The sequence below is a fragment of the Gorilla gorilla genome, chromosome 17, assembly GCF_029281585.2.
Source record: "Gorilla gorilla gorilla isolate KB3781 chromosome 17, NHGRI_mGorGor1-v2.1_pri, whole genome shotgun sequence".
Taxonomy (NCBI): domain Eukaryota; kingdom Metazoa; phylum Chordata; class Mammalia; order Primates; family Hominidae; genus Gorilla; species Gorilla gorilla.
The window spans coordinates 47669506-47813684 of NC_073241.2; the positions used below are offsets into that span (position 1 = coordinate 47669506).

Here is a 144179-nt window from a genome sequence, read left to right on the forward strand (position 1 = left end):
TTTATGTTCTTCATTCTGACTCACATTTGAAAGAACAGAAATTTAAACCTCACATTCTAACATCCTGAATATTCATTTGTCATGGCTCCTGTGGCTGTACCCAGGATTGTGTACCAGCTCAGATAAGTTCCACTGTGGCTTGTAGCACTACTAAGAGGTGTAATCTGAGGGAAATCAGAGCTTCTCTAGAAATAAACTCCCATCTCTAAAATGAGGGGGTTGAACTCTTTTATTTCTTCTGTTTGTCACATTCTGTATTCTTCTGTTTCAGAGTAAAGATGGCATGAAGCCAGAGAGAACTTTATCTTCTTGGGAAACCACAGGGCTCTGGATCAGGAGTGGGTTGTACTATATGCCTAGAGTCATTAAAAAGTTTAGTTAGTATCAACCTTTGTATAATTTGTACAAGGGATCAGCGAACTTTCTGTAAAGGGCCAGACAGTAAACATTTCTCAACATTTCTGGCTTTGCAGGCCACATGGTCTCTCTGGAATATACTCAACTCTGCCACTGTAGTAAGAAAGCAGTCATAGACAATATGAAAATAAATGGGTGCGGCTGGATTTGGCTCACATGATGTAGGTTGAGAACATCTCTAATCTAAAATGCTTCAAAATCTGAAACTTTTCTTCTTTCTTTTTTGGAGATAGGGTCTTGCTCTGCCACCCAGGCTGGTGTGCAGTGGCGTGATCACAGCTCACTGCAGCCCCAACCTCCTGGACTCAAGGTAGACTCCTACCTCAGTCTCGTGAGTAGCTGGGACTGCAGGTGAGTGCCACCATGCCTGGCTTATTTTTAAACTTTTTGTAGGGTCTCACACCTTGGCCTCCCAAAGTGCGTGGATTACACGCATGAGCCACCACAAACAGCCTAAAATCTGAAACTTTTTGAGCGCTGACATAACACCAACTGGAAAATGCCACATTTGACCTCATGAAGGATTTCAGTCAAAATTGTTTCATGCACAAAATTATTAAAAATATTGTATGAAGTAACCTTCAGCCTATGTGTATAAGGTGTATAAATAAATCTCATGTTTAGACATGAGTCCTGTCCTCAAGATATCACAAGATTTCCAAAATCTGAAAAACAAACAAACAAACAAACACACAAAAAACAAAAAACCCAACCCCCAAAAACCCAATTCCAAAACAATTCTGGTCCCAAGCATTTTGGGTAAGGGATCCTCAACCTGTATTTTGCCGACTTCTGGTTTAAATCATACTACCTTGCCTTCTCACCATTTGAAATTAGTAAGAAATGAGAGAGAAAAATACACTTTACTGAGACAATTTTATTCACTATGGATATATATACACGATCAACATTTTATCTTCATTCTTCAGAAGACTTAATTAGAGTAGCTTTCTTCTCATACTTATCTCTAATCTCTTTAATATTTTCTGAGAGATCTTCTGACATGCATTCTTCATATTCTCTATCAACTTTAGCAATCTGCTCCTCAAGATGTTTCTAGTGAAGAGAATTAACAATTGTTAGCGTAAAAAAAAATTAATTTCTTTTAAAATGTTTAATTGTAAAATTTACAAACAAGAGGATAACATTTTTAAGTTAAGAATAAAAAGGGCCGGGCACGGTGGCTCACTCCTGCAATCCCAGCACTATATGAGGCTGAGGTGGGTGGATCACTTGAGGCCAGGAGTTTGAGACCAGCCTGACCAACATGGCAAAACCCCCTCTCTCCTAAAAATATAAAAATTAGCCAGGTGTGGTGGTGTGTGCCTGTAATTCCAACTATGCAAGAGGCTGAGGCAGGAGATCACCTGAGGCTGGGAAGTGGAGGTTGCAGTGAGCCAAGATTGGACCACTGCACTCCAGCCTGTGTCACAGAGCAAGATGCTATCTCCAAAAAAAAAAAGTAAAAAGAATATATTTGTATTCACCACATAGGCTCTCTTTTTGTGCCCTTTCTGAATTGTATCTTCTTTTTTCTCCCCAAGATATAGCCTCTTGCCTGAATGGTGTTTTGCTTTTCTTTATATTATACCTTTATTACACACACACGTCTAAATATATATTGACTTAATAGTACCTGGTTTTCACCTTCATATTTATCAAATGATATTAAATATAATGTTCTATGACTTTTTCATACAGTATTTTAAAATTCATTCATGTTACTACATATGGCTGCAGTTTATTCAATGTACTGCATAGTATTCTAGAATGAATATATCAACATTTACTTATTTTGCTGGTAATGAAGTTTTGTTTGTTCCCAGGTATGGTAGGCTGAGTAACAGCCTTTCTAAAGATGTCCATGCCCTAATTCCAGAAAGGAACCTGTGACTATTAGCTTACATAGCAAAATAAACTGTAGATGTGACTAAGTTAAGGATCTTGAGAAAAGGAGATTATCCTGCAGTATCCAGGTGGGTCCTTAGAAGAGGAAATCACCAGTGTCAGAGTCAGAGAAGGAATTTAAGGACAGCAGCAGAGGGCAGAGAGGAGAGAAGATGCCATGCACTGGCTTTAATGATAAAGGAAGGAGCTACAAGCCAAGGACTGTAGGTGGCCTCTAGAAGCTGGTAAAGGCCCCAGAAAGATTACAGCCCTTTGGACCCATTTTAGACTAACCTTAATAACTCTAAGATGACAAATTTGTGTTGTTTTAAGCCATTAGGTTGGTGGTAATTTGTTACATTAGCAATGGGAAACTAACATGCCACATTATTTTTTCTTGTTGTTTTTGTTGATTTTTTTGCTATTTCAAATACTAATACTGTAACAAATTACCACAAACTAGGTGGCTTAAAACAACAGAAATGTATTCTTTCAGCTCTGGAGGCCAGAAGTTTGAAATCAAGATGTCAGCAGGGCCATGGTCTCTCTGAAGGCTCTAGGGAAGAATCCTTCTTTGCCTCTTCCCAGTTTCTGGTGGCTCCTGGCAGTCCTTGGTGTTCCTTAGCATGTGGCTGCTTCACCCCAATATCTGCCTCTATCTTCACATGATCTTCATGTAAGGATACCAATCACTAGATTTAGGGCCTACCCTAATCCAATATGACCTCATCTTAACCAACTGCATTTGCAAAGATCCTACTTCCAAATAAGCTCACCTTCTGTGATTTAGGATAGACATGACTTTTGCGGGGCGCACTATTCAACCTAGTACAGCCCCCTAGCATATAGTGTAAATATTTTTTTTAGGGCAAATATACCTAGAGTGAAAGTTGGTTTTTCGGATTGCCAAATTACTTTCTTTCTTTCTTTCTTTCTTTTTTTTTTTCTGAGACAGCGTCTTGCTCTGTAGCCAGGCTGGAGTGCAGTGGTGCGATCTCGGCTCACTGCAACCTCTGCCTCCTGGGTTCAAGCGATTCTCGTGCCTCAGCCTCCTAAGTAGCTGGGATTACAGGCACACGCCACCACACCCAGCTAATTTTTGTATTTTTAGTAGAGATGGGGTTTCACCATGTTGGCCAGGATGGTCTCGATCTCCTGACCTCGTGATCCGCCAGCCTTGGCCTCCCAAAGTGCTGGGATTACAGGCATGACCCACTGTGCCCAGCCACCAAATTATTTTCTAAAATTATTTTATCAGTTTACATAGTTGCTAGCAGTAAATTAGAACTCCCATTTCTCCACATCCTTGCTGGCATTTGGTAATGATCAAACTAAATTTTTGCCAATTTCTTAAGTGTGGAATATGACATATACTTTCATATGTTTATTGGCCACCTTGGTTCTTTTGTGAAATTCTCATTCAAGTAAAATAATTATTTTTATTGATACATATCAGATGTACATATTTTCGGGGCCCCTTCAAATCTTTGGTCCATTTATTTATTTTTCAAAGGCCATTGTATATCTGGATGGTAATCTTTTACCAGTTGTGTTTTAAAAAACATCTTCTATCAGTTTGTGGCTTTTCTTTCCACTCTCTTTCCATGTCTTTTGATGTAGAGAAGATCTTAATTTTAAGAAAGGTAAATTTGTAAATAATTTTTTTTGTGGTTTGTGCTTTTTGTGTCTAATTTAAGAATTCATTTACAACCCCTAAAGTATAAAGATAGTTTCTTATAATTCTCGTAAAAGTTAAAAAAGTTAGCCTCACATTAATTTCTGAATCCATCTGGAACTGATTTCTGTGTAGAGTTTAAGGTAGGGATCCAACTTCATTAATTGAACAATTCATTTTATCCAACTATTCTGAAATACTGCCTCTCTCACATATATTTCATGTCTATGCTCATGCATCTATTTCTGCACTCTTAATCACAGAGACTGATCTTTCTGCATCAATACTACAATGTGCTAGTTATTACAGCTTTGTAATAATTCTTGGTATGCCTAAACAGACCAAAAAAGAAAAAAAAGGTGATTTTGTGTCTCACAGGAAAAGCGAAGTTTTTCTGTAAAGAATCAAATAATAACTACTTTAGGCTTGGCAGTCTAGATGGTTTTCTTAACAATTGCTCAATTCTGCCACTGTAGTGCAAAACCAGCCAAAGATATACTAAAACAAATGAGGTGGCTGTGTTCCAATAAAACTTTATTTACAAAAGCCGGCTGTAGGCCCAATTGGGCCTGCAGGTTGTAGTTTGCTGACCCCTGGTCTAGAACATCAAGCCACATGTGAGACCTTTATGGGGCTCCAACCAGGAACTGCTCAAATAAACACTTTGTCCCACAAGAAAAATATTCCGTCTAAAAGTACCTTTAGATCTAACCCCCCCGCCCCCGTTTTCTTTAGTCCAACTTGATTACTCGTTGTAAAGTTTCCTCATTTTGCCTGATCCTGTTCAACAAATATTGTTTATTGGAACCACACTAGTTTGACTTTCTATGGTTCTTCCATATTTTATGAAAGCTATTAAGAATTTATACTGATTAATCATAAATTTTGCATAGTGCAAAGTAAGCGCTTAGTGCTTGCTGAATTTGGTCTAATTTTCCTAATAACACCAAACTATACAGAAACTAAAAAATAATAGTAACTTACCATTAGGTTTTCAAATCTAGCTTTATGTTAACTGATTAAAACATTGATAACTGTGATTACTTCACACAAATCCCTAGTGATAAGTTACTACTGAATTAACAAAGGACAGACAATAGAGCTGCAGATAACAGAAAATCACAGCCAGGCACAGCGGCTCACGCCTGCAATCCCAGAACTTTGGGAGGCTGAGGTGGGCAGATCACTTGAGGTCAGGAGTTTGAGACCAGCCCGGCCAACATGGTGAAACTCTGTCTCCACTAAAAATACAAATACTAGCCGGGCATGGTGGCACATGCCTGTAATCCCAGCTACTTGGGAGGCTGAGGCAGGAGAATCCCTTGAACCTGGGAGGCGAATTTGCAGTGAGCCGAGATCGCGCCATTTTACTACTGCCTGGGCGACAGAGTGAGGCTGTCTCAAAAAAAAAAAAAAAAAAAAGAAAGAAAAGAAAGTCAGAGGTGCTAAGGATGTTCACAACTGTTTAGCACAACTGCTTCATTTTTACAGATGAAGAAACTAAGGACCGAAAGATGTAAAATGATACATAAAAACAGGCTCTGTCAACCTAAGCCATCAATTGTATGCTATGAATAAACTTTTCTCTTATGCATCTAGAATAGAATTATTGTATACTATGATTGGGAAAATGAGAACGTATCACTCAGATAATTTTTTGTCCTGTGGTTCAGATGAATAACACTGGTTGAAAAGGATCAGGCAAGGTTATAGAACCACTTAGTGCTTGAATTAGAAAGTGGGTAGAACCCACGTTTTCTGACATAGCATCTAGGATGCTTTTCTTAGTTCTTCACACTAAAAAGTGAAGACCATTGGCACCAAGAAAGCAGCAGTTCAATGTCTTTCAGGGGAGAGGATGAGTAGTAGGGTATCACATGCTCATGTTTTCAATAAATGGAAGTCTATTAATATGATAAAGTGAATTTTTTTCTTAAACCATACTCAGCTGGAAATATATTATCACCTAATAAATTAACCAAGAATTTTATAGTTCAGCAATTTATCTTAGCTTCGGAGGCTCTGTGCAGCAGGTTGGAGGGATAGTTTTATTGGTGAACTTTAGCTGTGTGAAGAGTGGGGATAAGGTAAATAAACCTCATACTTTTGAAATACTTCACTTTGTGCCTATATGAAATCACAGAAAGGAATAACGATCATCATAAGATATGCCCTTTCATCTTAAGCTTAATGAAATCCTAAATGTACGTTAAGTTTTCAAATGTACTAATGTGTTTTCAGTATGTAGAACATGGCCTGGCATAGCATCATTATACATTGTTGATGTAATACATAACATCATATGTTGTTTATGCAAATACAATAGATTACTTTATAAACTGCACAAGTGGGCTGGGTGCGGTGGCTCACGCCTGTAATCCCAGCATTTTGGGAGGCTGAGGCAGGTGAATCACCTGAGGTCAGGAGTTTGAGACCAGCCTGGCCAACAAGATGAAACCCTGTCTCTACTAAAAATACAAAAATTAGCTGGGCGTGGTGGCAGGCTCCTGTAATCCCAGGTACTTGGGAGGCTGAGACAGGAGAATCACTTGAACCCGGGAGGTGGAGGTTGCAGTGAGTTGAGACCATGCCATTGGACTCCAGCCTGGGTGACGAGAGTGAAACTCCGTCTCAAAAAAAAAAAAAAAAAAAAAAGGCACAAGTGTTCCCCTGCATCACGTTGCCACATCACTAGACAAGATTCTTCTGATAAATTTTTGCTAGATCGTACTTTAAATAGAAATAAAATTCATCATTTAATTTATATGGAAGAAAGCAGAAATATATCAAAGTTTTAAAAACCTTTCTTAGAACGTAGGAAAGACCATCACATACTTACCTCTACAGACCCAACATGTGTAGCAACCATCTCTAACAGACGTTGCAAGTTATTTCCCACTTTTCGTCTTTCTTCAGTCGTGGTTTGCACAACTAGTTGGTATCTGTAGAACAAAAACTCTTGTTTAAGTTGTCCAGGAAAAAAATTAATACATCCGTTCTAGTTAGCTCACTTCCCATTTCCACATTCAAAAAAACCAAACTGTGATTGATTTATGTGCTGCATACTATATGTATAATTTGTAGAGGTCCCACTATCAATAATTAAAAGAGAAATATAAACATTTTCAAAGATTCTTTGCAAGCAACAAAACAAAAGGGCACCAAAACTTCATGTTTTAACATATAAAGCTTTGGAGCGAAGGGTTGTAACTGAGTCTCCAAAGGGATTGTAAACTCAAATGCTTTCTGGGCAAGACAAAAATTTGCAAATGGGGGAGTAGATGTCTTACTTACAGGAATTCAAATTCAAATTAAAACCAATAAAATTGCAGGCCAAATAAACCTCAACTGAGTTTTCTCCCCTTGGCCTACAAATAAAGAAGTGAAGAGAAATGACTTTCACAAGGCTTGTACTTGCAATCTCAAAATAGGAAATTTTTCAGTTATTTGAGGGCAACTTAAGACTTAAAAAATGTATATTTTACATAAATGTACACGGAGCCTATGGATTAACTGTTCAGTATATTGATTTTATATAAGTTGCTCAAGAGCATTATATACACAGAGACAGAAAATTATTTAAAGAAAGGATGCCACTGTTTGTAGTTGTAGTTATTATATAGTGTGGCTAAAATTTTTCCTATGTAAGTTTTAAAAATTGTGAGGGAAACTGAGAAGGACGAGATCCTGACAATGTATAATTTGATTATAAAGTACTTCTAAGAAATACAACAAAATATATAGGCAGTTCTGTTGTGTTTGTTTGGAAATATGAGCGCAATCTGGCAAATTTCATGTTTGCTTATGCCAGTTTCTTTCCTGAGAAATACTTGGTGAATGCAGAAAACCGCACCCAGCTGAATCCAGATGCAAAAGAATACACACATCTAAGCACACACATCAAATGTACAGCAGCTACTCAGTGCACTGCATATGTAATGAGCCACATGCATCCAGTACTGATGGTGCAATTTCCATCCCACTTCAGATAACCCACTTTCTACCTCTTTACAGTAATTCACAGTCTGCAGCCTTCTGAATGCCCATTTCTCAAATCAAACTAGAGGTCTTTTTAATATGAAGGGTCCCATATTTATTGTAGCATTATGTATTTCTTAGCCATTAAGTATGTGTATCATTGTGCTAACATTTTTGTTTGATTCTTATCTTTTGTTTATATGTGTCACTGATGGAGTTTTTAATTTTTTTAGAGATGGAGTCTTGCTATATTGCCCAGGATGGCCTTGAACTTCTTGAACTTCTCAAGTGATTCTCCTGTCTCGGCCTCATGAGTAGCTGGGACTACAGGTGTGTGCCACTGAGCCTAACTACTGATGAAATTTGTTAGTGCTGTGCCTCAGTATCAGTTTTCCCATAGGTCCTGTGATTTTTATGGCATAATTTTGCACAGCATGGTAACTATTTGGAAGGCATATGTTGTGTTATAGCAGACTGACTATAATTTATAGTATAATTACATTTTACTATATAATATACATAATTTCTAGGAAATAAAAACATGAGCTCAGTGGAGTTTATTAAAGCTTAGTGGAATTTTATTAAAATTCACTAACAAATAGCCAAATTTATTTGAATTGATTTAAAATTTTTTATGTTGTTTTCAGGGATTAAAATCCATGTATTAACTAGATCTAACGATTAATGATTTCTTGGTGGACAGTAACTCTAATACTAACAGAATGTATCTGTTGATAGGGAAAGTTCTCGAGTTATAAGCAGTTGTACTTAAGTTCTATATACCATTCTTTCCATCCTAAATAGCCGTATACTATAAATTAAAGCAAATAAAAATAGATCTAATTTTATGGAACTGTTAAATTAACAATCTGAAAATAAACGTATAAATCTTGGTGAGATAAACTTACTCCCGCTGAACAGCATCTAATTCATTCATAGCTTCACTGAGCCCCTGGTTAACAGTACTTTCTAGCAGGTGCTTGTGTTTCTCCAAGGACTCAAGCTCACTGGCACATTTTTCATCCTCTTCCTCTGCTTCCTATCAGGATAAAGTCATGGTTATGGGTTTCTTGATATTCACATTCTGTATACTCTAGGTGGATTTAAAACAATTATAAAAAGCACAAATAAAATCAGGTTGCATCATTTGTATTCTCAAGATGCTTACTGTTTTACATGCAAGAGACTTTAAAGTGCTCCTTTGGGAATCCTGTATTATAAAAACAAATGCGGCTGGGCATGGTGGCTCATGCCCGTCATCCCAGCACTTTGGGAGGTTGAGGTGGGTGGATCGCTTGAAGTCAAGGGTTTGAGACCAGCCTGGCCAGCGAGGTGAAACCCCATCTCTACTGAAAATACAAAAATTAGTTGGGCATGGTGGCATGCACCTGTAATCCCAGTTACTCAGGAGGCTGAGACATGAGAATCGCTTGAACCCAGGAGGTGGAGGTTGCAGTGAGCTGAGACTGTGCCATTGCATTCCAGCCTGAGCGACAGAGCGAGACACTGTCTCAAAAAAAAAAAGTGATTTTATTATTTTTTAATTTGAAAATATTTATTAAAATTTAAAATATATATAAGCTTTAAAATATATATAACCTTTAACTCAATGCTTCAGAAATTTATCAAAGGGAAGGAATGGAAAAATACATAAAGATACACAAAGATATTCACAGCAACATTATTTGTCAGTTGAAAATTTAGGGAAAAAATTAATAAGGGGCTAGCTAAATAAGTTATATATATATATACTATGTACATATGTAAAATAAAAACACAATAGAAGGATTGCTCTCTCTACGTTTGTATGAAAAGATATCCATGATATCTTTTCTTGAGAAAGACAGATTATGAAAAACTATGTATAATTTGGTACCATTAAAAAAATATGTTTGTATATCTGGAAGACACTCCCTAAACTTCAACCATTGTTTCTAGTGATGGGATTATGGTAGATTATAAGGTACATTTCAGTTCCCGTTTTATACATTTCTCTCGAGTCTCTATTGTTTGTAATGAGCATTTATATTATGAACAAAAAATACTTTTTCCTTTAAAAAATTAAAAAGTCACTTTATTCTCAAAGATGCAGAAACTAAATAAAATTGGTTCAGTTTTTAGGGCGCCCAGGTCAACTGGCTAGAATTTAGTAAGTGAAGTTTTTTAGTTTTTTGGTGAGTTGGAAGTATTTACCAAATGTGACCTTTTCAAAAAGCTTGCATAGGATTCATTCAGCAGTATTTTCCAGTCTGAACAACAGGAAATTTTATAATATTTTAATTAAGATTTTTTCCCATGAGCTTCAAGGAAGCCTTATCTAGGTCCTTATTTCACAGATGTATTAACTATGCACAGGCAAAGTAGCCCAAATTAATCATTTCTAAGGTTTGTGAAGATTAAGTATCATAAAACCTTTCATTTACGTGCATCAGAGAGTAAACTCAAGCATTGTCATGGAGGATGTGTGAAAAAAGAAAAATGATTACCAATGTCTTATATTTCACATTTAGATCATATTATGTGGCGTATTTTCTAAACATTTCACACTGTTTAAGAAAACAAATAGGTCCTAAATATAACACAGGCAAAGAGAAAAGTTTTCAATTCCTAATACTTTGTTGACATAAGTAAAAAATATTGGCATAGTTAAAATTTTCACATGAATTGTGTAAGTGGTAATGAATAGTCATCTGAATACTTTAAGTAAAATGCTGGTCAGACAGTAGAATGTTGAAGAATCAGTCTTTTTATTTCACCCACCTTCTAGATTGCATGTAAACAGTCTTTGGAATTTGACCAGGATAGTCAGTTTACAATGACTCTTGGTGGGCAACTACATATTCAAAAGACCTTATTGGGGTTCAGGCTTTAGCAGTACATAACACTAAATCTCTACAAAAAGGTAGGAGAGATTCTGTTTAGTTTTGCAAGGATACTGAGTCATATGCAAGTATAAAATACCAGATAAAGGAAAAGTAAATGTTCCTTTTCTATGGTAAAACAGCCCTAATCCAGAAAAATGTCCTTTAAAGAACAAAATAAAATGACTCCTTACGATAAACTTTGGCAGAGAAAACTAACCCAAGATACAAATTATAGGATATATATAGCTTAAAGATTTTGGTTTTGATGTCAGAATATGTGACTCATCAAGCAATCATGACATAGCTTTCGATAACCTACCCAAACTGTGGCAAAGTTCTTACCTTAATTTTTTGTTGGTAAAGATCATCCAGCTTTTGAACTTCTTCTTTCAGAGTTCTCACACTTCTCTTGCTTTCTGTTATCATTGCATTCAACTGGGGAAATAAAACTTTGGTTGAGAAATCATAACTATACATCAAAGATATTTTAACAAGTTATAGAGTTTTTATATTATCAATCAACTAACTGAACAATGTTATTTCTTCTAGCCCTTTTGGACTCTCACTTATCATTTGTCCAAAAACTTTATTATACTCCAAAGAGAAATTAATTTCAAAGAAACCTCAAAGTTAACGATGTTAATATCTGTTTTTCCACTAGTTGTTGTGGGAGTGCTTTTTAAGCTCTCATATATATTATATATTATTAATATTGTTATATCAATTTATTCATATATAATTTTTGCCTCTGGATTTGAAATCTAGCTTTATTTAGACTATATCTACTACAGCTATTTAGCTTTTCATTTGTATGTTCATTTTCTAAAATGTTAAAAAAGAATTGTTTGTATTAATTTTATTGGATGTTTGCTATTATAGTCATGCATTCCTTCAAAAAGTAATAAGGTAACCACATTTAATCTTGTTAAAGCTTGAACTTTAAGATCAGTTGAAACCAAAACTGAAAGAAAAAAGTGTTTTTCAAGTTCATTTCCTGTTGGCAAGTGCTGATACCAGTTGATGTCAGCAATTAATAGAGAATGTTCTTCAGCTATACCAAGAGGAAACTGTTTCCTGCAGGAAACACAAAATAGTAAAATGTATAAATAGCTGACTTTTTTTTAAAGGATAATTCTACACACATATGAAATTTAAAAAAAATTTAGGGGTTCAAATTTAGTGAAGCTATTATTATTTGCTACAAAACACAGGGTAGTGACATATACAACTAGCATACGCCCAGAACTCAAAACCAGATCTAACACCAAGAACTTTTTCTAAAGGTATGTTATATCTGCAGTAACTAACAAGTTAAACGAGTTGTTTTAAATTCACTTGTAATAACAACAACAACAGATACTCAAGTAACCAGAACTTCCACTGATCCTCATGGTTGGTCAAAAGCATGTTTACTCATCTCTGAGCAGCTTCTACTTTCCATGACAGCATTACTAAAGCTGCATTAATTACTTAAACATTTTTTTCTGAGTCCCAAAGTACACATTTCCATTGTGTACATACATACATTATATATATATATATACACACACACACACACATACACACACACATACACACACACACACACACACACATACACACACACACACACACACACACATACATATAGCCCGACTCCAATTGCCTACTGGACATTCTCCACTTTGATGCCCCAGAGTCCTGAAACTCAGCATATCCCAACCTACAATTCTCTCTTCTATACACTTCTCTTTTATATTCTTTATCAAGGTAAAGAACATCACTACATACCCATCTGCCAAAGATAAGACACCTGGGCATTCTTGATTTCTTTCTTGACCTTCACATACAAATGGACAACCAAACTGTTGTTTCCATCTTTAAATCTCCTTTCTCCGTCTTCACTGTAATAACCTTGCTTTGGGTCCCTACCATTTACTACTCACTGTATAGGATATTGATAGGTCTCTTAATTGCATGGTCTCGTCTCATGCACCTCTAATCTATTCTTCAAAAGGCCAACAGTGTGAAATTACTAAAATAACAATAATTATTGTTAGTTCCTTACTTATAAATCTTCATTGATCTCTACTGCCTAAAGAATACAAAAAATTCAACCAGTAAGGCAAGCCCCTTCATAATTAGGTTCTTGTCTCTCCAGGCTTCTCCCTTATCTCACTTACACTCATGGTAATTTACTAATATGCTGTGCTCTTTGTTTTTTCTTTTTGGAGAAAGGGTCTCACTTTGTCACCTAGGCTGGAGTGCAGTGGCACAATCTCAGCTCACTGCAGCCTCCACCTCCAGGGCTCAAGCAATCTCCCACCTCAGCCTCCAGAGTAGCTGGGACTACAGGTGCATGCCACTACATCCAGCTAATTTTTATATTTTTGGTAGTGGCTGGGTTTTGCCATGTTGCCCGGCTGGTCCTGAACTCCTGAGCTCAAGCCATCCACCCGCCTTGGCCTCCCAAAGTGCTAGGATTACAGGCGTGAGCCACTACGCCCAGTCCATGCTGTACTCCTTGGTCTCTGGTCCTCAAGGTGTATGTGTGTGTGCATGCATGTGGATGAACATGAGCATCCTTCTGTGTATCCATTGGCCAACTCCTACTTGTTATTCACAACTCAGCCCAGCTATCACTTCTCTCAGAAGGAGCCTGTACTTAAGTGTATTATGAGAATCCACAGTGCGCTGTATTCACATTACAAAAAGCTATGATAGAAGAAATTGTTTTCATGCCCATCTTCCCACTTAAAATGAAGTTCACAAAGGCAGATGCTGCACTGTACTAGTATCACCATCTATTACAGTACTAGGCACATAAGCACTCAAAAAATATTTATTTGCTGCATAAATTTCAGTTTCAAATATTTAACTTTAACCTTTATTTACATTCATATTCATAAGTGTGATTAGCTTAATTTCTTCTTTTTGTAATATCTTTGTCATGTTGTGGTATGAGGCCTACATTAGCCTTATAAATGAATTAGGTCTCTTTATGCTCTGTGATAATTTACACGTCACAGAAATCATCCAGTCTTCAGTATTTGAAAACAGTGACCTATGAAATTATCCATTATTGGAATCTTTTGAAGAGCAAATTCTCTTTTTCACTTTGGTTTCTGGTTACTTACATATTTTGACTTTTTTGGGATTTCTATTGTTCAGGTTACAATCCATTTCATCAAAAAATTTTAAACATAAATTTCTGTTCATACTATATTACTTCATAATTCAAATAAATTTCCACCATCTCTATAAACTATTTCTCATTTTATATTTTCCTGCTTTTTCTTAAATGGTTTTGGCAATTATTTTAAAATACTTTTCAGGTTAAATGTTTTGTTACTCTAATTTATTAATTTCTTTATAAACTTTATTATTTCCAGTTGCATTTTACCCCATCCCATCTTAACTTAAACTACTTGTCCAATAGGAAAAACAATTTTAGTTGTTAGTCTCTGTATGACATTACTGATCTCTCCCTTCTTGAAAAGTTTTCCCTACTTTGGCTTATATATATTACATATATATATATATATATATATATATATATATAAACATATTCTCTTCTGTTGTTGTCCAACTAATTTTGTCCACTTTTTCTACGAGTTTTTCCCAGAATCTCCTTCCTTTGCCGGTCCCTTAAATGTTGTTACTCTTTAGGATTCAATCCTCTGCCACTTTCCCCTCCACATTCATCCACATATATGGCTTCAACTATTACATACGCTCTAATGACCCTCAAATCTGTATTTTCAGCCCTGATCTCCTTCTTACACTCTGAATCTATAGCTTCTGCTTCCTCCTGGATATCCTACAGACAGCAAGCTCAACATCTCACCACACCCTACTTTAAGTTTTCCTCCTTTAGGTTAATAGCACTATGATTCACTCAGTTGCCCACATCAAAAATATGGAAGTCATGTTGATACTTCTTTCTCCTCAAGCTTGCACATTCACCCATGAAATCCTTGGGTTCTACCTCCTTAACATTTCCTAAACCTGTTTCCTTCCCTCTAGTTCTACTATACATTGGTTTAAGTCTCCTAACATTTTCAGTTGCATCCCCTCTAAGCCATGTTTTCCTGTAGCCCAAAGGGTTTTGTAAACCTAAAAATCTGATGAGCATAACTGTACCTATGTCAGCCTTTTTCTCTATATGGGAGTGCCTGAAGGATGTATTTATCTCTAGGACACTAACATGGGTCCTAGTCTATAGTAGGCATTTTATAACTTTCCCCCATCTATAGCCTTTAAAAAGTTCAAGACAGTCTAAAAGATGTTTTAGATATGAAGTTCCTGTTGTTTGGAATTCATACCTTTTGAGAATCTCCAGGTTTTAGTACCCATTCCAGCAAAAAACAGAAATCAAAATGAAGCAGGCTAAAGGAAGAAGACTTCACTGCAAATAATCATCATTCCCAGGGAGCAGTCCCAGGGAGCAAATTCCTCATCTTTTCTCCATAGATATTTTAGAAACCGCGAATTACAGCAATAATAGTATGTGATCAAACTCTTCACTTATCTAATGTTACAAATTTTTCTATTTTTCTGAGAATGTAAAAATTCTAATACAAAGTAAGTCTTGATAGAATTTATTAATATTGGAAAAATGTCTTTCTGTGGGTTACTAGCATAATTATTTGTGAAATGCCATAGGTTTTGTTTCCAGATTGAGAAAAAATAAACAAGCTTCTCTTCTGAGAAAACATATAATTTCATTTTATATCTTGAAATCTATTAGCCAGATCACAGTAGTTCCTGAAGAGCTGAATTAACAAGCGGTTTCCTTTAACTGCTTGGTGTCCTATAAATGAAATCCTTTGTGTGTGCATTTGAGAAGTAGCTTAACTTTTCTTAACTAACAATGTTTACTTTAAAGGTTACTAAATACAATAATAGAATTTTCCTTTTCAGGGATATAGGTGATATTAAGGATCTCAGAAGCAGAGACTACCTGAAATTCACTTTTGGAAATAGACTTCGAAAGGAATTTGAGTTCTCCTGAAATTCCATGATCTAGAATCCAAAAACTTGGTAAAAAGAAACCTCTTAATCTATCACAGCTAATTAGCTTCTAACGCCGTAATTATACTTGCCTACTTTCAAGGTAGCCACCTGAAGCCTCTTTTAGTATAAAAATATTAAATTATCTCAAGTTAGAGGCACTTCTCTATTAAAAAAAGGAAAATTTACTTAGTTTCATCTCGCTTCATCATATGTGATATGTGAAGGCTAGGATGTTTAAATGTCTTAATAAGTTACTTCAAATATTTCTGTTGAGGGCATACCCAATTCTCATTTTTTCATAGTTTTGTTAAAAAATTAATTCCTTAGCAATCAGAAACCACAAATAACATTTAATTTTAGGTTTTAAAATCTAATTTTTGCTTTTTATGACTTTTTATGTTTTATTACTTACTTGTTCTAAAGTATCCTCCAAACCCATTTTTTTATTTAGGGCTTTATTAATTTCTTCTTCAGTTTCATTCAGGAGTTCCTTAAGAGGAACCTATAAAATACATAGGAATGTGGGTGACATATAACATTTAATTACAAAATATCCCTCCTGAAGCATCTACACACTGTGATAGGAGGAGTCACTTTTGGAGAAAAACTGAAGTTATAACATTTTAAATCTAATATACTGTCAAACAGAAACAAAACTAGTTTTTAATCAAATTTCTGTAAGTGTAGACTATAACCTGCTTTTGGTTTTGAATATTTGCAAAATTCAAGATTTGCTCATCTATCCTGGAAATTCATTGTTATTATTTAAACATTTTACAAGTACACTTAGTTTGCTGCAGTATTTTTTTTGAAAACAATTCATATGTAGGTTGTATTTTTATGCTATGTTATCCAGAAGTATCAATTTCTCTTAATCCTTTTCAACTGTTTAGTCTTAGGATTCTCTGCCTGTATTTCTTATGTTTATTCTGTTCTACTGACTTTAACACAGCACTTCATTGCTTGTCATTTTTCTAAATTGAGGTGAAATTCACACTTTAAAATGGTTAAACTGAAATACTTAGGTTAAAATGACGTTAACATAAAATTAAACATACAACATAAAATAAACAAAAAGTTTAACATAAAATTATAGTGTGTAATTCAGTGGCATTTAATACAGTAACCATCACCTCTAGTTCCAAAACATTTCATTATGCTGAAATAAAATCCCATATGCCATTATGTTTTAAGTAGGTCTTTTGAAGTTATTGCTGAGTTTTAATTTTGGCCTGCTCCTTGCAAAAGATGCAATGGCCTCTTCAATCTCTCTCTCTCTCTCTCTGTTTTTTTTTTTTTTTTGAGATGGAATCTCACTCTGTTGCCCAGGCTAGAGTGCAGTGGCGTGATCCTGGCTCACTGCAACCTCTGCCTCCGGGTTCAAGTGATTCCTCTGCCTCAGCCTCCCAAGTAGCTGGGACTACAGGTGTGCACCACCACGCCCGGCTAGTTTTTGTATTTTTAGTAGAGATGGGGTTTCACCATATTGGCCAGGCTGCTCTCGAACTCCTGACCTCGTGATCTGCCCACTTAGGCCTCCCAAAGTGCTGGGATTACAGGCCTGAGCCACCTTGCCCGGCCTCTCAAATCTCTTAAAGAACTTTTCACCAAGTACTACTTACAACACTTGGCTTTGTACCTTATTGATTCTATTTTATTGTTCTATTATTATGTAAAACTATTTCTAGAGATGAAATCAAAATTTCTCCTTCAGCATATTCTTTCTTCTTTTTGCATTGTGTAATCTTTTCTACAAGAATGTGATTCATGTAATTATTTTCTCGCACCAGCCATGTCAAACTACTCAAAACAGTGGTGAGCAAACTCTGCCTGCCTATCTATAGATAGATTAGTAATAGACTAAATGTTTACTGGATGTATTTTTTCTATTGAAAATGACTATAGCTTGATTTAATCAATGTCTGTCCACTCACAAACTGTTATCTCTGGTAAAGTAGGGATGTATGTTTCTTGATATTTTATCTCTAATACGTAGCTGGTCTGGAACACACTATGCACTCAATAAATACTTGTTAAATGAATAATTCTCAAGGGAAAAATGTATAGCTTTTGACTTTAATAAACATTCTCCTATTCAAAACTGAAGTATTTTGAAAATTGGCATTTTTAGGGGCAACTCAAATACTAAAATCTATAAATAACTGACAAGTTACAATAGAGCTATTTAAAAATTTTCTTCCCAAAATTACTTCCTTGGCCATATTTTAAAATTAGGCACCAATTTCTCCTTGTTGATTACCAGTGTTCTTAGTACTCTAATACATTTTATGCCTTCATGTGTGCCCTTGTGCCTGGAATTCTTTCTACAGACCCTTCCCATATATGTCTCATCTTTCAAGATTTCATTCCACGGTTACCATCTCCAGAGTCTTTTTTGCTACATGGGAAGAACTGATCTTTTCACTATAACTTGTAAAGACTTCTAATTAAGCACATATATAGCATTTATTTATGTCTTTCTCCTCTGGGGGGATCATTAGCAACTTGACAGTAAGGGTTAGGCCCTCTTTGTCTTTATAGTACTGGCATCTATTTTATATGTAATCAATTTTTTTTACTGGATAGAAGATTTCTACGACCAAGAAGAAAGAAGATACAGTTTCAGTGTTTTATTCCTTTGTTTAGTACTGGGTTATGAACATGCCAAAGTTCAAACTCTTAGAGATACCAATCATAGAATTAAAAAATCTTAAAAGTAGTCATGATTACTTACATAAACTTGAGCCCTGTATTTGACAAGGCAGTTGGCACCAGCCTCAGGATTAAACTTAATTTCAAAGTCATAACCTTTGGAATTCTCAGCACCTTTAGGAATAAGTTTTAATTTTCTAGCCAATTTGTGATACTCTGCTAATTGTGTTTCAATCTGTAAGAACAGAACACATAAGAAATGTTAAAGCAGCCCCATTCCATGTTTTTTTCAATTGACATTTCTGCAATTTTATACAAAACATATCACACTTATTTTTAGTAGTTTACTAATTCAGTAATCTTTAGCAGTAAGAGTAGCAGTTTTAAAATATACAAAGAAGATAAGGTTTTAGTAACACTTAAATTTACAGAATAATTAAGACTATCAATTGGTGTGTAATGTACTACTATCTTCCATTTATCTGACAGCTTGGAATAAGAGTCCATATTTAGGTATTAACTAAAATTTACTTTTTGAAGTGCCAGATAAAGAAATTATGAAACACGTAAAACAAACCAATCTTAGTTTTGTCAATGTACAAATTAAAACATTTCATGTATCCAAAATAAGTAGAATATAATCATTTATGTCTGAAAATGTTATTTTAACTGTATTGATAAAAATATTTTAGTAATATATTTCACATTTCCTGCTCTCCTTCCTTCTTCCTTCAGGGCTCTGTTCAAATAAGGTCATCAGAAAGGCTTTCCCCTAATATAGCCCCCTAATTCTTCTAAATGCTTATTTTGTTTTATTTTTCTTCATAGCCATCATCACTACCTGACATATATTTGTTCATCTCCACTTTCTGAATATAAGTTCCATGAAAACAGCTCTATCCTCAGCACCTAGAACAGTGCTCGGCATATAGTAGATACTTAATGTTAGATTGAATAAATGAATTTGCAGAGTCTAGACAACTTGTTTTTAATCTGCTTCCTCCATTAAACGCATACTTCGTTTCTCATTGTTATTACCCATCCATAAAAATCAATTTGAGTGAAGGAATGCAATGGTAAGAGCACACGTTGGAACTTGCTTAACCAATTTGCAATTTCCAAAAATGCATTAGATCTCAAAAGCAATATTACTTATACATTAAATTTTGGGCTTATTACTTATACATTAAATGTTGGCTAAATTGGTAATGTATTACCCATAACATTGAAATTAAGTTGAATAATTGGCTTCTCTCATGCCGAGGTCCAGACCCATATATATAACAGCCTATTACCTATTTTCACTTGGACGTGGATATAACACATCCATCTCCATTCCTGTCTCACAACTTCTTCCTTCTCTTCTCTCCCTGAGTGAGTGGCACCTGCCCAATTACCCAAGCCAGACAGGGCAACCACTTCCTCCCTCTTTCATCAAGTTTCATTCGCTCTACCTCTAAGTTGTCAGAATCTACCTACTTCTTTGAATCCTTACTGTCTTTAACTTTTTTATTTTTTTTAGACAGAGTTTTGCTATTTTTGCCCAGGCTGGAGTGCAATAGTGCGATCTTGGCTCACTGCAACTTCCGCCTCCGGGTTCAAGCGATTCTCCTGCCTCAGCCTCCCAAGTAGCTGGGATTACAGGCAGGTGCCACCACACCTGGCTTCTTTTTGTATTTTTAGTAAAGACGGGGTTTCACCATGTTGGCCAGGCTGGTCTCGAAGTCGTATGATGATGATGATGATCCACCTGCCTTGGCCTCCCAAAGTGCTGGGATTACAGGCGTGTGCCACTGCACCCAGACCGAATCCTTACTATCTTTTAGAGAATGATAGTAATTTCTTATTAGATTGCTGCCACAGATTTTCACCTTATCAGAAATAAGATCTTTCTGAGATGTAACCACACCTGTTTAAAAATGTTAGGGCCTTCTTAGGGCTTTCTGGATAAAGTCCAAACTTCTAAACAAGAAAAGAGTCTTCATCCTCTGGTCTATGCTTATCTCTTGAGTCTCATCTCTTGCTCTGTCCCACTTGCTATTTTATTTTATTTTATTTACTTATTTATTTATTTTTTATTATTATTATACTTTAAGTTTTAGGGTACATATGCACAATGTGCAGGTTAGTTACATATGTATACATGTGCCATGCTGGTGTGCTGCACCCATTAACTCGTCATTTAGCATTAGGTATATATCCTAATGCTATCCCTCCCCTCTCCCCCATCCCACAACAGTCCCCAGAGTGTGATGTTCCCCTTCCTGTGTCCATGTGTTCTCATTGTTCAATTCCCACCTATGAGTGAGAATATGTGGTGTTTGGTTTTTTGTCCTTGCAATAGTTTACTGAGAATGATGATTTCCAATTTCATCCATGTCCCTACAAAGGACATGAACTCATCATTTTTTACGGCGGCATAGTATTCCATGGTGTATATGTGCCACATTTTCTTAATCCAGTCTATCATTGTTGGACATTTGGGTTGGTTCCAAGTCTTTGCTATCGTGAATAGTGCCACAATAAACATACGTGTGCATGGGTCTTTATAGCAGCATGATTTATAATCCTTTGGGTATATACCCAGTAATGGGATGGCTGGGTCAAATGGTATTTCTAGTTCTAGATCCCTGAGGAATCGCCACACTGACTTCCACAATGGTTGAACTAGTTTACAGTCCCACCAAGAGTGTCAAAGTGTTCCTATTTCTCCACATCCTCTCCAGCACCTGTTGTTTCCTGACTTTTTAATGATTGTCATTCTAACTGGTGTGAGATGGTATCTCATTGTGGTTTTGATTTGCATTTCTCTGATGGCCAGTGATGGTGAGCATTTTTTCATGTGTTTTTTGGCTGCATAAATGTCTTCTTTTGAGAAGTGTCTGCTCATGTCCTTCGCCCACTTTTTGATGGGGTTGTTTGTTTTTTTCTTGTAAATTTGTGAGTTCACTGTAGATTCTGGATATTAGCCCTTTGTCAGATGAGTAGGTTGCGAAAATTTTCTCCCATTTTGTAGGCTGCCTGTTCACTCTGATGGTAGTTTCTTTTGCTGTGCAGAAGCTCTTTAGTTTAATTAGATCCCATTTGTCAATTTTGTCTTTTGTTGCCATTGCTTTTGGTGTTTTAGACATGAAGTCCTTGCCCATGCCTATGTCCTGAATGGTAATACCTAGGTTTTCTTCTAGGGTTTTTATGGTTTTAGGTCTAACATTTAAGTCTTTAATCCATCTTGAATTAATTTTTGTATAAGGTGTAAGGAAGGGATCCAGTATCAGCTTTCTACATATGGCTAGCCAGTTTTCCCAGCACCATTTATTAAATAGGGAATCCTTTCCCCATTGCTTGTTTTTCTCAGGTTTGTCAAAGATCAGATAGTTGTAGATATGTGGCGTTATTTCTGAGGGCCCCACTTGCTATTAAGCTACAGCTATATGAAAAACTTACACATCAGACTGTTTTATCTCTGAACTTTCCAATACATAATTCTTTGGCAAATCCCCTACCTGTGCCATGCTAACCCTTCCCTATACTTCCCAATTCAGTTCAGTTGTTCCCTCTTTAAGAAATTCTCTTCTAAAAACCTCTTAGCCATCTCCCCACACCATGTACACTAAATTTGGGCTAGGTATACTATATGTTTCCTCAGTACCCTGTACACCAAACATTTATTAGAGGTCTCATTTCATGGGAGTAAATGCAAACTCAGTTGGAAGTTTTTGAGGGGAAAGCCAATGTTTTATCTTTATTTCCTCTATGCCTAGCATAAGTGACACAGAACAGATGTTCAATCTTAATGTTTAAGTAGTGAATAGGTGAATGAAGGACTCATTTCCTCTTCTACAGAGTAAAAGGAGTGGGACCTATGAACATTATTTTCATAGTTTTAGAGACTTTTTTGTTTACTTTTTCGTTGGGTTATGAAATATAACTTATCTTAAATTTGAGAGAAATTGGGATGTTACTGAATTGACATAAAGGGATGAGTGTTTCATTAAAATGTCAATGCTAATGTTTCACCTCTTAAGCCAATTTACTCTACCCACTGACTTCTTCTTAATTGGGACAGACCTTTAGAAAGGTCAGCTATGATGAGTTGCCGCTCTGGAAATGGTATGACATACCGCTTCTTTGCCTCTGGCATATTTTAACTCCTCATTCCACAACTTCTGTTGCTCAGCTTCCAGGTCCTTGGTTAATTTATTAATAGTCTGCTGCAATTCATTTCTTTCATGATTTATTCGCTCAATGTCTGCAACTGAGTACTTCTGGTTGTCAATGATATTCTGTAGTCGAGTGTTCTCCTGTTTTATTGTTTCACATTCTAGTTCTGTGTTGGAAAAAAACCAAATTTTTAATGTATCTTCAATTCCTACAAAGAAACAGATGCCATCATGTAATAGAGCTAAGATATCTAAATTTCCAAGTCATATATATGTGTGTATATATATTATATATGTTTTTATAGTTTATATATATAAAAATTTCCAAGTCTCATATATATATATATAAATTTCAAAGTCATATATATACATATATATGTATATTCTCATTTTTTGAGATAATTCTTTTTGATCTTACTTTGTTTATAACATTCTGGAAGATAGGACAATTAAAGTTTTATGTTAAGAAACTTATTTCCCTATTAGCTTGCAATGGTTTTCAAAAAGTACTACATGAAAAAAAAATGTGGCTTCATAAATAATGACTGCCATTAAGAATCCTGGGTTCATGCATGCATCCACATTTGAATGGCCCTGCATGGGGCCAAGGGACATTCTAGGCTGAGGCTCCATGATACCCCAAGGTGCCAATATTTAAGAGAATATGACATTTGAAACTCACAATGTGAAAAAAATGGAACTTTTGTAATATCGGGGATCACTCCATTGACCTTCCTAGAAAAAGGATCTCTAATTTCACTAATAAAACATGAAGAAGGTTAAGAAGTCTCCAAAACAGTTGGCTGCTTACATAAACAGAACAGTTGGACAAGGTGTGAAAGGCCCAGATTAAACCACATAAGGCAGTCTATTTCAGAAAGTTAATCATCCCTTTCTAAATTCTTGTTACAGAAAAAACAGTTGCCTAGAAGTGGGGATTGTGCCATGGCAAATAAGAAAATGAACTGACTTGTGCACGCTACCTGCCTGAAAAATTAAGCATGACAGTTGAGTCACACATATTTGGTTAATTCCAGTGATTCTGGTTCTTCCCAAACAGAAAACCCATCATCACAATATAGTGGGTTTTTTTCTAAGGTTTCTCAGGACCATGAAACAATGGCCAAAATTTTGTTCAGCGGGAAAACTGTTGATTTTTTTCTGAAAAAGCTCATTAAATGTAGCTTTAACTTTTAAGAGAACTATAAGTGAACTCGTAGCTTATTTGGTGAGGATAGAAGAGCTTGGAGCTGTGGTAGATTGCCTTCTTGTGGTTACCAACAGTTTACAGAAGAAAGCCAGTATACTTGTTACTTCTAGTAAAGTGACTGCTTTAAAGCAAATTTGAAGAGTATGTAATAGTTGATTAAATTGGCTTCAATGGCCAGGTGCGGTGGCTCACGCCTGTAATCCCAGCGCTTTGGGAAGTCCAGAGGCAGGCAGATCACCTGAGGTCAGGAGTTCGAGACCAGCCTGGCCAACATGGCAAAACCCTGTCTCTATTAAATTAGCTGGGCGTGGTGGCGCATGCCTGTAATCCCAGCTACTCGGGTGGCTGAGGCACGTGAATCACTTGAATCTGGGAGGCGGAGGCTGCTGTGAGCCGAGATCGCGCCACTGCACGCCAGCCTGGGAGACAGAGTGAGACTCTGTCTTGGGAAAATAAAATAAAATAAAGTAAAATAAAATAAAATAAACTAGCTTCAAGCAGTCATAAAAAGGTGGTGGTCAGAATTATCATCCAAACAGAAATTATAAATGACAGAAATATTCTGTTTTAAAACAAATAAGTGGATTGTAGGAAATCCACAGGAAAATCATCTTACTTTGGTTTCAGGATATACTGGTATATGATGAGATGCCATAAATAAGAATCAGGATACAGATGCTTATTTATTACAGTTGCATTGAGAGATTTCGTCTACTAAAGAGCATCTGGTTATTCAAAACATAGTTGGACTATATGATTTACAAAAAAAGTTATTGTCTGAGAACTGTGAATTGTGGAAGAATGGTCAAAACCATTTTTTCTTTAAAAGGACACATAATTAAACCCCTAATGAAATCTTAACAGTCTACTTCACATGGAAGTGGAAAAATATTGTAAAGGAACAGCTTCAACTTCAATGAGGTAAAAGTACACTGTGAAGACTGTCTGCCTTTGGGATATGTGGTTATTTGGTAACATTGTTTAAGAGCTACTGGATCTTAACGCAGTCCTGCATAAGAATATAATTTATACTATGTGAAAAAATCAGATAAGACTGATTATGGCCGAGGCGGGTGGATCACCTGAGGTCAGGAGTTCGAGACCAGTCTGGCCAACATGGTGAAACCCTGTCTATACTAAAAATACAAAATTAGCCAGGCGTGGTGGCACACATCTGTGGTCCCAGCTACTCGGGAGGCTGAGGCAGGAAAATCGCTTGAACCCAGGAGACAGAAGTTGCAGTGAACTGAGATTGTGCCATTGCACTCCAGGCTGGGTGACAGAGTAAGATTCCGACTCAAAAAAAAAAAAAAAAAAAAAAAGACACACACACACATGCACACACACACACACACACACACACACACCAGAGTTTATTCATATTTTACTAACATTTTCAGTGATAACCATACCAAACTGGTCAGGTTTTTGCTTTCTCTGTTTACCAATAGTGTTTTCCAACCTTCTGTGACTCATGGCCTATATAGAACATGATTAGCATTTTTATAGCAGGCTGGGACGAAAGGATGAGGATGACTAAGGGGTCAAGAGAGTCATCCTGAGGGTGGAGAGGATTGGTATTTTGGTATCTTGGTTTGTTACAACCTATTTGCAACACAGTGAACTTCAAGCAAATTCATGGTTAGATAAAGTAAAACTTTATGCATTTATCACAGGCATCTGCACAAAAAATCCACAACATATAATATCTATAAAATTTATGGCTGGGCGTGGTGGCTCATGCCTGTAACCCCAGCACTTTGGGAGGCTGAGGCGGGTGGATCACCTGAGGTCAGGAGTTTGAGACCAGCTTGGCCAACATATAGTGAAACCCTGTCTCTACTAAAAAAAATGAAAATTAGCTGGGCATGGTGGTGCACGCCTGTAGTCCCAGCTACTTGGGAAACTGAGGGAGGAGACTTGCTTGAACCCAGGAGGCGGGGGTTGCAGTGAGCCAAGATTGAGCCACTCTACCCCAGCCTGGGCGACAGAGTGACACTCTGTCTCTCAAAAAAAAAACAAAATAAAGCAAAAACAAAATAAAATTTAAATATGTCTCATCCACTCATGCCATGAATGGCTTTACATAATCAAGAAAGTTCAAACACTCATAGAATAAAAACATCTTAGATTAACAGTTATAAAATTAATGTCTCAAACTAAATCACTCTGGAATGGCAAATGATTAAGTATTTCTCTCTCACCTACTGAGTTTGCAGCTATCAGAAAAAGTTCTCACAAGAACAAGAAGGATGTATGACAATTCTCTTGATCGTACGCTGACAAGAAAGATAAAGTATTAGCATTAGAAAGTATTGATTAAAGGCCGGGTGCTGTGGCTCACGCCTGCAATCCCAGCACTTTGGGAGGCCGAGGTAGGTGGATCACGAGGTCAGGAGTTTGAGACCAGCCTGGCCAGCATGGTGAAACCCTGTCTCTACTAAAAATACAAAAAAGTAGCCGGGCATGGTGGCGTGCACCTGTAATCCCAGCTACTCAGGAGGCTGAAGCAGAAGAATTATTTGAACCCGGGAGGCGGAGGTTGCAGTGAGCGGAGATGGTGCCACTGCACTCCAGCCTGGGTGACACAGCAAGACTACATCTCAAAAAAAAAAAAAAAAAAAGTATTGCTTAATTGCATTATAAAAATTGTTATAATAATAATTTAGTCCAAGCTTCTCTGTCATCATGGAGAATAAACAAAGGACATTGATTAGGGGCCAAGTGTAAAGTAGTTAATATATTTAAAGAGTTGGTTTAGAGCAAATCCAATATATATATATATAAATCAGAGTTATTTGGAAAAAAAAAAAACAGATTCAGCAAATAACCCTGGTAATTACTAGTCTTGAGTTGACAATCAATACTCCATAGACTAAGAGTTAAATCAAATATCCTAAGGGCCATGTATACAACTCCCACGTGGGACAGACACAGCCAGCAAAATCCCAAAAGAAACAAACAGAAGTAGGCAAAGTCCTGGGAAAATAGTATAGTTGTCAATAAATTTATTTTTAAAAGTACAGCCCAGTGGCTCTGTGACTTGTAGATACCTTTCTTCACTCTCCTTCAGGCACTGCAGAAGAATCAAGCAATTGCATGTGCCATAGTGTTTTACAGAATTTTATGATTAAGATTGCTGTGTTTATGAAAGTAAGCTTACAAGACATAAGACATAAAAGAGCTTTCTTTGGTTGCTTTTTTCCCTGAGAACTGTAGTACTTGCAGCTTTAATTTTGATTTTCAATCAGCTTCAGCTGCTGAGCTGCTTAGGCGGTAGTGATGGAGGATAGCCAGTTATAGCAGACTGAGGCAGGCAGAGATCAAGAATCTGGCTTATTAGAGCCAAGCATGGTGGAGCCCACCTATTATAGACCCAGCTATGTGGGAGGCTGAAGTGGGAGGATTATTCGAACCCAGGAGTTTGAGACTGGCCTGGGCAAAATAGCAAGACTTCATCTCAAAAAAAACAAAAGAATCTGGTTTATCTGGCTTATTAATTACAAAGTGGAATACAGTATATATTTGTATAGAATTTTTATATATTTCTATATTCAGGCAGCATGTTTTCTTAGGTTGGGTCCTTCTTGGCTTCAAAAAGCCAAATGCTTGAAAACATGTAAGGAGTAGTAGGTTGAACAATGGCCACCTAAATATATAAAGTTCTATCTCTGGAAACTGTGAAATTACCCTATTTGGGAAAAGGGTCTTTGCAGATGTGATTAAGTATCTTGAGATGAAGAGATAGCCCTGTATTATTATCCAGGTGGGCCCTAAATCTCATCTCAAATGTCCTTATAAGATAGAGGCAGAGGGAGATATTTCACACAGGTAGTAGAGTACAAACACAGAGGAGAAGGCAATGTGAAGAAGGAGGCAGAGATCGGAGTGATGTGAACATAGCCCAGTAATGCTGCCAGCCACTAAAAGCTGCAAGAGGCAAGGAATAGATCCTCCCTGAGTCCTTGGAGGGATGCAGATCTGCTGGAACAGCCTCTAGAACTGTGCGATAATACATTTCTGTTGTTTTAAGCCATCCAAACTTGTGGTCATTTGTGACAGCAGCCTTAGGAAACAAATACGAAACACACTGAAAACTTGGTAGCCTGCTCTAAGCATGTACCACAGAACAACAAAAGATATGGATAACAAAGCTGTTTTTACATGTGACAAATCCCACACGGGTTTGCATCCCAGTCTTTTAGTATTAGCTCTGCTTACCTACTCTAGCAATTTCCTCATTGAGACCATTTAATTTCTGGTCAAGAATGGCTGAATGAGACTCCAAATTGCTCATGTATGCCTGATACTTTTGAACATCTCCTTGTAAGGAAGCCTTCAGTTTTCTCAACGACTCTAGACGATTCTTTAAGAGAAAAGAATATAACTTTAGTTATTCTTAATAACCATTCCATATTTTATTTTAAAGTAAAGCAATATTATTTAAATTTATTTTAGAGAAAGGTAGATTTGAGTTTTCCTTTCATTTTTGGAGGAAGTCAAAAGAACTAAAAGGGGACTACACTGTCAGTTTGAAATAGAAAAAAAAAAAACACCACAATTGCTAGGGTTGAAAAAGCACAAATATTTAAAATCTGGTATTTTACAACAACAGTTTGAGTGCTTCACTAATAATGCAGAAAATAAAGTTAGATATCTGGATATTAATATTTAGCTTTTAGAAAACTCAGAATACAATATACTATATAAACCCATTTATTAACCATTCCTTTTGCACTACCTCCAAAACTCAGGGCTTCTTGTGACTAATGCTCCCTAGAGGTATATAACACGGGGCCTTTGTTCAAAAGTACTTTTGATCTTATGTAAGTAGGTAAGAATCTTTCATCATATTCAGAGCACCATTAGTCTAAGACTGATAGACCGCAAGGGAAAACAAGGCTCCACAGATACCAAACATGTTTTCATTGGGAGTTTCTAGGTGAAAATTTAACTTTTAAGAAGCTTAATTTGTTAATCTATTTTTTAAAATTTTGATAAAGACAGCTAATATCCAAGGACACCCAAAAGTCTAAAAGAGCTCTCAAGTAAGTGTGTAAACATGTTTACTAACCGGTTCTTTTTCTCTTTCTTGTTCCAATCTTGCAATCTGTTCATTCAATGCTCTGTTTTTTGCTTCTAATGATTCCAGCTTAAAAGCATCCACATTGAATAAATCCCCTGGAGACAAAATCCAAAAGCTTTTTAAGACCTCAAATCTGCCTAGAACATTCTTTCCCAAGTTTTCACCATTACTCCCTCCCTCACTTCCTTCTGGTCTCTGCCCAAAACACTACTAGTGAAGTACATCCCATCCTTGTAAAACAGCAAACCCTTTCCATTACTCCACCGTACTTTGACTCTCCTTGTCCTGCTTGATTTTTCTCCAAAGCGCTTATCACCATTTGACTTAAAGTTGCTCATTTCATTATTTTCCTCTTTCTGTCTACTAAAATGTAAGCTCATAAGGGCAGAGGTTTTTATCCTATTCATTACTGTATCCTCAGTGCCTAAATGGTGGCTGGCACATAGTAGGTATACAAAAAATATTTATTTGAATAAATGAATGCAGTTTTTATGCTTGGTTAATTATATACAGAAATATCAAATTACTCATTAGATGCTTAGATCACTCTAAATTTTCCTCTCTTAAAACAAAGCCATTTATTTTGCTCCTTTTCCCATGTGAACAAGCTGAAATTGTCCTGGTTACTCTTCAGGAAGATACAATCCCAGGGGACTATAAGGGAATGCTTTCAGCTTTTGTGATAATACTGGCAAAGTGATTGATTCCATTGTCTTTGGAGGAATAGCTTCACCTCCATTTATCTATTTTACCTTCCATTTTGGCATTTTATATACAAGACTATTTCAATAGAAAGAATGAAAATGTAAAATAATACCTCTGGAATGTTTTAGAGTTATCTAGTAAATACTGTATGTCACCAGGTTGTAAATGAGTAAAAAAAAAAAAAAAAAGATTTTCCTTACATATTTGGAAGTATAATGTCTTGTTAACTTTTTGCCACAAATTTGGAAAGAGACCTTAGGTCTTTTGACTAATTGGTGCTTTAATTTCTCAAATAGTAAGCAAGGACAACATAGGGATATTATCCCCCAAGAGGAATAGCATTTGCTAATTATTGTCTATGCTTCTGGTAGCATGTTTGGTATATTATGCCTTTATTATACTGTCATCTACTGCTGCTACACTTTGTCAGGAGGTCAAGTATTTTATTAAGGCGCCACAGACAGTAAGAGGTTATGCCTCAGGTCTGGCTCCAACACTAGTATTCTTTTTGCTTAACTTCTCTCCACCAAAGAAACCACAAAGATAAAAATCAGTAGGCATCCAGATACATTTAAAGTAAGTAGCTCATATGAACACTGGATATGGTAAATAAATTACCACTCCATGAGCAGAGTGAAATGACCAAAAGCAAGCACCCTAAGAACGAGAACACTTACTCAGTTTTGACTGCAGCTCTGCATTCATCTCATCAAAGCTGTCGGCACCACTCATAAAACTCTCATAGCATTTTATGGTGTAGTCCAAAAACAACTATGGGGTTAAGCAGATTTTAGAAACAAAGTCATGATTCTCTATTTGGTCTCTTTCACTTTTCTAGGTGGAAATTTATATTTGAATTTAAAAAATAGTCAGAAATACTAAGTAGTCAGATGAACCTATAAATAAGAGACAAAAACCTAGGCTATATAATTATGCTATACGGACTTATTTAGTCTGCTACTTCTAAATATGAATAACGAGGATAAAATAACACTTAAATTTGGATAAAGGCAATATTTAAAAACAGCCATACCTTCAGAATTTTGAGAAGGTCAAACAAACAGGGAAGCTTATTAATAAATGTAATTCAACATAAAATGCACAAACTTAATCATCTTTAGGAATAAAGCACCTGACGAAAAATTTAAATAAACTGCTGATCATCTAAGTCCAACTGAATTGATAAGGTCTAATTGTAAAAACCCAAATGTAATTAATGAAGGCTACAATTACATTGTAACTTCAGGCTCAGAATGAATTGCATCATGAGTAGCAATCTAAACAGTACAATACTAGAATTCTTAACATTTATCCAAGAGAAAATAATACTATATTTTGCATTCATGAGATGTTTTGGTCACTAAGAATGTAGACTTTATGAGAAGGCAAGAATGGATGATCAGAATTTTCCATACCTTAGATGAAGTAAATATCCCTCAAGACAAACCAATTCCCTTTGTGCTAATTCATTGCTTATTAAGGTGACCTTGAAGTGAGTACCCTGAATAGGCAGTCTGAGTATTCCTGTAACTAGAAAGGTGTATCACTGATGGTAAATTAATACATTTTCATTCTCCTTCAGATCAGTTGCTGTGAATTTGGTTAAGACTGAATCAGTTTCCTTAAGCTTGGTCAATTTTGATCTTATAGGTTTAAAAATATCGAGTTTGTGGACTCACAAAGCTGAGTATCGGAATCTTGTGAAGCCAGATATTCTGACAACTTTCTTTAATTACAAAGAGTACTTTATAGTTTCCCATGTGCTTCTCTATATATTGTCATTTGAAATAATAGCTATAATAGCTCAGAGAGCAAGAATAATTTTTTAACCTTTAGGATGGATGTCAAGACATTTAACAGTTTTTTTTTGAGATAGGGTCTCACTTTGTCACTCAGGCTGCAGTACAGTGACATGATCTTGGCTCACTGTAGCCTTGACCTCCTGGGCTCAAGTGATCCTGCAGCCTCAGCCTCCCAAGTAGCTGGGACCACAGGCACGCACCACCACACCCCTCTAATTTTTGTACTTTTTGCAGAGATGGGGTTTCGCCATGTTGCTTAGGCTGCTCTTGAACTCTGGGGCTCAAGCAATCTGCCCACCTCGGCCTCCCAAAGTGCTAGAATTACAGGTGTGAGCCACTGTGTCCGGCAAGACATTTAATACTTAATAGATGTTGTAATGTACTCGGGTGAAAACTGAGGGGTAATTAGAGGCAGCCCAATATACATATTGCAATGTGGGAGGATAATTTTCTCAAGGGTGGGATCAAAGGTTTTCTAGGAGGCTTTCCAACTGGGATCATTGTTGAAGTAGTAAAGGCGCATGTTTATTTTTTGTTAAAAAGAAAAAGGCAATGATGCCAACACTAGTCAGTTGATGTATCTTTGAACTACATCCCAGGCAGTCATAAAAGATGGGACTGAAATTATTTCCACTTTTCTTTTGTGACAAAAGTTTCAAAGAATGAAGGTTAGAATTAGAACAGAGAATAGTTTTTCTTCTAAGTGGCCCATGTGATGACTAGTTTTTTATGTATGCTAGGAAATATTAATGTATAATCTTAATGTTTCCTTTATCTCAACCACTTTTGGAAGTGGCGACTCTGAGCTAAGTGGCAATATGTCTAATGAAAAAGGTCAAAACAAAATAAACAACCTATCCACGTGCAATATCTTAAGACTTAACCTATTATGTTTTGTGTTGACAAAGAATTACATTAAAATAATGTTGCCAATACTGATATCTTCATTCCACGACATAAAGGAGGAAAAGAAACATTACATCTACAACATATAACATGTTATTATTTAATTCCAATCCCCTTCCATTTTTTACTTAGTTAAAATTTTCAAATTTTTGTGCCTAGTTATTTTTAAGAAATTATAACGTGATTCAAAGAGATTCATTAATATTAAAAAAAACAAATTTAGAATGTTTTCAGGAAGCAAAAAGACAACTCTACAAAAGAATATACAGACAATCCCTGACTTAACGATGGTTTGACTTCAGATTTTTCAGCTTTCTGATGGTGCAAAAGCAATGGAGTAGAAACCATCCTTCAAGTATCCATACAACCTTTTTGTTTTTCACTGTTAGTATAGTATTCAATAAATTACAAGAGCTATTCAATACTTTATTATAAAATACGCTTTGCGTTAATTTTGCCCAACTGTAAGCTAGTTTAATTGTTCTGAGAATGTTTAAGGTAGGCTAGGCCAAGCTATGACGTTTGGCAGGTTAGGTGTATCAAATGCATTTTTGACATGATATTTTCACCTTATAGTCGGTTTATTACTCTATCATAAGTCGAGGGGCATCTGTATTAAATCCAATAGCGACACAATAATATCAAGGCAATTCATTATTATAGTTTATGATAATACATGGTACCTTATTATGCATAATTCCATCTTCAGTTTCTTCTCCCCAAGGCTGCCCATCATCAAATAAAGGTGAGCTTTCTTTCATGGCAGTATGTATCTAATTAGTACACAAGCAAGAAAAGCAAGTTGATTTGAAAAATGCAACTTTCATTTTTTGGCAAATTCTGTTTTCAGTGTCAATTTTAGAAGCATTTACATTATTGTGTAACTAAAAGTCTCTTTTGATAGGTTATTATATTGAACATTAACACTTTTGACTTTCTTTCGAATAAAACAATTTGCAGGTATCCTTTCGATAATTTCAAAACCCTTTTGTTTAGTAACTAAAGTCTTCAGGATCTAGAAAGGATGGACTCTATATTTACTTCTGTTCTACAGAGAAAAATGTTGACCTTTATGCTGTTATTAACCCAGTGAGTGCAAATACACACATTTTAATGCAACTTTAACTAAGAATCCAAAACAGAATTGCCACATAAAAGGTGAGCCAATAATAATTTTTCTCTTTGAGCTCAATTTTGGTGCTCAAATGTTAATCGAGTAACTCCTTCAGTATGTACAATATGAACTTTAGATGAAATTTTACAATAGAAAATCTTTAGAAATACAATAGTTTAAACTGCAAGTGATAACATAAATTATAGCAAAACATTCAGATGGTTAAAATTGACAAGCCAAAAGGAAAATAGTTAAAGGTTTTTAAGGCATAGCAATTCCATTTTGGAATGCCTGTTTTTATATCTTCTTTTAAAAATATAACATTTAAAACATGAAAAAATAGAAAATTTAAATGAAATTGCTATAAATATATAAAAATATAGATATAAATGCAGATATACTAGATATAAATATATTATCTATTAATATCTATTATCTTGATATAGAGACATCTAGATATAAATATGTATTTTTTTTTTTTTTGAGACGGAGTCTCACTTTGTCACCCAGGATGGAGTGCAGTGGTGCAATCTCAGCTCACTGCAACCTCTGCCTCCTGGGTTCAGGTGATTCTCCTGTCTCCCCCTCTGGAGTACCTGGGATTACGGGCATGAGCCACCATGCCTGGCTAATTTTTATATTTTCAGTAGAGACGGGGTTTCACCATGTTGGCCAGGCTGGTCTCGAACTCCTCACCTCAGGTGATCCACCCGCCTTGGCCTCCCAAAGTGCAGGGAATAACAGGCATCATAAGCCACTGCACCTGGCCAAGATATCAATAGGTATCTAATAGTATAATGAACACTAAGTATAAGAATACTAACTTCTAAGAAAAGGACTATGCGTTAGGAGTACATAAAAGAAGAATGGGGTTTCGCATACAGGATTTCTCAGGGAGACAATGTCCTTAGCCTAGAGTTGTTTGCCCTGCTACCCCTTTCCTATTCTAAAGGCATTCAGAAGATTCTTTGTTTATCTAAGGCGGATGCAGAAGAGCTCTAACAACTGGGTCTTCTACCTTGTCTTTTTTCGACAAGGCCTCAGGTGGCAGACAGACTTTTTTTTTTTTTTTTTTGAGACGGAGTCTCCCTCTGTTGCCCAGGCTGGAGTGCAGTGGCTGAGATCTCGGCTCACTGCGACCTCCGCTTCCTGGGTTCAAGCGATTCTCCTGCCTCAGCCTCCTGAGTAGCTGGGATTACAGTTACCTGTCACTATGCCTAATTTTTGCATTTTTGGTAGAGACGGGGTTTCACTATATTGGCCAGGCTGGTGTCGAACTCCTGACCTCAGGTGATCCACCCACCTTGGCCTCCCAAAGTGCTGGGATTACAGGCATGAGCTACTGCGCCTGGCCAACACACAGATTTAATAAAGTCTGAAAGACATGTAGGGCAGAACCCAAGATAAGGAACAGAATCTCATATCTTGTCATCAGGGTAAAGACAGTTTCTGTTACCTTGCTAAGGGCCTTATGAAAACTCTTGCTACTTTGCAAGATTCAAGGAGAATCTTACACAGAGACGTACAGATCCCCAAGAGCTATAGAAAAGACTACTGAAAGGACTGAAGAATTGTGAACTAGGAAGACTGGTTGAAATAGTTTCAACCTGTAATTATAGATATAAAAAGTATAGATTTGAATCATGTTTTCATCGAAAGGTGGCATTTTCCACTCTAACACCACTTCTTAATATTGTGAAACATCAGAGGAGGAAAAGGACACAGAGGGATCTGGGATAAGTCAGGTCCAAGTCCACTTTGATCACTAACCAAAAGGCTAACAAGACGCTCCTGAAGTGTATGCAACCCTCCTATTTATGGTCCTTAGTAGAGAAGACATAGTAACTTTAGCTAAATTGTTATCACTTAGACATTGTAATAAGGACTGATTATGTGCCAAGTTCTGTGCAAGGAGGGAGGCATAGTGAGATAGGAAATCAAAGTTTATTTACAAAGCATGAACAAACAATTTAGGAGCATAACAAATGAATAATAAACAATGAACAAATAGAGGTCATTAGGAAATCAACATATTAGATCAATAGGTCAAGATAACAAGAATAATCTCAATACATCCTACAAAAGCATAGGATAACCTTCAAAGATCATTCTTGATAAAAGTGAATAAACTTCAACGTGCAAAACATTATCTTCTACTGAATACATCATACTAAACGATACAATGAAAAATATTTAATTTAAAAACAGTGGTTAGTAATAGAAATCAACTGAGAACAGTAGTTGTAATAAAGCAATTCAATAAGGGTAGTAAACACAAAAAACTCTTTTAGTAATAATTACCATGGAAATAGAATTAAAAAAAGAGAAAGTCTGTTCATCATAGTAACAAAACACATGGCATTGATAAAAAATATGTTGTTTGATATTAAGAAAACTACATGGCCAGGTATGGTGGCTCACACCTGTAATCGCAGCACTTTGGGAGGCTGAGGCAGGTGGATCACCTTAGGTCAGGAGTTCAAGATCAGCCTGGCCAACATGGTGACACGCTGTCTCTACTGAAAATACAAAAATTAGCTCAGCGTGGTGGTGGGCACCTGTAATCCTAGCTACTTGGGAGGCTGAGGCATGAGAATTGCTTGAACCTGGGAGGTGGAGATTGTAGTGAGCTGAGATCATGCCACTGCATTCCAGCCTGGGCAACAAAGCAAGACTCTGTTACAAAACAAACAAACAAACAAACAAAAAACCACCATAGAACGAAAAAACAAAAACAAAATCTTACTGAAGGAACAAAAAAGATGAACAAATGAGATTTAACACTTTCCCATATGACAAGATTAAATATTGACAGGATGGAAATTTCTCCTTATATATCATGAATTCAATGTTATGTCAATAATAACAAAATCACAAGATTTTGTTAAAATCTGAAAAAATAATTTAGAGAGTGAGGATATGACAATAGCTAACATTGTGAAAAGAAGTAAGAATGTTCATCTTCTAGATAAAATATATTAGAAAGTGACAGGAATTAGTATGGTCATGAAGCAGGGATAGAAAAAAAAGAGCAGAGAAATAGGTTTAATTAAGAACATACTGGTGACAGTTCAAAACTGTGGGGAAAATATTATTTATTTATTTCTGAGATGGAGTTTAGCTCTGTTGCCTAGGCTGCAGTGCAGTGGTGTGATATCGGCTCACTGCAACCTCCACCTCCTGGGTTCAAATGATTCTTGTGCCTCAGCTTCCCAAGTAGCGGGGACTTCAGGCATGCACCATCACACCTGGCTAATATTTTTGTATTTTTAGTAGAGATGGGGTTTTTTCATGTTGGCCAGGCTGGTCTCTAACTTCTGACCTCGGGTGATCTACCTGCCTCAGCCTCCCAAAGTGCTGGGATTACAGGCATGAGCCACAGTGCCCGACCAATATCAGTTTTTCCATAAATGGGACTGTGATACATGAGTGAATTATTTAAAAAAGAAGGCCTTCTCTTTCTTATACTAAAATAAATTGGAGATGAATTAAGATTTAAACACAGCACAAAGAAGCCATACAAATACTAGGAGAAAATTTGTAAAATTGTTTTTAAAAAACACTGGGGAGGAAAAGAGGCCTTCCTAAGTGTGGCTAAATTTCTAGGCTTATGTTAAGTAAGAAAGAAAATTAGAAAAAGAAACCTGCAGTCTCTCATGGATTAATACATCACATCATGCAAAGCAATATAAAAAGGAGGGGATTCCAACTTAAATAATGGGCTTGGAGGGCCGGGCGCGGTGGCTCATGCCTGTAATCCCAGCACTTTGGGAGGCTGAGGTGGGCGGATCACGAGGTCAGGAGTTTGAGACCAGCCTGGCCAAGATGGTGAAACCCCATCTCTACTAAAAATACAAAAAATTAGCCGGATGTGATGGTGGGTGCCTATAATCCCAGCTACTCGGGAGGCTGAGGCAGAGAATTGTTTGAACCTGGGAGGTGGAGGTTGCAGTGAGCCGAGATTGTGCCACTGCACTCCAGCCCAGGCGACAGAGTGAGACTCGTCTCAAAAAAAAAAAAAAAAATCTGATGGTGAGACCAAAAAAGTAGTTATCAAATGTCCATGGGCATCACCGGGGAGAGACAAATTGAATGCATAAATGTTATATATAAAGTCCAATAAAACTTGGATTTTTATTAATGGGCTATGGCATTGGAATTCTACTCTCTTGACAATGGGTGGTACTGTATGTACCAGCATGGCTCCTGGGTCAAAATCCATATACCCAGTGCCTGCCTTCATTTAGTTAAAGCCTTGCTGATGGCCAAGACAATGTCAGGGGAACAGTATTAGCTTTAGGAATTCTAGCACTAAGTAGGACAGGAAACTCAGAAGCTACAAAAGGAGAGACTGCATTAAATTAGATAAAAACTCACATTTCTGAACAGATAAAACAGCACATGAAATTAAAAAAAAAAGAGAGAGAAAAATTACTTGCACCATATAGAGAGGAACTAATTTCTCTGACTCGACCATTTTTGACTTGCAAAATAGCACCCTTGCAAATCAATACAAAAAAAAAATCAAAAGAGTAGATATTATAATAAATGTAAAAAATTCACCTTTAAAAACAAAAAATGTAAATAAGAAAAAATTAGCTGTCAATTTTTTTTGCTTGTTGTGTTGCCAACTATTAAAACCATCAGTAAGTTTAATATATAAAGATTCAAATTCATGGCAAAAAGCAAAGGTGAAATAAAACTTGCCTAAAAAACCATGTACAAGCAAGTTAAAAGAAAAATAACCATATAAAAACATAAATTGTTTAAATATATATACATACACACATATACACATATACACACACATTTATATATAAACAAGCTATTTTTCACCTCCTAAATTGATAAAGATTTTAAAACAACAATGCTTATGGTTTGGAAAAATGGGTATGCTCAAACATTGTTGAGCTTTTAATTGGTACAAGTTTTCTAGAGAAAAATTTGTCGGTATGTATCAAAAGTTTAAAAAACATACATATAGTACTTTGCACAGCAACACACACTTTTAAAACTATATCACAAGGGGCCGGTCATGGTGGCTCAGGCCTGTAATCCCAGCACTTTGGGAGGCTGAGGCGGGCAGATCACCTGAGGTCAGGAGTTTGAGACCAGCCTGGCTAACATGGTGGAACCCCGTCTCTACTAAAAATAGAAAATTAGCCAGGCATGGTGGTGCATGCCTGTAATCCCAGCTACTCAGGAGGCTGAGGCAGGAGAATTTCTTGAACCTGGGAAGCGGAGGTTGAAGTGAGCTGAGATCATGCCACCGCACTCCAGCCTGGGCAACACAGTGAGACTCCCTCTCAAAAACAAAAAACAAAACAAAACAAAATATCACAAGGAAACATTTTATGTTATTGTCTGAGTTTGGAGATTATGGTTATATCACTGTATTCTCCAAACTTCTTGCAGTGAATATGGATTTTAATTAAAAAGGGTAAAAATGAATTTCATGAGGGAAAATAAAAAATGAATTTCCTATTGACTCATTTTTTTGAGTTGTAAAACCTCATGATAATAAATAATCTCCTTATCAATTGGTACTTTCTTCCTTTTACCTTGTGATAATAGTTTGAAAAACTTAAAATCAAATGTGCTTTGAAAAATGAAAACTCTGAAGCAGACTTTGAGAATACTGTCAAAAGACTGGGAGAGAAAATATTTTTTTGAGGAAAAAAACCCTTTCCCATGTATACATTTCAAAAGAACAAATCAAATACCTTGATGCAGTCTATTAGCCAAACTAAGGCTGCCACAATGTGAGGCCATGTATGAGGAGCCCCCACTGTGTACATGGAGCTTTTGGATAGTGCAAAAGGATACCTATGAGAAATCAGAAAAACATAAGCTAATTTAATGTTATTATAATTTAGTAAAGATAATGGTTAATCAAGAAGTTACATTTAAAAAATTCCACATATACACTCAGTCTTGACTTGTTTAGAGGTAAGATATGTTAGGATTCTATCCTTAGTCATCTTATCTCTGTGTATTTCTCTGTAGATTACTTTGTACATCTATCCCCCAAGCTGCAGAACTTGACCTATACAACCAATATGCTGGACTACTCTCCCAAAACATCTTTTGTTCCCTCAAATTCAATACACCCCCAATAAATGACATGTATGTACACCTCCAAATCCATTCTTCCCCCTTTCAATTTCATCACACTCTGTTTTCACCAGGCGTGAATCCTGTTTTTTTTTGTTTTTTGCTTCTGTAAAATCTGTGGTATCCAGTCTGTCTTTTCTATTCTCTGTCACTTCAGCAGTTCAGGGCTTTATATTCTGTCTTCTGTTGCTCTGTAATAATCTACGAGTAGTTTTTTTTTAAACAAAGAAAAGTGGATTTTATCCGTCTGTATCCATCATCAAACTTGATCAGTTACTAACAATTTGTTAATCCTTCCTGCTTCTACCACCAGCAATTTTTATTTGTTTTTTTGTAAGCGGTTGCTTTTTTTCTCTTCAATTTATCCTACATATATTGCCCACAGTGGTCATCTTAAAACATATTATTTCTGTAACTCAAACTTTTTACAAATTGATTTAATTTGTTTCATCTCTGTGTGCCAGTCATGTCTCTAAACTAATAAGAAATATACACACCCAAGGTCTTTAAAGATTCTTGGAACCTCTTCTTCAAACTTTGTGTCAGGAAGTTCGTATGAGGGGCACAGGAAGCCATAAAGAAATGTGAAGATCTTCAGGAAGTCTTTAACAGAGGGAGCTTGTAGAGATTTCATGGACACATTATGTGCATAACCATTTTCTGTAAGAAACTACAATAATTTTTATGAACCACCAAACGTTTTGTAATGGAAAATTATTGGAAAATACCTATGACAACAATCACAGTTTAGATTAAAATCCTAAAGTACCTCACAGAGTTGTCGAATACACTGCTGAATGAATGCTTTGTCATTAAGTGGTCTCGGGTCCTTGATTTTCTCAGAACTGGAAAATATACCAAGTTGACTATTCCGGGATCCATGTCCACTAGTTCTGGAAATATATTTTTAAACAGCCAGTTAAAACTATTTGCTTCTGTGATCAAGTCTAAATTATTTCAAGGCAGTTTTGCATTTTAACATCAACATCAAATATTACATTCTTATAACTAAACAGAATTCTCTTATTTAAAGCAGAGAAAAGGAGCAAATAACGAAGAGTAAAATATGAGGTTACAGCAGTTAAAGATAAGGATGTAAAACGAGGCAAGAATAAACACACACTTGGCCGGGCACAGTGGCTCATGCCTGTAATCCCAGCACTTTGGGAGGCTGAGGCGGTGGATCACGAGGTCAGGAGTTCAAGACCAGCCTGGCCAAGATGGTGAAACCTCGTCTCTACTAAAAGTACAAAAAAATTAGCCAGACGTGTTGGCAGGCACCTGTAATCCCAGCTACTTGGGAGGCTGAGGCAGGAGAATTGCTTGAACTGGCGAGGCAGAGGTTGCAGTGAGCCGAGATCGCGCCACTGCATTCCAGCCTGGGCGACAGAGCGAGACTCCATCTCAAAAAAAAAAAAAAAAGTGCAGACAGTATCAGTACCTTCTCACAGGGCAGTTCTGAGGATTGATTGAAAGATTTAATATAGATAAAGCACTTAAAACAATGTCTGGCCTATAGGAATGCTCCACAAATATTAGATTTTATAATTACTATCATCTCTAAAGTTTAGCTCTGAGATGAATTACATTACAAAAATACCTTAAGATTTTTCATCAACTGAAATAAATACCAAAAATGGAAGTTTAAACCAATGAAACCAAATTGGTTTCATGGCAGAGACTTTTTTAAAAGGTGACAAGTACTTCATCTCTAAATATTTTCAAAAGAATGGAAGAATCAGGTTTGTCTTAAACTTATATTTTGTTTTGGTGAGACAACAACATAATTTATTGTCTTAATTTTGGGGTTGAACTTTTTTTAAAGGTATCTATTTTATTGACATAATTTGTTTAGAATAAAATGCACCTGTTTAAAGCATACAGTTTGATGAAGTTTGACAATAAACGCATTTGTGTCACTTATGCCAATCAAAATATGAGCATTTCTATCATCCCCCAAAGTCTCCTTATGCCCCTTAACAGTTAATCCTTCTCCAACCTGCAGCCTAGACAACCACTGACCTACTCCAGATAGATGGTTGTTCTCAAAGTGTTGTCTAAGGATCACTGAGCAGTCAAAACTATTTTTATGATAAAACTAAGATGTTATTTGCTCTTTTCATTTTCAATCTCTCATGAGTGTACAGTGGAGTTTTCCAGAGGCTGGTAACATGATGTATGATATTGTAACAGATTAAATGCAGAAGCAAGTATTAGAATCTAGCTGTCTGCTATTAAGCCGTAAGAGATTTGCAAAAACGTAAAACAATGTCACTCTTCTTACTGAAATTGTTTTATTTTTGAAAATATGTTTTTTAAAAGTTGAAAACATGTTATTTATGTTACCATGTAATGGGTTGTTATTTTAAATTGAATGCATATTTTAAATTTTTCTCAGTTTTAATTTCTACTATGGTTAATTTTGACAGATATAGCCCATAAAACAAAAGCTCTGTGGAGTTCTCATTAATCTTTTAGACTGTAAAAATGACTAAAATGTTGGACTAGATGATGTTTCCTCATTTTACATTTATTTTTTTGAGACAGGGTGTTTCTCTGTTGCCTAGGCTGGAGTGCAGTGGTGCTAACCTGGCTCACTGGAGCCTCGACCTTCTGGGCTCAAGTAAACCTCCTGCCTAAGCCTCTTGAGTAGCTAGGATTATAGGCGTGCACCATGATGCTTGGCTAATTTTTAAATTGAAAAAAGCTTTTTTTTGAGACAGAGTCTCACTGTCACCCAAGGTGGAGTTCGGTGGTGTGATCTCAGCTCACTGCAACCTCCACCTCCCGGGTTCAAGTGATCCTCCTGATTCAGCCTTCCAAGTAGATGGGACTACAGGCATGTGCCACTGCCCCCGGCTAATCATTGTATTTTTTGTAGAGACAGGGTTTCACCATATTGCCCAGCTAGGTCTTGAACTCCTGGACTCAAGTGATCTGCCCGCCTTGGCCTCCCAAAGTGCTGGGATTACAGGTGTGAGCCACCACACCCGGTCTACACGCCTGGCTAATTAAAACAAATTTTTTTTTGTAGAGACAGGGTCTTGCAATGTTGCCCAGGGTGGTCTCAAACTCTTGGACTCAAGATCATCTCAGCCTCCCAAAGTGCTGGGATTACAGGTGTGAGCCACTGCACCTGGTCTACATGCCTGCCTGGCTAATTAAAAAAATGTGGAGTCAGGGTCTTGTCTTGTTGCCCAGGCTGGTCTCGAACTCCTGGACTCAAGCAAAGCCTCCCAAAGTGCTGGGATTACAGGCATGGCCACTCCTTATTTTAAAATGCGATGACTCCACCGTGTCTGAAAGCTAGGTATAGAATTTTTAATCAACTATTTACTTGTAACAATGAAATAGTGGTCTGAATGTGTTAGCTACACTGTCTACAGCAGATGTAAACTAAAATTTTAACCATTTAAAATCAGAGGAAAACTAGATTATAACTTTTCTCTCGAAAGGAACCATGTCATCTAATGTATTTGTTCTCTGAGGGCAACAACGTATGGCTATAAGAATCCGTTTATTAGAGCTAATGAAAAATATAATTACCTTTTGCCAAATAGCGAGACTTTTCTTTCAGATGTCGGTTTGTTTATACTCAGCTTTCCAAAGGTTGATTTCTCTTTGCTTTAAGAAAAATAGAAAACAACTCTTTAAAATAAAAATTAAAATTAGCTCAAGAAACTTTTAGAAATATATTAGAACCAACAACTCTTCCCCACTAGCTATAAAAATAATTCAAAAATCATAAAAATGTTTAGCAGTCATGAAAGCTGTTATAAATAGGATGGGCTAAACATGGTACTATAAGTTATAATGCTTGTAATGTTGGGGGACCAGCAGAGGTCCCTCTGGTGTATGTACCCTTTGGTAGATTTAGTCTTCGTTTTAACCTCAGCAGGGTCTGTTTTACTCATCTCATTTTTAATAATGATCTAAACATTTTCTACCCTAAATTTGCATTTCCAAAGAGTAAAAACAAGGTTAAAAAAAAAAACCCTGAAGGTAAAGTACAAGATAGAAAATTTGTAGCCCAAAGACACAGAACATACTTTCAGGCCTAAATATCATTATTATTATTACTTTCTGATTTTAAATTATTAACAGAAAAAATTAAAAACTGACACATAATTGTACCTACTTATGGGGTACACAGTGATGCTGTGATACATATAATGTACAGTGATCAGATCAGAGTAATTACCATATCCATCATCTCAAACGTTTATCATTTCTTTGTTGGGAACAGTCAATATTCTCCTAGCTATTTAAAACTATACAATATATTATTGTTAACTACAGTCATTATACAGTGCTATGAACACCAGGACTTATTCCTCCCATTTAGCTATAATTTTGTGTCCTTTAACAGATCTCTCCCGATTTCCGTCTTCTCCCTATGCTTCCTAGCCTCTAGCATCCATTTTATTTTTTACTTCTATGAGATAAACTTTTTTAGCTTCCACCTATGAGAACATGTGCTGTTTGTCTGTTCCCTGCTTATTTCACTTATTTACCAAGACAAAGAAAAGTGTAGGTAGGAAGTCCAGTTAAGACAAAATGGTCAAAGGTTAAGGCTTGTTATGCAGATTTAAGTCTTTTGCTTCTCTGCAGAACAAAAACCCTATCTACATTATGATTTCCATTATCTTAACCACATTTACATTTTTTTTTTTTTTAGAGCCTACTCTGTATTAGAATGTAGCTGCACTTATTACATTATCTAAACCGCAGGCCAAAAAACATTGACAATGGTGACCTTTTAGCTTCTAATACAATTAAAGGCATAACTTTTTTTGGTATAAGTAATGTATAACAGCACAAACATTTTCTTGGTTTACAGTATTCAAAAGGAAAAATATATAAATATTTCAAATTTCTAAAAGTAACATAGGCTTATACTATGTAAATCCAAGTAATTTAAAAACAGTTAGCAAGTAATTTGTACCTCGGTACTAGAGAAGAATTATACAGCTCTACAATGGCTTACAAATAGCCTTCTCTTATCTGGAAGATAATCACTCATAATGAAAAACTATAGTTTATGATAGCAGGTTCTTTCAGATATTTTTCCAGCAAATCTTGAGGAAAGAGTTCGGAGGAGTGGTGTTTTGTAGGCTGCTACTATATTATACCTTATGAGAGCAAATAATTTTGCTCTGATTTGATTGAAGCTTTGCTAATTGGAAATATCTCAGTGAACTCTAAGTTACAGCACAGAGCCTGCTTAAACAAGTAGCTCTAGAATAAAAGAGAAAAGTAAGAGAGTACTGAACAAGAATTAACAGTCCTTTTAGGGGGTGCCTGGTAAAGCATTTGGCTTTGGGAATTTATGAAACAAATGACACAAACAACACCTACCAGAGTATCATGCCCACTTTTAGATTTCATTGATCCAAAATTAGGTACCCCTGGGAACAGACAAGATTCACCAAGACATCACTCATATTACATCTTTATATTAACTATTTTTTATGATTTCTTTGCCTAAGATGATAAAGCATGCAAATTAGAACCACAAGGGAAATACTCACGTTTGAGGGGTATAGAGGCCTTGTTTATTTACATCCTGGGATCTTAACTCCTGCATGGAGAGGCGGCCAGCACCACCGCTGGAAACTGAACTGCGCTTCATGCTTATGACCTACATTCACGAATTCAGTATTTAAAAAAAACTTTCCAGACAGAGATGGTACATTAAGCAACTATTTATCCTTAAACAGAAAGACAGTCAGGTTTCATTGTTTCTTCAAGATCATCATCTTTCCCCTGGGGTATCTCTTTTTTGTTCATGTACACTGAAGTTCTCATTTGCAAGGAACATCTATTTAATTCCATTTAAAAATATTCAACATAAACATTTATTAACTGCCCACTATATATATAGGGGAGTGTGCTAGGCAATGCAGGAGATGCAAAGATGAGTAAGTTACGGTTTTTGCCTTCACAAGGGTATCCGTGGTAGCTAAAGCCCTGTCTGTTACCCAGACCACATTACTGCTGTTGGCTGTGCCTATTTCAATAGGAAGACAAAAAAATTATCTCAAATTCTCTTATTCACCTCAAAATGTTTCCTTTTCTTTGGTTTCAGAGAATGGAATTATTCTGTTTTCCTAATGTCAATCTCTCCTGCTCTGTCCTTAACCCATTGTTTCCTCAATTACTGCCCTTTTGGCATCAATCTCCCCTTCAACAAGGATAAATCATCTGGTCCATAAAATGGTCTATAGGCTGCCTCCATTTACAAACCACATTAACAGGTCACTCCCTTCACATCTGCTAAAAAGGTTGTCTCCTAGGATACACATGATTGACAAAACTTTTGATCCTGTCTCATCTCTGCACCCAGCCTTCTCAGGTCCTGCCCTGGCTTTCAGGAAGGTGACAATCCTTTTACTTCTCTGGGTACTCCTTAGTCTTTTACACTGATTAGACTCTTCTTGATTTTGGCCGCCTATTTCTTCTTCAATATGCGCTTGTTCATCTATTCAACTTTTCCACTCACACCTGTGTGTCCACGTTTAATCTCCACTTATAATGTAGCTCTCATGATTTAAGATGAAGACTTCTACACGCAGTCCTACACGGCCATAAGAAGCTACACTAGTATTCAGACGCAACCCACCCAAGGAGTCCTCTCTTGTCCATCTCTTTCCGCCCCCTTCAATTCTTCCCCGTTTCCTCTCCCGAGCCTCCACTCCTCATCAGTGTCCCCCAGGCCCTCCCCTTTCCTCCTTGGGAAATCGTTGCCACTAGAAATTTAATAGATCCCGTGAAACCAGCGCCTCGCACAGTTTTGGCCTCGAGGCTTCTCCCAGCAGCAAACAAACACCAAAACATCGCCTCAGGACCTCTAAATTTAAGTCATTGGCGCCATCACTTTCTTCCTCCAGAACAGCTCTGCAGAAACAAAGTTAATCCAATGTCATTCAGTCACCTTTTCTCCAGTTTCCTGACACGACCCAGGGACCGAATTTCTGTAAACCGTGCAAGTATCTGCTAGACAGGACAGCAGTCATCAAAACACCAGGTCCTTCCTCGGCCCGCCAAGGCCGTTCGAATTTGAAATTCTCCGCCGGCGCTGACGTCATTACGCACGACGCGCGCAGTAACTTCCATGCGACCGCCTCGTCGCTGGAAGTCTGCGTGCTGGTCGCGCCCAGCTGCGTCACCCCAGGAACTGGGGTCTGTAGGCCAGTGTGGCCGTCCCTACGAAGTCTGGCACGACCCCTAAAGTTAGGTCGGAAGACCTGTGGGTAGCTTGAGCGCCGAGGAGTGCCCTGAACGCTCAACTCGCCCTGGAAACGTTTTTCCGTACAGCAACATGGCGGCGCCCATGGACTCTTAGAAAAGGAGAAAGCTTTTTTTCTGTGGACTGAAAGGGGCGTTTTTCATGATCACTATTTAGATGGGTGCTGTTTTCATGAGGAGAGTCTGGGAAGGCGGCGTCCGCTTTTCTGACAAGGGAAGAGGTGAGGTGGGAGAGGGGATGCGGAGTGGGTGGAATGGCTCCAAGGATTGCGTTGGTACGGCTGCCGAAATTCGGGCTCAGTATTTGATCACTTGCCGGAGGCTCACGGTCCTCTAGTGGTGGCTGACCTGTGAGAGGCTAGGAAGAATCCAATTGTTTGGGGGAGGGCGGCGAGGGAGTGGATGTGAAGCAGAGACGCCGGAGAGGGGTGCACTAACAACAGTAACAGTAGATCACTTTGCTAAAATAGGATTTCCTCGCTGCTGTGAGTTTGAATCCAGAAACAGGCACTGCCCGGTACCTGGAGAGTGATGGTGATGAAAGATCTCACAGCTCCAGGAAGTCTGGATACTTGGGTCTGGTAGCAATTGTGCCATTAACTAGCGTTGTTATTTTTGGGCAGGTTGCCTTTCTGCTCTGAGTTTCAATTTTCCCGTCTGAATTTCTAGCTCTCACTAGCCATTCCAGGACCCTTTTCACCTCAGCTGTGGCCTATGAAGGGGATGGGGAGGAACCAAGGATTATATTAATATAAAAATTATATTAAAATTAGGCAACCGTCTGATAATAAAAAGTCTCCTTGTGGAATACTGTTAGGTTAAACTTTACCTACAGGTTGTTAAATCCTTAGCACTAATGTTTTCCCCAGAAAAGATTAATGGAAACATCATTTGCTTTTCTGACTAGATAGTTGCTGCTTCCAAAGGTGGTTTTACACAAATACAAAATTAAAAACACCTTTAGTACAGAAATAATTGCTTGTATTTCGGTATACATTCACAGTACAGTTCAGCATTTAGCGGTCCTGCTAGCAATTTGCCAGGAAGTCAAGCCTGCCAATTTCCTGATATTCCTGCTGTGCACCCCAACTTCTTAATCCCTGCTGAGGATCTTGAGAAGCAGCAGCACCAAAACCAAAGTAGGCACCAAATTCAAGGTTCTTTTGGTTCCGGTTGTCACATTTCAAGCTAGACTCCAATAGATGGAAGGATGATCACATGTGAGCCCTGTTTAAAACTTCAGTTTTTAAGAGCAAGCACAATTGCAGGAAAAGAAAACAATTCAGAGGGATCATGTGTGCTTACAGTTGTCTTCATGTGGCCTTTTACCAGGTTTAACCACCAAGGACCCTGACAGCCGGGGTGTCTGAATAACGCTGGTGACTCTTTTCACCATATCAAAACCTGAGTTAAAAGGCTGATGATAACAGCAGAAGGTGGCAGGGCTGAGGACCCCACTATTCATTTCCTAGGCTGGTGGAGAGTGAATAAATGTTCTTCCAACCTTACCTTATGGCTTCTGGTCAAAGCAAAGAAGTGTCATGGAAAGTGTTGGGTGGTGACAGTGCAAAAAGAGACTTGACGGGGAGGGAGCAGCATCTCTTGATAAAGGTGGGGAAGAGAAGATATGGGGAAAGCCCTGAATTCCTCATGGAAGGCGAATCTCAGAGGGGAGCGGAGCAGAGAGCTTATGATCTGTGCTTTGGCCAAGGGTGGGAGTGGAAGAGGTGGGGACAGGACAGTGGTTTGGAAGGAGCATCACTGAATACTTAAACTGAGTGCCCACACACTCAGCAGTGGTCCCACAGGCTGTGATCTTCATGTCTACTCTAACAAGCCTCCCAGGCTAGAGGGCTGTTGCAGTGGGTGGGGGTGGGAGGAAGGGAGAGCGGTAGGGGGAGAAGGCGGAGACTCCAGGCCATGTAAGGAGAAGCAAGGTGATTGTGTGGTCTTTCCACAGTTGAATTAGATGTACCCCACCAGTTATGATGGGAATCAATTTAAATATACTTGCTTGCTCCTGTCGCTTGACAGGATGATTTGTTATAGCACAACTTACATAATTCAAATGGACAAAAAAGTTAGTATCATTCACAGTATCTTAAGATACATTTCTTTTGAATAGGAGCATCCTTTCTAGTACTGTGAGGTCTACAAGATGTATCTAGAAAATTTACTACTGTTGAAAATGAAGACTGCTTAAATTGAATGGGTGTGGGGAAAAGGGACTATGGTTTTTCTTTTTGATTAATTACTGTAACAGTGTCTTTCAGGCTGCTGAGGGAGTTTCGTGTTTTCTTTAGATGTCCTTAGGTGTTCAACCTCTTCCAAGACAACTTTGATGCTATCTGAATTCTCCTATTTAGCTAGCACTGAAATGGCTCTTGAGTCCACCACTCCTTTAGAATAGCATTAATTTTTGTTACACATCCTACAAAGGGGAGTGCTGCTGGGTATTTAGGTCCATGTTCTATTTTAAAGCTGTATATTCCGTTTTCGTAAATTGTTCTTGAAGGCCCAATTATCATCCCTGTCCATTTGGTAAGTGTCATGTCTTTATCATCTTCTAGACTCTAGCTATCTGTGCCATCTCATACTCCTTTTTTTTTTTTGAGACGTAGTTTCACTCTTGTTGCCCTGGCTGGAGTGCAGTAGTGCAGTCTCGGCTCACTGCAACGTCTCCCTCCTGGGTTCAAGTGATTCTCATGCCTCAGCCTTCTGAGTAACTGGGATTACAGGCGCATGCCACCAAGCCCAGCTAATTTTTGTACTACTAAAAGTATAAATTTTTGTACTACTAAAAGTACTTTTAGTAGAGGCAGCGTTTCACCATGTTGGCCAGGCAAGTCTTGAGCTCCCGACCTCAGGGGATCTGCCCGCCTCGGCCTCGCAAAGTGCTGCGATTACAGGCGTGGGCCACCACGCCCAGCCACTCCTTTCTAACCTTCTTCAGGTTCTTCCAACAGTTGGAAATTGAGAGGTACTCCTACTCCTGAGCCTGTGGTGACTGCCATCATGTGTCACTGTCACTCTTAGGCTCGCCCCTTCTTCCCTCTAATTCATTTCTGACACTATTTCTATCTTGAGATAGTGTCACATCTCCTAAATTCATTGTACAGACATGAATGATTACATCATTGGTCACTGGTGATCAACTCAGCCTTCATCCCTGCACTCAGTAAGGCTACAGGGGCTGTGAGCCAGGAACTGTGGATGAAAACCAATGTACATCATAATATCACTCATGGAGTTAGAAATTTGAATCTAAATGCTATGATTATTAATTGTGCCATTAAGCACTCATTTATTTCTTATTCTGTCCCCTCTTAAGTTCTCCACTGCACTGGATTTAGAAAGCAATATCTAGAACTCTAATCCATCATTTGAAAAAAGATTAGTTCTGAGAAACCTGGTTATCCAAGGGGTACTGCTCAGAACCAATTACAGATCTAGACTCTTAACCTTGCGGTTTTGCTAGGGCTTAGTGCTTCTGATGTGCTGTTAAAATTGCATTTTCTCTGACTAGAACAATTTTTTCTTTTTACCTTATTACTCCATTGGTAGTAGTGATTAAGTAGGGCAGATGATACTGGAGAATGGGCTGACTTACTATGACAAGTGTAGTTTGCAAAAACGAGGGATTACCTGCTAACAGCACCTTTTGAAATTCTGTGCCCCTCTCTAGATAGGTTTGTCTCATTAAAAAGGGTGAATTCACCTAGCTAATGTAGTGTTCTTTGCTTTTACAGGCTACTTTGTCCTTTTAAGGATTCAATGACTTCCTGACTTGGAGGATGTGGACCTAGTGGCTAGACCCAAGGACCAAAGCAAGAAGTTGTGGGGGGCCCAGGAAGACAGGAGGATCACATTGGGATTCCAGACATAAGATCAGGTTTTAACCCCCTTTGGCCAAATTTTGGCTGAAAATGTTGAATTATCAACTCTGAAATTAAAAAGAAAGTTTATATTAAAACATTGCAATTTTCCTTAGAATTTCTGTATATATTAACATCATGAATGATAAATTCTCTTCAATGTGCATGTCAGGTTTTTGTACTTGTATATCAAATCTATCTGTGTGTATGAAGTGTATGTTTATTGAAATACAAGACATTTAAGAAGCTGATCTGGAAAGTTGGATTTTAATTCTAGTTCCTAATTCCCAGAGGCTTTTTTAAAGGAAGGGAATGTCTGTGGTACACCAGTTGTCAGCTGGGTGGTTACTGGATCATCTTTCTTTTATCAACAAGATAAACTATCAACTTCACCAGCATCATGAACGTTGTTGCCGTAAAAAGGAGTTCACTACTTCTGTTCACTTTGAGTCTCTTCAAATGGATTCTGTGTCCTCCTCTGGAGTCTGTGCTGCATTTATTGCTTCTGACTCTTCCACTAAGCCAGAGAATGATGATGGAGGAAATTATGAAATGTTCACACGAAAATTTGTTTTTCGACCTGAACTGTTTGATGTCACCAAACCTTATATAACTCCAGCTGTTCATAAAGAATGCCAGCAAAGTAATGAAAAGGAAGATCTGATGAATGGTGTTAAAAAAGAAATCTCCATTTCTATTATTGGGAAGGTAGAAAGTTTTAAGAAATATTTATTTTTCTCCAGAAAACATAATTGAGATTTATTATCTAAATGTCTTAAATATCTGGTGATTCATTAAGTATAAAGAAGAATCAGTAAAACCCAAAAAGGCTTTAGCATATCTGAAATAATTTGTAGCTTTTTTCTAGCTTCAACTATTCTTAGAAGACCAAATTGCATAGTATTTCAAAAATAAGCAAAGTTGGCTGGGAAGTGAATTCTCTGTAAATTAAGCAAAGAAAATAAACCCAGACAGCAAAAAAACAAACAAAAAGCCAAACAAAAAACTCCCAAAAAACCCTTTTCTTGATTAGGCATTTGTATTAATTGAATATGTTTACAACTGTTTTTGCTTTAAAAAAAAAGTTTTTCTACAAAATTTCTAAGCAGTAAGTGGTTTTTCGGAGGTTTTTAGAGAGCTATCCCTTGGAGATATGTAATAAAAGTTTGTAAGAAGGTTGATTGTTTTAAAAGTTTCTAGTGATACAAGTAGAAAGCTCCTGTGGTAAATATACCTGTTTGTAAAGTATATGTATTTGTATATTCACACTGGTGCAATCTTTTAGTAGAGTTTTGGGAATGCCATACAGGATCAAATTAATTATGCTTTAATACTTTTTATATCTTTCAGGAATTTAGAGGTGATTTTACAAAGTCCATTTTAGATATCTGATATCAGCATTGTCTTTTTTACTTATTTTTATTTATTTGTTTATTTTATTTATTTATTTATTTATTTATTTATTTATTTATTTATTTGAGACAGAGTCTTGCTCTGTCACCCAGGCTGGAGTGCAGTGGTGCTATCTCAGCTCACTGCAAGCTCCGCCTCCCGGGTTCACGCCATTCTCCTGCCTCAGCCTCCCGAGTAGCTGGGACTACAGGCGCTTGCCACCACGCCTGGCTAATTTTTTGTATTTTTAGTAGAGACGGGGCTTCACTGTGTTAAGCCAGGGTGATCCTGATCTCCTGACCTCGTGATCTGCCCGCCTCGGCTTGAGCCACTGCACCCGGCCTCAACATTTTCTTTTTTAGTGATAGGATTAACATTCATTACTCACCGAACAAACGTTTTGAGCTCTTTCTATGTGCCATTGTATGCAGAGTGATGAAACAAGATAAACATAATCCCTCCCTGATGGATCTTATAATTCGGTGAAGAAGAAAGATATTAAATACGAAAGTTTGTTGAGAATTAGAATAAGGAAAGTAATAAAGAAAATATATTTTCTGAAATGGAACTTTTTAATATTGTGACTTTTTTCTTGTGCGTATTTTTCTTTTTTTTTAATTTTAATTTTAATTTTTAAGTTCACAGGTACATGTATAGGTTTGTTATATAGATACACTTGTGTCATGGGGTTTTGTTGTACAAATTGTTTCATCACCCAGGTATTAAGCCTAGTACCCATTAGTTATTTGTCCTGATCCTTTCCCTCCTCCCATCCTCTGACCTCCATCCTCCAGTAGGCCCCAGTATCTGTTGCTCCCCTCTATGTGTTCATGTGTTGATCCCCCTTTTTTTTTTGAGACGGAGTCTTGCTCTGTTTCCCAGGCTGGAGCGCAGTGGCGTGATCTCGGTTCACTGAAACCTCTGCCTCTCAGGTTCAAGCAATTCTCCTGTCTCCGCCTCCTGAGTAGCTGGGATTACATGCATCCACCACCATACCCGGCCAATTTTTTGTATTTTTAGTAGACACTTTGTTGGCCAAGCTGGTCTTGAACTCCTGATCTCAGGTGATCCACCTGCCTCGGCCTCCCAAGGTGCTGAGATTACGGGTGTGAGCCACCATGCCCAGTCCCCTTTTTCCTTTCATCAAATATTTATTGATCATTTACTATGTGTCACACACAGAAAAGAAAATATTTAGCATTGTCCGAGGTCTTAGTAAAATAGTATGTTGTAATATAAGTAATTCAGATAATAACAAGCCTTTGTAAAGGACTTTATAGTTTACAGGGTATGGGCATTAATTTTTAGTGTTTAATCTCTCAGGTTGGGTAAATTTCTCATAACATGGAAAAAAATAGATGAGCCTATGTAATAAATGTAATCTTGATGACACCTTCTGATATGCTAAAGCAAATTATACAATATTAAGTCCATTTATTTATTTAGCCAACAGACATTTATTGTTAGCATGCTAAGAGTTTGACACAAGGTAAGCACTGGAGTTTCAGCCATAAAAAGTACAAAGTCCTTACTCTATATTGCATGGCCTTACATGTTCTTTTCTATGGAATTGTTAGATATAGAACAGTGTCAATATAAATCTGATTCATACCTAACCCTCATCAGTCATAAGCACATTGGAATTTCTTTTGATGATAGCACCTGGCTAGTTCCTCTTCTCAGAAATAAAGGAAATTGAGAATAACTATACCATATATAAAGTGATAGATGGCACTGGTAACTTCATACGGTGTCGTAGTTTCCTTGTATTTCATGGGTGCTGATGCTACACTTTATCATGTGGAACTAGTTCTTTTTTTTTTTTTTTTTTTTGAGACAGAGTCTCACACACCATTCTCCTGCCTCAGTCTCCCAAGTAGCTGGGACTACAGGCGCCCGCCACCATGCCTGGCTGATTTTTTTTTTTTTTTTTGGTATTTTTAGTAGAGATGGGGTTTCACCATGTTAGCCGGGATGGTCTCGATCTCCTGACCTCGTGATCCGCCCGCCTTGGCCTCCCAAAGTGCTGGGATTACAGGCGTGAGCCACCGCGCCCGGCCAGAACTAGTTCTTATTAATAGCAGATAAAGCTGAGGTGACCTTTTACAATCCATTTTGTTTATGTTGTTGTTTTTAATTTACTTTGGGAAAGCTTACCTCCTCACTTCATACCCTTTGCATTGATTTTGACCTCAGTAGACAATTACTACTATTAATTATTAATTATTATTAGACAGATATAAGACATAAATAATGTTATAATGAAAAAGCAAAATATTAATGGCAACATAACTTTTCCCTTGTAATTGATCTACCCTTTAGAAGCGTAAAAGATGTGTTGTTTTCAATCAAGGTGAATTGGATGCTATGGAATACCATACAAAGGTAAGTGTAAAATGTTCATTGATCACATTGGAAGATTAATGTGAAGTAGTAGAAAATAAATGGACAACATAAATAAGGATTTTTTTTTCAAAATCAAGCAATCATTTTGATCAGGCTTAGCACTGAATATATTTATTGTTAATTTTATAGTAATGCACAGTTTAAACCAGTTTTGTCTTTTTTTTTTTTTTTTTTGAGACAGAGTCTCATTCTGTTGCCCAGGCTGGAGTGGAGTGGTAGTGGTGTGATCTCAGCTCACTGTAGCCTCTGCCTCCCGGGTTCAAGCAATCTCATGCCTTGGCCTCCTCTGAGTAGCTGGGATTATAGGCGTGTGCCACCATGCCCTGCTAATTTTTTGTATTTTTAGTAGAGATGGTGTTTCACCATGTTGGCCAGACTGGTCTCAAACTCCTGAGCTCTGGCCATCTGCCAGCCTCAGCCTCCCAAAGCGCTAGGATTTTACAGGAGTGAGCGACTGCATCCAGCCCAAACCAGTTTTTATTGAAACTTCATGTACTTCTATTAGTTTAAATATTTAACAAAGTAAACTTATGCTATATTGGTTAAGTTTAGAGATTTTAGAGATTATAAAATCCTATTTTCTAGATAAAACAATATATTAAGATAGTGGCAGAAGAGAGCATGAGTAATGTGAAGGATATGTTTCTAGAACATAGTGATAAATGAGATCAGAGAGTTAAAGAAATGAGAAGAAACAGAATGAACACAAATATTTTAAGCTTAATTTTTTTTTTTTTCCATGGAGCACCTTTGAAATGGCAAAATTCAGTCTGGAATTCGGTCTTATTGAATTAATGTGATGGTAGAACCCTGGGTTTTTTTCCCTTTCTTTCTTGTTGTAGTAGAATATACATAAAATTTTCCATTTTTAACCATTTTTAGGTGTAAAATTCTGTGGCATTAAATATATTCACAATGTTGTACCACACCACTGCTGTTCATCTCTAGTACTTTTTCATCATCCCAAACTGGAACTCTACCATTGTTTAATAACTCCCCATCCCCCCTGTCCCCCAGCTGCTGGTATCCTTTATTCTACTCACTGTCTCTGTGAATTTGCCTATGGTAGATATTTCATATAAGTGGAATCATACAATGTTTATCTTTTTGTATCTGGCTAATTTCACTTAGCATAATGTCTTCAAGGTTCATCCATGTTGTAGCATTTATCAGAATTTCCTTTTTAAGGGTGAATAATATTTCATTGTTTGTATATACTACATTTTGTTTATTCATTTATTTGTTCATGGTCATTTGGGTTGTTTCCACATTTTGGCTATTATGAATAATGTTTCTGTGAACATTGGTGTACAAGTATCTGTTTGAGTCCCTGCTTTTTTTAGGTATATACCCAGAAGTGGAATTGTTGGATTAGCTTTTATGTTTAACTTTCATTTTTTCTTTTGAGACAGGGTCTCACCGTGTTGCCCAGGCTGGAGTGCAGTGGTGCAGTCATGGCTCACCGTGGCTTTGAACTCTTGGGCTCAAGTGATCCTCTTGCCTCAGCCTCCTGAGTAGATGGGACTACAGGCATGTGCCATCATGCTCAGCTAATTTTTTATTTTTTTGTAGAGATAAGGTCTTACTATGTTGCCCAGGCTGGTCTTGAACTCCTGGGCTCAAGCAGTCCTCCTGCCTTGGCCTCCCAAAGTGCTGGGAATACAGACAAGAGCCACTGTATGCAGCCCCTGCCCCCCGTTTTTTTAATCATAGCCATTTTGACGGATATAAAGTGGTATCTTATTGTGGTTTTTGTAAACACATTGGGTTTTAAATGTTCTGAAGACAGCTGAATACACAAATGTTAAATCCCTCAAAGTGAGCAGTTTATCTGTTAATTTTGGAAATACACCTATTTTCTGGAAATGACACTTGCAAGGTTAACTGCAGAAATACTAGGAAAATCCAGGGTATTTATATCTTTAAAAAAATTAATAAGATTTACTTTCACTTTAAAGTTTACATGAAATTAGAGAATAGAATTTCTTGAATTCATGTATATTCTAATTGCTAAATACTTGTATTAATCATAAATGCAAATTATGAAATGTGCTGCAGAATGGAATCAAACTCTTAAAAAGTAGTAGGACAGAATATTTGCTGAATCAGATTTAGAGGTTTGACTATCCGGTAGTGCCAGTCCTGCCCATCCCCATCCTTTTCTCATCACTCTTCTTTTTAATAAATTTGTTTTCTTTCCCCATATAAATTTTAGGATCAATGATAACATCTAGTTAGAAAACCTATTGCCATTTTTATGGCATCAAGTTAAATTTCTAAATTAAATTAGGGCAGTGTTGACATCTTTAAGATATTGGTGATTCCGCCCCAAAACATGAATGTATTTTTCCATTTGTTCAAGTTTTGTTTTGTCGTTGTCTAAAATTTTCTTTATAAAGGCCTTGCAGGTTTCTTGTTAAGTTGTAGTAATTTTTTGTTGTTGTATCTCTTGGATTTTCCAGATATAGAACTCTTTCAAATAGTAGTAATTTTACTTATACCTTTCCAATTATCATGTTTCTGATTTCTTCTCTAATTCTATAGGGTGGAAATTATAATACAATGTTAAAGAATGTTTGTGTGCATAATAAACATAAGTAATATATGTGAGCATAGTTACTTTGTCTTGTCCTTGACAAGGGGGATAATTTCATCATTAAGCATAATACTGGGTTTCAACTGAGTTGGAAATAACATGTTAGGCATATATGGAGATTGAACAGATTTTTTTTTTCTTTTTTAAAAATTTTTTTCCATGAACCTATTGATCCTATTGAAGGAGACTGAATAGATTTTTCCTATGATTCTTCCTCAATTAACCATCCTTGCATTTGCAGGATGCAAATGCATCCTGCATTTGCAGGGAGGTGGAGGTTGCAGTGAGCCAAGATCATGCCACTCCATTCTAGCCTGGGTGACAGAGAGACTCCCTCTCAAATGCAAATGATCATTTGCAAATGATCATGATGTTACTATTTTTAAAATGTTCTACTGGATTTTTTTTTTTTTTGAGACAGAGTCTCGCTCTGTCTCCCAGGTTGGAGTGCAGTGGCGCATCTCCGCTCACTGCAAACTCTGCCTCCTGGGTTCATGCCATTCTCTTGCCTCAGCCTCCCAAGTAACTAGGATTACAGGCGCCCGCCACTACGCCCAGCTAATTTTTTGTATTTTTTTAGTAGAGACGGGGTTTCACTGTGTTAGCCAGGATGGTCTCAATCTCCTGACCTCATGATCTGCCCGCCTCGGCCTCCCAAAGTGCTGGAATTACAGGCGTGAGCCACCGCGCCCGGCCTCTTCTGGATTTTATTTGCTAATGTTTTATTTGGGACAGTCATAAGAGAGATTGGTCTGATATATTTACTTCTTCGGCCTTATATATAATTATATATGTAAATATGTAGGATGTTTGCATGCTGGAGAACTTATTAGCCCTCTCATGTTGGAAGCTAGAAGTTTTCCTTCTTTTTACTTTCCAATTTTCTGGAGTAATAGAAAAATAATTGGGATAATTTGTTCTTTAAAAGTTTGATAAAGTTTGATAGAACCCCCACTTTGTAACCATCTCAGTGTGTTGCTTTTTGTGGTGGATACTTTTTTGGCAACTTTACTTTTTTCCTCTTTTCTTTTTTCTTTATTTATTGATAGAAGAATTTAATGGTGAGACTTTTTCTCTGGGCACAGCTTTAGCAACATCATGTAAGTTCTGATGTGTTGTGTTTTAATTGTCATGGGGGAAGGTTTTTAGTAACAAAATCAGGTTTTTTAATAGAGAACAGGATTTTCAGGTTTTCTGTTTCTATTGATGTCAGTTTTGACAAGTTTTGTTTTCTAAGAAATGTGTTCATTTCAGGCTGGACATGGTGGTTCATGCCTGTAATCACAGCACTATGGGGAGGCCGAGGTGGGCAGATCACTTGATGTTAGGAATTGGAGACCAGTCTGGCCAACATGGTGAAATCCCATCTCTACTAAAAATATGAAAAAATTAGCCAGGTGTGGTGGTGGGCACCTATAACCCCAGCTACTCGGGACGCTGAGGGAGGAGAATTGTTGGAACTTGGGAGGTGGAGGTTGCAGTGAGCCAAGATCATGCCACTCCATTCTAGCCTGGGTGACAGAGAGACTCCCTCTCAAAAAAATAAAAAACAAAAAACAGAAATGTGTTCATTTCATCCTAGTTGTCAAATTTGTTAGCATGAAGTCATGTTATCTTATGCTTTCTTTTAATGTCTGTAGGATCTGTGGTGATAATAACTTTTTCATTGCTTTTAATAGTAATTTGTGTTTTTTTTAAATAGGTAAAATATACGTATCATAAAATTTACTGTTTTAACCATTTTTAGATGTACAATTTAGTGGCACAAAGTACCTTCAGAGTGTCATGCCATCACTACCACATCCAAACTGAAACTACACATTAAATAGTAACTCCCCACTCCCCCTTCCCCTGCTACCTGGTAACTAGTATTCTACTTTCTGTCTCTGTGAATTTGCCTATACCTCATATAAGTTAAATCACATAATACTTGTCCTTTTGCATCTGGCTTATTTCACTATGTCTTCAAGTTCATCCATGTAGCATATATCAGAATTTCCTTCCTTTTTAAGGCTGAAAAATATTCCATTTTATGTAAATATTACATTTTGTTTATCCATTTGTTTATGGACTTTTGCGTAGTTTCTACCTTTTGGCTGTTGTGAATAATGCTTCTCTGAAGACAGGTGTACAAATATCTATTCCAGTTCTTGCTTTTAGTTCTTTTGGATATATACCCAGAAGTGGAATTGCTGGATTTTATCGTAATTCTGTGATTAATTTTTGGAGGAACCACCATACTGCCTTCCACAGTGGTTCTATCATTTTACATTCCTACCAGCAATACCCAAGGGCTCCAGTTTCTCCACATCCTTGCCGACACTTTTGTTTTTGATGATAGCTATCCTAGTAGGTGTGGAGTAGTATCTCATTGTGGTTTTGATTTGTATTTACCTAATGGTTAGTAATGTTGAGCATCTTTTTATGTGCTTGTTGGCCATTTGTATATTTTCTTGAGAGAAATGTCTGTTTGTATCCTTTGTTCATCTTCTGGGCTGTTTGTTTTTTTTCTTGTTGAGTTTTAGAAGTTCTTTATATATTCTGGGTATTAACCCCCTATCAGATATATGATTTACAAATATTCAAAGAACAAGCTTTTAATTTAATTTTCCTTACTGTCTCTGTGTTTTCCATTTTATTGACTTCTGTTTTTTTTTTATTATTTCTTTTGGTTTACTTTGCTCTTCTTTTTCTAACTTCTTTAATTTTTAATTTTCTTGGCTATTTTCTTAAAGTGGAATGTTATGTCGGTTAACTTACCTCTTTTTTTCTTTTCTGACTTAAGCACTTAAAGCTGTAAGTTTCCCTCTAAATCACTGCTTTGGTTGCCTTCCACGTATTTTGATATTTTGTATTTTCATTTTGATTCAATAAAAAGTTATTTTCTGATTTTCCTTATTATTTCATCTTTGACCTATATGAATTATTTAGAAGTGTTCTATTTCATTTCCCGGTAATGAGTTTATCTCAGTGTCTTCTTGTTCTTGATTTGTAACTTAAATCCAATGGGGTATAGAACATACGCTTAGGATTTCAGTCCTTTTACGTTTCTAGAACCTTGTTTTATGGCCCAGCATACGAGTTATCTTTGTGCCTGTATTATATGCTTTTGGGAAGAATATGTATTGTCTATACATATTCTTTCCAAAAATTGTTAGATGCAGTGTTCTATGAATGTCAGATGCAGTGTTAGAGGCAGTGTTCTATGAATGTCAGATAAAGTTAGTTGATAGTGTTTTTCAGAACTTCTGTGTCTTTAGAGATTTTTGCATTAATTTCTCACTTGCTGGGTAGATTTTTTTGGGTTGGTTTAGAATAGTGTTTAAGGCTAATTATGCCCCTATACTGATGCAAGATCCGTCTAATTACCCAGTACCCCTGTCAAGAACTGTGAAGTGTCTGAAATTTTACCCTATTTGGAAGCTAACAAATTAGCTTGCCTTAGTTTCATGGATGCTAGCAGAAGATAGGAGACTCCTAGGTCAGGGACAAAGGATTTTACTGCTCCTGGCACAGCATGTGCTTTATGCTCACAGGCTCCCTTTGCACCCCATGTCACATGAGGACAGTGGCAATCAACATAGTTAGATGCTGTGCATGCAGTGGGTTTCCTATGCATGCAGCAATTCTTTGATTCACAGCTAAGGATCCCAAGCTTAGGGAACTCTCATCTTTTAAGTGGGTTGCAAACAAACCTGTCTGACCTTTTGCCCCAGAGGGAGACCTTATTAACCTGGACAGCATACAAGTCTATCCTCTGCCTTGGGGAGACACTACTCCATCTTCCATGTTGTATACATATCCTTGGAAATTTTTTCTGGAACAAAAGCTGTCAGTGCCTCTGCTCAGAGACTCAGGATGAATTGTCTCCCAGTTGCCCTGTGAATCATGAGGTGTTCCCATCTGAGTGGCGGAAACAGGCACTATTCTTGGCCCTAGGGAGCATCAGATACTTTTTTTATTTTTATTTTTTAAATTTTTGGGGTACTCATTTTCCCAGTTTCTGATAGTTCCTTCACACACTTGTACTGATCAGTACATAGGTAAATTTCTCTAGTGTGCCTACCTGCAGATTTCCTGAGTTCTCTCTCTGTGGAGCCCTTTCCTCTCTGATATTCTGTCCTGTGAACTGTTAACTGTACTCTCAGTTCCATCTCCTCAACTCAGGGATTCTTCCAGGCTCTGCTCAGATTCTTCCTTTCTATGGCCTGGAAACTCTCTCCAGGCAATTTGCTGGGGCTATCGATTTCTTTCCCATTGCTTAGGGCTACTGTCCTTCCTTGCCTAATGTTTTAAAAGCTCTTGCTACTGTTTCTCTTTGTTGTTCCAGCCAGTGGAAGTCTCTCGCTGCTTTGAACATTTCTCTTTATCACTGTTTCTTTTAGCAATTTGATTAGGATGTTACATAGTGCGGATTCCTCCTCCTCCTCTTCTTCCTCCTCCCCTGACCCCCACCTCCTCCTCATCCTCTTCAGCAAATTTGGAAATTTTCAGCCATTATTTCCTCAAATACTTTTTCTGTCTTCATTTTGGACACATTTGGTCCTTTTTTTAATGTCTCTATGTCACTTCTTAATATGCTCATTTTTTCCTTTACATCTTTGATCATATGAATATAGTATAAATACCTTAATATCATTTTTTACTTTTATTCCCAATATATTTATTTGGACTGCAAGTAAACCTACCTAACCTTTTCTACTAATTTTATCATCTATATCATTCCTATGTTTCCATTTGGTGATTTTTTCCTTTTATAATAAAATTTTCTGCTTCTTTACATTCCTGATAATTTTGAATTTTTTGTAAGCTGTTTCTACTTTAGCTTTTTGTGTAGTTCATATTTTCATATTCATTTAAATATTCTTGAGCTTTTTTCTCAGAAAAAGTTTCTTTGCAACTGGTTGATCTTTCTGAGACTCTCTTTAAGCTCATTTAGTTATGATCAGAGCAGACTTTGGTCTAGAGCTATTTTTTTTTTTTTCCCAATTGCCGAGACAATGCCCTTGTGAATTGTCTGCCTGATGTTCTGTGAGTTATGAGGTTTTCCATTTTGGCATTGGGGAGCACTAACTATTCTCAGCCCTGGGTGAGCCCTGAGGATTGTTTCCTCGGGTCATTTCATCTGGTTCTTCCTTCCTTGCCCTTGGTAGTTTCATCCCATGCATGTGTTGATCGTGACTCGGCTGGAATTCTGGGCAGATCCCCTGCAGCTCTTAGGAGCTCTGTCTGTGCTGTCTCCTCTCTGGCACCTTCCTTGGCCTTTCTCCTTAAGTCAGAGAGACTATTGGACTCTGCATGTGTCTTCCCTGTGCCTGGGAACTTTCTGAAGGCAGTAAGCTGGAGCAGTCCTTTGTTTTTGCTGTTTAGGGACTCCTGTTCTACACTGCATGGCATCTGAAGTCTGAAAGCTTTTTTTTTTTTTAACATACCAACCATCCAACCAACCAACCAACCAACCAAACAAACAAACAAACATATTTTGTGCATTTAAAAAAAGTAATTTCAGATGAAAGGGTAAATCTGATCCATGATACTCCATCTTGTCCAGAAGGGGAACTTGGGTTTTATTTTTTATAATTATTTTAGTTGTATTTTTATAAAACTTTGTTTATATGTTTGTTTTATAGAGTTATGTTTTTCTTTATAATTCAAGCTATGTTTTGTGAAAGAAAAGGTATGTTTATTTTAAAATTAGATAACCAGAGAAATCTAAGATTAAATGTTGTGATTTAAACTTAATTCTCCCTATAGACGATGATGATGATTTTTTTCTTATATAGGAGTAATATGCTACCACTCAACCTCTATTGAAAGGTTGGCAGCCCTGAGACCTCCTTTTATAATTTAGCATGTTATGGATGTATTTCTCCTCCCAAAGGAACGAAGAGCAGATACTTCCTCATGCAATCCCTATAGATTAGAAATCCCATTTTCTTCTAGAAACATTCAGATTATCAAATTTACCTTATACATGTTTGAGGATATATTTTCTTACATGTATTGTTTGATTATTTAGTTGTCAGTGAATTTGTGAGGGTTGCTTCACTCTGCAGTTGGGAAACAGCAGTTCAAAGGCGTGCTCGCACATTCTTTTCATTGTAGTACAGAATTATTTTACTGTAAGTGTTAAGGATATTGATTTCAGTTTATAAACTCAGATATTCAAAGCACAGTCAATGTTCTTTTTTAATGTCAACATTCTTTTAATGTACTTAAAATTCTCTTACAGATCAGGGAGCTGATTTTGGATGGATCTTTACAGTTAATCCAGGAAGGTCTCAAAAGTGGTTTTCTTTATCCACTTTTTGAAAAACAGGACAAGGGTAGTAAGCCCATTACTTTACCACTTGACACCTGCAATTTGTCAGAATTATGTGAAATGGCAAAGCATTTGCCTTCTCTGAATGAAATGGAACATCAGACATTACAGTTGGTGGAAGAGGATACATCTGTTACAGAACAGGATTTATTTTTGCGAGTTGTTGAAAACAACTCTAGCTTTACAAAAGTGATTACTTTAATGGGACAGAAATACCTGCTACCACCGAAAAGCAGTTTTCTTTTATCTGACATTTCTTGTATGCAACCACTTCTAAACTGTAAGTAATTATTGTGTTTGTTATTAGAAAAAGATAATTTTTCCGTGGGCTGAAAAGTTAAGAGCTAGTCTGAAATTTGAAGATGGGTCAGCATTTATGAGGATAGGGTAGACACTTTTCCTTGGGTTATTTGTCTCTTAGGTTTAATTTTAAGGTGCTGACTTTTGCTTTTTTTTAAAAAAATAAATATTGTGAATAAAGAGTCAAAAGCTAATTTCTAAGAGAACAAATATAGTTACTTCTCTGTACTTAGGAATTCGGTATGCAGTTGTGTTTAACCAAATCACTTTTTTTTTTTAACTTTTTTTCATAGCAAAGTAGAAACACTTCAGTTATGAATATCAATTCCCACATCATTCCTAGCCTTGTATAAAGGATACCATTTAGGCTAGTGTTCAAGCTCATTGTCTAAAATTTCTTGAAACATTTTCCTGTACAAAGTTAAAAAATTTAAATATTGAAGTCCGCAGTCACACAGACCTGTATTTGACTTTAGATTCTGAAGCTTATTTAATTGTGAGTCTTTGGGTTATTCATTTCACAAAACCGAGCCCCAGTCTCCAATCTATAAAATGGACATGATAATACCTGCTGCTTAGGGTCATTTTGAGGTATATTGATCAGATTGAATTTAATGTGCTGTTTATTGTTATTTGGACATTTTATAGCAAAATTTTAAGTTATTGAGCAACTACAACACAACTTACTAATGAAAAGCTTCTTTTAATTGCTATCAAGCCATCTTACACTTGAGTGGTTATCCATGTAGCAGTGCCATAAATTCTTCAGAGTAGATGACAGGATAACAAATTAATGAGAAAACCATGCTATGCATGAACATTTTTTCTCTTCTTTTTGATCTTTGTTACTCTAATAGCTTAAAAAGTGTCACTTCTTTATTTTAATTTGCATTCTTTTGATTACTTATGAGATTGTACACATTTACAAAAATATACCTATGTTTATAAAAGGGGGAGAAAGGACAGCTCTTCCTTACAGTAAATAAAATTCCAGTTAATAAATGAATGGAATGATGGATCTAGAGAATTTCCATCTGACAAACACCATAATAATTGGATGTCAAAATAGTGGATGAAAAGATGAGACAGGATATTTTCATGGTCTTAAAGTATCTCCTCCCAAGATACTTGTTAATTACAAGGGAAAAACTGGTGAAACTCAGCAGACAACACTTTAACCAAAGACTCTTTAACATCCTTTGTCTCCTGATATGTTGCACTGATAGGGCATGGCAGGCATTACTTTGGTGGTCCTCTTGCAAAAAATAAGTAATCTAAATTTAATCATGAGAAAATACTAGACCCAGATTGAGGGACATCCTATAAAATAATTGGTAGCCTTTAAAAGTTTCAAAATCATGAAAGACGAAGAAAGACCAAGGAACTTTTCCAGGTTGGAGGAGAGTTAGGAGGGATGGCAGCTAAATGCAATGTTTGATCCTGGCTTTGATCCTGGGTCAGAAAAAGTACATTAGTAAATAATTGGGGAAGTTTTATTATGGCCAATAAGTCAGTTGTAAAGGCTGAAATTATTTTAAAATAAAAAGTAAAAAAAAGACCTAGATTTCTTAGAACTATATTAATATGGCTGCCAAGACGCATAGGGAATTCACAGATCATTAGTGTTCAGCTTACTGAGCTGCAGTCATCTGCAGATAGTCTCTGCAAAAATTGCAATAGGTAACATTATGATACAATTCTAGAGATAAAGGAAACATCTAATATTTAATGATAAATTACTCTGTTTGAATAAATGCTATATACAGATCCTTTTGGTGCATTCCATTATATTCGTGTCCATAGTGAAATCACTTGAATTTTGAAGAACATGTTTAGTTTTTAAAGTGATCACATAGAGAAGGTATTTTCTGAAATTGTATCTTTGTTTTCAGATAGGAAAACATTTGATGTAATTGTGATAGATCCACCATGGCAGAACAAATCAGTTAAAAGAAGTAATAGGTAAGTGGAAATGAAAGCATTTGCTTTCTAAAAAAACTGTAGTCCTTTGTACATTATAGTTTAATATACTATTGGCATTACTTTATGAGATAGATTATCTGAAACTACTAAAATGCTTTCAATAGTTTTAACAGCTTAATTTCCTTAACTAGTTAATTCTCTTGAACTGTAACTATATATAAGTGTAAGAATGTCAAAAGTAGTGCATTTATTAATGCCAGAAGCAGTTCAGGGCTGTTTCTGTTAACACCAAAGGACAACATATTTGTCTTCTTTGATATCAAATTCTAAAGTTTAGAAATATGTGCCAAGATATTTCTAGTTTTCCTTAATAAAGTGTTAGGAATGAATTTGTCTAATTCATTCTTAAATTTGTTTTTAATTTTTTAGTTTATGTTACTTCTTAGGGCGATAAGTTATTTACTAAGGTGATATTTCCTTTCAATAGCATTAAACATTGTTTTCCTTTCCATTCTTTATTTTATTTTATTTTGTTTTATTTTGAGATGGAGTCTCACTCCGTTACCAGGCTGGAGTGCAGTGGCGCGATCTTGGCTCACTGGAACCTCTGCCTCCCGGATTCAAGCGATTCTTCTTCCTCAGCCTCCCGAGTAGCTGGGAGTACAGGCGCACGCCACCATGCCCGGCTAATTTTTGTATTTTTAGTAGAGACGGGGTTTCACCATATTGGCCAGGCTGGTCTCGAAATCCTGACCTCATGGTCTGTCTGCCTCGGCCTCCCAAAGTGCTGGGATTACAGATGTGAGCCACCGTGCCTGGCCTTTTCCTTTCAATTCTAATGAATTTCTTCAGTTACATTGTCTCTCACTTTTCAGTTTTCTAGACGAAAAAATTCCAATTTCCTTGACTTAAACTTCATATGAAATTTCTTCTTCTCCACAGTGATCCTCACCTTTCTTATGCTTCTTGTTTATGAGCTGTGCCAGTAGGATTTGTTTCTTTTCTTTCCTTTTTCTTCTTCTTCTTCTTTTTTTTATTTTGAGATGGGGTCTTACTCTGTTGCCCAGGCTGGAATGCAGTGGTGCAATCACAGCTCACTGCAGCCTCAAACTTCTGGTTCGGATGTGCCTGCTGCCTAAGCCTCCTGAGTAGCTGGGACTACAGGTGTATGCCACTACACTCGGCTATTTAAACATTTTTTTTGTAGAGACAGTGTCTTGCTATGTTGCCCAGGTTGAACCCCTAGTCTCAAGCGATCCTCCTGCCTCAGCCTCCATAGTGCTGAGATTACAAGTGTGAGCCATCATGCCTGGCCAGATTTGTTTCTTTTAAAGTTGCAAGAATCATACAAAGAATTCATGTATCTGTTTTCTGTGTGTGTAGATATCTATATCTTTATATAATTTTTTTGTGAGTTACTTGAGAATGAATTAAGAGAAAGGGTAAGTTAGCCTTGAATATTTCAGTATGTATTTCCTAAAAACAAAGATAATTGTTTTACATAATGTAATTATCAAAATAGGTAATCAACATTGATATAATATTCTTATTGATTTGGCACTATTATGTACAGATATTATTGAGGCTACACTGATTGTCCCAGGAATGTCCTTTGTAGCAAATAAAAGTCTGGATTATACATGTTCAGTTGTCATACTTCTTCAGTATCTTTTGACTCTCTTTCTTTGACTGATTTTAATTTGTATCCTTACCCCTGAGAAATTGTAACTATGAATATAAGCTTTCAGTAAGTTTTGTTAGTTTAGCAAATTTTTGATCCTATGGGTGGCTTTGGAAACTACCTTAACTTGCAGTTGGTTTTAGAAGTGAGGTGTCTTCAGGACTGCGCCTTCAAACTTTGCAGTTTGGCTAACTCTGGGTGATGTATTTTTATTAATAGTTCTCTTGGATGTGTACCTAGAAGTGGAGTTACTACACAATGTAATTCTATCTTTAAATTTTTGAGGAGCTATCAAACTAATTTCTACAGTGCCTGCACCATTTTATATTCCAACTGGCAATGAGGGGTCTAGTTTTTCCACATTCTCGCCATTTTCTTTGTTTTTTGCATACTTTCCATTGCATCACACAAATATGCATATTTTAGAATTTGCTCAGTGATTTCCGTGAAATTAGAGCTAGAAGAGGCGATATGAATATTTCCTCTTTCTCCACTCAAATCAACCCAATTAAATTAAGGCAATCAAGGAATCTGCAGTTATTGAAACCACGTACTTTCAAATTTTTGACCTGACATTCTTCATACTGTAGCAAAATTAGTTCTTTCATCACTTCGATTATGAGAAATACTAGTCTGTGGGAAGAGCACTTGTTTAGATGGCAGGAAACTTGGGTGCTTGAGATCTGAATTCTTTTGCTTATTTATTTATTTATTTTTATTTTATTTTATATTTTTTTGAGACAGAGTTTCGCTGTTGTCGCCCAGGCTGGAGTGCAATGGTATGATCTTGGCTCATTGCAACCTTCACCTCCTGGGTTCAGGTGATTCTTCTGCCTTAGCCTCCTGAGTAGCTGGGATTACAGGTGTCTGCCACCACACCCAGCTAATTTTTGTATTTTTTTTTTTTTTTTTTTTAGTAGAGATGGGGTTTCACTATGTTGGCCAGGCTAGTCTTAAACTTCTGTCCTCAGGTGATACACTTGCCTCGGCCTCCCAAAGTGTTGGGATTGCAGACATAAGCCACCACACCCGGCCCTATTTGTTTTAAGAAATACTTATTGATTGTCCCTGACATACAGTTGTCACATGCTAGAGCTGGATTCCAGTGTTTGTTGTATTTGGCCATTAGGAAGTCATTTACTTTTTTCAGAGTAGGCATAGTGGTAAAAGTCTCATTGGAGTCAACTAAGGAATAAAATAAAGGAGATAAAGTAGGATTTGCATACAAGTCCTTAGCTTAGTTGTAGATAGAAGGTGATGGAATTGAGGGAATTTCTCTTCTGTATTCTCTGTCCTCTTTCTCCTCTCCTCCCCTCCACACCTTTTCCTCTCCTCTTCTTACTCTCTCTTCTCCCTCTCTCCCCCTTTTCTCGTCTTCTTTTCAAATGAGATAGGATAATCATATTTGTAGGTTGATGGTAAAGAACTACTAGAGAAGTTGAAAATAGAGAAGGAGGGGATAATTGGTATTACAAGATACTAGTATATGGGAATAAGAGAATACAACCGGAGGGATAAGCTTTAATAGGTGAAATCATGCCATTTCCTTTAAGAGGAAATGTATGGAAATAGATTAAGTAAAGGTATATAAAGGAGAGGGGTTAGGGTTGGGTAGTTGAGGGAGGTTGGCGGCCTTTAGTTTTACTGATGTATGAGTTAACTTTACCTGCTAAGATAGAGTTTGGTCAAGGGATCTGAAAAGTGGTGAGGGTTTGTGATACTTGACCAAGGATGAGTAAAAGAATTGATGAGTACTTTAAGATCCTGATAATGGATTTTATAAACTTTTAATACCCAGTTCTTCTGCATTTTCTTCATCTGATTTTCCCTATACAAACAAGTTGAAGAAAATTGTGATACTGATTTAAGATTGGAGGTTTGCAGGAACTGTGAGGTTGAAGGGTAAAGGGAGGATGGGAACTGAGAGTGCTAGTGAGAAGACAATGAAACGATTGGTGGTCCATGGGGAAGAAGAGTAAGTGTAATCAGGAATAAACTGCTAGATAAGGTCAAAGAGTAGGTGAGGCATAGGATGTTATTGCCAGAGATTGATGTTTATGGTTTCAGAGAAGGAGCAAGTGTGAGTGATGACAGGGTCCAGGTTATGGCATTGGAGTGGATTATGGAAGTGGGATGAAGGCAGTTGTATTTGTTTAGGTGAAAAATAGTTGAAGTATGTACATTATATGGATTGTGCTTTGAAATTGTTCAGAATAATGGCCAGTTTTGTGTTGGTGAGGTAGTGGGATCTCAGAGCTTAAGTTCTTATTGAATATGTTGAGGATGAAATGGATTCAGTGAGGAACAATAGAGGTTAACATAGCTGGATAGCATACCTCTCAAAGAGAACAGGGTTTTTTTGCAAAGGTGGATGACTTATAGCCTAGAAGCAGCAATGGGGGAGCCAGGAGAATAATGACTTCTCCCCTTCCACTGAATGTTGGAGAAGGGGCCATATTCATTTGATTGAATATTGTAGAGCAAGTAGTATTTTTGCAGGACAAACTAGCCATTATACTCTATGGCCAGGAGGTACAAGATTATAGATTTTGTTTTACAAAATGAAAATATGAGGGCTTTAGAGAACCCAGTGGAATTGACTGGGAAGGCAAAAAGCAAGATGATAGATTGGGGGTTGCAAATGCAGTGGGGTGGAGATGAGGATAGGTGAGATGATAGATGACACAGGGAGTCAGCATTTTGTGCAGGGTTTGAGGATTCTAGGGCTAGGAGAAGCTTCATTGGAATAGATTGGCTTTAGCATTACCAATTTTGCAACACTGATTTGGTGCCAGGTAAGGCTTGTATGGTTTGACTTAGGTTATTGAGAGACTCGTTTCAAGACTCACTGTGACAGGGCTCCTGTGTAACGTAGAGTATGGGATCTAAACAACAATATTTGCTTAATTTTGAATTGGAGAAAAAAATATTGTAAACAGTAATATTACTGAAATGTAATGCATTTAGAAGTGACTAAAAAGAAATACAGCCTGACGATTTTAAACTAGTTAAAAAAAAGGTGATTTTTGACTTGTGTGTAATAATGTGTCCACTGGGTGTCACTGTGGCTTTATATTTTGCTACACAAATAAATAGCAGTAAGAGCTTTGCATTTGTGGAGTCTGTGTTATGCATGTCTTATCCCTGCTTAGTTTTCTTCTTTTGCAGTGAATTTTGCTCATCCTTTTTCCTGTCTATTTTTAGGTACAGTTATTTGTCACCCCTGCAAATAAAGCAAATACCTATCCCTAAATTGGCTGCTCCAAACTGTCTTCTTGTTACTTGGGTGACCAATAGACAGAAGCACCTACGTTTTATAAAGGAAGAACTTTATCCCTCTTGGTCTGTGGAGGTAGTTGCTGAGTGGCACTGGGTAAAAGTAAGTTCAGAAGTTAGCTTATTTGTTAATACAGCTTGATAGAAGTCACGTAAAGGTAGCATCTACTTTGTAATGCTCAACATGTCACTGCTGTACTCCTTCAACATGGGCTAATTCAGACTTTTGCTTTGCTGCTTACCACTTTTATATTTTTATTCTCAAGGCTATATATTTTTTTGTATGTCTTTTTGTAATGGGGCCTCAAACTGCTGGCTTTGGGAAGTCAGTCTGGAAGATATCAGGATGAAATTTTTAAAAGCTCTGATTTTGTCTGTAGTTTAAAAAACAACAAACAAAAACTTTGGGGAATTGTGTATCACCATACATAGAAATAGTCTTACTCTTCATCTTCTTCCCTTTATATACTCACGGTTTCAACCACCCTTTGTAATTTCTTTTTCTTATTTTGTGGGGGATGAGGGCAAGGAATAGCAAAGTAACCCATTGTAGAGGGGATAGGAAGATGCCAGAACCAAGAACCTTTTATGCTCTAAATCTTAACTTAGGTCCTCGGTGCCTTTTGTGCTGCTGTGCATATTTTTGAAAGAAATGATTTGGACTCTAGAATTGGTTGAATGATCTTTAATATCTCTTCATGCTACAAGATTACCAAAAAATACAGAAAAATAAGGCATCAATTTAGAGTTCATCAGGTTTCCTTTTAAAGATACATTGACTGTTTAGATGATTTCTATAAACGCCTTCCTAAATTTTGAAAAGATAATCGAAGCTATTATTTTAGTGTTTAATGTTTATATTGCAAGCATACTCATTTTTGACACAGTGGAGTTGTACTTTTTATGGCTTTGTGTATACTTTTTCATCTACTGGAATATCTTCTAAAAGCTGTGTACAGTAGTTCTCCTTATCCTTGGGGGGATACATTCCAGGACCCCTAATGGATGCCTGAAACCATGGATGGTACTGAACCCCATATATAATTTTTTTTGTATACATACATACCTATGAGAAAGCTTAATTTATAAAGAGAGATAATAACTAATAATAAAATAGAATATTATAGCAATATACTGTAAATGTTATGTGAATGTGGTTTCTCTCTCAAAATATTTTACTGTACTGTACTTACTTATCTCTGGACTGCGGTTGACCATGAGTACCTAAAACCCTGGAAAGTGAAACTGTGGATAAGGGGGGACAAGTGTATATTGTTTATTTATACCTACGTTATGGGACTTGACAAAGACTTACAGTTGTATCTTTGTTTTCATGCTGTACTTTGGTCTTAGTGTTGGTTGATTTGGTACAGGACCGTGATAGGAGTATACTACCCTGTTCCGTCTTGCCTATTATGATAGTTCTTTTATAGTCAGAAACTGGGACCAAAGTCAGGAGGAGGTCACCTTTTGAAATCGAACCCAGTAAAATGTTAATACATAGAAACTAAGATTATTAATCCGTAGTAGTTATCAGTTCTAAGAGATGGTATGATAAGACCAGAATTTAAAACTTAAATATCATCTATTATGTTATATGAAGCATTTATTAGGCAATTATACATATTGTTATGATAGGAGGGGTAATGTGCATTGAGTATAAGAACTACCCAACGTGCCAGTATTTATACAGCACTTTTTGTAGGATATGCTGTGTCTGATTGGCCCTAGAGGAGATAAAAGACTTTGTGATTACTGAGTTGGTTGTTTAGGTACATTGATATCGGATAAAGAGTTTCACAGATATCAGTATTCTGACAGTGAAAATATATATTCCCATGGTAAATTAATGAATTGATATTTTAAATTATTTTTAGTTTGATTAGCTTAAATGAGTCTTTGAGAGTATGATCATCCCAGGGTGAAATGTGAAATTGAATTTCTGAATTTATAATGCCAAGGGCCAGTCTCTGGACTAGGTATTGTCTATCAACCACCCACTTTCTATCCTTATTAATTTTGGCTTTGACAATGTTTAATGATACTATTCCCTGTAACTAAAGGGAAACGTGTTATTATGATCTACTTAGTCATATTGCTAATTCATTTATTGTTCATTAGTAATTCATTTATTAGTTTATTTGCATGAACTAATAAATTACTGATGACATGGTTTCCAGGAATCAATTTTAGTTAAGAGTAGAGATTGTTTTATGTGCAAGATGATAATAAAGTTATATTTGAAATATTTATATGATATTTAAAAAAATCTCTTATAGAAGCAGTGTCTAATATGGTAGCAACTAACACATGTGACACTTCAGCACTTGAAATGTGGCTAGTCCAAACTGAAATGTACTGTTAAGTATAAAATACACTTTGGATTTCAGGCATAGTACAAAAGAAAGAATGTAACATGTCTCAATAACTTTTTTGAATTGATTACATATTGAAATGACAGTATTTCAGGTATGTTAGATTGAATTAAATATATAATTAAAATTGATTTCATTGCATTTTTTTTACTTCTTTTGGTGTTTCTATTAGAAAATTTAAAATGATAAATGTGGCTCACATAGTATTTTTACTGAATATCACTAGCCTGGAGGTTTAATTTCTTTTGTGTGTGTGTGGAAGCTCTATAGTGATGGGAAAAAATAACCCTCTTTTGTTGGCTCCTTCCTATCAGATAACCAATTCAGGAGAATTTGTGTTCCCATTAGATTCTCCACACAAAAAGCCCTATGAAGGTCTTATACTGGGGAGAGTTCAAGAAAAAACTGCTCTACCATTGAGGTAGGAAAGATGATTTTTCAAAATTGTATACATGTATTAATTTTTATGCTTTTAAGAATGATTAGCTTAGTAATCATTGACTTTTTAAAATGTTTATGTTTTTGAAAATCTGAAAATGGTCCAGTGTAGGAAAGAATGGATGGTATGGCACAGGAAACTATATTTTGTTTTATCTAGTGTGTAATTGTCATTATTATAGAAAATGAAATTATAGGAATGTCTCAATACTTAAATTGTTAATTTCTTTCATTGATTGTAAAATTTGTGTTAAAATCAGATACAGAAAGAGAACAAAAATCAATGCAGCTGTGGCTTATATATAGAAAATTGTTTTTTAAAATATAGTTTACTTTCTTGTTCTGTTTAATTAGGAATGCAGATGTAAACGTGCTCCCCATTCCAGACCACAAATTAATTGTCAGCGTGCCCTGTACTCTTCACTCACATAAGCCACCGCTTGCTGGTATGTTTTTATAAAATAGAATTGTTATCACTTTTGTCAAATTTGAAAAAAAGCGTACATGTAGTATTTAAACGGCCTACAGATTCGGAAATTAAGTCAGACGTAGGTTGTTAATGAATATTCTAAAACTTTATAGCAGAATTCATAGCAGAATTTACCTATCTCTATGAAATAGAGAATAGATTAGTTTTATGTTACTCAGCTTTTCCAGTTATACCATTTTTCAGATTCCCCTTGCTATCAGTTGCTTCCCATCACTGGGCTGACACAAAGAATGCTGATGGGCATCTGAGGATGCAGTTCAGCTAGACCCTTTATTTTACTACCGGGGCTGTATCCCTTGCTTGTTCTAAAACCAGGAACTCAGAATAGTAGTCAGAGAGATAGAAGTCCCTTGATATTTGGTTAGTGGCTCTCAGTTTTACGTTTTTTTAAAGGTAGTGTTGCTTTTCTGGAACATTGACGGGTAATTGCTGCAGCCTGCAAATTCTCACTAGTCTTAATGCTTTAGTATAATGTTTATCATTCAATGAAACTATGCAGCAGGGAATAGTGGGGAATTTGGCTTTAGAAATGGACTAACGTGATTTTGAATCCTGGCTCTGGGAGTTGGGCAAGTCACTCAAATATTTTTCTGTATCAAAGTCCTCATTTAAAGAGGGAATAATGATATTTTGTCTTCTAGAGTTGTGAGAATTAGTTATATTTAAAGTTCCGTAGCATGTGATAGAAGCTCAATGAATGCTAAATTTTTCAAGTCAGAGTTTAAAAACATAGAAATATAAGTCCTTGAGAGATACTGAATTTGATATTCAAAGTTTACTTTTCAAAGAATTTCTTCAGGAATACATATTTTATTAGTTTGGTAATTTCTACCAACAAAAAACTGCTACAAGTTGCCACTCAGGAAAACTACAGGGAGCTTATGTTACCTTGCAGAATATGAGGCAGTTCATGACCTGGGAAATGTAGAAAGTGAATACAAATTCCTAGAGAATTTTTATTGCTAGCACTTAGGATTTCTGTTATCTTAAATAGTTTATGGAGAAGGGTCCTTTTTTAATTTTTTTTTTTTTTTTTTGAGATGGAGTCTCACTCTGTCACATACCGTGGCCTGATCTTGGCTCACTGCATCCTCTACCTCCTGGGTTCAAGCGATTCTCCTGCCTCAGCCTCCTGAGTGGCTGGGCCTACAAAGGTGTGCCACCATGCCTAGCTAATTTTTGTATTTTTAGTAGAGACGGAGTTTCGCCATGTTGGCCAGGCTGGTCTCAAACTCCTGACCTCAAGTGATCCGCCTGCCTCGGCCTCCCAAAGTGCTGGGATTACAGGCATGAGCCACCGCACCCAGCCTCTAGAAGGGTGTTTATAGTATTACTTCATTTGAGACATATACAGATGTCTACCTGATAATCCATTCTTTGACTAAGAAGGATTCTCAGTGAATAATCGATTGCCTTATGCTTTGGACTGTCATAGACCTTTAATGCCTTAATATATAACTCAAGTGAAAGTGAGATTGCATTGTTCCTCATGAAAAAAAAATTATACTTGGCACTAGTAATACCTGATTATATATGTATATGTATTCCTCTCATTTGAATTTTATTTATCACTTGGTAACAAAGCTAGTGTTTTTCTCAAACCTTATTTTTTTCTTTTAAAAATTCAAAAGCTAAGACCATAAACTTTTCATTCTGAAATGATAGTAAACTATTTGTCAATTCCTTTAAAATAAAATAAAGTTATATTTAAAGATGAGCCTCAGGAGACAGGTTTTAAAATAGTGAATAAACAGGAAGGGGAACATCACACTCGGGACTGTTGTGGGGTGGGGGGAGGGGGGAGGGATAGCATTGGGAGATATACCTAATGCTAGACGACGAGTTAGTGGGTGCAGCGCACCAGCATGGCACATGTATACATATGTAACTAACCTGCACAATGTGCACATGTACCCTAAAACTTAAAGTATAATAATAAAAGAAAAAAAAAAAATGAGTCTTGCCCTAAAGCATTACAGCTTATATCTTTGAAATGCAGTTCTTCCTCATTCCCAGTAGAGAGCAGCACAAACACATTTTTAGCATTGAAAACATTTAAAAACAAAAGTTAGATTCTGGAGGAAACATCTGAATAATTGCATATATATATAAAATCTTATGTTTTGGTTAAGTACTGATAGGAAATATTGTAATATTTTATTTTTGAGTTCATGTTACTATATATATTTTTAGTATAGTTCATGTTTCTATATATTACAGAAAGCATCTCTCAGATTTCTGTAGTATATTTTACCCTGAAATCATAACTCTAGGGGTTTGGGATGATATATATTCTGTATATAATGCTTACAGCTTTTACATTTAAATATTCTTAAACTGTTTTATGCAAATTCATAAAATGAAATGTTTTCTCTTTTGTATTTAGAAACACCCTGATTTTTTTTTTTTAAGTTTAATTGGTTATTTCTGTTGCAAAATGTAGGAGACCACATTGGTAGCATATGGCATTTCAAAATGATACATTTGCATAAGTTTTGAAATTTTCTCCGATTGAAAGATAAGCTATCAATAGCTATGGTTTACAACCTAACATTATAAAGTGATATTGTTTGAAGATTTAAGGTAGGAAAATCATGAAATAAAGTATTTAAATCAAAATTTTAGCTTTCACGTTTTACCTTAGAGGAATTTCCACTTCTTTTTACTGCTTTACATACTAACAGTTTCCATCTGAAGAGTGAAGTTTAGTTGATGGGATTATATGCACTGATGTTTGGGCCACTTCTCTCTTACTCCTGCCCCATGCTTTCAGAGCAAAAATGAAATGACTAGCTGTGCACAGATTGCATCCGCTCCATTGGTTAAAGTGTGTTTTACTACAGATGTTATGTAATTGTTGAAGTTTATGTGTCATACTCATGTTTAAATTTATACATTCACATTTATTTTTAAATTAATATTTAAAAACCAGAATAATCCATTTTTATTAATTTGCCTTTATTTCTTCTCCCTTATTTTGAAATAAAATAATTGTAGTTAACATTATAAAAACACAACTTAATATTCTGTTTTTCTTAACTAGAAAGGAAAAGAACCATGCAAAAACTTACTACATTGAGAAAATAGGATGGCAGTAAATGGGTTTAGGTTGTATGTATTTTTCCACTCCATCCAAGTACCTGGCCATTATTTTCTATTAGATTGTAAACTCTCATAAAACATGGATATTCTGCTTCCTTTGTTCAAGTTCTATAACACTGATTATAGTGGGTGCTCAGAAGAGGAAACATTTTTGACTGGCTGACTCCAGTTTAAATTTCTAAAATAGGGTTGCTAACATCTTCGTACCAAAAATCTGAACAAATGAAACAAAAACAAACAAAACCTTTCTTCAGTGTAACCTTAGACCACATTAAAAGTGAATTGAGGCTGGTAAGGCGTTAAATTCATGGGAAGAAAATGGAAAAGTTCTTCCATGTAGGGTTATTGTCCTCTAAGACTCTAGGGAAATCTTTCTCTTTCAAGGTTAGTAGCATTTAATTTATGTACTTAGGAAAGGGTTAGAAGCCTTCGTGCCAGTATCTCCTAGAACCCATCAAAGCCCAAATTTGAGTTCACTTGAATTATAGACAGTGAAACCTTTTAATTCTTCTTTGATTTTTGCTAAACAGGACCAGTACTTTCTGACAGATGAACAAGTATTTTGCTGTGAGAGCAACTGAAGAACATGATGAAACCTAAAATATTTGATATATTCTCTTTTAAACCTTACCTGTCTCTAGTATTCCTAAAGAACCCTTATCATTCCTAAATTTGATAGATTTCTTCCAAGCGCAATCTTACATAGCAATTATGAACCATATTTTACCTTTTCTAGTGATTTTTCTTATCTGAATTTTATACCAAATTCCTATTAGGTGGTTAGCATAGCTAACCAGCAGCATGATCAAGATTAAATTGATTTAAGTATTTGTCATCCAATTGAGTGAACATGTGCTTTTCAAAAAGTTTCTGTGTTCTTCTTTTCTTTTAGTGTAGACAACAGCTCTTTAGCCTACAGCTCTTTCCCCAACAAAATACAATGTTCAGTAGTTATTAATACATTGAATAATACAAGGAATACTTAACTGTGGAAGTACCATGATGAAATTTTAGGTAAAGAAGGATCTATAATTTGAAAATGAAGAAATGTTTTTAGTGCTACCAATTTACTGCTAAGGGGGCTAGTTATTTAAATGTTAGTTATTTGTTCTCAGTATTTCTATCTATATCCAGCTCTTCATTTATTATTATTTTATTAAAGTTTATATTGCAGAGAGACTTTTGTCTTTTTTTTTTTTAAATGGATTGTTTTTGAATTTTTTTTAGAGCTCTTTTTCATGTATGGGTTATATTTATTAAAAATAAATTGGCTGGGTGCGGTGGCTCCTGCCTGTAATCCTAGCACTTTGGGAGGCCGAGGTGAGTGGATTGCCTGAGGTCAGGAGTTCGAGACCAGCCTGGGGAACACGGTGAAACCCCATCTCTACTAAAATACAAAAAATTAGCTGGGAGTGGTGACGTGTGCCTGTAATCCCAGCTACTTGGGAGGCTGAGATAGGAGAATTGCTTGAACTCGGGAGGTGGAGGTTGCAGTGAGCCGAGATTGCACCATTGCACTCCAGCCTGGGTGACAGTGCAAGACTCTTGTCTCAAAAAATAAATAAATAAATAAATAAAGTTAATACTCAGGAGATATATCAGCAGTATTGGAAAACTGAAAAGTCACCTAGTAGGTGTTAAAGTCCTCATTTCTCATCTACAAATGAAACCAGTAAACCAGGACTATGGAAGTTCAGATGGTATTGTTCCCAGTCTCAACGGTACTTATTTTAAATGGCTTTCTAACTATAAATAGTAAAGCCTGTGATGAAATCCTTGAAATTAATTTGCTGTCTTTTAAGAACAAAATGAAATATTTCTCTGTTTCTACTCTTAACTGCTAAAAGGAAGTGGATTCCTTCCTCAATAATAATTTTTGTGTTTTTTCTCTTTTTTAAACAGAGGTTTTAAAAGACTACATCAAGCCAGATGGGGAATATTTGGAGTTGTTTGCTCGAAATTTACAGCCAGGTTGGACTAGTTGGGGCAATGAAGTTCTCAAATTTCAGCACGTGGATTATTTTATTGCTCTGGAGTCTGGAAGCTGACTATGATCTTGATTAAAGTAGTGGTTTCTTCATTGTTTCCTCACCACTTTTCCCTTAATTCTAAGTCATTTTTTTATTTTGTTACCAACCCATATTCTTAGAATATAAACAGGACTTGTTTTTTTCAGTAAGGGACCAGAAGTGACTAGCCTTCATGTAATTTTAAGATGAATTTTACTTGAGTTGCACTAACATTCTATGTTATTCTAGACTATACAAATTAAGTGGTAAGCAGTTATAAAGACGGCAAGACCATGCTATTGAAAAAGTTCAGAAAACATACACCGTGGACCAGAGGTCTTAATCCTATCTATGGATGTGTTTTGTGTGACCCATACAGTGTTGTAAAAAACACTTAGAACCATTATTCTAAAAAATGGGGCTATTTCACATTAAAGTCCAGATTTCTGCTTCTTTTTAAACATCAGAGGCTCTGGCTACACAGAGGCCTTTGTTCTTTCCTGGCATCAGTCTGCAGGACCGAGCGGTGGTGGCTCACTTGGGAAGAGCCTTGTGCTCTCCACTTTGCCACAGTACCACTGCCGCCATGCTGCTCACTTATGTCATCCACTTGGCCCTTGTATGACCTGAATTTGCAACCTCTGGTCTACTGTTATGTTCTGGAAAAAATATTCAAAGATCTGCCAAGTACTGCGTTAGTATACTGAGTTTATACAGCATTTTTGTAGGGTTTTAAATTGCATTCAAGGTCACTTTCCAAGCACTTTTTGGTTTTGCTTGTTTTTCTAGAAGAAAATGAAAAGCTATTCCTTATAATAAACATGGCAGCAAGTAAACAGTGTGATTGTGAAAAAAATATTATTTATAGATTTTCTACAAATAAATATTTGTCTACCAAGTAAAATATTTTGACTGAAATGATTCTTTGAAATGCATTTTGATTTATTATGTATTAACTTTTTAAAAATTGAGGTATAATTTTCAAAAAATTCTCCAATTTTCAGTGTCAAATTCAGTGAATTTTGAAAACATATATACAGTTGTCTATCTGCCGCAGTGATCATGATACAGAACACTTTCTTTACCCTGAAAACTTCCCATTTTTCCTTTTGCAGTCAGTCCCCTGCTCCTATCCTTGGCCCCTGGCAAACACTGGTTTGCTTTCTATCATTAGTTCTGCTGTTTGAGAATTTCATCTTAATGGAATCATGCAATGTGTAATCTATTGTGCCTGGCTTCTTTCACTTAGCATTTTGAGAAAAGCATTTATACTATTTACAGATTGTTGACAAATATTTATCCACTAAGTAAAATGTTAGACTGAAATGATTCTTTGACAAGCTTGCCAATTTACTGATTTTGTCAAAGAAAAATATGTTATTTTTGAAGTTTGTTCATCCTTTGAGTGTGTGAGTATAGTATCAGAGGCTTAATTTTGTGTTTATGGAGCTATTCTAACTTGTTATTTAAAAGAAAAAAGGTATTAAACTTGAAGCAAACTTCTCATGATCTCATTTGAATTCTTTCCAGCTTCTTTTGGTATTTATAGATTTTATATACTTTGTGGGAACATTTTATCCTCACCAAGTTTTTGGACTTTTATTTTTGCATCATAAACACTGGTACTGAAAGAAAAAAGAGAGAATCTTAATTCAATGAGTCTATTATTCACGTTGCAAGAGTACTAGTTTTAGCTTTACTCCGAAGTTGTGAAACCTCTGGACCTTGTTTTAACACCAGTTTAATTACTGGGCTCCTTTTTAAACAAAGGAGTCTGCAAATTTTAACAATAACATACCTTGTGAGAACAAAAATGAAGGAATATGAACATCAAACTTTGACTTCATCACTACAGTTGGTTTAGCCAACTGACCTGTTGGACTTACATATTTTAGAGCGTTTTCATTCAGACCTTCCTATATTATTTTTATAACTTGTAAGAATTTTGTGGGGTTTTTTTCTATCACATTCTTTTTATAGGCTTAAGGTCTTTTAGGACTCTTGGTAATAATGCTTAGGCAAAGGGGTGCGGCTAACATTTGTTGAGTAGTGTATGTTACTCTGCTATGCTTTTTACTTATTGCATTTAATCCTCGCATAACCCTGAGAGATAGATACAACCTTCATTTAATAGTTGAGAAAGCTGAAGCCCAGGGGACTATTTTGTCTGTAAACACACAGCAAGTGTCAGAACTAGGATGCACAGTTTCTTGACTCCATAGCCCATGCTGTATTCTATGTAAAAACATGGAAAACTGAGCAAATGACTAAGGATTTCTCAAGTGATAGGATTACACTCTAGCTTTCCCACTTGAGCTCTTTTGCTTCTACGTGCTTAACTGCTAACACCACTCAAGAAACTGGGGGAATTGTGCCTCATAACGTCATATGCTTGGAATTCTTGGCCTTTCTCTGACTCTTTCTACATGAGATCCAGCAGAGTAAAATCACAGAATACGAAACACACAAAATCACAACTACTCTTGGAAACAGATTCTCTTTAAAAAACCTGATCTTTTTATCATTTGTCCTCCTTTCTTCCTCAGCCTTTATTTGTACCCTCTAGTCAAAGTTTGACCCAGTTTTTTTTTTTCTCTTGGCCACTGTAGACACAAGATCTTTTTTGTACCTAAGGCAGTACAGTGTGGCACAGTCAGTGCAGTCTAAAGCCAGCTTGTGTAGATTTGAACCCAACTGGCTTTTGGCTTTGAGCAAGTTAATTAAATCTTTAGGCCTTGGTGTCCATTCATGCATGTAGGTGATAATAATACTACCTCGTAGAGTTGTTATGAGGATTAAATGACTTAATACATGCAAGGCACTTGTAATAGTGCTTGGAATATTTTAAGCACTCCAAAAATGTGACAAGTTTTTTGTTTTTTTTTTTAATTTCAGGTCAAAAAGTTCTTACCACAGTCTGGACTCTCAATCAGGGAACGCACTGGAAGTTAAATGTTAGTTCCATCCCTTTGCCTGAGCATTATTAAACTGCCCATACAGTTTTTCTGTCTAAACATCCTTTTTTTCTTAATCTGTTTCTTGTTCAGAACCTGCACCTGATTTCATACATGAGGAAGCTATGAAATCTCCTTTCCCATTGCGGTCCTGCCTAAGAAACAAATTAAAACAAGGGCCACATGTGGCTTTGGGCTTTGTGTTTTGATTGCCTCCTGCCATGTTGACTAAGCTGTGTAGCTACTCTACATTGCTCTTTGTTGAATTCCACAGGTGCCAAATAGGTCACCTTTTAGCGATGATGTTTCTTCTATGTTCAGAGACTTCAGGCCCATGCCACGTAAATTTGGTTCAAAATAGATGTGTTACACTTTGCTGCAGGTGTTAGGAGGTTGATCTTTATTTGCCACCCAGGGGATTTTCCAGTTGATAAGGCACAGACCAAGTAAAGAAGTCCTGTTTCTTCAGATAATCTGAAAGGCACCAATGGGATAGGTTTCTTCTCTTGAATGCCAACCTTTGAGGGAGGCCAACATCACCATGGGCCAGTGGCCTTCAGCCTAGTCCGTGACACTGGGGATATAAGTCTGGATCTAGATCTGGGCCTAGCTTTAGATCTGCCTTTGCTCTGTCTTTGCTGCAGGCTCTCTTTACCTTGTCCTGTTCTAGTCCTCTAAATTCTATGATGCAAACTCATTCTCACAAGAGAATCATGGGCCCCAAATCTTACCATCTCAAACTTACACATATCTTTTGAGCACTTTTATGTATTCAGCTTCAGGCAGATGCTGGCTTTTCTCCTGATGTGATTGAGAGGATTATAGTCACTTCAAAGGACCTTCCCTTCCCTGAAGATGCTGTCCGATTTACCTCATTTGATTCATGTCATGCACCACTGGCCTACCATGCCTTGGTAAGCACCACAGCACTATTGGCACTGTTCTGTGGTTACTAGAGTTCTTTTACTTTAATTGTTTCACTTCATCTTCAAAACAATCTTACGAATATAAGGTATAATGAGGGAATAGGGTCACAGAGGCTACTCATAAGGTTAATAACCAAGACTTGAATTCTATTCTGGTTCCTAAATTAAGGCACTTTTTGTTATATCATGTTTGCTAACGAACTTGAGATCTTAATAGTAGGTCCATCAGCTACTAATCAGAGAGGTTCATTGTATGGGCTGGGGCAAATGTAGGATTGTTCATATATAATCACCCAAACATACCTTTCTCAATATACCACATCATCATTCTTGTGTTATTATTAACACAGTATTTTTTGTTAGAGATTTTAGTGACATTAGTTGAACTGATAGCCTCAGTCAACTCAGAATCACTTAGAATCTGATGGGCTGCTAAACCCTTTGACATAAGCCATAAGCATTTTTACCATGCCATTGTATTTCAACAACTCAATCAGATGAGCCATTTTAAGCTCACATTTTAAGGAAGCTCTTCTGCAAAATATTCACCTGGATTTGAAGCTGTATGGGTAGTTAGAAAAGGGAGTAAGTAAGGTAAGCACAAGTGTAGATAATTTATGGTGATCTGATACCAGTGTTTGGATATATGGGCCAACTCATAACTCCAGACGGGGTTTTGTTTAAATTCACAGCTCTATTGACCAGTCTGCACCAGCTTGAAAATAAGTCAGAACTACCATGATAACTTCACAACCAGCCTTTTCCCCCTAAATATTCTTAGGGGGTTAACCTAGACCTCCTGGGGCTTCTGCGAACTTGAGTGGGACCTCTTAGATTTTTCAGTATCCATCCAAGTCCCTGGAGCCATATACAAACACATTGATATCTAGTAGTGGAGAGCATGAGGAAAACGATTTAATTTATTTTCTCAGATGAGATGTTGGCCTGGTTGTTGGGTAACTGTGACAATGGGATACCTTTGGATGATGGGTAAGGCAAATAGAGTGGTTGCAGTATTAAAACTGTTTTTAGTCAGTATCATTAAGGAAAAACATGGTTCCCCACCTGCTTTTAAATTGCTTCTCCCAACACTGTCCACATGTTCCCTGAATGTTAATCAGACTGGACTATACGCTGTTACCTGATTGAGGCCTATGCTTTTGCTCATGGTACTTTCTCTGCCAGGAAAAAACTAGCTAGACTTTGAGATCAGCTAGATCTACATGTTGAGTCTGGATATATTTAGCTTCTGAGTGACTTTCAGCAATTAGTTAAACTATATTATCTTGAACTTTCTTTTCTAAGGAATAAGAAGGCTAATCTTTGGGCCTTATAGAATTATTTTGAGGATGAAATGAAATAACTGAATGTGCCTAGCATAGGACCTAGTAACCTAGCAGGTATTCCGTATATGCTCATTTTTAAAAAAATTATAGTCTTCCTGGCAACACCTCTAATTTCATGACCCACTTAAAAAAAAACTGTTATTTTGGACTAGTTTTAGGCTTATAGAAAATATGCAAAAGTACCAAAGAGTTTCTAAATTATTTTTCACCTCTGTAACCTCTGTGAAACCTCTTATTTTATAGTCAGAGGTAATTATTGTCAAAGTGAGCATTTTGTATGCTTCTTTTAGAACACTTAGAACAAATTTCTATCTATATCATCGATATCTATATCTATACCTCTCTCTTCATTTCCCTCTCCTCCCTCCTCTCCCCTCCCTTCTTCCCTCCCTAGAGCCAAATCCACAGATCTTTTCAAGATAATCCCTCTGTTTTTCTGCTGAGATGGCTGAGGGCCAGTGCCCTTAAATTTCCTATAGGTCCTCTGTATTGATTGAGCAGATTTATTAGGAACACTTTTAATCTCTTGGAAGGATACTCTATGTGGCTGAACACTCTGACCCTTTGGTTTTCCAAGGTGTCAGCGAAGAGCCCAGCCTCTTCTTTATAACATGTTTTCAGAACTATCTTTTACTTTTGGCATCTCTTGCCACCTGGATAGGCCAAGGATTTCCCAAATCAGCAAGTCTTGAAACCTTATCATTTCTTTTCTCAATTTGTTTCCTCTTGTATTTTACTAAAAGCAGCAGGAAGAAACCAGGCAGCACACTCAACACTTTGCTTGGAGATCTCCTCAGCTAAATATTCAAATTCATCGTTTTTGAATTCTGTTTTCCACACAACTGCAGGTCGTAAGTTTGCTAAGTATTCTGCCTTTGCATGATAAGGATTTCTGTTTCTGTAGTTCCCAATGACATGTTCCTCACTTCTTCATGAGCCCTCGCCAGCAGCATTTTTAACATTCAGATTTCTACTAAGTCTTTTAGAGACATTTATTATGCTCCTTAAAATCCTTCCAGCCTCTGCCCCTCTGTCCAATTCAGAACCATATTTTACATATTTGTTATCACATCCCTGCATTTCCAGATACCAAAATATGTAACAGTTTTCTATTGTTGTGTAACAAATTACCACAAACATAGTCATTTTAAAACAACACTAGGGCCAGGCATCGTGGCTCACACCTGTAGTCCCAGCACTTTGGGAGGCTGAGGTGGGCAAATTGCTTGAGCTCAGGTGTTTGAGACCAGCCTAAGCAACAGGGTGAAACCCCTTCTTTACAAAAAATACAAAAAATTAGCTAGGTGTGGTGGTGTGCATTTGTGGTCACAGCTACTTGGGAGGCTGAGGTGGGAGGACCACTTGAGCCTGGGAAGAAGAGGTTGCAGTGAGCTGAGATCATGCCACTGCACTCCAGCCTGGGCAACAGAGGAAGACCTTGTATCGAAAAACAAAAACAAAAACAAAAACAAAAACAAAAACACTAGGTAAGACAGGCAGACTACTAGATTCTTTGCATAGAGTCTCCCAGGCCCAAAGCAAAGTCTGGTCAGGCTGGGCCATTTTCTGAAGGCTCTGGGGAAGAATCTGCTTCCAAGCTCATTCAGGTTGTTGACAGAATCCAGTTCCATGTGGTTGTAGGACTGAGGTCCCTGCTTCTTTATTTTCTGTCAGCAGCGCTTTCTCTCAGCAACTGGAGGCTGTGCCCCCTCCATCTTCAGAGTCATTAAGAGTGTATCAAATTCTTCTTGTGCTTCCAATCTCTCTGACTTGCCTTCTGCTATCAGCCAGAGAAAATGCTCCATTTTTAAAGAGCTTTTTGTGACTAGATTGGGCCCATCAGATAATCTCGTTTTTGCCATATATGGTAACATAATCATGAGAGTGATATTTCTTCATAGTCACAGGTTCTACCCAAATCAAAGGGGAGGGGATTAAGATGTGGGCCATTCTGAGAATTTTTCTACTTTAATTTTGTTGATGGACATTTGTGTTCTAGTCTGGGGCTATTATAAATAAAGTGTCTAAGAATAGTCATGTGTATGTTTTTGTGTGACTCTATACATTCATTTCTCTTGGGTACATACCTCAGAGTGGAATGTCAAGTTATATGGTAGGTCTGAGTTTAAACAGTTTTTTTTTTCTTTGGAGATGGAGTCTTGCTCTGTTGCCCAGGCTGGAGTGCAGTACAGCGGCACAATCTCAGCTCACTGCAACCTCTGCCTCCTGGGTTCAAGTGATTCTCCTGCCTCAGCCTCCCACCTGGCTGGGATTATAGGCACCTGCTACCATGCCTGGCTAATTTTTGTATTTTTAGTAGAGATGGCGTTTCACCATGTTGGCCAGGTTGGTCTTGAACTCCTGACCTCAAGTTATCTGCCTGCCTCGGCCTCCCAAAATGTTGGAATTACAGACATGAGCCACTGTGGCCAGCCTTAAATTTTTTTTTTTTTTAATTTTTACCTTGCAGCTCCAGCTCGAAGGATGCACGTTTAACATTTAAAGAAATGGCTAGAGTTAGAGGTTGCAGTGAGCCAAGATCATGTCACTGCACTCCAGCCTGGGTGACAGAGTGAGACTCCATCTCCAAAAAAAAAAAAAGGCCAGAGAGTTTTTCATAGTGGTTGTACTGTTTTATATTCCCTGCAAGCAGTGAATGAGAACTGTCTTGTTCCTTCACAGTCTTGTCGACACTTACAATGGTCAGTCTTTTACATTTTAGCTACTAGAGGGAGTAATATCTCATTGTGGTTTTAATTTGCATTTCCCTAGTGAAAATGATTTTGAGCACCCTTTCATGTACTTATTTAACATCTGTGTATTTTTGGGGAAGAATCTGTTCAAATCTTTGCCTGTTTTTTACTCGGTTTTTATATTTTTGAATTGTAAGTACTCTTTATATGTACTTGATGAAATTCTCTAGTTAATCGGTTTTGCAAATATTTTCTCTTAGCCTCAGACTTGCCTTTTAATGTTCACAACAATGTCTTTTGTTTGCTTTAAAGTTTTATTTTGAAATAACGATAGATTCACAGGAAGTTGGAGAAATACTGTACATACAGAGAGGTCTTGCTTTATCTAGTTTCTCTTCATGGTAACATCTTGTATAACCATTGTACAATATCAAAGTTGGGAAATACACATTGGTATCACCCACAGAAGTTATTCCGATTTCACCAATTTTACATCCTCTTCATGGAGTCTTTCTTTCTTTCTTTTTTTTTTTTTTTTGAGACGGAGTCTCGCTCTGTCACCCGGGCTGGAATGCAGTGGTGCATCTTGGCTCACTGCAAGCGCCCCTACCGGGTTCACGCCATTCTCCTGCCTTAGCCTCCTGAGTAGCTGGGACATCAGGTGCCCACCTGGCTAATTTTTTGTATTTTTTAGTAGAGACAGGATTTCACTGTGTTAGCCAGCATGGTCTGCATCTCCTGACGTCGTGATTCGCCTGCCTCGGCCTCTCACAGTGCTGGGATTACAGGCGTGAGCCACCATGTGCGACCCATAGGGTCTTTCACAGAATAAAGATTTTAATTTCAATGAAGTCCAATTCATGAATTTCTCCTTTTATTGATTATATTTTTGGTGTTAAGTCTAAGAACTCTTTGCCTATCCTTAGGTCGTGAATATTTTCTCCTATTTTATAAACATTTCATGTTTTATATTTAAATCCATAATAATTTTGAATTATTTTTGTATGAGGTGTGAGGTTTAAGTCTAGGTTCTCTTGTTTTTGTTTGTTTTGAGATGGAGTTTTGCTCTTGTAGCCCAGGCGGGAGTGCAAAGGTGCGATCTCAGCTCACTGCAACATCCACCTCCCAGGTTCAAGCAATTCTTCTGCCTCAGCCTCCCAAGTAGCTGGAATTACAGGCGTGCGCCACCATGCCCGGCTAATTTTTGTATCTTTAGTAGAGTTGGGGATTCTCCATGTTGGCCAGGCTGGTCTCAAACTCCTGACCTCAGGTGATCCGCCCACCTCGGCCTCCCAAAGTGCTGAGATTACAGGCGTGAGCCACTGCGCCTAGTCATTCTTTTTTTTCTTTTTTTTTTTTGCTTATGATTGTGTGGATTTATTTCCGAGTTCTCTATTCTAATCCATTAATTTATATGTCTTTCGACACCAGAGTCTTGATTACTCCTGTTATATAGTAAGCCTTGAAATCAGATAGGATAAGTCCATAAACTTTCCTTTTCTTTTTCAAAGTCATTTTGGCTATTGTAGGTACTTTGAACTTCCTCATAAATTTTAGGATCAGATTGTCAGTGTCTATAAAAAAGCCTCCTGGGTTTTGATTGGAGATAAATGTAATCTGTAGCTCAATCTGCGGAAAATTGCCAGTGTGCCTTTGTGCAGGCAGTTGCTATGAGATCATCCTTCCTGCCTCCTGCAGGGCCCTGCATTCTTGGGTGCTGTTAGGTATGCTGAAAACATGCTTGTCGTAGCGCCCCTCACTCATTGCTTCATATCCCACATCCTTGGACACCAGTAGGCAGGCTGTCAAGATGCTTCACATACTTTCTCTCCACCCCTCCACCTCTGCCTGCCACTAATTCTTCCACCCCAGGTAAGGAAGGTAGAAAGAGAAGATGTGAAAAGATGGGACGATGGGAAAGGAAGGGTATATGGGAGGGTAAGAAACAGATGGAAATTTCTGAAGCCAATTGAAGAAAATGCTTAAACAAAGAGGAGGTAATCAACTGTGTCAGTGCTGCATATGTTTGGCATAAGATGAATGCCCATCAGATTTGGCAAGAGAGAGGTTATTGGTCACCTTGACACGAGTGATTTTACTGGAAGAGTGGGATAAAAGCCTAACTGGAGTGAATTAAAGAGATAATGGAGGGAAGGAAGATGAAGAGAATGAATATAAATCACTCTTTTAAGGAGGTTTATTATAAAGAATGGGCTGGAAAATAGGCCAATAACTGGAAACAGCTTCTTGAATAAGTCTTGCCATTTCATTGCAGATAAGGCAATGTAGTTCTTGGAAGAACTTATGGGAATAAGTGCCTTTTTCTCTAACTGGGTTTTGATCATCTAGGGATAGTATAATCTAATTGAGTAGAGTGCTATTCTTTAAAGAATCAGGCATACCTATTCAGAGAGAAAATAGTATAGTGGAATAACTGTGTGAAGAATCAGAACTGGATTGAAGTTGCCACAATTTATTATTGATCCTAGTAAAGCCTACTGACATCTCTGAGCCTCACCTGCTCACCTCATATGATAGTTTTGAGTATCAAAATCAGAGGCTGCACTGTCTCCTTAAAATGAACAGTCCTGGGGGGAGGGATGGGGGTGTCAAGGATTGAAAAATTACATATTGGGTACAGCATTCACTGTTTGGATAACGGGTCCATTAGAAGCTCAAACCTCACCATTACACAATACATGCATGTAACAAATCTACACATGTATCCCCTGAATCTTTTAAAAAAAACAACAGCATTTTGTTTTTTGCTCTACTCTTAGGCCTAGACCAGTGTTGGCACATAGTAGGTGTTTAAAAAATACTAGTTGAACACATAAATAAGTGGATAACTTTTTATTGTACATTATTTGTACATTAAAGTGAACAAAGCACTATTGCATATTAAATGGCTAATGGAAATTAATCTAAATCTCTTAATTTCAAGTCAAATACTCTTGCCATTACTAAAAAACTGCATTGCTAAATTTACTTCACTAAGAAAAGCCAAAGTACCATTATTATTATTGTCTTAAAGATGGCAATGTAAAGGTTTCATGAAATAACCTGAGTATTTTATCAATGTATTCACTGAATATTTTTCGGATGTGGAAATATTGATGCCCTTACTGGTTAAAAGAACTATTCTATAAATTATGCATTTTTCCTTATAATTCCTTGAGATAGACTGGATTGGAGGTTATTGTATAGACTTCATAGTTGAGAAAATTGGAATTTGGAGAAATGAAGTCATTGACCATAGTTTATAGAGCTAACAAGTAATGAAGTTTCAACTCCAGGCTTTCAATGCCTAGGTTACATCACTTTTTTTTTTTTTTTTTTTTTTTGAGACAGCGTGTCCCTCTATCACCCAGGCTGGAGTGCAGTGGTGTGATCTTGGCTTGCTGCAACCTCTGCCTCCCGGGTTCAATCGATTCTCTCCTGCCTCAGCCTCCCAAGTAGTTGGGATTACCAGTGCCCACCACCACACCCAGCTAATTTTTGTGTTTTTAGTAGAGATGGAGTTTCGCCGTGTTAGCCAGGGTGGTCTCGAACTCCTGACCTCAGGTGATCCGCCTGCCTCGGCCTCCCAAAGTGCTGGGATTATAGGCGTGAGCCACCACACCCGACCCATCACTTTCAACTACATCATGAAAGTTCTTTTGAAAGGAAGGGGCATTTAATGGTAGAAGTGACATTTCAGGTGAAAAGTGAAACACTTTGTTTATACATTTTAGGGGTGAAATTGCTTGGAAACATAACCCAACTGGGATGATCTTAACCTAACATAAAAGTAACCTGTTTCAACACAGAAACATGGATATCATTTTGTCCTCTTAAGTACTATACAAGTGTTTTCCAACCTTTAGTTTTACAAATATTTTATGTTTATAAAGAAAGCTAGTTTAAAAATAAGAGATATACCCCCTACATTATTCTTTATAAATCTCACAGCAACCTTGAAAAGTAGCTATTTTACAGATGGTGAAAGGGAGATCCAAAGATATTTAGCACTTACCAATTAAAGTGAAAGTTCTGTGAGGAGAGGAAGAAAAGTTTTAAAAAATTAAAAATAATAGTACTTGTTCAAGGTCACACAGCTAGTAAGTGGCAGATCTAGGATTCACAGCTAGGGAGAGAAGATTTTAAACCCTTTAATGGCCACTATCTACAGTCATTCCTATGCCGTACTATGTGATGCTGCTGTAAGTAATGACAGGATATGCTTTTAGCATAAAGTTTCGTACTTTCTGATTATAAATATGAAAATGAATCAGCATATACTTATTTTTTTTCTGATGTCTAGACTGAGATGGTGTTTTAGTCCATTTGTGTTGCTATCACAAAAATATCTTAGAATAATTATTTTAAAAACAACAGAAATTATTTTCTTACAGTCTGGAGGCTGGGAAATCCAAGATCCAGATTTGATATCTGGAGAGGGCTTGTCACTCATGGACAGCAGCTTCTCATCTCATCCTTGCATGGTGGAAGGGACAAGGGAGTTCCCTTCAACCTCCTTTATAAGGGCAGTAATCCCATTCATGAGGGAGGAGCCCTCGTGACTCAATCACTTCTGGAAGGCCGTACCTTTTAATGCTAACACAATGTGGATTAGGTTTCAAGATACACATTTTGGAGGGACACATTCAGATCACAGCAGATGGTACATGCTGTTATGGCTCTTACTGCATAGCCATCTATGAAGTGCCAAACTGCAGAAATCACTAATTTATAATCTTGAGAACTTTCATATACTTCTTGAGACCAACTGAGAACAGGAAGTATTTTCTGTCTTGATGAAGGCGACAAGTGGATAAAATCATCCAGTTCCTTTGAAACTGCAGTAAGAAGCATTATTATCTGAGGATCAATAAAATGATGACTGTGAATAGGCAGGATATCTGTGGAATAATAAAGCTCTCACTGTGTTACATAAAATTCCCAAAGTGTAGCTATAATTACAAAGGATTATCTTATCTAAATTATATTTGTAATTTTCAACCTTTATTCATTTTCTCATTTTCTTTTTCTTTTTTTTTTTTGAGACGGAGTTTCACTCTTGTTGCCCAGGCTGGAGTGCAATGGCGCAATCTTGGCTCACCGCAACCTCCACCTCCCAGGTTCAAGCGATTCTCCTGCCTCAGCCTTCCGAGTAGCTGGGATTACAGGCATGCGCCACCATGCCTGGCTAATTTTGTATTTTTAGTAGAGAGAGGGTTTCTCCATGTTGGTCAGGCTGGTCTCGAACTTCTGACCTCAGGTGATCCATCCACGTTGGCCACCCAAAGTGCTGGGATTACAGGCGTGAGCCACTGTGCCTGGCCTCATTTTCTCATTTTCTATGAGTCCTTCAGCTCTTGCATTTTGTCGTCACTTCATTCTTTCTCATTTGCCATACCATCTCAATGAACTTTTCCTTTTTTGAGTGCCTTAGATTGATAGAAACTTTAAAGACAGTATATTCTAAATTGAAGAAAAACTTTTTAGTTGAAAAATTGGAGCAGACATGTGAGCATAGGGACCTTCAGTGCTGAAAATGAGATTCTGATTCACCTGAGTGGATTAGCTTTGCTTTTGCATTATCTGCAATGACATGTAAATTAATAATTTTACATTGACATCAGAATTGAAATTGATCGTCTTGAGGCCAAAATAATGATGATAGATGCAGGAAGATTCCTGTGTTTTAGTCTTCCCTTGGTTAAGATCACCACCATTATTGATATACGCATATATATCGGAAGGCTATTCTTTCTTTTTTAGTTTTTAATATTTATTTTATTTTTTTAAGTTCTAGGGTACATGTGCAGGATGTGCAAGTTTGTCACGTAGGTAAACATGTGCTATGGTGGTTTGCTGCACCTATCAACCCATCACCTAGGTATTAAGCTCAGCATGCATTAGCTCTTTTCCATAATTCTCTCCCCCTGCCTTCCCTCCCACAACAGGTCCCAGTGTGTGTTGTTCCCCTCCCTGTGTCCATGTGTTCTCATTGTTCAGCTCCCACTTATAAGTGAGAACATGTGGGGTTTGTTTTTCTGTTCCTGCATTGGTTTGCTGAAGATAATGGCTTCCAGTGAGGGCTTTTCTTTTGAATTTAACTGATAAGCAGTTCTTGACTGAGTTTGGGAGGTCTTTAGTCTAACACAAGTTAAGGATAATGACAACGACAAAATCAGCACTATCAGCTGTCATGTGTCAGACACTGATTAAGAACTTTTATTCAGGAATCAGTTTAATCTTTATAACATTTGTGAAGCAATGTTGTTAGCCTGCTTTACAGAGGTGGTAATAAATTAAATGACTTGCTCAAGGCCACAGTTGAGATTTTGGTTAAATTCCAAGCATAAATTTAAATCTCTTTTAAATTTCATTGAGACTTATTTTATCACCCAGCATATGGTTTATTTTGGTGAATATTTCATGTGTATTTAGAAAAATAGTATTCTGCTGTTGTTAGTTGGAATGTTCTGTAAAAGTTTAATAGGTAAAATTGGTTTATAGTGTTGTTCAGGTCTTTTATATACTTATTTATTTATTTTTTGGGAGACAGCATCTCGCTCTGTCTCCCAGGCTGGAGTGCAGTGGTGTGATCTTGGCTCACTGCAAGCTCTGCCTTCCGGGTTCAAGCAATTCCCGTGCCTCAGCCTCCCGAGTAGCTGGGATTACAGGTGCACACCGCCATGCCCAGGTAATTTTTGTTGTTGTTGTTTTATTTTAGTAGAGATGGGGTTTCACTGTTTTGCCCAGGCTGGTCTCAAACTCCTGAGCTCAGGCAATCTGCTGGCCTCGGCCTCCCAAAGTGCTAGGATTACAGGCATGAGCCACTGTGCCTGGCCTATACTTACTTATTTTATGTGTATTTATCAGTTACTGAAATTTCCAGCTATGCTTTTTGATTTGTGTATTTATTTTATTTCTGTCAGCATTTGTTTCATGAATTTTTTTTGTAAGATGGGGTCTCACCGTGTTGCCCAGGAAAGTCTTGAACTACTGGGCTCAATGATCCTCCTGCCTCAGCCTCCTGAGTAGCTGGGACAGGGTATGCACCACCATGCCCAACTTGCTTCGTGAATTTTGAAGCTCTATTTTTTAATGCATACACATTTGAGATGATGTTCATTTATCATTGTTAAATATCCATCTTTATCCCTGCTGATATTTCTTGCCTTTAAATCTACTGGCTGATATTAACATAGCCATTCCAGCTTTCTTATAATTAGTGTCTTTATGGAATATCTTCTTTCTCATTTTATTTTTAATTTATCTATGCCCTTTTATTAAAGTGGTTTTGTTATAGAAAGAACACTGTTGCTTTTTGTTTTTTAAAAACATTAGAAAATTTCTCTCTGCCTTTTTTTTTTTTTGGAGACAATGTCTTGCTGTGTCGCCCAGGCTGGAATGCAGTGGCACAATCTCAGTTCACTGCAACCTCTGCCTTCCAGGCTCACTATGTTGCCCAGGCAGGTCTTGAACTAGTGGGCTCAATGATCCTCCTGCCTCAGCCTCCCGAGTAGCTGGGACTACAGGTGTACATCACCGTGCCTGGCTAATTTTTGTATTTTCAGTAGAGATGGGTGTTTCACCATGTTGCCCACGCTGGCCTTAAATTCCTGAGCTCAGGTGATCTGCCCACCTTGGCCTCCCAAGGTGCTGGGATTACAGGTGTGAGCCACTGTGCCCAGCCTGAAAATCTCTTTTAATTGGAATATTTAGATTATTTATATTGAATGTAGTTATATGATTGGGTTTACATCTGCCATTTTTTTTTCTATTTGAGCCATCTGTTCTTCCTTCTTTCCTTTTTACCCAACTTCTTTTGGATTAATTTTTTTTATGATTCCATTTTATCTTCAGTATTGACTTCAAAAGTTATCTCTACTGTTTTTCTTTTTAAATGGTTTATCTAGGGTTTACAACACCTAACTCTAGCTTGTCATAGACTACCTTCAAATAACATTAGACTACTTTATATATAAGAGCTCTACAGCAGTATGCTTCCATTGCCCTCTTCCATCCTTTCTGCTATTCTTTTAGATTTTATTTCTACATATATTATAAGCTCTGTGACATATTATCATTTTTATTTTAAACACTTAATTATCTTTATTTTTGAAAAGTAGTTTTACTGGCTATCGAATTCTTGATTTTTTTCCCCCAGCACTTTAAAGATGTTGAACACTTTCTATGAGTCCTCCACGATACTGGGTTAGTCAGGAACAAAACAGACAGAAATGGTGCATACTTTTTAATAAGGAGAGCAAGTCAGTATATAATATTAATAATCAATACATATATTATGGAAAGTAGTAAGTTTCTTAGAGAAAAATAAGCAGTGAAAGGATGTGCAGAGAGCTGGGGTGGGGTCACTTTTAAGTAGTGTGGTTAGCAAGGTCTCCTGAGCAAGACTGGAAGGAGGTGAGACAGCAAGACACTAGATATCTAGAAAGAGAGCGTGCCAGGCAGTGGGAACAACAGATGCAAAGGTCCTGGGTGGGGAGTAAATCTGGTAGGTTTGAGACAGAGCAAGGAAGCCAGAGAGCTAAAGCTGAGTAAGGGAGGGTTGGGTAATGGTGTCCAAATCACAAGGGTTTTATGGGACATTAAAAAGATTTTGGGAGATGGAAAGCCAGAAGAGGCTACAATTAAGTTATTGACTCGATTGTGTCAGCTGAGGAGTAATGGGGCAAACACAGTTGTTGCATGACTTATTTTGGGAGATTAATTAGGTAGTGTTTGCTGGGTTACACTGGGTAACAGTAAACCACTTCAAAATCTCAGTGGTTTACATTAACATGATTTATTTCTCACTCTGTATGTTTGTAGTTGCGGGTTGGCTGGCATGGTTCTGCTTCAGATCACAGGTCAGATTCAGACACTATGTACATCTTCTCATTCAGTGTCTCAGTCCAGAGGAACAGCCTTGAATAGGACATGACTTTCTCATGGTGGAAGGCATGGGAGGAAGAGCCCAGCTGAACTCATACTTGCCCCTCCCTCCCTCCTAGAGAAAAGAAGCTTGATCTAGAATGAAGTCCTCAGGTCCATATATCTAGACCATGGGGTGGAGCTTGGCATAAAGGGGAAAGTTTCAGAGGGAAGTATGAAGAGGCTAAAAGTGCTTTTCTTCACATGTTACTTTTTGGGGGTGGCCATTTACTTTTGGATCTCTTCCTTTCTCCTTTCTTTTCCTTCCCTTTCTTTCTATTCCCCTCTTGTCTCTTCTCTCCAATGGCTGGAAAGAAGGGCCCAGGGCTACCTCTTCTTTCACTTGGGAGGGTGCCTTGGAAAGCCCAGCAGGCAATATGGCAGGGCCCAGAGGACACATGGACAGTCCAGCCCAAGCCTAACTCTAGACAAAGTGGTCTTTGCATTTACACTTGATCTGTCCAAGCTTATAATAGACGAGGTTCTGAAACTCACTCTTGGATCTATGATGGAGTTGGGCAGTCCGTGGAGGAATAAGGGCCTTGAGATTCTGTCAACCTTTCCATTTGTTAAGACTCAGAAATATACTATATTTGGCATTATATCACTAGGATTTTAAACATATTGATAGGACAGATGGTTTATTGTCTCTGAGGACACAATGTTCTATTGTAAGCTTGGTACTCTAAAAGCTTTTAATTTCAGAAAATATATGTTTGCTCTCTTGAAATTTCTGAAAGTTATTAAGTAAAAGAACATAAAGAGAAAAAACTCTCAAGTTAAAAAAAGTCAAGCATTTTGATTATGCTTGTACACAACATGTCTCAAGGTTGTTCTATTCTGTTACACACAATGGGACAGCTGAGCTCATGCAGTTTTCATCCTCCTCCCTGACTCTTCCCTTTTGGATCTTTAGCTCCTAGCACCATGCTTCATGGACATGGTAGGAACTTGAGAAAGATGTGGTTAATGCTGGATTGGAAATGTTTGTATTAAAGTTGAAGGTTAATGTAGGAAAGGGAGGTTTTTGGTGGAGTGAGTGGAAATTTTAGTTGCCAGACATAATGCATTAGTGTGTCTGTAAAGTGAAGTTTACAAAGGACTGCTACCTGCAGTGTCTTATTTGTCCTCACAACTCTGTGGGGCAGACATTATTTACATTATTATACATCCCTCTTTTACAAATGAGGCCCGGAGAGGTTAAGCGACTTGTCTACTGTTTTACCCACAGTGACAGTCAGGTCTCAAACCCTCTTCTCCTTTTTCCCAAATGGAAGTAAGAGTTTTCTAGAAGGTGGGGATTAATAGAGGATTCAGACCTGTAGAAATATTTAAGAAGATGTAATATTGCAATAATGTTTATAGCTTTCCTAAGAAACAGCCATATCAGTGGAATAGAAAGATTGGAAGACAGTTGGCCGGGCGCGGTGGCTCACGCCTGTAATCCCAGCACTTTTGGAGGCCAAGGCGGGTGGATCATGAGGTCAGGAGATCGAGACCATCTTGGCCAACATGGTGAAACCCCGTCTCTACTAAAAATACAAAAATTAGCCAGATGTGGTGGCGCATGCCTGTAGTCCCAGCTACTCGGGAGGCTGAGGCAGGAGAATCGCTTGAACCCAGGAGGCAGAGGTTGGAGTGAGCCAAGATCGTGCCACTGCACTCCAGCTTGGCGACAGAGTGAGACTCCATCTCAAAAAATATGATTTTAATAACCCCACAAACTATTCTATAATATTAGCTCAGTTGTAAAGGTATGGTTTTCAAATAATTTAGAGTTGCTAAAGTGGTACAACTCATAATACTAAGAGAACATTGTCAATTCTTTTGCACATAGAAGTAATTATTTTCTGGAATGTTTAAGGACTACAAATCTGTGCCCTGATTCTCTAAAGTATTCATAAGCATTTTATAAAAGACATATATTGGTAAGAATTGCTATTATGCAAAATATATTTCAATTAGGATTTTACTGAATTTCTTATATCATTCAAGCTTTTCATGTCATTTTTTTTTCAGTGTTCCATAGTTTAATGATGGAATACCTGTGGAAATAAATGTTTTAGAAAACTTTCTCCTGTAAATATCAAGACAATCTTTTTTTTTTTTTTTGAGACAGGGTCTTGCTCTGTTGCTCAAGTGGGAGTGCATTGGGGGTGATTATGGCTCATTGCAGCCTCAACCTCCCAGGCTTAAGCAACCCTCCCACCTCTCAGTCTCCTAAGTAGCTGGGGCTACAGGTGCATGCCACCACACACCACACATGGCTAATTTTTGTATTTTTGTAGAGACTGGGTCTCACCATGTTACCCAGGCTGATCTCAAACTCTATCAAGACAATTTTGTTAAAAATTATACAACTGCTATTGTTCTGATAGTCATATACCATCCCATGCCTGCCCAAATATAGTGAAGAGTGCATTCACATGATAGAAAACGTAGTGCCCACAGGGATACAATGCATATCTGAAGCTTGTCTCCACCTCACTAAGACCCAGGGGATTTTGCGTATTGATAGACTTTATTTTTACAATATTCTCAGTATTCTACTTGTAATTTCAATTGTTAGAGTTCACTTTAATTTTTTTTTTTTTTTTGAGACAGAGTCTTGCTTTGTCACCCAGGCTGGAGTGCAGTGGCGCGATCTCGACTCACTGCAACCTCCGCCTCCTGGGTTCAAGTGATTCTCCTGACTCAGCCTCCTGAGTAGCTAGGACTAGAGGTGTGTGCCACCACGCCCGGCTAATTTTTGTATTTTTAATAGAGATGGGGTTTCACCATATTGGTCAGGCTGGTCTTGGCCTCCTGACCTCGTGATCCACCTGCCTCAGCCTCCCAAAGTGCTGGGATTACAGGTGTGAGCCACTGCGCCTGGCCCACTTTAAATTTTTAATCTATGACATAATTGTTTTGCACATACCCAAGAAAAAGGACCAAAATATGACATGAGAATATTTTAGAAGTTTTCTCTTGAGCTTTTCAGTACATCTTGATAGAGCGGAAGATATGATGATAAAGTATTTGGCACTTGGGTGAACAATCTAGTTTATTCAGTAGTTCAGCAAATATTTTAAATATATCTACTTAGCACGTAGTCCAAGGGGATGTAGTCTGGAGCAAGACAGACATGGTCTTTGGCCTCCTGGGTTTACAATTTATAATTGCTGGATTACAGAGTATAGAATAGTAACAAAATGATAGAAAACTTAAATGTAAAAGATAAAAGTGCAACGGGAGTTGTGTGAGTTTGAGTGTGAGGACAGATAGCATGGCCATGCTATCTGCTCTGCCTCCTTAAAAGGTCACTGGAAGTTGGTTACTTCCATTCTGATAGAGGCCTCACCCTTCCCTGGCAACCCAGTCTACTAACAGCTGTATTTTGCTGAAGCATAAAACTTTAAGCCAATGTTCCCTCAGAGCCCAGACAGCCCTCTGCAGTTTGGAGAGTTCTTCCTGGACTGCACTAACAAAGGCCAACCTGTTTCGGGAAACTCTCGACACTTTCCTCTGTGTCAGCACAGTCACCTGGAATGCGTTCCAGCCAGAGCTGTGACTATTTAATCTCACTTTGTCTCTTAGCCCTGTGATCTTCCACACCCCTGAAGTGTCAGTCTCTGTAGGCCTCTGTCCTTTCTGGTGAGGCTATTTCAGCAAGGCTTTAGGCCTACAACCCCTTCTCAAGCCATCCCCTTCATTGTCTTTTTTGCCAGGCCTTCTGCTGTGTGCTTTGGACTTCCTACATGCAGGCATTCTCCAGATTAACAGGGATGCTCATCCTGGCTAAGGATTCCACAGGTTCAAAACCAAGCTCATGAGAGTTCGATGTATTAATTCTCATAATTAGTCATATGTAAGTTTACTGCTGCTGGGAGTGAAGCTGAGTCCAAGATGCAAGGTGCCAGATGCAGAGGCAAAATGATTATATATAGATGAGGGAGAAGACCTTGAGAAAATCTCCTCCATGGGACCGGACACTCAGGAAACAATTTTTCCTTCTCATGGAAAGCAGATCAGATGCCTAGAGATGATTGTGACCTGCAGTGCTTATGTGATGCAAATGTGGTCCTTTGTGCCCCTTCCCACAGATGGGAACATGAGAAAATGTGGAAGTTCTACTCATGTCCTGCTAAAAGCTCTTACATTTCATAATCATGATTATTTGCTTTATATATGTTTCCGTCAGTAGCCCATGTAAGATAGGAAAAAATTACAATTAGGTACACAGTTGGAATCATAACTTCTTGGCTGAGTGAAACAGCTAAAGGGATGGGGACACTCTCCTCTTCCTACTCCTACTTCCACCTCTGTCCTGACTGCATAAGACCGTCTGGTCACACATACAGATGCTTAATTGTCAAGGTCAAGCACTGTCCCTCTATCACTCACCCAAGAAACTCACTGCTGAGGGAGTGTCGCTGCCTCTCAAATCCAGGGACATGTAGATGGTTGTAGAATCTCACCTTTCAGGCGGAAGTGTAGGAAATGTGCAGGCAAAACTACTAGGCCCTGCCTTTGGTAGGAAATAAAGAGTCAAGTCTTTGGACAAATTTGATCACTTATATATAATTTCTGTTTCACTGGGAGCAAAACAACTGACACAAAATTGTGGCCAGAGAAAGACGATATTCCAGGACCGGGCACGATGGCTCATGCCTGTAATCCCAACACTTTGGGAGGCCGAGGTGGGTGCATCACCTGAGGTCAGGAGTTGGAGACCAGCCTGCCAACATGGTGAAACCCCACCTCTACTAAAATACAAAAGTTAACAGGGTGTGGTAGCCTGCACCTGTAGTCCCAGCTACTCGGGAGGTTGAGGCAGGAGAATTGCTTGAACCCGGGAGGTGGAGGCTGCCATGAGCCGAGATCGTGCCACTGCACTCCAGCCTGGGTGGTAGAGCGAGAGTCCATCTCAAAAAAAAAAAAAAAAAAAGAAAGAAGATATTGCTAATTTTGAAATGCCCTGTGACACCCTGACATTTTCTTACATACTCTTTAAAAAATATTAATAATAAAAAATAGAGTTTGCCTTTCAGTTTTAGTTATGGTATATTCTGACATACACATACTTACATTTTCATTTTATCAGATCATTTTTTTCTTTCTTTTTATGTTCAGAAACTCTGTGAGACTCCAAATACTACAATGTTGGGGTTCTTAAAACAGCCAGGGACTCCAGCATACAGCACCCTCCGTTCCTCCTCTGGAAGTGCTTTTCACCTGTAGCTATTAGAGTTCTCAGTTGAAAACAACAGAAACCAACTTTGGTTAACTTAAACATAAAAGGAATTGATTGCAAAGAAACCCAATAATGAGAAGGCTTGAGAATCGGGGTCAGAAGATGGGCAGGAGATGAGTGAGGCTGCGCAGCTGCAGCTGGAATCATGGCCTGGGCCTGGCACAGGGTCAGTTTGTTGTGGGGCCTGCTGCTGGGTCACCACCTCTGTCACTGCCACCACTGAGCCCTTGGCTATCTGTGTTCTGTAGTTTAATAATAAAATGTATGTAAAAATTGTAGGGTTAAAAATTACCATGACACTGTATTATTAAAAATTCTACTAACCTCTCTTTTCAAATTGTCTTCCCCCCACTTCCCCCAAATTGTCACATGAGAACAAACAATAGACTACATCACATGACAGGAAGTGGTGCTTTTAGGGCAGAAGTGAGTATTGGAAGTCCTTTCCTGCCCTACTGAAGCCTGAACAATATTGGGTATGGCATGTTTAATGTTACAATATACCTCATGTCCTGATGAGTCGTGGGACCGTCATTTGAACTGCTGCTTGTGCTGTGAAAAATTTCTCAAGTTCACTGTGCCCTTACATGACTGTCTCAAGGTCCAGAGCGGGACATGGAGATGGCAGAACCTAAGTCACATGCTAGTGCCTTCTTTGTAAGGCTTCCCAAAAGTGTGCCCTGCCCCACCTCCTCTGGGATTTCCCCCACAGTAGAAAGGGGGTTTGGATGCTGGAGAGTCAAAACAGAAGACTTCATAGTGCACCTATTTGCCCTTGCTGATACCCAGTGTTCTCCCACCTGCGTTGCATTCCGGCCAAGTGACTGCTGCTGCTCTCCAATCTCCATGACCACATCTGGGCAGGGGTGAGGTCAGCGTTCATTTTATCCTTACTACTATTTCAAAACCTTTGTTTCCTCCTCATGTTAGATCTTTCTGGAAGCTCATGCCATCTGGCTAGAATGTCCTTTATACCATTGTAGTTGGGGTTATTTATTAACTTATCTCTTCCACGTTCATTAGAAATGTCATCTAGCTCCCCATTCTGGTTCTATCTTTGTCCTGAGTGTGACTTTAACATATTTATGCCTTAATCATCTAACATTTGACTTTATAATTAAAGTTGATCTTATAGTTGGCTTTACAGTTATGAGTTGGCCTCCATTTTAATGCTACAGACAACTTTAATTTAATGTTAAACTGAATTTACCATCTATCCATTCCAAACCTGCCTCTATTCCTGAATTCTTAGTTAACAGCATGACTATCCTCCAAGTTTCCCAAGCCAGGAATCAGTGAGTCATTCTGACTCCTCTTCCTTTCTGGGCATCTAATACCCAATCTAGTTACTGTAGATACCACATCCTTAAAAATCTCGAATCCATTTCTTGTCTTTATTTGTCTTAACCATTGCCTTAGTACAAGTTTAGATTTCTTTTCATGTGGTTAACTGTAATATCCTTCTGACTTATTTCTATTTTTAAAATGCATTCTCTTCAATCTATTCCCACATGCCAAAGTAATCTTCCTAAAACAAATCTGATCATCTCATTCTTTCCCTGAAATCCTTTTGTGGCTCCCTTAGGTCTCAGAATAAAAATAAAATTCATCCTTTTAAATAAAAGTCTGACCTTGATATGACCTTTGACTATTTCTGTGATTCAACTACTGTATTTCCTGTTAGGTGAATTTTGTTCTAGACAAATATAGAATTCTCCAAATTGGTGTTTTACTCTCTTTGCTTCTTTTCTATGTTCATTCCTATTAACATTTTATTTTATTTTTTGTTTTTATTTTTATTTTTATTTTTTGAGACAGAGTCTTGCCCTGTTGCCCAGTCTGGAGTGCAGTGGTGTGATCTCGGCTCACTGCAACCTCTGCCTCCTGGGTTCAAGCAATTCTCATGCCTCAGCCTCCAGAGTTGCTGGGATTACAGGCATGTGCCACCACGCCCGGCTAATTTTTGTATTTTTGGTAGAGACAGAGTTTTGCCATATTGGCTAGGCTGGTCTTGAACTCCTGACCTCAAGTGATCCACCCGCCTTAGCCTCCTAAAGTGTTGGGATTACAGGTGTGAGCCACCGCGCCCAGCCCTCCTATTAACGTTTTAAAACTCAATGTAATTTTTGAGTGATATATTATAGGCAGGTAATATTTTTGAGATTTTTAGTATGGGCTTGTGATCCAATTTGGAGCCAGCAGAGGCATTATCTGGGACTTTTCTCCTGAAGGAGCAGGAAAGGCCATATTTTGCCTTTCAGGTTAGGGTGCTGTAAAGATGTGAACCTGGGGTTCCTACCATTTGGAGTAGGAACTCACGGAGTAGGGTACTCATGACAGAAAGAATGACATCTATGTCTAGAGGGAAGCAGAGATAAGGACTAGTGCAAGGGAGTATGAGAGTAAGAAACCAAGTCTTGGTGACATTATTTGGGTCCTGGATCTATTGTGCTTGATGTGAGATCTATTCTGGTCCTTTCTAGTTATTCGCTGATTAAATCCATTCCTCCACTTTTTCACTCCAACTAGAATGATTTAGCTTTTATCACTTGAGATCAAAAAAGTCCGTGGAAATCCAATAGAATCAAAGAATTAAGATTCTTTATAATTGTAGTTTTTGACATGTTGCTTCTAGCTAGTATTATTTTGACAGATGGTTTTCATGGGAAACCTAGAGGCTTGTGTATATGTATGTGTTAACTTTTAAGTCTACATAAAGAGGGCTGTACTAAAGAGTAGCTCAGACTTTGCCTGAATTAGCACTGGAAGTATAAAAAGGGAAAGCGTAAGTGTCTTTTTAGAAAGCTTATTTGTAATTTTATATCATTTAGCCTAACCGTTCTCAACTCTGGCTGTACATTACATGCATCTAATAATTTTTTTTTTTTTTTTGAGAGGGATGTCCCAATATGTTTCCCAGGCTGATCTTCAACTCTTGGGCTCAAGGGATCCTCCTGTTTCAGCCTCCTGAGTAGCTGGAATTATAAGTGTGCACCATTGTCCCGGCAATGCCTGTGACTCTCCCAGACGAAGTAAACAGAATGTCTGGGGATGGGAGACAAGCAATGGTTTTTTGTTGTTTTTTTTTTGAAGCTTCTCAGGTTTCTACTTTCAACAAGGGTTGAGAACCACTGATCTAACATAATATTTTTCCTCTTTCCTTTGAGGAGTTCAGGTTACTCACACGTGGCATTTGTTGGCCTCTTTTGCTCAATGTAATGTTCCCTGTAGTGAGCATAACATTAGAAACTAAGTTGCTGGCTTTCACGTTGTTTTCTAGGTTGACATTAATTTCTGCAAAACTGGCCAGGAACATGTGATTGAGCACGCAAACCTTTATTTCTTAACGTAATAATGTGGCTATAAATGCAAGTCTCTATAAACTAGGTTACTCTAAATTGTCTTGCTTAGATTTGTATTTTCTGAGATTTATCTTGATAAGAGCTTTCTTTAAAAAAAGTGACACTAGAAGTAAAGAGAAGATAACTTTCAGTAATAAAACTGATGCAAAAGAAAACCATTAGAATGATACTAAAATAAACTCAACTGATGTAATTATGTGTTTAATCTGTGGACAAAAATATTCCTTAAATTCAGATGTACATTTTAGTCTATTTTCCCTAAGAGTTCACCAACATTTCCATATTAAAAGCAGTTTCTGTCCAAGGTTAAAAGTATATTCAGTTTTTGATGATGTATCTGATTAAAGACAGATATATATATATATATATATATATATATATATATATATATTTTTTTTTTTTTTTTGAAACGGAGTCTCACTGTCACCCAGGCTCTAGTGCAGTGGCACCATCTAGGCTCACTGTAATATTCTGCCACAGAGGCTCAAGTGATTCTCGTGCCTCAGCCTCCCCAGTAGCTGGGATTACAGGCACCATCACGCCCAGCTAATTTTTTTATTTTTAGTAGTGATGGGGTTTCACCATGTTGGCCAGGCTGGTCTTGCACTCTTGCCTCAAGTGATATACTGCCTTGGCCTCCCAAAGTGCTGGGATTACAGACATGAGCCACTGCACCCTGCCAAAGGCAGATACATTTTTTCTTAATTCCCAGTTTATGACAGCTACCAGTTGCCTTTAGGTATTATATATACACATACACATATTTGTTTTGTTTTACTCTAATTGCAATGGCATTTAAATAAATCCACAGAAAATGATGGCTAGAAAGAAAACAATAGAGAAATGTAGAAATTAATTAAATGTACTTAATTCATCATACAAGCATTTAACAGCAGGCTGGCAGGATGCAATGGCTCATGCCTGTAATCCCAGCACTTTGGGAGGCCCAGGTGGGAAGATTGCTTGAGACCAGAAGGTCAAAATTAGCCCTGGCAACATATGAAGAACCCCTCTCTACAAAAAAATTAAAAAATTAGCCAGGTGTGTGGTGGTGTGTGCCTATAGTCCCAGCTACTCAGGAGGCTGGGCAGGAGGATCACTCAAGCCTAGGAGCTTGAGGCTGCAGTGAGCTATGATCATGCCACTGCACTCCAGCCTGGGCAACACAGTGGGACCTGGTCACAAACAATCAAACACCCAGCACGCCTTCTTTGTGCCCAACATGGCCTTCAGGCTGAGAGGAATACAATCCTGATCATCTGGAATTTATAGTCTAATTGGAGAGAGAAGACATAACAGAAAAATTAAATAAACTTACAGGAAGTATGTGATTGAATGTCAGTCTGAATGGTAATGACAATAAGTACTGTATCTCAGATAAGAGATATGTACAAAATAAGCTTCCTAAAAGATGTGAAATGATAAAGACTTTTTGGACTTTCTCTGTAGGCTTCAATTCCCTGTGGTGGGTTTTTAGTTTCATATTTTGACAAGACCCAAATCAGAAGCGGGTTCCCTTGTTTTGTTTTCACAATCTACCTGTTTTAGAACATTGTTTAGAAAGTTATATATTGAGGGGTGAGCTGACATTATTTGACTAGATTTCCAAAACTTAAAATAAGTAGGTTATAGTTTTAAAAATTTGGATTGAATTTTGTTTATCCCAGTTTCTTCTGTTATAGTAGAAGGTTGTGCGTGCTCATAGAGAAATCTTGGCCGTTGGTCTAGAGGATTGTTAGTGAGTGACAGGGCTCAGATCCACAGAGCCTTTGGGGAATGGCTAATTATTTTAACCTTGGGGCTCTCATGAGCTTATTGACAAGTAGTCAGATGCTCTGGCCTTCCCTAGGCATTTCCAGTTGCCCTTTCTAGTTTATCTTACCTCTGCTCGGGAATGGTAGCAACTGGAGGTGTCTCAATCATTCCGAGTAATTAATGATTGACTTTTCCGATCCATTAGAGTGCCTATCCCACACAGATGGCACAGTCACATGTGACAATTCTAGAGTGGAAGAGAAAGAAATGAAATGTGGTGAACAATTGCACCTGTCTGGTATCCTAGGTTTTTTTGTGCTTCTAAGGGTGTGTCTAAATGGAAACATTATTTGCCACATGTGTCTTGGTGGGCAAAAAGGTACAAAACAATTGTTCTAGTATAAGGATAGAGATATTTCTTCTAGTATAAGGATAGAGATATTTCTCTATCCTCATACTTACTGGGAAATATCTCTATCCTTATACTTACTGGGAAAGAAAGCTCCCCTCCTCTGTTTTTTTGTCTGGGTCTAAATCTACTTTTTGGTGGCTGGTCAAAATTGCTTTCCTTTCAGCCACTTGAATGCAGGTTCAATTAGGCCCTTTCTCCTCAGGGCACCTATCCCTTATAAAAAAATCACCTAAGTTGCCCTTGATGTTTAACAATGCCATCCACTTCTAATGACTTCTTACTGTTTTTTTTTTTTCTCCTGAAATTCTCTAGCTTTCTTTATACGTTTGCCTCTTTGCTTTCATTCACTGTGGCTTTTTATTTTGATTCCTCCTCTGAGCATCAACTTCTGGTCCATTGTCTCAAATCAATTCTAGTATATCTACCAACTAATTACATTTCAATCCCTACAATGTCAGGTACCTTGGGCTTTCTCAAATTACTTTTGATTTGGGGAAAGAATTTAAAAAAATATTTCCACTGCAATTATTTAATGATTCAACCTTCATAGAAACTTAAACTTCAGAGGAGCAAATAGCCTCAACAGAGGACTAATTAAGCTTCATGTTACCCTGGCGAAGTAGGGAGAATAAGTACGCAGTGAGGCTGCAATCATTTCCTCTGAAGTTCGATTAAAAGCCAAGTTTTAAAATGTTAGACCAGTGCTAATCTGCATGACTGCTTCGGGTTTCATTTGAGAAAGAATTGTGGTTGCAAACATTAACACTAAAATATGTGAATCTATTTCCATAATCAGGGCCCTATGGGATGGAGCCTAGATTTAATATGGCTTTGGTGCTTACGTGTTTTCCAGTACATTGATTAATACTGTCCTCTCATGTGGAACCCAATCGGGCAACCTGCCAGAGGACTATTTTCTATAAATTTAAGCTGAACTAATATCTGTGGAAATCTTAAGACTAAAGAAGGGTTGATGAATATACTACAATTAAAGTTGCCTTGTGAATTGAAGAATGAAGCAGAGGATAATGAACATATTGAAATGATTCCACATGTTTTATGCATGACACATTTGTAATTAAAACGGATCCTGAAGGTAAGTTTGTATATACTAACATAATGATTGCAAAAAAGCAGAGTGTGTTATTAAATATCTCCAGGGCATATTTCCCAAATGGTAAATGTAAAAATTTGGTACATTTCACTTCCTCAACAGTTGCTTATTAGAAACTAGAGATTGGGTGCACTGGCAAAACATACTTGTTAGGAAATTTGTCTATATTAATCAAATATATGCATATTATATAATAATCTATTGGCTCATTCCCAATTATAAATTTCTAAACAATGTTTTAGAATAACTTTAATTTCAATAACTCAATTAAATATTAGCATTTGTCAGCCAGGTGTGGTGGCTTATGCCCGTAATCCCAGCACTTTGGGAGATGGAGGCTGGAGGATCACCTGAGGTCAGGAGTTTGAGACCAGCCTGGCCAACATGGTGAAACCCGGTCTCATTATGTGAAAAAAAAAAAATTAATAACATTTGTCAAAATTGCTCAATCTTACCAGAATCCTTCGAAATCTTTAACAACTCAACAGTTATTATCCATAGCAGCTCAATGCTGCATGACTATTATAGCCAGAGTCACCTCAGGATTTAATAATGATAATAAATACTGATAATGATTTACATTTACAAAATATATCAATCCCATTGCAGTTTTAAAAATATTGTTACAACCTGTTTGATCATTTGATCCTTAAAATGTAGGAATAAATATTCTCTTACAAATGAGGGATATCGAGGCAAATTACACGTTCCACAGACTCTCATTTTTAGATTGTAAGTAAGAACTAGTTCCAATAATCTTTTGAAGGAGTTATTAAAGTTGACTAAAATTTGGTTTCATAAATGAAAATTAGCAGGTAACTAGGGACTGTAATTCAGTATCTTTTGGCTAAAGCATCTGGCTATCATGTAGTTGTTGGCAAGTTTGCAAAACTCTCATTGCCCTTGTTCACATGTAGACAAATGCAATTCCCACAATGTCAAAGAGAAATTCTTATCCCTAAATCATCCCTGGTTTTTTGAGTATGGTATTATTTTTGGTTGCTGCTCTTTTGCTTTGTAATTTTAAGTTAGTGTTATGAGTTGTTTGGTTAACTACAGTGTAGAGCATTGCATATTTGCAACAGCCGTATTCTTGGCCCTGCTTTTCATCCAAAGTAGATTTTTAGCTGTGAGTGGCAACTTCTAAACCACTAAGTTGTGTGTATGCACAGATATAAACCAGCATGTTTCTGTATTGAGTGAAGCAGATTCTTACCACAGCGAGAATGGGTGGGATGAGAAGGTCTTGGGGTCTTCGGCTTTCCTTAAGTGGACTGTGTTAAAGAGTGAGAACTTGGGAGGCCGAGGCGGGTGGATCACGAGGTCAGGAGATCGAGACCATCCTGGCTAACACGGTGAAACCCCGTCTCTACTAAAAATACTAAAAAAAATTAGCCGGGCGTGGTGGCGGGCGCCTGTAGTCCCAGCTACTCGGGAGGCTGAGGCAGGAGAATGGCGTGAACCCAGGAGGCGGAGCTTGCAGTGAGCCGAGATCGCGCCACTGCACTCCAGCCTGGGCGACAGAGCGAGACTCCGCCTCAAAAAAAAAAAAAAAAAAAAAAAAAAGAGTGAGAACTACTTGTCTTCAGGGGTCCTGAGTTGGAGAATTACAAGTACCTGCTTGCTTGGCACGTGGTTACAGTGGTTACAGAGGCTCTGCATAGACACCTCCAGTTTTCATAAAGACCATGTTGATGTCATGTGTTTGTAAGAAGGAGGGGTAGACCTGCTTGCATTGAATCCAGGCTTTTGCTACACAACTATGAAGAAATAGAATCACAATTGCACGGGCCAGAGCCACCATTAAGCTTTATATGTACAATGTGTAAAAGTATTATTCTATTTTTTTTCTCTGAAGCCATGATTTCTTACATATGCCTAACTCAAACTCTAAAATTAGAGGGAAACAGAGAGATTTGCCAGTCTAACTTTCTTATTTTTTGAAGAGAAAAAATGAGCCACAGAGAAATGTAGTGATTTAAGATCACAGAGGCTGAGACAGAATCAGTAATCAGAGTTCTTGATGCTCAGCCAAGTGTTATTTTATTTTCAATTTTTAAATTTATTTCTTGCATATGAAATATATTCACATGATTCAAAATTACCATAAGGCTTATAAATTTCCCTTCCATCCCATTCATCAGCCAAGCAGTCTTCTCTCTTTGTAAGGAAACAATGCTATGAGTTTTGTAAAAACGCTTCCAGAACTACTTTATGCATATGCCAACAAATACGTAAGCAGACAGTTTTTTCATACAAATGGTAACATACTCTTCACATGGTTTTGTACTTTGTGTTTTTTTAACTTAATATTTGAAATTATTTTATATTGTTACAAAAAAATCCTCATTAATTTTAATGGCTGTAGGATATTTCTTTCTTTTCTTTTCTTTCTTTTTTGACAGAGTTTTGCTTTTGGTGCCTAGGCTGGAGTGCAATGGCGCGATCTCGGCTCACTGCAACCTCCGCATCCTGGGTTCAAGCGATTCTCCTGCCTCAGCCTCCCGAGTAGCTGGGATTACAGGTACCTGCCACCATGCCCAGTTAATTCTTTGTATTTTTTTAGTAGAGACGGGGTTTTGCCATGTTGGCCAGGCTGGTCTCAAACTCCTGCCCGGCTCGGCCTCCCAAAGTGCTGGGACTACAGGCATGAGCCACAGCACCCTGCCAGCTGTAGGATATTTCATTGAGTGGATATATCATAATTTATTTAGCCAGTCACCTATTGATAGACTTGTAGGTTGTTTCCAGTCTTTTGCTATAGCAAGTAATGCTGCAGTGCATATCTTGTACGTGTATTGTTTTGTACTTGTTTGGATATATCTATATAAATTCCTAGAAAAGGAATTTTCTGTGTTTATGAGTAGATTATCTGATATATATTGCAGAACTGTACTTCAGAAAGGTTGAATCAACTTACGTTCCTGCCAATAATATATGATATTGCTTATTTTCCCATATTCTTACCAACAGAGTGTTATTAAAGGTTACCTAGCAACGTTTTTCAAAAATTGAAAAATGATGACTGAGTGTTGTTTTAAATTGCACTTTTTTTTTTTTTTGAGACTGAGTTTTGCTCTTGTTGCCTAGGCTGGAGTGCAGTGGCACAGTCTCAACTCACTGCAACCTCTGCCTCCTGGGTTCAAGCAATTCTCTTGCCTCAGCCTCCCGAGTAGCTGCGACTATAGGCCCCACTACCACGCCCAGCTAATTTTGTATTTTCAGTAGAGATGGGGTTTCACCATGTTGGCCAGGCTGGTCTTGAACTACTGACCTCAGGTGATCCGCTCACCTCGCCTCCCAAAGTGCTGGGATTACAGGTGTGAGCCACCGTGGCTGGCCTTAAATTGCACTTCTCTTATGTTGAGTAATTTTCAATATCATTTCACATGCTCCAGAGCAATTATGTCTTTCCTTTTCTGTGAACTGTATGTCAATATATTTCACCATTTTTCTACTAGTTTATTGGTCTTTTCTTTATTGGTGTTTGGGAAATTCTTCATAAATGAATGAACTGAACACTTTTTTTTTTTTTCCAGCTACTCCCACTAAGTGCTCGGTACTGGGCTAGGACATGCTGCTCACTATTGTGAGTGATTGCAGCAACTCAGTTTTGAATATTTATATATGTTGAGGTGAAGGATCTTCCTTGACTACATCTGAGGAGTTGTGGAATCATCAGAAGTAAGTCCTTCTAACAACACACTACGATAAGATGCGTTTCTGATCCAAGCTGCTGTGAATCCATGTCAGGAGAAACCTTCAGTTGTGTTTTAATAAATGAAAACACAGAAGGGCTGAGAAATCTGCAGCTACCTGGAAAAATAAACTCCTTCCCCCTTGGAAACTGCTAATTTCTTAAATATCCACATTTGCATTTAGTTTTGGGAATTTATATTGTTTCAATAAAAATGAGCATATTCGGTTTTGGCTTTGTTCTGTGTTACATCCTTACCATCTAACTCAAAAAGGGACCTCCCACTTACTAACACTAGGCAATCTTCATTTGTTAGGCATGTGAGGTAGGCATTACTCTCCCCACAGGACTAGAATTAAAGAGGTTAAATAAAATAAAAATTGAAAATGCATCCTTTTGTAGTGTATAGATCTGAGTGGTTTAGGTTTCAGCAAAAATACTTCCTTATTTGAAAATAATCTAGAGAGTCCTAATGTTCAGCTGTTTACCTCTTCAAGTCCTCTGTGGTCATGGATTTCCATGGTAAACTGACAGAATGAGAGCAACAAGAAGATTTTCTGATCATACCACAGAAATGGAAAATAATAAAAGCATATACGAGGAAGAAATTAAATTTGGTATTACAGCGTTATCTGTAATATACAACATTGAGACAAAAGATCAATTATCATTATTGTCCAAGAGGTATTGATAAAAAAATTACTCTAACTATTATCTACAAATACCACAACATGAGTGAAGAAGAAGGGGAAAATGCCCAGGAGTAAATAAATTTGGCACTAAATAAATAACTCAAAAACTTGATTTATTTATTTACATTTTTAAAAGACAGGTCTTGCTCTGTCATCCAGGCTGGAGTGCAGTGGCACAGTCATGGCTCCCTGCAACCTCGACCTCCTAGGCTCAACCAATCCTCTCACCTCAGCCTCCTGAGTAGCTGGGACTATAGGCACATGCCGCCATGGTTGGGTAATTTTTGTACTTTTTGTAGGGACTGGGTTTTGCCATGTTTCCCAGGATGGACTAATTCTAAAATTTAGATACTTATGTTCCTGAAGTATATTTGGCTCTAGTTAATAGGGCATATTAGCTATAGTTAACAGTCTATATAGGCGACCGGGTGCGGTGGCTCACACCTGTAATTCCAGCACCTTGGGAGGCCAAGTCGGGCAGATTATGAGATCAGGAGATCGAGACCATCCTGGCCAACAGGGTGAAACCCTGTCTCTACTGAAAATACAAAAATTAGCTGGGTGTGGTGGCGCACGCCTGTAATCCCAGCTACTCAGGAGGCTGAGGCAGGAGAATCACTTGAACCGGGAAGGCAGAGGTTGCAGTGAGCCGAGATCATGCCACTGCACTGCAGCCTGGCCACAGTGTGAGACTCCGCCTCAAAACAACAACAAAAAAATAGTCTATATAGGCCAAAGCACAGAACTTCTCTAAATAACGTCAGTTAACCAATTCTGATTATGATGTCAAAGAGGGAAGGAAAGAGTTGCTCTTATTGACAAATGGCTGAAGATCCCTGAGGGACTGCATCAGTGGCAGCAATGCATCAATGCACAAATGGGTTCTATGCATCAGTGCCTCAAGGCATCAATAGTATCCATGCACCAATGGCATCAATGCATCAGTGCAGCAATGGCATCAGTGCATCCAAGGTGCAACCATCCCATCAGTAAAGAAGCCACAGCATGAAGGGAAGTTTTAAGCTAATTTATATAAAGTAAATTTTATTCACATGGAAGTCTACAAAGCATTTTAAATCTTTGGATAATATGGCCATAGGAAACCTCTTTCAGGACCTCAAAGAATGTACCTTGTTTCTTACTTCTAGGCTTTGGAATGTACAGTTTCCCTGCCATAAATCTTCACCATCTCTGCCATTCTCCTTTTGTTTTGTCAACCCTTGCTCCTCATTTTACAGGTTAATTGTCCCTTCAATTTTACAAGATTGTTAATTTTACAAGATTAATTGTCCCTTCCTTCTGGAAGCTTCCATGACCTCTCAAGAATGGGTTAAGGGCTTCCTTAAGCACTGCCAGAACAGACTTCCCCATCATGACACGCATTGCTCTGTATTGTATTCTAACTGTCTGCTTACTTGTCTCTTTTCCTTACTGGACTATAAATTCCCAGGGGCTAGACTCCATTTCTCTTTTATGTATTATTTTTTCCCCAGGTACAAACTGGACTTCAAGAAATATTTGTTGAATAAAAAATGTGCAAATACACTTATTTAAGTTATAGTTACTCTAAATACTCTGATATAATTTTGGTGGAAAAAAGAAACCATGGCTTAAGTTATAGATACAATAGTTTTTTAAAAGTTTATATCAATATATTTTTAATGAGGATGTTATGCACTCTAATCTCTTGCAATGAATTATTTGCTAATGTATTAGCAGGTACATTGGAAAAAATCAAACTAATATGAATACTGTTTGTAATATTTATAGGTATGATTTACTAATGTATTGATAGTCTATTGTAGTCAGTGGTTTCTAGAGTATACTCTTTTGCAGTGCTGGCTATTTACAGTGTATTATGTTTTTATAATAAAATATCAAAATATTATCTTCCAGAATTGATGATGAAAATTGAGAAATATTTTGGTATTTGTGGTCTTAATAGTATAATACCCAATAGTATAGAAAAATCCAATAATCTGATAGAGAATCAGTCTGGATCTTGTTGGGTTATTGAACTTTTAATGAAATTTGCCGAATGGTGGGCATGTAGTAGGTGGCAGAGCACTCATGGTGGGTGAGTCAAGCTGGTCAGGCAAGGTCACTGTACTACTGTTTGGTACAGTTTTCCTGTTCTAATATGGTTCCTTAGAGAGGTTGTTGAATAGCTGTGCTGATGAATAAAAGAGACAAGAGAAAGGATACTATTTTGAGAAAGTACAATACTGTAACATAACATATAAAGCAAGTGAAATATATACATTTTTAATAGTTATCATAATGTGATTTTTAGCTAGCCAAGAATAGAATTGTCATTTTTTCTTTTAAACTGGTGTCTTGAGACCACTTAATTATTTTATTTTATTTAATTAATTTCTTTTTTTGGAGACAGAGTCTTGCTCTGTTGTCAAGGCTGGAGTGCAGTGGCACGATCTCAGCTCGCTGCAGCCTCCACCTCCTGGGTTCAAGCAATTCTCCTGCCGCAGCCTTCTGAGTAGCTGGGACTACAGGTGCATGCTACCACGTTGGGCTAATTTTTTGTATTTTTTTTTTTTTTTTTTTTAGTAGAGACGGGGTTTCACCATGTTGGCCAGGTTTGTCTCAATCTCCTGACCTTGTGATCCGCCCGCCTCAGCCTCCCAAAGTACAGGATTACAGGTGTGAGCCACCCTGCCTGGCCTTGAGACCACTTTAAAAGTGGTCTTTACTTTGCTTCCTTTAAATTAGTTTATTGCATTATCAGTAAAATCATGAATTTTGCTCTCCTTCCCCATTCAGAGCCTGAATCACGATCATGTTTTGTTTTCCAGTGAGATTGTTACAGGATCAAGGTCAAATGAATGTCAGAAAAAAATAAGACTTCAATAAATGGAATTTGTAGAATCTTGTAGCAAGGGGTGATCAGATAGGGTTTAAAGAAAATATAAGTATATGATGTTGAGGCAGAGAAGGGTGGGTGGGTGAGGAGAAGGGTGAACTGACATGGAAGAGTGAAATGTGTACAAACTTCTCTCTTTTTTTCTTTTCTTTCCTTTTTTTCTCTGCTCCTCCTCCTCCTCCTCTTCTTCCTTCTTCTTCCTCTTCTTTCTTCCTTCTTCCTCCTTTTTATTCTCCTCCTCTGCCACCGCTGCTTCTTCTTCTTCTCCTTCTTCTTCTCCTTCTTCCTCTTCTTCTTCTTCCTCTTCTTCATAATGGTTAGAATTTAATTCTCACATCTCTTTTATTGATCACTGTTTCTTGCACCTCAGATAGAAAAAGGGAGAACTTTGATAAGACAGGTCTATGCAAAGTATTTTATCAAATGTATGCCTTTGTCTAAGCCTGAGGGCAGAGTCTGAGACAGGAACTTGTGGGCAGGTAAGGGAAAGAGAGGGAGCTGATTCACAGGTTCCTCATCAGGATGTAGAATGCATCTCAGAATTGTCCACCTGAGTATCACAGAAGGGTGGCATTTATCTTCTGGCCCCCATCCTCTATTGCTCCAGTGTTGCCCCATGGATTGTAATTTGCCCAGGCTTCCAGATTGCACATATATAACCGCCATGGTGTCAGAGAAGTGCTGGGGCAAAGGGGAGAGCTGTCAACAGTACCTGTGCCAAGGGCATGTAACCTGTGCAGCTGCACAAGGCCTGGGTTTGGTTTAATGCACTCATATTATTGACTTGATATTCTTAATAATTTTTGGAACAAGTGGCTTTGCATTTTTATTTTTCACTGGTCCTTCCAAATTATTTGGCTGTCTGGCTGTCAGATTACATTTCATGAAGTTGGTTATTACACAGTAGTTGGAGTAAAAAAGTTGCTCCAAGAGAATGTGAGGTAAGGCTCAGTGGGTGTTTGATATACTGATATAACATTTATAACATTCCTATGAGTTAAGTGCTATTACCCCATTTTAAAGATGAAGAAACTGGTCTGGGTAATCCCAGCACTTTGGGAGGCCAAGGTGGGTGGATTACTTGAGGCCAGGAGTTTGAGACCAGCCCGAGCAACATGATAAAACCTCGTCTCTACAAAAATAACAAAAATTAGCCAGGTGTGGTGGTGCATGTCAGTAATCCCAGCTACTCAAGAGGTTGAGGCAGGAGGAATGCTTGAACCTGGGAGGCGGAGGTTGGAGTGAGCGGAGACTGAGCTACTGCACTCCAGCCTGAGCGACACAGCAAGACTCCATCTCAATTTAAAAAAAAAAAAAAAAGATGAAGAAATGAGGCTGAGTACAGTGGCTCACACCTATAATCCCAGAATTTTGGGAGGGCAAGGAGGACAGGAGTTCGAGACCAGCCTGGCCAACATGATGAAACCCATCTCTACTAAAAATACAAAAATTATCTGGGTGTGGTGGGCGTCTGTAGTCCCAGCTACTTGGGAAGCTGAGGCATGAGAATTGCTTGAGCCCCGGGAGGCGGAGGTTGCGGTGAGTGGAGATCATGCCACTGCGCTCCAGCCTGGGTGACAGAGTGGAGGAAGAATATCTTGAGGCCAGGAGTTTGAGACCAGCCTGGACAACATAGTGAAACTTCATTTGTCCACAGATTTTAAAAAATTAGCTGGGCATGGTGGTGTAAACCTGTAGACCTAGCTACACTGGAGGCTGAGGTGGGAGGATCCTTTGAGCCCTGGAGTTCAAGGCTGCAGTGAGCTATGATGGTACTACTTCACTCAAGCCTGGGTGACAGAGCAAGACTCTGCGGCTAAAAAAAATCAAAATGAAAAAAGATGAAGAAACAGATTCAGGTAGGGTGATTACTGTGATGGTTAATTTATAAGGCTGGTGGTCAATGACAAAGCTAGGATTCAAATTAGGGTCTGTCTGAATTGAAACTCCTGATTCTCTCTGTCACACATGCTTGAAAGTGAGGATGAGCCAATTTTTTTTTCTGCCTTGTATCTTCTGGACAGACTAAAGTTTAGAGGTATGTTCCCCATCAGCCGTAAGTGATGCTCTTGCCACATTCTAACACACTGGACCCTGTGTGGACACCTGGGTAGACCTGCATTTGGCAACATCACCAAATTTTCTTCTTCCTTCTTGGATAACTGAAGAGAGAAGCCACAGAAGTTGGCCAGAGATGCCACAAGGAAAAAGGCATCTGGGTACATTTTAATTTCTTTTTATTTTTTTAGGGATAGTGTCTCACTGCATTGCCCAGGCTGGTCTCAAACTCCTGAGCTCCAGCAATTCTCCCACCTTGGCATCCCAAAGTGCTGGGATACAGGCAGGGTACATTTAAAAAATAAAATCAAAGGGGCCTGGCACAGTGGCTCATGCCTGTAATCTTACCATTTTAGGAGGCTGAGGCAGGCAGATCACCTCAGGTCAGGAGTTAGAGACCAGCCTTGCCAACATGGTGAAACCCATGTCTACTAAAAAAAAATACCAAAATTAGCTGGGCGTGATGGTGTGAGCCTGTAATCCCAGCTACTCAGGAGGCTGAGGCAGAAGAATTGCTTGAACCCAAGAGGCAGAGGTTGCAGTGAGCCGAGATCGTGCCACTGCGCTCCAGCCTGGGCAACAAGAGTGAAACTCCATCTCAAAAAAAAAAAAATTAATGTTTTCTGGGTGAGACTACATCTATCTAATGAATGGAGAGAAATTAAGTGCAGCAAGAGTAGAACAAGAGTAGAACATGGTGGAGCCGATTTGTTGGCTGAGGTTTGGGTGATCGGCTGATTCCAAACCCAGCACAGCAAGAGCTGCATGTCCCCACCCAGCCTCTCTCCTCAGCACCGTGACCTGCACCCCGTCCTCTCCCTGCTGGGGCTGCACAGTGGCTGGAGAGTAGCAATCATGTGAAAGTTGTTCCTGCTCAGCACACACCATTGAAAACCCGAAGCAGACTTCTTTTTTCTTTTCTTTTTAAAAAAATTTCCCTCTGAAAACCTTGTACGAGGCATCTGTGTGTGGCCAACTTCTCTGGATATGAAGGTAATAAGAAGGTAACGCTCGATTCAACTGTAGGCCTGACTTGCCTGGGACAACCCTGGTTTATATATGATGTTATTATTAATCGCATCACCTTTTACTCTCAAAGGGTCCAGGTTTGGGTCATAAATTATATGGTAGCTCTAGTTATATTGCATCTTCAGACAGCAAATAACTTATCAACTGGAATATTTATTTGGCTTTCCTGTTTTCAAAAAGCTTTGAGGTTGTCAGAGCAGGCTCCACACTGCCGGTGGCACCATGACTATGCTAACGAGTGTGCTCTTCTCAGCCCTGTGGAACAGGTGACTTAAGCTGGGCCAACCACACTACCTGGCCTCAGTGACTGGTCTGAGGGAGTGGGAATGTGGCCTAAGCCAGGATCCCATTATCATCTTGGATTGTCTAACTGAATCCTGGATAGAAGTTACTCTTTCCTCTTGTGAGCTGAGATGTTATAAGGATCCAAGCCCAGTGTTGCCTGAGGTTAAGTGCCCTGGTAGGAAAAAGTGGCTCCAGTTACAGGACAATGTGGCTTATCTCCCAGAGTGTGCCTGTGACTTCCTTTCTCCTCCCATCTTTTCCTTTGTTCTCTTGCCTCTTTGCCTCCAGTTCCTGTCCCCTTTGCATACAGATCAGTTCAGCTTTCTCCAGCCCTACATCCAAACTTAGGCACTGCAAGTCATTTCTGCATCTGAAGACCCTTACGGGGCAATGCTAAACAATGGGCTGCCATGGGTGTGGTGGCACATGCCTGTAACCCAGCTACTTGGGAGACTGAGGCAGGAGAATCTCTTGAATCTGGGAGGCAGAGGTTGCAGTGAGCCGAGATTGAACCACTGCACTCCAGCCTGGGCAACAAGAGTGGAACTCTGTCTCAAAAAATTAAAAAATAAAAAATAAAAACAATGGGCTGCCAACTTCAGGACCCAGTCCCCACCTCCCCCTTCAGGAGGAACAGGGCAAGATGGAGATTTGTCCCCACACCTCAGCCCCACTCGGATCACAGAGATAGAGCATTTTTACTTTCAAAAATCGCTTTTTCTCTCTATTACAGTAGTAAAGTGTGATACTATATATTCATGATGAGAAGAAGATAGGCAAAGAATAATATACCATCAACTAAGAATGATAAAAGGAAATAGTGAGATTTTCATTTCAAATGCAAAGTTCAATAAAACAGTATTAAATCAGCCCATGATCTTACACACAAAAACTTAAGATTGTGGCTTTTTTGCATAAAAAGTAGAAAACATTAGTCTAGACTCTTTTGTTCTGAGTTTCAGAAAGTTAACTTGAACAAACTTGAATAAAAATAGGGAGCGAGTTGGTTTATGGAACCAACCGTGAGATGAGTAGGGGAGAGCTTTCTCGAGGACAACTGGACAAAGATAATCAAAGTTGTCAAAGTGCTCTTTCCATCCATGAGTTTCGATTCTCTCTCCCTGTTTGCTTCACTTTCTCCTCCTTCATGTGGGCTCTTTCCACTATCAGGGCACTTAGCCTTAGGCAACACTGGGCTTGAATCCTCTAGCATCACAGCTCACAGGAGGAAAGGGTATCCTGGATTCAGCTAGAAAATTCCAGGTGAAACCCCATCTCTATTAGCTGGGCATGGTGGCAGGTGCCTGTAATCCCAACTACCTGGGAGGCTGAGGCAGGATAATCGCTTGAACCTGGGAGGCAGATGTTGCAATGAACTGAGATTGTGCCACTGCACTCCAGCCTAGGCAACAGAGTGAGACTCTGTCTGAAAAAAAAAAAAAAAAAAAAGCAAGGCGCTGTGGCTCACGCCTGTAATCTCAACACTTTGGGAGGCTGAGGCTGGCAGATCACCTGAGGTCAGGAGTTTGAGACCAGATTGGCCAACATGGTGAAACCCCGCCTCTACTAAAAATACAAAAAAATTAGCCAGACACGGTGGTGCGTGCCTGTAGTCCCAGCTACTCAGGAGGTGGAGGCAGGAGAATTGCTTAAACCCGGGAGGTGGAGATTGCAGTGAGCCTAGATTGCACCATTGTACTCCAGCCTGGGTGACAGAGTGAGACTCTGTCTGGAAAAAAAAAAACAAAATTCCAGATGAGAATAAGATTTTTGCTTAGGCCACATGCCCTCAGACCAGTCACTGAGGCCAGGTAGTGTGGTTGGCCCAGCTGAGGGCACCTATTCCCACGTGGGTAGGGCACACTTGTTAGCATAGTAGTGGTGCCTTATGCGTGTGGAGCCTGCTCTGATGGCCAGCCAGGAACTAGCAAGGCCTGGCTCTGTGTGAGGGACAGACCAGATGGAGAATGCCGAAGGCGCCTCAGCCCATGATGCTGAAGTGGAGTTCTGCTTTCATTTGAAGCCCTTGGAAGATTTTCTTAAGGAAGACCTTCAGCTTTTCCTTCTGTGCTTTGGGAAATCTGCTAGTTGTCGCAATATCTGTTAACTTTACCCTCTTCTAAGGGGCATGGTTTGACCCTTAGTAATCCTTTCACTAGTATACAATTTTTACATATTCAGTTTTGTTTTATTTGAGACAGAGTCTCGCTCTGTCACCCGGGCTGGAGCGCAGTGGTGCGAACTTGGCTCACTGCAACCTCCGCCTCCCGGGTTCAAGTGATTCTCCTGTCTCAACCTCCTGAGTAGCTGGGATTATAGGCACACACCACCACTCCCGGCTAATTTTTATATTTTTAGTAGAGATGGGGTTTCACCATGTTGGCCAGGCTGGTCTGAAACTCCTGATCTCAAGTGATCGGCCTGCCTTGGCCTCCCAAAGTGCTAGGCCTTTTACATATTCAGTTTACTTTTTATTGCCATTTCCCCCTTTAAATTGAACAACAGGAAGCAGTGGTAGAAGAGGGGGATTCCGGTCAATAGCCTTAAAGAATGTAAATTACCTTTTTTCCTTCTGTTAGCACCTCAAAAATACTGTGCTAAGCACAGTAGCAGTGGAACTAAAGAATGGTCCTCTGGGGATGTTTGATAGCTTTTGAGGGCATTGCTCTTGAAATGACTGAACACAATTCTTCAGCATTCTCTGGAGAAGAGATGGCAGGAGAAGCTGCGACATCAGAGATTCCTGCCGGTGTCTCTGAGTTTTGTTCATCTCCTTGGTGCTTCTCACAAATATCCAATCCTAAAGTAATAGCTGAAGGACACTCAATAGAGTGAAGGGTTAAGTAAGATTTTCCATCAGGCAGGAAGTTGGCCAGGCACAGTGGCTCACGCCTGTGATCCCAGCACTTTGGGATGCTGAGGTGGGAGCAGAGGTGGGAAGATTGCTTGAGGCCAGGAGTTTGAGACCAGCCTGGGTAACATAGTGAGACTCTGTCGCTACAAAAAAAGAAAAAAAAAAAAAAGCCAGACATGTGGTGTATGCCTGTAGTTCCAGCTACTCAAGAGGCTGAGGCGGGAGGATCACCTGAGCCCAGGAGTTTGAGGCTGCAGTGATCTGTAATCATGCTATTCATTGCACTCCAGCCTGGATGAAAGAGACCCTATCTCTAAAACAAAACAAAACAAACAAACAAACAAACAAACAAAAAACAAAAAAGAAGACGAAAAAGAAAAAAGAAAACAGAAAGCCTAGCAGTGTAGAAGAAAGCAGCACAGAACTGGAAGCAGAAGCAGAATTGGGTCTAGAACCCTCCAGGCATATGATGAATATGTTCATGAATCAAAATCCATGTTCTTCAACCTATGAACATTGTTTTGAATAACAGGAGTGCCCTAATGAGGAAACAAGCAGGAAATTATATTCAAAGAAAGTTGCCTCAAGCTGCACCTTCAACGAATTTAAAAAATTTTTTTAAAAATTGAGTGGAGTGAAATTACAAAGTGACACTTACCTATATTGTTATTCCAAATAGATGTGAATTATATTTTGATTTCTGGATTTTTAATATCACATGGTTAATGTAACGGGATAATGGATTACATCTGGATGTCCTGGTGTTTTCAGAAACAAGTTATGTATATGAGGGAATGAGTAAGGGGAAAAAATCAAGAAAGTCTAAGAGGAGGAGGTAAACAAATCTTTTCATGAATGGTACAAAGCTAGAAATGAAAACGATACCTCATGTGTACATATAGTGCAACGCGTATCTTTTTGAGGAAAAGAAACACAAAACCTCTTGAAAGTGTAATTTTTATTTAGAGAAAAAAAGTAGAAGTTCTTATATTTTCGTCAGTCATTAAACAGGATGTATAATCAAAGCATTGGTTCTGAACAGATTTTCTTTTAAAGATGTTCTTTTTATTTTGAAATCAGATCTTTAAAGCTTCTCTGGTTGAACTCTTCTTAGAAATAATGGGTGTAAGTGACATCTTGGTAGCCCACTAGGTGAATCAGTACAAGACACAATTAATGGGAATACTGAGGCTTACGATTTCCTTTCTAATGAGTGATTGATGAGTAAATATGCTCTTGAACCACTATGCTGACTTTACGAAGACATGTAATGGATCTTTAAAGGAAGCTCTTAAACAAATGGCCCTGAAATGAAAACAATGAATGAAGAGGACAAATTATAGATTGTTTATTGTCATCTTCTAGCATTTTAATTATTTGAAACACTGAGGAATTGGACAACTAGTTTTGCTGAGTTGTCCTAGAGTCTATGAGTTTGGCGAGAGGAACAGAATGGTGTATTGCTTGGAGAAAGAATAGCAATCCAATCATACCTTGCCTCAGTCACTAGGCATCTTCTTGAAAAATAGTGTCTAAGTCAAATCACACAAAATATTCTAAATACAGTCCATCACAGGTGTTGCGCACATAAATGTTTATTATATTATTCTCAGTACTTTTTTGAAGTTTAAAAAATTTCAGACTAAAAGAGGAAAAAAATGCTGCAAGGGAATTTATTATTTAATAGAATTATTTCATTAAGCAAGTAATCACTCCCTAATTTATGCTGTTTATGAATTGGCGTGTAATCCAGGTTCTTCAAGAAGAAGGCACCAAGATGAGATTGATTGTGCGGGGAATTCATAGGAGAGTGCCTGTGTAAGGGAAAGTTGAGAGGGAGTGGGGGAAGGCTGGAAGAGCTGCCAGGCCACACAGGATGCAAGTCTGACCCGAGCCACTTTGTTGTCAGAAAACCTAGACTAATCTTGAGAATAAAGGTTGCATGGAAAAGGTCCAGCACGAAGGCCCCAGACCAGGGAATGTAGTCATCCTGGATCTTCCAGCCATTGCCACTGCCATCTGACTGCAACTGCAGGAGTGACCTAGGTTAGACAAGCAGAGGACCACCCAGGCAACCCACCAAGAAATTCTGAGAGTTTCAATAAATCATGGTTGCCTTCGGCCACATAGTTTTAGGGGGTTGTTATGAAGATAATGGTGTTGCCTTTTTGAGATTTCTGGCTTGATGTGAAGGCCTCAGTTTCAACATCTTGCCTTGTCTGAGCCCAAGGCCTTATTTTCTGCCTCATTATGATCATTAAAACTTATGACCTTGGGCCAGGCCTGGTGGCTCACACCTGTAATCTCAGCACTTTGGAGGCCAAGGTGGGTGGATCACCTGAGGTCAGGAGTTCGAGACCAGCCTGACCAACATGGTGAAACCCAGTTTCTACTAAAAATATAAAAAAATTAGCTGGCCATGGTGGCGTGTGCCTGTAACCCCAGCTACTTGGGAGGCTGAGGCAGGAGAATCGGTTGAACCTGGGAGGCAGAGGTTGCAATAAGCCAAGATCGCACCATTGTACTCCAGCCTGGGCAACAAGAGTGAAACTCCATCTCACAAAAGCAAAAACAAAAACAAAAACAACCTCATGACCCTTATTGAAACAGATACTCACAACTCTACTTCACGGTAACTAAAACTTGAGTGCCCTTGAGCCGATTTTATTTCTTTTCTTAGCCTTGGAAGATTATTTTCCTTACCTTCTTACTTTCTAGGAATGCATTTAAGTGGATGTGATTATATTGAAGTTAGTATTTGTCAGAGACTTTCAGGTTGTCTGGTCTGCCACATTGTTAGATGTGGAGTCTCCATCTAGAACTTTTGAGTTTGTCTTAGAGATAGTCTTTTCGTTTTCTTCCCCGACAAGTCACTTCACTGCCCTGTCAAGGCTTTGGAGGAAAACATTAGCTTGTTGTGGGAGGAGTCGGTTGTAGCAGTGAGCACCACTGCTTTGTTCTAGCTTTTAATGCACTAGAACTCTATAGGCGATGCTTATTTGTAAAGGATTCTATATAGAAAGTATGCTTATAAATTAATGAAACTGTATGTTAGAAAGAATAGCAAGCCAATATTGCTTAATAAGTGTGATCCTAAAATGTGGCATGTAAATAATTTCAAAACTCACTAGAAGCTAGAACATGTTCTGTAAGTGAATCTCACATGAACACTTTTGTAAAATAAATAAGATTTTCCTAATTTGTAGATTTTTGTAGGATATATATCTCTATATTTTTAATGTTGACATACATTAGTGGGCCTGAAATTGTTCAACAACAAACATGAAGGGTGAGAGGGAGGGCTGACAGAGGAGGAAATCCTAAAGAGATTTTTATTTGGAATAATGGAAAGGTCTTTGAGGTAGCATTTAGCGAAGACATTGTTTTCCTCCTTGCTGGGGGTGGAAGGTGTGGTGGTCCTTAAGATAAACTGCAATGAGAGCCAAGGAATAAATAAACAGTCATGTTGTTACAGGCAGTTGAAAAAAGCTATGACAGTGGAAAAGTTTATAAATCTGAACTTTGGGCAATTTTAGACAAGAGAAAATTCGTCTGCTTTGAGAGAGGAAGTGACTAGTATGGCTAAAACATAGTTATGTGTAGTTATAAAACAGGATTAGTAAATAATATACATTGGACAACAAAAGAAAAAAGAATCTGTACAGAACTAGAATAGGCATGTTTCCCTCAGCTGCTTCCTCGCTAAGGGTCTCATCAATGCCTTCAAAGGGACAAGTTGATGGCAACACCAGGATGTCTCTGTAGTTATATTTGTGCCGTGGGGTCTGTTTATGTTGTGTGAATGACCTTCTCTCTATTCCTACATTCTTAGTTATACACTTCATTAGGTGTGTTCAGTCATTCTCTACATTGTTTTTGGTTGTATTCTTAAGGATTGAAGCCAACCAACCAATTAGCCAACCAACAAAGGGTCAAATGAGTATGCTCAAGCCTCCTGATATTATTCAGGAGAGAAATCTGAATTGGATCAATTCATCTAAGGTTGGCAGTGTGGGTACACAGCCCACTTCAGGGTGGATTCTGCATTAGGTCTCTTTCTAGCCAGGTACGCCATGGTATTTTTGCTTGGATCGGCAATGTAAGAGTATTTCTGTAACAAGTACAATACACCGGAATGGGACGCAAAGCCCCTTTAACTGCTGATAGGACTCTGTTTCAGGCAGCACACAGTTCTGTCTAAAATCTCTGGAGAGCCACCACTTGAACACCTGGTGGGAAGAGAATGGCAGGCTTGTCGGAAGCAATCACACCCTTGACACAGATAAGAAGATATGACCCTGGTTGTGATTATCCCAGCCTGAAATCTATCGAAACAGTCTCTCTCATTTTCTCTGCAGTAAGTTTTTATTTTCTATTTGGTCTCCTTTGTTATCCTCCTGGACAAACATCGAGCAAAGTATGGAAAAGAGGACTTTTTTTTAATAGGAAGGAAGGGCTAAAAAAAAAAAAAAATGGCAGCTTCACAGTCTGTGTTTTTCCTGGTAATTTCCAGCAATGAAAACCCCAGTAGTGGCTATGATGCCTCCTTTCTAAGCAATGAGATCTTCCTGATCACAAACTGCCAGAAGTCACAGGTGACGCTTTCTTCCCTCCCTTGAAAGGAATGGTTATGGTGAAGTTGCTTCCTGGTGGAAGAAGTTAATACTCTAGGATGTGAAGCACGTATTGATAGAAGTTGGAGGATTGCCTTTAGCAGTATGACAGTTATTACATGCAATTTTCATCATTTAAAGGTGGATACTGATTGGTTTTACTCCTTTTTAATATTTAGCTGCCTCAACTATAACTACTTTCCATTTTAAGATCAAAATAAGCAAGAAAAACTTGTGGTCAGTAAATAATAAACTAGGTAAATCCTAAAGGATTTGATTTCATAACATAGAAGAGAGACATTTGCTGATAGGCAAAACATATTTCAATCCACATTTGCTTCAATGGCATAAAAGGACAAGATTCCTGCCCTTTTGTGTTTCACATATCTGTAATTAAAACTTTCCTTAATGTGTCCTTTGAGCATTTATATATATGTATGCATTCATATAATTGAAGCCTGATGAAACCCAAAAATTTATGTGAAAATTAAGTGTTTTTTAATCTACCATTTAATGCCTGTTGCCAGTTATTCAGGATCTCTTCTTGAAAAAAACAGAAAGTGGAAATGACATAATCGTCTATTTGATGACTAAAGAGAATATGATTATTATATGGTTTAAATGGTTTCTTAAATTAAAAGCAATTAAATCTTTGGCCTTGTAATATTGCATGTTGGTTGACAAGTTCTCATTCCCGCACCAGCTGGCTGGCAGACCTAGATTCTTCAGTATTTTCCACATAAAATCTGGAATGAACATTGTCTTAGTTGGTTCCTGATGCTATAACAAAATACCTTAGAGTGGGTAATTTATAAACAACAGGAATCCACTGCTTACGGTTCTGGAGGCTGGGTAGTTCAAGACCAAGGATCCAGGAAGTTCAGTGTCTGGTGAGGGTCCATTCCTCATTGATGGCACCTAGTTGCTGTGTCCTCACACATCAGAAGAGGAAAAAGGAGACAAACAGGCTCCCTCAAGCCCTTTTATAAGGCACGAATCCCATTCATGAGGGTGGAGTCTTCATGCCTAATCACCTCTTAAAGTCTCCACCTCTAATTGCATTAGAAATTAAGTTTCAACATGAATTTTGGAGAGGACACAAACCATAGCAGACCCTTACTGTTCTGTGTGTCAAAACTCTTCCCTTTTTAAGTAGACCACCACCTCCACTGTCAGGCAATGGAAGCTGTCATCATTTTGGCCACAGTGATTTGTCTAGGGGTGGACACTTAACCCATGCTGGGTCTGCCGCAGGATCCTCTCTGGCCTCAGCGGGTGGTGGAGCTGTAAGACCTGGAGCTGCGGGGGACTGTGTTCCCTGACACAGTGAGGTATTGGGATCAGCAACCAGAGACAAGCAGAGAAGAGAAATGGAGAGTGAGCGGGTTCCTGCTCCTGGTTCCACACGCATTTCTAGCCTTTCAGAGACTGGCTTAAGTGAACATCTCCCTTCTTTCCACACTCCCACTCTTTTTTCTAAACTAGTTAGAATCAGGGTTTTTTGTTTTTCTTTTTTTTTCACATGCAAACTCACATGCAACATTTCATGAATTTAGGTAGACTTTGTTTTTTTGGAGGGGGAGATTACCTTCAGCATTCCACTTAAAATATCTCCCTCCAGGCTTTTGTCTCAGCCAAGTTTCTCCTTCCCTATGAGCCCCGTGTCTTCTTCCAGAGGCACTCCATAACCCTCCGCCATTAGAATTGGGCAATCTGCATTTCTTTTCTTCCATTGATTGAAGCAAAACTTTTCTTTCTTTTTCTTTTTATTTTATTTTATTATTATTATACTTTAAGTTTTAGGGTACATGTGCACGATGTGCAGGTTAGTTACATATGTATACATGTGCCATGCTGGTGTGCTGCACCCACTAACTCGTCATTTAGCATTAGGTATATCTCCTAATGCTATCCCTCCTGCTCCCCCCACGCCACAACAGTCCCCAGAGTATTTTCTCTCTTAAGAAGCCAAAGCCCAGCCAATGTGTTGCTATTGCAAAGGTGGCTTTATTAAGATGTTCTTCCTACAAAGGAATTTTTGTATTGACCGCTAAGAGAATGCAAATTATTCCGTATTATAACACCTCACCTGTGATTTTTTTGATCATTGTCCTCATTAAGCAGGCTAATGTCATTTTCAAGGCACTTTAACAGCACATGTTATTCTGAATAGCCAATTTTTCTCTCTTTCTTTTTCCACCCAATTTTCCACGCAAAACCTAGACACACCTCTCATTGATTCTACCATTACATCCCACGCTGACTAATATAATCTAAATCTTCTTTCTTTTCACTGAAGATCTTCAAATTCTACCACTTCCACATATTTTATGTTTCTCTTTCCTTTTTTTTTTTTTCTGAGACAGAGTCTCGCTCTGTCGCCCAGGCTGGAGTGCAGTGGCACAATCTCGGCTCACTGCAAGCTCCGCCTCCTGGGTTCACGCCACTCTCCTGCCTCAGCCTCCCGAGTAGCTGGGACTACAGGGGTCTGCCACCACGCCTGGCTAATTTTTTGCGTTTTTTTTTAGCAGAGACGGGGTTTCACCATGTTAGCCAAGATGGTCTCGATCTCCTGACCTCGTGATCCACCCACCTTGGCCTCCCAAAGTGCTGGGATTACAAGCGTGAGCCACCATGCCCAGCCCACATATTTTATGATTTAATTGAATGAAATGTTTGAAATGACTTGTGATTTTGCTCAAAATAAATGCACATGCCATATTTAGGAATTCCTCCCTCACTCCCACCTTTCCCACTTCCCCCAACTGTTCTTGCTGTTGAAATAGAGGTGTGTCTGAGAGGGCAGAAGATTGGAAAGGAAGAAATGACAATTTTCTTAAATTATTTCTAATGTTACCGAGAAGGGGAATTCTGGAGGAAGATGACTATTATAGCTCCATCCTGGGGTGCAATTCTCCCTCTGAAATCTAAATAAGAACACTTGACAATGTAGGGATAGGACTTAAGAAGGCTTTTTTTTTTTTTTGTGCTTGCAGCAAACGAGACATTGATATTTTCTCAATTACCCTGACTGTGCTAGATCAAAAATGGCTATAAATTTTTTTCAGCCTCTCCCATGAAAAGCTGGTGTGCCTTTCTCCTCCCTTCAAATCTGGGCTGGCTTTGTAAATTGCTTTGACCAGTAAAATGTAGTGGAAGCGATGTATGACTTCTCAGCAAGTTCTTAAGAGGTCTTGCAGTTGTTGCTCATTCCCATTTGGAATGTTTCTCCACCATACTACAAATTGAGCAGTCCTGCCAGATTGGCTGTGTGGAAGAGGTTAGTGTTTTTGTACTTAACTGAGACCTATCAACGGTGTGCTTTTCTCTAGCCATATGCAGATGTTTGGGTACAGATGTGAAGTAGTATAAAGTTGAATTCAATTATGATTGGGGCTTAGAGTGTGACAGAGTTCGGGAGAGTCAAGATAACTGATCATGTATGGAAGGGAGTGGTTACAATGATGGCTCATGGAAGGAATATAAGCCCATTAAGGGAGCAAGTGAAGAAGACATGAGGAGGGTAAGGATTTAGGAAAAGGGGAAACATAAGTGGATTGAATACAACCTTGTGAGAAAAGGTCTCAGTGGTGTTATTGTTTAGCATCTGATGCTAGTACACATTGTGATCATAGGAAAATTACTTACATTTATTGATTTGTACAATCAGGGAGTTGTACTAGAATAAACTCTAAGATTTCTTTGCAGCTGTAATGATTTGTCATTCTATGAGTCCATGTAAAAGTAGCCTATGACATAGACACTAATGAGGAATGATTCAGTTTTGCAAAAATAAAAAAATAAAAATAAAAAAAACCTGGCAAACCTCTGCTAAGGTCTCTCATAAAAGGTTAAGTTTAGTTAGCCACTAATTATTTCTCTCACTTGTTTGCTGCATTCTTTTTGGATGCCTGCTGCACAAATAAGTAAATTTGGAATAAGCATTTAGAGATTTAATGAGATGTATCTGGAATCGCTGGAAAGATGGGCTAAAGGACAGAACAACACAGGGGGAGGAAGGAATGCTGGGTTTCTGCCCTGCCTCTGACTCTGTTCTGTTTTGCTGTATAAGTCATGTTTACTGCTTTTACTATGATTTATTAAATGTTCTGAGAGACTTTGTAATTTTTACTTCACTTGAATATTTGGCTAAATCAGAGCTGGATACAGAAGCCCTGGAATAGAAGGGGTATGATTGTATTATTTCACTTATTCATCAGAATCTAGACTAGATAATAGCAGCCATGATGGCATTTTGGGAAAGATGTGAAAGCAAATAAGACTTTTTAGCATCCTAGTCAAAGGGTTTTCATTTTAATTGAAAAGAAGCTTCTAATACTCATGCCATTGCTTTTGCTGGCAATTGCAGCCACCACTATACCTGACTATTGCAATTTCTTCAAACTTGTCTCTCTGTGTTCCTTGGTTCTTGCTTCAGTTTGTTTGCCACCTAGCAGCCAGAGGTGACCTTTTATAAAGTAAGTCAGGTTGTTTTACTTCCTTTCTTGAAGACTTCCATTGACTTCTTGTTAGGTTGAGTATAAAATCCAGACTCCTCATTTTTGCCTTCAAACTCTTGCAGGAAATGGCCCATCCTGAACCAATTTCCACTTCATTCACCATGTTCCAGACACACTGATCTACTCTCCCCAAAAGACGGAGAATTCTTCCTTATCTCAGGACTTGGTACCAGTGGGTCTCTCTACTTGGAAAGCTCTTTCAGATCCCTGCAGGGCTCACTGATCACTATAAACACTTGTTTTTTTTTTGTTTGTCTTTTCGTTTTCTGTCTCTCTTTGAACTAGACAGAAATATGTGATATGCCCTTGTCTACTCCACTGGCTGGTGTAGCCCTTGTGCCTAGGAGAGCATCTAGTAGGTACACAGCACAATTTTTAATGGCAAAGAGAGGGAGCACATAAGTAGGTGGAGTGGAAGGTAGTTTGTCTAGGGTCAGTTGAGGGGGCTTGAGCCTGGGCTATTCAATTCTAAAATACTGGCCATTTCTAAAAATCTTTTATTTTAGTTTGGGGGTACATGTGAAGGTTTGTTACATAGGTAAACTCATGTCATGGGGGTTTGTTGTACAGATTATTTAATCACTCAGGAATTAAGCCAAGTACCCAATAGTTATCTTTCTGCTCCTCTCCCTCCTCCCACCCTCCACCTTCAAGTAAACCCCAGTGTCTGCTGTTTCCTTCTTTGTGTTCGTAAGTTCTCAGCATTTAGCTCCCACCTATAAGTGAGAACATGTGATATTTGGTTTTCTGTTCCTGCAATAGTTTTCTGAGGATAATAGCCTCCGGCTCCATCCATATTCCTGCAAAAGACATGACCTCAGTTTTTCTATGGCTGCACGGTATTCCACGGTGTATATGTACCACATTTTCTTTATCCAATCTGTCATCGATGGGCATTTTAGGTTGATTCCATGTCTTTGCTATTGTGAATAGTGCTGCAATGAACATTTGTGTGCATGTGTCTTTGTGGTAGAATGATTTATATTCCTTTGGGTATACCCAGTAATGGGATTGCTGGGACGGATGGTAGTTCTGCTTTTAGCTCTTTGAGGAATCACCATACTGCTTTCCACAATACTGACCATATTATCTTTCCCATACTATTAAAGTTTTACTTCTTACATCTTGAAAAATCTGTAGCCTTCAAGATTCCCTGCTTAAAATGCAAATAACCCTGTGAGTTTATTTATAAAGTTTATACCAACTAACGTTTTGGTTCCTAGTGACCACCTAGGAAGAAATAGGATACCGGATGTGTAAGTGGCAAAGTGATGAGTGGGGAAGTAAACAAACAGAGCCAAAGGGCAAACGGCAACTAGGAAGAAAAATGTCAGGAAAGGGACAAAGTGAAAAAGTGGTGGGAGGAGAGAATTTTACCAGCATTTTGTCTAGAGTGGGAACACTTTTGTTTCCCAGTCTACAAGACAGTGGTACTGTTGACAACTGGTAATGTATGTTTCCAAGTATGAGAAAGTTTTTGTTTTTTAAGCTGATTCTCTCTCTTTTTTACATAATAAAGTATCAAGCAATTTAAAGCAGATCCTTGATAGTTTTTCTTGGTTACAGATAAATTGGGGAAGGGAAAGCTATGTCTGCTAAAAAACAAGGAGAACCCACCATTATTACATAAGACAATGTAAGTTGCTCAGCATGAGCATTTCAAAGAAAGATTTGGTATCCTATAAAGTTGCAGTTTCTATGGTGACAATGTATTTTTAATGACACCATTAAATGGTAGTGTGACTGGTTGTAACTAAGGAGTGCTAAATAGTCACAGCTGTGCTGTTTGGAGTTTATGTGTCTATTTTCCAGGATGGTTTTAAATGACTTCAAAAATAAAAGTGTTGTATAACAGAACATCACTTTGGTATATAATGTACGTACATTTTACAAATAGAAAAGACCTTAGAGAATGTGAATTCTCATTTCACTGCATGCACGCACACATGAACATGAGTTAAACACATATGTGTGCACACTTTATAGACGAAGATGTGGCGACAAAGATTAAGTAGTTTTTCCAGTTTATTTAGCTAGTGACAGAATTAGGCTACAATCTCAGGTTTTCCCACCTCGAAAGCAGTTTCCGTCTACCATTGCGTACTGCTTCTTCCCCACACAATGTGGCACACAAGCCACTCTACGTTCTTTTCATACATCACAATTAGTAAGAAGTTGCAAGCTGGGCGCGGTGGCTCACACCTATAATCCCAGCACTTTGGGAGGCTGAGGCAGGCAGATCACAAGGTCAGGAGTTACAGACCAGCCTGGCCAACATGGTGAAATCCCATCTCTGCTAAAGATACAAAAAATTAGCTGGGCGTGGTGGCGGGTGCCTGTAATCCCAGCTACTCGGGAAGCTGAGGCAGAAGAATCGCTTGAACCTGGGAGGCAGAGGTTGCAGTGAGCTGAGATCGCGCCATTGCACTCCAGCCTGGGCGACAGGGCAAGACTCTGTCTCAAAAGAAAAGAAAAAAAAGAAGTTGTAATGAGTTTATATCACCCTGTGGGGTTGCGAGGTGATTAGGACCCAGTTGAAATAGGGATGAATGAGTAATGTAATTGATAGAGTCTATAGATGGATTTCAAGACCTTTAAAAATTGTTCACAAGTGTGTACATGCATATATTTTTCTAATGAGGGGCTTTACCAGTTCTTAAGGAATTTGTGACCTCTTTCCAAATAAGTGATAAATTATGGCTCTTGCCCCGTTTATGATGTCAAAATATCATAAAAAGGAAAAGTAAATGGTATATTGAGAAAAACATTTATGATATGATAAAAGGTTAATATCCTTAATTTATAAAGAACATACACACATCCAGAAAAATATCGAGACCCAGTTGAAATTAGAGTAAAGGAAATAAATGAAAAATATACCTAACAGGAGGTAAAAATGGTTAATAGAAATGAAAATTATTCTTCCTCATTAGTTATTAGAGAAAAGAAAATTAAAACAATAAAAATTTACCATTTTCACCTATTGAAATAGCAGAGATTGAAGACAACCATGATGGTATTCTATGTGGTGAAGAGGTGGTGAGATAACCAGATTTCTATACTGTTAACTGTTACTGGGAGCACAGGTTGGGGTGAAGTTTTTGGGAACTAAATTAATAATTTGGACTAAGAGCCTTAAAAGTGTTCATAACCAGCTGGGTATGGTGGCTGACGCCTGTAATCCCAGCACTTTGGGAGGCCAAGGCAGGCGGATCACAAGGTCAGGAGTTCGAGACCAGCCTGACCAATATGGTGAAACCTCGTCTCTACTAAAAATACAAAAATTAGCCAGGCATGGTGGTGCGTGCCTGTAATACCAGCTAGTCAAGAAGCTGAGGCAAAATAATTGTTTGAACCCAGGAGGCAGAGGTTGCAGTGAGCTGAGATCACACCACTGCACTCCAGCCTGGGTGACAGAGCGAGACTCCAAGGCTCTGTCTCAAAAACAAACAAACAAAAAACAAAAAGTTCATAACCAGTAATTCAAATTCCAAGGAAACTCTTTCATTCTAAGGCAATAATCAGAAGTGTTCACTAAGATTTGTCTGTAGAAGTATTTCTTTTAGTGTTATGTAAAATAGTAAAAAATGTGGAAAAACACAGATGTCCAACATAGGGAAAAGGTTAAATAAAATATTGCATTTCTGTGAATCCAATAAATTGTCTTGATCATTTTGTTAATGATATGGAAACCTCTTATGATATAAGATTATATTTAAAACTACCCAGACTTCTAAAATGCTTGTAGATTATTATTCTAATTAGATAACCTAATTAAAAAATACTTGAAGGAAATATACTAAAATGTTAATAATGGTTATCTCCAGGGTCAGGGGATTCTTAATTATTATTTTTTTCCTTTTTGTACTTTTGTATATGTCCTCAGATTTCTATAGTGAATTTTTGGATTATCAGAAGTGAAATAAAAGTTATGTAAAAAAGTTTGCTGAACATATTTTTCATGTTACCTCAGTTGTTCTGATGTCACATAAATCTGTTGTCCTAAAGAATGGTAGAAATTAGAAAGACATCTTTTTGGGGGAAAAAAACCCAGCTCACTAAAATGCAATAAAATTTGACCTTTTTTTTTCATTTTAAAAATATCTGTGTATCTAGGCGCAGGGGATCATGCCTGTAATCCCAGCCCTTTGGAAGGGTGAGGCAGGTGAAAGGCTTGAGTCCAGGAGCTTGAGACCAGCCTAGGGAATATTTCTATTACAAATAAAAATAAAAATAAAATAAAATAAAATAAAATAAAATAAATACAATAAAATAAAATCTATGTAACCTATTTGGGCCAGATGCTGAGGAAACACACACGGACAAGATATTGTTGCTGACACCCACAGTTTATGTTCTACTCAGAAAGATAGGCATTTAATAATGTTAATAACACAGCTCATTTGTACTTTGTCATGTGGCAACATGAAGAAAAGAGTGATGAGGGATTCCTGAGGAAATAGAGGGATGGCGTGATATTTGACTCAAGTCTTGAATGATGGGTAGGAGGTCATGAGGTGAGCGAAAATGAAATGATTTGCCCCAATAAAGGGAAGAAGGTGTGTTAAGCATGGGGACATAGAAGGGGTGTACTGTTTTGAGAACAGGCCTTTTAGTTTGGCCAGAAAGCTAGAGAAAGGCCAGCTGTTGCAAGCTGTTTGTTTGTCAGATGTCTGGACCATGTCTGTGAGCAAAAAGGGGTTATGAAAGTCACTGAGCCATACAAGTAAATCAGATTTGATCAGATAATGAATATGTGAAGGAATCATCTTTGCCTGCAGCAGCAGAAATAATGATTCAAGAATCAGCCATTCAATCATTATTTAGATCTTTTTATTGTAACAATAGTCAATATGGTAGAGCTTTAAAAAAAAATCTAAAGGTTCTATCAAGGTGCTGCTTTGCAGTGATTATCCCACAGAGGATATCTGATATCAGAGATGCATTGGTTGGGCATATAATGGTATTAATGTGGCCAAAACCACAGTCTCCTTGTAAATTCAGTTGGCAGACCAAAAATTTTGTTTTGTGGCTGCCAGCTCCATGAAGCAGTTTGCAATGGCATCTGCTATTTATAAAAGCTGTTTATATGTTGGAAGAGTGTGGCTGCATCCATATCAAATCTGAACTCTAAATTAAAGTTGAGCAAAGTGCGGGTTCTCTATGTGTGCTTCACTTCAGTGTCCTGGTGAAGTTCTGTGGTGATCTTTAAAATAAGAAGGTTATCTAATGGTCTAAGAACACTCTGGTTGTCTTTGCTTGGCCCAGGTATTATTCCTGAGCTTGCTATTAAATTGGTGCAAATGTGATTGCGGTTTTTGCCATTAGTTTTAATGGCAAAACCATTACTTTTAATGGCAAAAGCTGCAATTATTTTTGTACCTACCTAATATAATCACGAATTACAACATGGGTGTATTTATCCCTCACATTTCTCAAGTGCCAGTATTTTTTAGAAGGATCACTTTTTTCAGGACTATCATTGTATTGTTTCTGAATTGTGACGCTCTCCCACTTCCCAGTTGTAATAGTAGATAAAAAATAATAGTAATAGAGATAAAAAACCAACTCCCAAATTAACTTACCCCTATACCCACGTTCTTGGTTATTTTATTTTTATTTTTATTTTTTATTTTTTTTGAGATGGAGTCTCGCTCTGTCACCCAGGCTGGAGTGCAGTGGCGCGATCTCTGCTCACTGCAAGCTCCGCCTCCCAGGTTCACACCATTCTCTCGCCTCAGCCTCCCAAGTAGCTGGGACTACAGGCGCCCGTCACCACGCCTGGCTAATTTTTTTTCTATTTTTTTTTTTTTTTTGAGACGGAGTCTGGCTCTGTCGCCCAGGCTGGAGTGCAGTGGCGCAATCTCGGCTCACTGCAAGCTCCGCCTCCCAGGTTCACGCCATTCTCCTGCCTCAGCCTCCCGAGTAGCTGGGACTACAGGCGCCCGCCACCACGCCCGGCTAATTTTTTGTATTTTTAGTAGAGACGGGGTTTCACCATGTTAGCCAGGATGGTCTCGATCTCCTGACCTCGTGATCCGCCCACCTCGGCCTCCCAAAGTGCTGGGATTACAGGCGTGAGCCACCACGCCCAGGCCATTCTTAGTTATCTTTTAAAAGCATCTACCACTTTAATTTATATTTAAGATATATAGCTCCAGATATGTAGCTTAGTTCTTGAATACTAGTGGTGATTATGTAAAAGTGTTATTTAAGCATTTCCTGAGATTTATCTTTCTCTTCTCTGCCGAGCGGTGGGAGGGAAGCTGCATGCTTATTCGTCACCTTATTTAAGATGATGATGTTGTTTAGTGAAAGAGGATTAGACTGGGATGCAGAAGACATAGTTCAATTTCAGCTTCAAAGTTTACTCACTCTGTGATCTGTGACGGTTAACTTTATGTGTCAACCTGACTGGGCAAGGGATGTCCAAATAGCCGGTAAAACATTGTTTCTGAGTATGTCTGTGAGGTTGCTTCCAGAAGAGATTATATTTGAAGTGATAGACTGAGTAAAGATCTTTCCTCACCAGTATGGGAGGGCATCGTTCAATCCACTGAGGGCTCAAATAGAATAAAAAGGTGAGGAAGAGTGAATTCACTCCTTCTCTTCTTTAGCGGAGACATCCATCTTCTCCTGCCCTTGGGCAGCAGACGTCTTGGGTCTTGAGCCTTCAGACTCTGGGACTTACACCAGTCCCAGCTTCCCACTCCCGGCCCTGGTTCTTGGATCTTCTGACTTGGACTGAATTATATCATGGGCTTTCCTGATTCTTCAGCTTGCAGATGGCATATTGTGAGACTTCTCAACCTCCATAGTTACATAAACCAATTCCCATAATAAATCTCCTTTTCTCTATCTCTATAAATCTTATTGGTTCTGTTTCTCTGAAGAACTCTAACTAATATACACCTTAAGCCAAGAACTGCTTAATTTCACTATAGTTTTTTCCTATATTCTTTATTTGTTGGTCATATGTTATACCAAGTTGAATCTCTGAAACTGCTCGATAAACAGACTTTTTAGAGAGATCTCGAAATAGAGAAAACCTTCAGGAGAGGATTTAAAACATAGTAATTTCTGGAAAATAAGATAGCAAGATAGCAAGGAAGATAAGGAGGCATGAAACTCGGGGAATCCATGAGAGTTAGAGAAGTGCAAGGAAATCCAGGGCCTAAGAGAACATTTCTCCATTGAAAGAAAGCAGTGGGGATTATCTAAAATAATCATAATCATAATGAAAGGATACATGTCAGGTAGGAAACAGCTTTAAAATATCTGATACAGAAGGCTGTGGGGAACAAGGAGATATGAAGAATTAATGCAATGAAGTAACTGATGGGAAAGATTTTTCTTTTTTGTAGAAAATAGCCCAGGATGAATCACAAGCTGTAGACTAAACTCGGTTTATTTACTTGGAGTCTGAGAAAACAGCTTAGGGCTATTTAGTGAAAAGCACTCTTGGAAAATTACATGTAGATACCACTTCATTTGATAAACCATACTCTGCTTTTGCTCTGAGACTTTCAACATTAGAGCAGAAATGTTTGCTTAGAGATTTAAAAATATTTTAAGAGACAATGCTTTAGAGCAATTCTAGGTTTACAGAAAAATTGCACAGAAATGACAGAGAGTTCCCAAATAATCCCCCTTCTCACACAAGCACTTCCCCCTATTATTAAAATCTTGGGCCGGGTGCAGTGGCTCATGCCTGTAATCCCAGCACTTTGGGAGGCCGAGGTGCGTGGATCACTTGAGGTCAGGAGTTTGAGACCAGCCTGGCCAACATGGCAAAACCCAATCTCTATCAAAAACACAAAAAATTAGCCAGGCGTGGTGGGGCACACCTACAATCTGGGAGGTTGAGACAGGAGAATGGCTTAAACCCGGGGGGTGAAGATTGCAGTGAGCCAAGATTGCGCCACTGTACTCCAGCCTGGGCAACAGAGTGAGACTTTGTCTCAAAAAAAAAAAAAAAAAAACTTGCATTAGTGTGGTACATTTGTTATAATTAGTGAACCAATACAAATGCATTATTATTAACTAAAGTACACAATTTATTTTAGGGCTCACTCTTTCGTTGTATAGTTCTACGAATTTTGACAAATGCATGTCTCCACCATTACAGTATCATACAGAATACTTTCACTGTCCTCAAAATCCTGCTTACCCCTCTCTTCCTTTTCCTCAACCTGTGGCAACCACGGATCTTTTTGTTCTCTCTCTTCCTAGTTTTGTCTAATATGCCATATAGTTGGAATCATATAGTACACAACCTTTTCAGATAGGCCTCTTTTACTTAGTAATATGCATTTAAGATTCCTCCACATCTTTCATGACCTGATAACTCTTCTCTTGTTAGTGTTGAGTAATATTCCACTGTCTGTATGCACCACAGTCTATTCATTCACCTACTGAAGGACATCTTGTTTGTTTCCAAGTTTTGGCAATTAGGTGCTATAAACATCTGTGTAGCGGTTTGTGTGGATGTAAGTTTTCAAATCATTTGGGTAAATATTAAGATGTGTGATTACTGGATATGTGGTAGAAATTTGTTTAGTTTTGTAAGAAACTGCCAAACCATCTTTCAAAGTGACTCCACCATTTTTCATTCCTACCAACAGTGGAAGTTCCTATCGCTCCACATCCTCATCGGCATTTGGTGGCGTCAGTTTTGGATTTTAGCCATTCTATAGATGTGTAGTGCCACCTTACTGTTGTTTTAATTTGCAATTCCCTGCAATAAAATGTTGAACATCTTTTAATTTTCTTATTTGACATCTGTATATCTCTGGTAAGGCATCTGTTCAGTGATTTTGCCCATTTTAAAACTGAGCGAAGTTCAGAACAAGGATCTCTGAGGGAGAAAAAAAGAAGTAAAATAGATCCACTATTTTTGAGTTTTAACAGTTGTTTACATATTTTGAACACAAGACCTTTATTAGTTATATATTTTGCAAAGATTTTCTCCCAGTGAGTAAGTTAGTTGCCTTTTTACTCTCTTAAGAGTGCAGGAGTTTTTAATTTCAATGAAGTCCAACTTATCAATTTATTTTTCCTTGATTGTGCTTTTGTTGGTGTATTAAAAAACTCACTTTAGGTCACCTTGCTTCTCTCTTGTTTTCTTCTAGAAGTTTTAAAGTTTTGCGTCTTTCATTTAGATCTATGATCCAGTTTTAGTTAATTTTTGTAAAAGGTACAAGGCCCGTGTCTAGATTCTTCTTCCTCCTCCCGCTACTGCCCTTCTCCTGCCCTCCTCCTCCTCCTTCTTCCTCCTCCTCCCTCTTCTTCCTCCTCCTCCCTCTTCTTCCTCCTCCTCCTCCATCTTCTTCCTCCTCCTCCTCCATCTTCTTCCTCCTCCTCCTCCATCTTCTTCCTTCTCCTCCTCCATCTTCCTCCTCCTCCTTCTCCTTCTTTTCTTCCTCTTTCTCCTTCTTTCTCCTCCTCCTTCCTCCAAGTATTTTCTTTCTTAGTATTGTGTTGGCTATTTTGGGTCTTGCCTTTCCATGTAAACTTTAGAACCAGCTTGTTAGTAGCCAGTTTGTCTAAAGAGAAAAAGCAAGCATCAAAACCAGATTCAGTTATGGCAGAGATTAGGAATTATCAGACTGGTATTTTAAAATAATTATGATTACTAAGCAAAGAGCACTAATGGAAACAGTGGACAACATACAAGAATAGGTGCATAATGTAAGCAGAGAGGTAGAAACTCTAAGAAAGAATCAAAAGGAAATACTAGAAATAAAAAATATAAATAAAAAAGAACTGTAACAAAAATAAAGAATGCCTTTTATAGGCTCATCAGTGGGCCGGGCATGGCCAAGGAAATACTCAGTGAGTTTGAACGTATGTCAAGAGAACCTTTCAAAACTAAGATGCAAAGGGCAAAGAATAAAACAAATGGAACAAAATTATCAGGAACTCTGGGAGAATTACAAAATGTGTGGTATATGTGTAAGGGAATACCAGGAGAAGAAGGAGAGAAGGAGACAGGACACAGTGGCTCATGCCTATAATCTCAGCACTTTGGGAAGCCAAGGTGGGCAAATCGTTTCATTCCAGGAGTCAGAGACCAACCTGGGTAGCATGGCAAAACCCCATATCTACTACTAAAAAAACAAAAAACAAAAAACATTAGCGGGGCCGGGTGGCATATACCTGAAGCCCCAGCTACTCTGAAAGCTGAGGTGGGAGAATCGCCTGAGCCAGGCAATTGAGGCTGCAGTGAGCTTGATTGTGCCACTGCACTCCAGCCTGGCTGATGGGAGTGAGACTCCATCTCGGGTGGGGTGGGGGGAAGAAGGGGTTGGGGAGAGAGAGACAGACAGACAGACAGACAGAGAGAGAGAGAGAGAGAGCAAGCGAGACAGAGAAAATATTTGAAGTAATAATGACTAAGAATTTTCCGAGATTAATGACAGACACCAAACAGATTCAGGAAGCTCAAAGAACACTGCTATGGTTTGAATAGTTGTGCCCTCCAAAACCTGTGTTGAAATTTAATCCCAAATGTGGCAGTATTGAGATGTGGGATCTTTATGAGGTGATTGAATGGATTAATCCATTCCTGGATTAGTGGGTTAGTAAATTAATGGGTTATCACGGGAGCAGGACTAGTGACTGTATAAGAAGAGGAAGAGAGAGCTGAGCTAGCATGCTCAGCCTCTCACTATGTCATCCTCTATGCCATCTTTGCAGAGTCCCCACCAGCAAGAAGGCACTCATCAGGTAAGCCCCTTAACCTTGAACTTCCCAGCTTCCATAATTATAAGAAATAATTTCCTTTTCTTTATAAATTATGCAGTTTTAGTTATTCTATTATTAGCAGCAGAAAATGAACTGAAACAAACACCAAGCAGGATAAAGAACAAAAGATTTATATCTAGGATATCATATTTAAACTAAAGAAACTCAAAGACAAAGAGAACATCTTAAAATAAGCCAGGAGAAATAAACACCTTACCTCTAGAGGAGCAAGGATAAGAATTACGTCAGACTTTTCTTTATAAATCATGCAAGCAAGAAGATAGTGGCGTGAAATATTTAAAGCATTGAAAGAAAAAATGCACCAACCTAGAATTCTTATATCTAGTAAAATTATCCTTCAAAACTGAAAGAGGAATAAAGATTTTCTAAAACAAACAAAGGTGAGGGAATTTGCTTCCAGAAGACCCACCCTGAAAGCAATGTTTAAAAAATTCTTCAGAAAGAAAAAGGCGATTTAGGTCAGAAACAGATCTACATACAGAAAGAAAGAGTGTTCGAGAAGGAATAAATGAAGGTAAAATAATATATTTTGTTTTTCTTATTCTCAACTTATATAATAGATAAGTTTGTTTAAAACAATAATGGCAACCATATGTTGGGAAATTATAACTTATAAATGAGTGGAATGAAGGAATGTTATAGAGGACAGCACAGAGGAACTGGGAATATTGTGTTATGAGGTACTTGTACTACCTGTGAAATGGTATAGTATTATTTGACTTGGATTAGTTGTAAATGTACATTGCAAAATCTAGTGTAACCACCCAACAAATTATAAAAAGTATAATTGATATGCTAAGGGAGGAGAGAAAAATGAATCATATAAAATGCTCAATTAAAACCAGAGAAGGTAGAAAAAGAGTGAAAGATAAAAAAGAAACAAAAGCAAGGGCAACGAATAGAAAATAGTTACAAATATAGCAGATATCACTCTATGTCAACAATCACATTAAATGTTAAAATACACCAATTAAAAGGCAAAGACTATCAAAGTGTATCAAAAAACATGACCCAATTATTTATTATTGACAGAAAACTAATTTTAAATATAAAGACACAGATGGATTAAAATTTAATGTATGAGGAAAGGTATACCATGCTAATGCTAATCAGTTGAAAGCTGGAGTAGCTATATTAGTTTTGGACAAAGCAAACTTCAGGACAAAAAAATTATAAGGATAAAAAGGGGCACTACACAGTGATAAAGGGTTTAATTCTCTAAAAGAAGGTAACATTTCTTAATGTTTACGTTCAGATATTTTTGAATATATTTTATATTTTGTTAAAGGCTGATCAATGTAGTGCAATTAGCATGGGACTTGGAATCAGAAATTTTTTTCTTTTTTTTTGAGATAGAGTCTCACTCTGTGGCCAAGGCTGGAGTGCAGTGGTATGATCTCGGCTCACTGCAACCTCCGCTTCCTGGGTTCAAACATTTCTCCTGCCTCAGCCTCCCACGTAGCTGGGATTACAGGAGCATGCCATTATGCCCAGCTAATTTTTGTATTTTTTTTTTAGTAGAGATGGGATTTCTCCATGTTGGCCAGGCTGGTCTTGAGCTCCTGGCCTCAGGTGATCCACTCGCCTCGAACTCCCAAAGTGCTGGGATTACAGGTGAGCCACCATGCCCGACCAGAAAATTTGGGTTTTAATCTGGGCTTTGTCACTAAGTATCAAGTGAGTTATGAGAAAATTTCAAAAGTTCCTTCTATCCCTAACGATCTGTGATTCTAATATCTAATATTCTATCCCGAATAATCTGTGATTCTAATATAAAGATTGGGTATGTTTGACTGAAATAAACTGAAGTAAATATAATTATATTGGATGTAATTTAGCAGGAGTCTTTAAAGATGAATTTACAGTAAATCTGTGTTTAGTAGATATTTACTATTTTAAAAATATTAAATATCTCACCACCTATAGAACCAGGCTAGAAAGTCAGTCTATATTTGAACTCTTAAATCCAACATACTATCTACCACATAATCTTGTCAGGACATATTTTTATAAAATATGGGCAAACCAGCTGAACACCATCCTCTGTATATATTCCTTAAAATATTGATTAGGATATTCATTCAAGAATATCTATTTAGGGCATAGGCAACATTTTATTCTAATATATAACTTATCATAGCTTTTAAGTTAGATACCAGTCATTGGTGTTGCCTCTGATACCCTGCTTTTTTCCAATTTCCTTTCTCTTCTTCTTGCTATCTTTTCAAGGCCCAAAGTTCTGACAGGTAGGAGAGTTGATGAGTATTACTGAAGATGGAGTTGCAAAATTAGATTCACGTTTTTCTTATACATGTGTTTATGTCTTTGAAGGGAATTATACAGCTAAAGAAAAACATGACATGGATGATTGTGAAGATCTGTTTGTTTTGTAGGTAATAATAATAGTAAATGACAATAGCAACACAAGACACATTTGTTGAGTGCATGGTGATGTGCCGGGTACTGTGAGAAACAGATATCAAAGGCCATGTCTTTTTTCTTTTTTTTGAGACAGAGTCTTGCTCTGTCGCCCAGGCTGGAGTGCAGTGGCGCAATCTTGGCTCACTGCAACCTCTGTCTCTCTGGTTCAAGCGATTCTCCTGCTTCAGCCTCCTGAGTAGCTGGGACTACAGGCGCCTGCCACCACACTTGGCTAATTTTTTGTATTTTTAGTAGAGATGGGGTTTCACCATGTTAGCCAGGATGGTCTCGATCTCCTGACATTGTGATCTGCCAGCCTTGGCCTCTCAAAATGCAGGGATTGCAGGCGTGAGCCACTGCGCCTGGCTGAAGGTCATGTCTTTATTTTAGTTTTTATTTTTGTGGAAGCCCTTATTTCCAAACAACATGATCAAACTAACAGATTTTAGCAGAAAAGTGATTCAGTGACTAATGAAATCACCAGGAGGACTGGAGAAGTCGACTTGGGTTCTATGCCACAGAACTGGTTCAGCAAAGACACCAGACACCTCTGCCTACCAAGCCCCTCCAGCCATGCACTTGCACTTCCAACATCCATGACCCAAGAAGGTGGATACAGCATTACCTCCTCTGCTCTTGCA

The 144179-nt window shown here is 38.0% G+C and overlaps 2 protein-coding genes, 1 non-coding gene and 2 pseudogenes across 4 annotated transcripts; 2 read left to right on the forward strand and 3 right to left on the reverse strand.

Annotated features, from left to right (window-relative positions):
* Positions 1–1274: 1274 nt before the first annotated feature.
* On the reverse strand, positions 1275–46713 carry NDC80 (NDC80 kinetochore complex component). 2 transcript variants are annotated; one of them, XM_004059126.5, is made up of 17 exons: positions 46500–46713; positions 45097–45206; positions 43112–43189; positions 40335–40458; positions 40063–40235; positions 39175–39277; positions 33021–33110; positions 30307–30400; positions 28913–29019; positions 28060–28204; positions 22590–22795; positions 18551–18703; positions 16229–16318; positions 11164–11256; positions 8866–8996; positions 6819–6921; positions 1275–1473 (listed from the first exon to the last, which is right to left on the reverse strand). In XM_004059126.5, the coding sequence occupies exons 2-17, from the start codon at positions 45195–45197 to the stop codon at positions 1336–1338; spliced, it is 1929 nt and encodes a 642-aa protein (XP_004059174.1). In that variant the 5' UTR covers positions 45198–45206; positions 46500–46713; the 3' UTR covers positions 1275–1335. The 2 variants fall into 2 exon arrangements, with proteins under 2 accessions (XP_004059174.1, XP_055224499.1); XM_055368524.2 differs by lacking the exons at positions 45097–45206; positions 46500–46713 and adding an exon at positions 44924–44982.
* LOC101154192 (KATNB1-like protein 1) lies at positions 23293–23998 on the forward strand (annotated as a pseudogene).
* METTL4 (methyltransferase 4, N6-adenosine) lies at positions 46655–80507 on the forward strand. Its single transcript, XM_019014218.4, has 9 exons — positions 46655–47034; positions 50563–51396; positions 54403–54465; positions 63315–63684; positions 65597–65666; positions 70513–70687; positions 73274–73380; positions 73752–73843; positions 78892–80507. Exons 2-9 carry the CDS (start codon positions 51001–51003, stop codon positions 79035–79037), a joined length of 1419 nt encoding a protein of 472 aa, XP_018869763.3. The 5' UTR covers positions 46655–47034; positions 50563–51000; the 3' UTR covers positions 79038–80507.
* On the reverse strand, positions 49061–49827 carry LOC101153487 (ubiquitin-conjugating enzyme E2 variant 1-like; annotated as a pseudogene).
* On the reverse strand, positions 62858–62992 carry LOC115931502 (small nucleolar RNA U109). Its single transcript, XR_004067980.1, has one exon. It is a non-coding gene; the product is annotated as a small nucleolar RNA U109 (small nucleolar RNA).
* Positions 80508–144179: the final 63672 nt, after the last annotated feature.

Excerpts from the sequence above, each read along its gene's own strand:
- NDC80 (XM_004059126.5), bottom strand. The coding sequence starts at position 45,197 with ATGAAGCGCAGTTCAGTTTCCAGCGGTGGTGCTGGCCGCCTCTCCATG. Across the intron at positions 28,205-28,912 it reads AAGAAAGAGAAAAAGAACCG|AATCGTCTAGAGTCGTTGAG; the intron begins GTTAGTAAACAT and ends TTTCTCTTAAAG. Across the intron at positions 11,257-16,228 it reads TGGAGGATACTTTAGAACAA|TTGAATGCAATGATAACAGA; the intron begins GTAAGTAATAAA and ends TTATTTCCCCAG.
- METTL4 (XM_019014218.4), top strand. The coding sequence starts at position 51,001 with ATGTCTGTGGTACACCAGTTGTCAGCTGGGTGGTTACTGGATCATCTT. Across the intron at positions 54,466-63,314 it reads CTATGGAATACCATACAAAG|ATCAGGGAGCTGATTTTGGA; the intron begins GTAAGTGTAAAA and ends ATTCTCTTACAG. Across the intron at positions 63,685-65,596 it reads TATGCAACCACTTCTAAACT|ATAGGAAAACATTTGATGTA; the intron begins GTAAGTAATTAT and ends CTTTGTTTTCAG.